This window comes from Balaenoptera physalus, assembly GCF_965194825.1.
Source record: "Balaenoptera physalus genome assembly, chromosome: 20".
In the NCBI taxonomy this organism is placed as follows: Eukaryota; Metazoa; Chordata; class Mammalia; order Artiodactyla; family Balaenopteridae; genus Balaenoptera; species Balaenoptera physalus.
Genome location: NC_138901.1, coordinates 24,581,851 through 24,720,290, shown reverse-complemented (window position 1 = coordinate 24,720,290; position 138,440 = coordinate 24,581,851). Strand labels below are relative to the sequence as shown.

The following is a 138,440-nucleotide window of genomic DNA, read 5'->3' as shown; positions in this document are numbered from 1 at the left end:
GATCAGGTGTAGGGGACGGGTGTACTTGAGGTGTGTGACGTGAGGATCTCAAGTGTTCCGCAGAAGATACAGAGTTCATTTACATGCAGAGAATGTATGTGAGTGCAGGAGTGTGAGTGTGAGAAAGTGTACCAGTGTATATGGGGGGGCTGTAAGCAGTGTGAGTGGAGGACCATGGGATGGGGTGTCTGTGTGTCAATGTGTAGTTGTGAACCTATGTACATAAAACTCTCAACACCTTCCCGATCTCTGGTAGCTGGGAACCATGATGCTCCACTGAAGCCCCTCCCCCCAAGAAAGCTCTGAAGAAGAGGCTCTGCTCCCTGGGGACCCCCACCTCCTAGTTCTGTCTGGCCCACAAGGCCAGGCCTCTAGGGCATCCAAGTTGTTCCCAACGTTTTAGCCCATTTATCCATTCCACTCTCAATTCTGTTCTCCACCTTTCTTGGTAGGGGGAGGGGGAGCTCCTCCAAATATCATTTCCTAGCCGCATAGAACGTTCACGCAGGGCTCCCCGTCAATTCTTCTCCTGTCCCCTTTCCCTGCCTGGCCGGCTGACGCGTCCCAAGGACACGCAGTGCCAGCGCGCCACCTTCTGGTCAGTCCTGGCCTCTGCGGCCTCCCCAAGTCTCGCCCATCCCCGAGGAAGGGTCTCCTTCGTAGACTCTGTCCGCAAGAGAAGAGTGCAGGGGGCTCTGTGCCCCTTGCCAAAGTCAGACCGCCAGGGCGGGCTGCCAGGGTTCTCAGGGCTTTGAGAGCTGCCGTTGGCTGAGACAGAGGGCTACAGTCCGCGGGCCGAGGGGCAGGAGTGCCCGCCAGGTCCAGGTGGCTCCGGGGAGGCCGAGGCGTGGGAAAGGTGGGGGCGGGGGGCGGGCTAGGGGAGCGCTATCTGTCTATCTCCCCGTCCCCCCAGCGCCTATCGCCCACCGCTCCGAGCCCGTGGCGGGGCGAGTTACCACCTGCTCGGGATGCCCTCTGTTCTGTTGCCAAGAGGACGCCTAGAGAGCCCGCGGCGCTGGGGGCAGGAAGGGCACTGGGCAGGCCGGCTCCCCCTCCCAGGATGAGAGCGGCGGGAGGCGGGCAGGGCCTGCTTTGGAGCCCCCAGCTCTCCAAAGCGTCGGATAAGCCCCTTCTCGGGGGCTCATTCATTCATCCATCCATCAACTGAGACAGAGAAGGGCCAGATAATTCAGAGAAAGCAGAGAGTCGATATTCCTCACGCGGTTCTCACAAAGGCCTCACTCCCTTCCCTCCTCACTGTTGCTCCCGAGTAAAGTGAAGGAGCACTGGGCTGGGAGTCCGGAATCCTGGAATCATGAAAGGGTGGTGGTGATGGTGGGTTATGTTAGGATAATTTCTATGCTGCATTCTGCTCTGAAAGTCCAAGAGTTCTAGAAATGGATTCAAACTGCAGCATTAGGGACTTAAGAGAGCAATTAAACAATTGTTTGGTAATGTGAGGTTAGTATCTGGTGCCCCATTGCCTTCTGTGCTCCAGGACACCAGGGACTGCATCTGTCCAGTTCACTACTACCTTCCAGTTACCTAGAGCAGGTCCTGGCACACACAACCTCAGTGCTCAGTAGATGTTTGTTGAATGAATAACTGAGACTCCCTAATACTGGAGAGGGGCTGAATCATCTTGGCTGGGTATGCTTGTGGGGTTAGGAAAAGGGGCGGCATGGAGCAGGCACCGGCGTCAAGCTGTCCCACTCTAGGGTAGGAGCAGGAGCAGCTTCCCAGATGGGGCCATATGGCCCCAAAGGAGCCTGTCACGCCAGCAGGACTGGAGCCACCAGCCACTGGGCTGGCACCTGCCAGCTCAGGGTGGCGAGGTTGCCAGAGGATACAGTGGGACCAGTGCCACCCACTGCACCTCGCCTGAGCCAACAAGATGAGCAGGTGTCAGTCTGGCCAGAGTCCTGCCCCTGGTGGAGGGGTGATGGAGGGCGGTCAGTCAGGTGCCTCTGGGAGGCTGGTGGGAGGGAGAAGGGGCAGTGCTGGCCAATGCCCAGGTCAGAGGCCATGGCCCACACTCTCTCTGGCATGAGAACAGGTACCTTGTTGAAGCAAGCTGTTCCCTGAAGCCTAAGTATTATGCCACCTGGGCACGGCCACAGCAACTGGGCTCACAGAGTGCCAGGTCTGAGGGGAGGAACTTAGGAAGGAGGACAGAATCAGAGGGTGAGCCGGCCAGCCCTTGCTCTCTTCATTGCCTGGTGGCCTGGCGCCATCTAGTGGTCACCGTGAGGAGGTGAGTCCGGCTCTACTGGGGAGACCTGGGAAGTGGGCCACCTGTGGGACCCCACCATCATATCCAGAAGGAATGTTATCTTTACTTATTGTAGGAGCCCTATCAACGCTAAATATTCACTTTCATCATCACCTTGCCTTACTCTGCAGCTGCCGCCTCTCCCTCCTCCCACACATCCTTGTCCAGCCAGTGGCTCCTTCCTTTAGGTTTCTCATTAATAAATCAAAAAGTGGATTATTAGATGGCCTCTGAGGTCCCTTCAAGCTCTGATGTTCTAAGATTTTTAATTCTAGAACTCTTGTCTCTTAAGGGGGAAATTCCCCCTACCTTTTCACCAACTCCCTTGGAGATCCACCCCAGGCCTTCAGCACTTTGCAGCCTGGATGTTTTTCTTCCTTCTGGGGTCCTTCATCCATCCAACAAATCCTTCCTGAGCTTCTACCATACTAGGTTCTGGGGATGGAGTAGTGAACAAGGCACACGCAATGGCCTCCTCCACGGATCCCAAGGTTTAGTGGGGGAAGTGGATACACATGCAGCCAGTTTCACTACAGTGAGTGTGGTATGTGCTGGGATGGGGGTAGCACACGCTGCTGTGACAGCCCAAGGGGGCCCAAACACTTTGTGGAGGTGGGAGGATATCTGAGCTGAGGCTTGAAGGATGTGTGGGCCTTGGCCAGGAAAAGCAGGGATGAGGGGATGGAGAGGGTTCCCGGCCAAGGAAAAAGCCTGTGCAAAGGCTAGTGAGACTTCCTGGGGCATAGCTCTGGGGCTGGAGTAGAGTCAGAGCCCCAGAACACAGAGCCCCTGGGACTCCAGAGCAGGAGGGTGGGCTTTATCTGGAGGCTTTAGGAAATCACTGAAATTTTTTAACCAGGGGAGATTGGATTTCCATTCCAGAAGGGTCCCTCTGGCAGCTGTGTGGGGTTGACGCAGAAGGACAAGACTGGAGGCTGGGAGGCTGCTGCAGAAGCACGGGAGAGGGGGGAGCTGGGTCTGGGTTAAGGAAGAGGCAGTGGAGGTGAAGAGAAATGGGTGAATTTGAGACATGGTTAGAAGGTAGAGTGATAGTACTTGGCTGCGAATGACAACGAGCGGGGAACAGCAGGGAATAACATTCAACTTCTGACTTGGGCAACTGCGTGGAAAGTTGGGACCATTCTCTGAGAGAAAGAACACCAGGGAGAGGGGGTGCTTGATGGGGAAGAGGATGTGTCCTGTTTTTTTCAACTTCTCATTGGCATATAAAATTTATGCAGAAAAGTGCACAAACCACAATCAGTGATTTGCACAAACCAAACATGGCTGTGTAACTAGCGCCCAGGGTTGAGAAACCAGGTTGAGAAACATCACCGGCGCTCAGATGCCCCCTCCTGTTCCCTTCAGCTACTGCTCCCCAAGGTCTTAACTCCTAGCACCACAGGTCAGTTTTGCATATAATTGGAAGTGTACAGTGTGTACTCCTTCATGTCTGGCTTCTTTTGCTCAGCATAATGTTTGTGAGATTTATCCATATTGTTGGATAAATCATTCATTTTCAATACTGCAGGCGGGTATTCTAGCATATGAATGTGCCAACATTTATTTATCTGTTCTACTGTTGATGGGCATTTGGGTAGTTTCCAGTTTGGAGTCCTCATGAACAGTGCTCCTGTGAGCGTTCTTGTACATGTGCTTTGGTGCACATATGTATACACTGTTGTTGGACACGAGGAGTGGGATTGTGAGCCACGGCGTGGGCGTGCATTCTCCTTTAGAAGATTCTGCCAAGTAGTTCTCCAAAGTGATTGTGCCATCAGCTCCATTTTGATCATGCTGAGTCTGAGTGTTTCTGAGACATCTAGGAGGAGCTGTCCAGCAGGCAGTTGGCTACATGGATCTGAACAATCAGTAAGGAAGCTGGGATTGAAGATGTACATTGGGGGCTTGGGACAACTTGTGGTAAGTGAAGTTTGATGGCATGGGTCTGATGGTCCAGGACAGGGGGGTGGGGAGAGAACAGAGGGTCTAGGGTCTCAGGGCAGCACCTGTGAGAGAGTGACCAGAGAGTGTGAGGCAATGCAGAGGGAGGTGGCCCTGAGTTTGTGGGGGGCTGGGAGAGTGTTTCAAGGAGGACGGAGTGGTCAGCAAAGTCAAATCCTGCTGTGAACGGCCAGATGGGGACTGAGATGTGCCCATGGGATGACATTTGGAGGCATTTGGTGATATCAAGGAAGAGTGGGTTCAGGGGAAGGGAAGTTTATGGCCGACTGAAGGGTAAGTGGGAGGGAGGGTGTGCAGAGAACAAGTGAAGTTTGACTCTGAAAGGAAGAAGAGTGGAGAGGGTGGTTGCTGGAGGGCATTTGGCACATGGGGAGGGGTGTCTGTGAGCTTTAAATGGGAGGAAGTCTGTTTAGAAGTCAATTACAGCAGCCAGTAGAGAAGACTTGGGAAAGGATCTGGAAGCCCACCCAAGGGGTTAGACTTACAGCAAGTTCTCTCTTCAATTGAGTCAAGAGGAAAGATGACCCGATAAGAGCTAGCTTTCACTGAACATTCTACGCATATGAGTTTGTTCACTCTGCCCACCACCCTATGAGGTGGACACTCTCATTTCTACCTTTTGACAGAGGGGGAAACTGAGGCACAGAGAAGCTAAGTAAATGCTGGATTCACAATTTGAGCCCAGGCAGTCTGGCTTTTAACCTCTGTGGGTCATGCAGGCACACTGGCAAGTTTGGAGTCAGAAGGTAATTTGATAGAGTTGGGTACTGGACACATGGGTGTTAGCTACTCCGTTCTCTTGTACTTTTCTGGATGCTTGAAACATTTCAGAGGAAACAGAGTTGTTCAAGACATTTGGGGGTTCCTGTATAGGTGTGTATGCAAAGTAGGTGTGAAGTTAGTAGCTGAGGAGAGGGGAGATGGTGGATGGTCCCAGAGGTTTAAGGACAGTGGAGAAAGGTAAGTAAGTCCCAAGTGTAGATGCTGCCATGGGGACCGGGAAGAGGACTGACCAGGGGAAATGGAAGAATATCCAGGGGCCCCAGAGCCCTCTTGCTTGTGAGAGGTCATGGGGTTGCAGTGACCCCAGGAGGCATGGTGGGGGTCCCAGGTGGTGGGCTGCTCTCCAGCTGGGCTCAGCACCAGCTGTGGGCAGATTGTTGAGTTGACCAGGTAGAGGTTGCTTAGCAGGCAAGGGAGGAGCGGACATTAGCGAGGGTTGCTCAAGTGGTTTCCAGGGGACTCTTAAGTTGGGCAAGGAAAGAAGTGGAGGGTAGAGTGATTGGCAGAAAGTGGAGGAGAGTCCAGGCTGGGGTCCCCACGAGGTCAGAGGGAAGCAGCAAGGAGATCACAGAGGGGACACTCTTGTCAGAGAGCCAGAGATTGGAGTCTATTCAAACTGTGGGGGAGGGGGCAGTGGGGAGAAAATCTTGAATGAAGCTGGGGAAGGAGGGTACAAATATAAGAGTTACACCACACTTCTCAGAAACCGTGCGAGCAAAATCAGATTGGGGTGAAATCTTTTTTCAAGTGTGGAAAGAAAAAACAATAACAACATAGAGTTTTTTTCTTTAATTAAGTAGCGTTGATTTAAAATATCATGTTAGTTTCAGGTGTAGAGCAAAGTGATTCAGATATATATATTTTTCCAGATTATTTTCCACTATAGGTTATTACAAGATATCGAATATAGTTCCCTGTGCTATACAGTAAATCCTTGTTGCTTACCTATTTTATGTATAGCAGTTTGTATCTGCTAATTCCATACTCCTAATTTATCCCTTCCCCCTCCCTTTCCCCTTTGGTAACCATAAGTTTGTTTTCTATGTCTGTGAGTCTGTTTCTGTTTGTAAATAGATTCATTTGCACTATTTTTTAGATTCCACATATAAGTGATATCATATAATATTTTTCTTTCTCTGTCTGACTTACTTCACTTAGTATGATATTCTCTAGGTGCATAACAATATAGAATTTTGTATCTAGTGAAATTATCCTTCGAAATTGAACATATATAAAGACTTTTTCAGACAAACAAAAATTAAGGGAATTTGCTGCCAGTAGACCCGTCTTGGGAAAAAACGTTAAAAGAAGTTCTTCAGAGAGAAGGAAAATGATAGATATCAAAAACTTAGTTCTATAAATAGAAAGGAAGACCATTAGAGGAAGAATAAGTGAAGGAAAAATAAATATTTTATTTTTATTATTCTTAATTGATCTAATAGAAAATGGTTTACCTAATAATAGCAACAATACTGGGTGATTATGGATAAATGAAATGAATTACAGCAAAGTTATAGGAGACAGGAGGGAGGAATAGGGAATACTCTGTGATGACGTACCTGTACTAGCTATGAAGAAGGATAGTGTTCTTTGAAAATGGACTTAGATCACTTAAAATATATATTACAAACTCTAGGGCAACCACTAAAAACATTTTTAAAAGAAATATAATTGGTATGCTAAGAGAGAAGAGAAAATGGAACCATATAAAATGTTCCATTAAAGCCAGAGAAGGTAGAAAAATAGGGGACAGATTAAAAAAAAAAAAAACCAAAAAACCAAAAACAGAGAACAAGTACAATAAATAGAAACGAGCTACAAATATGGTAGATATTAATCCAACTATATCAATAACCATTTAAATATGAATGGAATAAATACACCAATGAAAAGATAGTAACTGACAGAGTGGATAAAAAACAACACCAAACTCTATGTTGTTTACAAGAAACTTACTTTAAACATAAAGATACAGTAGATTAAAAATAAAGGAATGGAGAAAGGTAACCATGCCAACACTAATCAAAAGAAAGCTGGAGTAGCTATATTAATTTCAAACAAAGCAGAACAAGGAAAATTATCAGGCATAAAGAGGAACATTATATAATGATAAAGGGGTTAATTTTCCAAGAAGACATAACAATCCTTGAAGTACATACATCTAACAAAAGTGTCAAAATATGTGAGACAAAAAACAATTGAACTGCAAGGAGAAATAGACAAACTCACTTTTATAGTTGGAGACTTCAACACAACTTCATTAGTCATTGAAATTGAATTACTAATGGCTTTGAAGAACAGCAAGGGGGCCAGTGTGGCTGGAGAGAGAGTGAGAGAGAGTGCTAGAAGATGGAGTCAAGAGAGGTGATGTGGTAGGGGTGGTGGGATTATGAAGGACCTCACAGGATATTGTAAGGACTTTGAATTTTGTTCTGAGATGAGGGGCCACTGCAGAATTCTGAGCAGACCAGTGACACAGTCTGACTTGTTTTTTGTTAGAATGTGTCTCAGTTTGGACCTTTTCAAGTTTATCTTACTTGGAATTCTTTGAGCTTCTTGGATGTGTAGATTCATGTCTTTCACCAAATTTGGGACATTTTTGGATGTTGTTTCTTCAAACATGCTTTTTGTCCCCCTTCTCCTCCTGGGACTTCCATAATGCATGTTTGTATACTTCATGTGTCCCACACGTCTCAGGCTCTGTTCATTTTTCTTCATTTTTTTCTTCCTTCCTGTCCTTCATCCTGGATCATTTCAATTGACTTTCATTCATTGACTCTTCTGCTTGCTCAGAAATACTGTTGAACCTCTCTAGTCAGTTTTTCATTTCAGGTATTGTATTTTTCAGCTCCAGATTTTCTATTTGGTTCCATTTTATAATTTCTATCTCTTTACTGATATTCTCTATTTGTTTCTACACCATTCTCTTGGTTTTCTTCAGTTCTTTATCCATGCTTTTCTTTAGCTCTTTGGGTGTATTTTTAAAACAGTTGATTTAAAGTCTTTGTCTAGTAAATTCAATGTCTGCTTCCTTAGGGATGGTTTCTGTCCATTTCTTTTCCTGTGAATGGGCCATATTTTCTGTTTCTTCGTATGCTGTGTAATTTTTTTGTAGTTGTTGAACAGTAGACATTTTGAATTTTATAATGTGGTAACGCCTCTGAAAATCAGATTCTTTTCTCCTCCCCAGAGTTTGTTGTTGTTGCTTGTTGAGGGATATAGTCATCCATTTGTTTAGTGACTTTTCCAAACTATTTTTGCAAAGACTATGTTCCTTATGATGTGTGGTCACTGAAGTTTCTGTTCTAATATCTCAGTGATCAGTGACTTGATCGTTTTTTTTAAAACTATGTTTTTAATACTAATTTTATTTATTTATTTATTTATTGGCCACATGGTGTGGCATTTGGGATGTTAGTTCCCCGACCATGGGTCAAACCTGTGCCCCCTGCATCGTGAACATGGAGTCTTAACCACTGGACCTTCAGGGAAGTCCCAGTGACTTGATCTTAAATGTCAACATTTAGCATTTCCTTTCTTTTTTATGCCCTCCTCTGTGAGCTGTAAGTTTTTTGCTAGATTTCAGAGTTCCAAAAAAGTTGATTCTGTCAATTGTCACTGGTTGCTTCAGTGGGAGGGCTGATTTTTGGATCATCCAACTGTACCATTTGCCTTGATGTCATCCCTGATTTGTTTTTGAAGCTTACTCTCTCCAAGATATATTGTTAAGTAAAAAAATAAAGATGGAGAGAAATGTGTATAGTATGTTACCAGTTACCTAAAAAAGGGGGGAGTATATTTGCTTATAAACAGTGAAAGGATAAACCGTAAGATTAAAAAAGAATAGTTTTTAAAAACAGAACTACCATATGACCCAGCAATCCCACTACTGGGCATATACCCTGAGAAAACCATAATTCAAAGAGTCATGTGCCACAATGTTCACTGCAGCACTATTTACAATAGCCAGGACATGGAAGCAACCTAAGTGTCCATCAACAGATGAACGGATAAAGAAGATGTGGCACATATATACAATGGAATATTACTCAGCCATAAAAAGAAACGAAATTGAGTTGTTTATAGTGAGGTGGAGGGAACTAGAGTCTGTCATACAGAGTGAAGTAAGTCAGAAAGAGAAAAACTAATACCGTATGCTAACACATATATATGGAATCAAAAAAAAATGGTTCTGATAAACCTAGGGACAGGACAGGAATAAAGACACAGACGTGGAGAATGGACTTGAGGACATGGGGAAGGGGAAGGGGAAGAAAGGACGAAGTGAGAGAGTAACATTGATATATATACACTACCAAATGTAAAATGGATGGCTAGTGGGAAGCAGCTGCATGGCACAGGGAGATCAGCTTGGTGCTTTGTGACCACCTGGAGGGGTGGGATAGGTAAGGTAGGAGGGAGCCCCAAGAGGGAAGGGATATGGGGATATACGTATGCCTATTAGCTGATTCACTTTGTTATACAGCAGAAACTAACACAACATTGTAAAGCAATCATACTCCAATAAAGATGTTAAAAAAAAGGATAGTTTTTAAATGAATCTTTAATGAATATAGATACAAAAATCTTTATCAAAATATTAGCAAATAGAATTCAGCATTACATAAAAGAATTATACACAATGTCCAGGTGGGACTTATTCCAGGGATGTAAAGATAATTCAATATTTAAAAATCAATCAATGTAATCTACCATATTTACAGGTTAAAGAAGAAAAATCACATGATCATATCAATTAAAGCAGAAAAAAGCATTTGACAAAATTCAGCACCCATTCATGATGAAAATTCTAAGCGAACTAGGAGTAAAGGAATTTCCTAAACTTGCTCAAGAACATCTACAAAAAAAAATCTGTAGCTAACATCATGTTTAATGATGAAAGACTGAATGCCTTATCCCTAAGATAAGGAACAAAGTAAGGATGTGCACTCTGTCACTGCTACTCAACATAATGCTGGAAGTTTTAGCCACCTCAGTAAGGCAAAAAAAGGAATTAAAAATAAATACAGATCAGAATCCAAAAATATATTAAAAGGATCATACACCATGATCAAGTTGGATTCATTCTGTGGTCACAAAGATGGTTCAACATATGCAAATCAATCAATGTGATATACCACAATAACAAAAGAAAAGACAAAAACCACAAGATCATCTCAATAGATGCAGAAAAAGCATTTGATAACATTCAACATCCATTCATGATAAAAAAAAAACTCTCACCAAAGTGTATATAGAGGGATTATATCTCAACATAATAAAAGCCATTTATGACAAACCCACAGTCAACATAATACTCAATGGTGAAAAGTTGAAAGCCTTCCCACTAAACTCTAGAACAAGACAAGGATGCTCACTCTCACCACTTCTATTCAACATGGTATTGGAAGTCCTGGCAACAACAATCAGACAAGAAAAAGAAATAAAGGTATCCAAATTGGAAGGGAAGAGGTAAAATTGTCATTATATGCAGTTGACATGATACACTATATAGAAAACCCTAAACACTCCACACAAAAACCTGTAGAACTAGTAAATGAATTCAGCAAGGTTGCAGGACACAATATTAGTATACAGAAATCGGTTGCATTTCCTTACACTAACAATGAAATATCAGAAAGAGAATGTAAAAAAAAAAAAAATTCATTTAAAATTGTGTCAAAGGAAATTCCCTGGTGGTTAGGACTCCACGCTTGTCAGGGAACTAAGATCCCACACGCCACATGGTGCAGCCAAAAGAAAAAGTGTCAAAAAAAAAAAAACAAAAAACTAAGAATAAACCTAATCAAGGAGGTGAAAGACCTATATGCTGAGAATTATAAAACATTGATAAAAGAAACTGAAAATGATTCAAAGAAATGGAAAGATATCCCATGCTCTTGGATTGGAAGAATTAATATTGTCAAAATGGCCATACTACCCAAAGCAAGCTACAGATTTAATGCAGTCCCTATCAAATTACCCATGACATTTTTCACAGAACTAGAACAACAATCCTAAAAATTTATATGGAACTAAAAAAGACCCAGAACTGCCAAAGCAATTTTGAGGAAAAAGAAAAAAGCTTGAGGCATAACCCTCCCAGACTTCAGATAGTACTACAAGGCTACAGTAATCAAAACAGCATGGTACTCACACAAAAACAGACATATAAATCAATGGGACAGAATAAAGAACACAGAAATAAACGCGTACACCTATGGTCAATTATTCTTCAACAAAGGAGGCAAGAATATACAAAGGAGAAAAGAGAGTCTCTTCAGCAAGTGGTGTTGGGAAAGCTGGACGGCCTCATGTAAACCAATGAAATTAGAACACTCCCTCACACCATATACAAAAATAAACTCAAAATGGTTTAGAGACCTAAATATAAGACATGATGCCATAAAACTTTTAGAAGAGAACATAGGCAAAATATTCTCTGGCATAAATCATAGCAGTATTTCTTAGATCAGTCTCTGCTCCCTAAGGTAAAAGAAATAAAGGCAAAGACAAACAAATAGGACCTAAACAAACTTAAAACCTTTTGCACAGCAAAGGAAACCATAAACAAAATGAAAAGACAACCTACGGAATGGGAGAAAATATTTGCAAACAATGCAACAGACAAGGGGTTAATTTCCAAACTATGCAAACAGCTCATAGAGCTCAATATCAAAAAAAAAAAAAAAAACCCACTAAAAAAATGGGCACAATACCTAAGTAGACATTTCTCCAAAGAAAACACACAAATGGCCAACAGGCACATGAAAAGATGCTCAACATCACTTGATTTGGTTTGATGCAAATCAAAACCAAAATGAGGTATCACCTCACACTGGTCAGAGTGGCTATCATCAAAGAGTCTACAAATTATAAATGCTGGAGAGGTTGTGGAGAAAAGGGAACTCTCCTACATTGTTGGTGGGAATGTACCTTGCTGCAACCACTATGGAAAACAGTATGGAGGTTCCTTAAAAAACTAAAAATAGAGCTACCATATGGTCCAGCAACCCCATCCCTGGGCATATATCCAGAAAAGACAAAAACTCTAATTCTAAAAGATACATGCTCTCCAATGCTCATAGCAGCACTATTTACAATAGCCAAGACATGGAAGCAATCTAAGAGTCCATCAACAGATGAATGGATAAAGAAGATGAATGGATAAAGAAAGTAAATATAATGGAATATTACTCAGCCGTAAAAAGAATGAAATATTGCCATTTGCAGCAACATGGATGGGCCTAGAGATCATCATACTAAGTGAAGTAAATCAGACAGAGGAAGACAAATATTATATGATATCATTTATATGTGGAATCTAAAAAATAGTGCAAATGAATCTATTTACAAAACAGAAAGAGACTCACAGACATAGAAAATAAACTTATGGTTACCAAAGGGGAAAGGGAGGGGTGGGAGGGATAAATTAGGAGTATGGGATTAACAGATACACACTACTATATAAAAAATAGATAAGCAACAAAGATTTACTGTATAATACATGGAACTATATTCAATATCTTGTAATAATCTATAATGGAAAATAATATGAGGGACTTCCCAGGTGGTCCAGTGGTTAAGAATCTGCCTGCCAATGCAGGGTATGCAGGTTCGATCCCTGGTCCAGGAAGATCCCACATGCTGCAGGGCAACTAAGCCCGTGTGCCACAATTACCAACCCTGCACTCTAGAGCCCACGAGCCGCAACTACTGAGCCTGCGTGCCACAACTACTGAAGCCCATGTGCTCTAGGGCCCACATGCCACAACTACTGAGCCCGCGCTGCAACTACTAAAGCCCACGTGCCTAGAGCCTGTGCTCCACAACAAGAGAAGCCACTGCAATGAGAAGCCCGCGCACCACAATGAAGAGAGTACCCCCACTCACCACAACTAGAGAAAGCCTGCACACAGCAACGAACACCCAGAGCAGCCGAAAAAATACAAATAATTTAAAAAAAATCTTTTTTAAAAAGAAAAGAATCTGAAATATATATGTGTATATATACACACACACATATATATATATATATATGTATCTGAATCACTTTGCTGTGCACCTGAAACTCACTATTATAAATCAACTATACTTCAATTAAATAAATACATACATACATACAGATCAGAAAGGAAGAAATAAAGCTGTTCCTATTTGCAGGTGACATGATGTATTACAAAGAAAATCCAAGAAATATATTTTTAAAAACCCTCCTAGAACTAGTGAGTGAGTTCAGCAAGGTCACAGGATATAAGATGAACATATAAAAATCAATCGTACTTCTATATAATAGGAATGAAAACTGAAAGTAAAAATACAATACCATTTACAATTGCTAAAAAAAGAAATACATAGGTGTAAATCTAACCAAAAAAAGTAGATGTAAATTTAGCTAACGTTGTGTCGTCAACTGTGATTTGTGGTTCACACTAATGGATCGACATCATTGCATCACTCTGAGTGACGGCACTGAAGTGAGTAACTTAAGAGACTTTAGCAGTCTGCCTTTGACTTGGTCTGTGGATTGAGATGGTGATAGTCTAATTTTTAACAATGTGAATATTGTGACCATGTATTTTAAGAGTTCAGATAATGAAGATGAGAATAATTACAGTGCAATACCAATGACACCACCAGGTGAAAAAGGCTAAAGGACTGTGTTTTTTTTTAATTTATTTATTTTGAAGTCTACTTAATTTACAATATTGTATTAGTTTCAGGTGTACAGCAAAGTGATTCGGTTATACATATATATGTGTATATATCTATATTCTTCTTTTAAAAATTCTTTTTCATTATAGGTTATCACAAGATATTGAATATAGTTCCCTGTGCTATTCAGTAGGACCTTGTTATTTACCCCTTCTATATATACCAGTTTGCATCTGCTAATCCTAAACTACCAATCCAACCCTCTCCTACCCCCTCCCCCTTGGCAACCACCTGTCTGCTCTCTGTCCCTGATTCTGTTTCTGTTTCACAGATAGGTTCATTTGTGTCATATTTTAGATTCCACATAGAAGTGATATCATAAAGTATTTGTCTTTTCTCTTTCTGACTTACTTCACTTAGTATGATAATCTCTAGCTGCATCCATGTTGCTGCAAATGGCATTATTTCATTCTTTTTTATGGCTGAATAGTATTCCATTGTATATATGTACCACATCTTCTTTAACCATTCATCTGTCGAACATTTAGGCTGTTTCCATGTCTTGGCTATCGTGAATAGTGCTGCTATGAACATAGGGGTGCAGGTGTCTTTTTGAATTATAGTTTTGTCTGGATATATGCCCAGGAGTGGGATTGCTGGATCATACGGTAATCCTATTTTTAGTTTTCTGAGGAACTTCCATACTGTTTTCCACAGTGGTTGCACCAACTTACATTCCCACCAACAGTGTAGGAGGGTTCCCATTTCTCCACACCCTCTCTAGCATTTATTTGTAGACTTTTTAATGATGGCCATTCTGACCGGCATGAGGTGGTACCTCATTGTAGTTTTGATTTGCATTTCTCTGATAATTAGTGATGTTGAGCAGCTTTTCGTGTGCCTATTGGCCACCTGTATTTCTTCTTTGGAGAAATGTCTCTTTAGGTCTTCTGCCCATTTTTGGATTGGGTTGTTTGTTTTTTTGTTGTCGAGTTGTATGAGCTGTTTGTATATTTTGGAAATTAACCCCTTGTCAGTCGCATCGTTTGCAAACATTTTCTCCCATTCTGTAGGTTGTCTTTTCATTTGGTGTATGGTTTCCTTTGCTGTGCAAAAGCTTGTAAGTTTGATTAGGCCCCATTTGTTTATTTTTGTTTTATTTCTATTGCCTTGGGATACTGACCTAAGAAAACATTGGTACAATTTGTCAGAGAATGTTTTGCTTATGCTCTCTTTTATTTATTTATTTATTTATTTATTTATTTATTTATTTATTTATTTATTTATTTTTTATGGCTGTGTTAGGTCTTCGTTTCTGTGCGAGGGCTTTCTCCAGTTGCGACAAGTGGGGGCCACTCTTCATCGCGGTGCGTGGGCCTCTCATTATCGTGGCCTCTCTTGTTGCGGAGCACAGGCTCCCGATGCGCAGGCTCAGTAATTGTGGCTCATGGGCCTAGTTGCTCCGCAGCATGTGGGATCTTCCCAGACCAGGGATCGAACCCGTGTCCCCTGCATTGGCAGGCAGACTCTCAACCACTGCATCACCAGGGAAGCCCCGCTTATGCTCTCTTTTAAGACCTTTATGGTGTCATGTCTTATGTCTAAGTCTTTAAGCAATTTTGAGTTTATTTTAGTGTATGGCGAGAGGGTGTGTTCTAACTCCATTGATATACATGCAGCTGTCCAACTTTCTCAGCGCCACTTGCTGAAGTGACTGTCTTTTTCCCATTGTATATTCTTGCTTCCTTTGTTGAAGATTAATTAAGCATAGGCATGTGGGTTTATTTCTGGGTTCTCTATTCTGCTCCATTGATCCATATGTCTATTTTTGTGCCAACACCGTGCTGTTTTGATTACTGTAGCTTTGTAGTATTGTCTAAAGTCTGGGATGGTTATGCCTCTTGCTTTGTTCTTTTTTTTTCAGGGTTGCTTTGGCAATTCTGGGTCTTTTATGGTTCCATATGAATTTTAGGATTATTTGTTCTAGTTCTGTGAAAAAGGTCATAGGTAATTTGATAGGGATCGCATTAAATCTCTAGGTTGCTTTGGGTAGTATGGCCATTTTAACAATATTAATTCCATAAGTTTGTTTTCTATATCTGTGAGTCTGTTTCTGTTTTATTCATTTGTACTATTTTTTAGATTCCACATATAAGTGATATCATATAATATTTGTCTTTCTCTGAATGACTGTGTTGTTTTAATGACAGATAGAAAGACACATACAACTGGAATGGGGAGGTAAATAATCAAAACAGAGAACTGCACAATATGCAGAAAAGAATTTGGGCTTGAAGAAGGGGCCGTGAAGCAAACACAGAGACTCATATATATGGAATCTCAACAAATTTGGGATGAGTCAGGCAAGTAATTATAAATCAATCAAAAGTTTTTCATCTCCCAAAAGACACAATCCTCAGTCACAAATAGTGGCTCAGGCATCCTACAAGAATGAGCAGGTATCATCATATAGTTTCCTTAACGGCTCTGTGAAACTGAGTGAAGTCACATTACCTGATTCAGAGGGTGCAACTAAAATGTCCCCTGGGAGAACAAAAGGGGATGTTTCGATAACCTATGTCATGACCTCCAACAGTAGAGAGCTGATTTTGTCAGATCTCACCAACAGTCATGCCATGTATATCAAGTCTGAATCATGGCAACAAAAAGATGTTCCACCCCAGCTCTTAGGTACCTTGATTTGAAAAACAGAGTTTCAAATGGTCATCTTGATTTCTATGAAGGTTTTTAAAAATCCACAGAAAACACAAAACTAAAGGTTGTTGATATCTTATCCATATACAAACTAATCTTGCTCATCTATCTTGGGTATTCAGCAGACAGGGCAAATGTAAACTTCGGCAAATTCCATTCAGTCTGGAAACTTCTTACCAAAAAATAGAAAAGATCTTACCTGCTAAATGGACCGCACCTCCTGTGCACAGTGCTGTTGAAAGGAGTGTGATTTACTTTTCTGTGATATTGAGGTTTTCATAATGAATTTTTTTCAGTCACTTTTCAGTTTTCTCAAAATGTGCAGAAGCAGTTAATGAGATCGCTTCCTCAGACATATGCCTACAAAACAGCTCAATTGCTGTCCATGGCAGAGATATTAGAATGTTGACCTGCTGTAAAATCATATTTTTAAAGGGTGAGATAAAAAGAATGTCTCTAATTTGGAAATACATTAAAGATGAGCATGGAGAAAGGGATTACAGTAAAACAGATGTTTATGCTGTTTCTCCAGAACTGCTTGATGATCTTTGGAGAGGCCATGAGGAGCCTAGAAAAGGATGAACCAACTGCATCTGAGTTGTTCAATGTCATGCGTAGGTTGTGACAAAAACTCATTTACAGAAAAAAACCCCTCATACTTTGGAAATAAGACTGCTTCAAGATTTTCTTAATTTCTCTACTAAAACTTTAACTTATTTGAAAACTGTATTAGTCTGGGTTCTCCAGAAAAACAGAACCAATAGAACATTAGATAGATATATAGACAGATTAGATAGATAGATAGATAGATAGATAGATAGATAGATAGATGATAGGTAGATAGATAGATATGGGCATCCATATCTATCTATATCTATTTATCTATATATAGATATATACTTATTCATTATAAGGAATTGGCTCACATGGTTATGGTAGTTGAGAAGACTTCTGTATCTGTAGTCAGCAAGCTGAAGACCTAAGGGAGATGAGGTATGGTTCCAGTCTGCATCCCAAGACCTGAGACCCAGGAGAACCGATGGTGTAAGTTCCAGTCTCAGTCTGATACTCAGGCTTTCAAAGGACTGGATGAGGCCCCCCACGTTGGAGAGAGCAATCTATAGAGTCAGTGTACTCAGTCTACTAATTCAAAGGCTAATCTCATTCGGAAACACCTTGACAGACACATCCAGAATAATGTTTAACCAAATATCTGGGCACCCCAAGGACACAATCCAGCTGACACATAAAATTAACCATCGCATAATTTCAACTTTGATTTCACAACTTCAAATTACCTCTGTGCTTTATTTTCCCTGAGAAAGAAGCTAAACTTCTGGTGACATCTGAGTATTTAAAAATGATGGACATTTTGGATACAGTTAGTCTATATGATGAATTCATAGATGCAAAAGACTGGATTGATAAACAGCTGGTCGACCAAAAGTCTATAGATAAAAGTAGGACATTTCTCAAGAGCTATAAACTGATTTCCACAAGTCTAAAAACCTGTTGTTGTCAGTAAGTAAAATCCTAAGTATTCCACTCTCAAATGTTTATGTTGAGAGGATTTTTAGTTTCACGTCATCGTACTGGACTGACACAAGGAATCAGTATAATGTGGGATTGATAAGAGCAGAGCTGTAGGTCCAAGTGAATTTTACATTTGCCTGTCTGGAGTTGCACTATTACATAAAAGAAGAGAAGGCCATCCTAAATAAAGACCTCAGGCAGTTCAGTTACTGGAAGAGAAAACAGAAAGAGTCAAATTACCTTACCATGCCATGGGACAGGAAGAAACATGTCATTGCTCTTTTTAAAATTAAATATGGGTAATATCTGTTTAATTTGTCCTATTATATTTCTGTTCTCCTTTTTAAAAGCCTCACATTTATGTATCTTAAGAATACACAGTAATAAGGACTTCCCTGGTGGTGCAGTGGTTAAGAATCCACCTGCCAACGCAGGGGCACAGGTTCGACCCCTGGTCCAGGAAGATCCCACATGCGGTGGAGCAACTAAGCCCGCATGCCACAACTACTGAAGCCCGCGCACCTAGAGCCCTTGCTCCACAACAAGAGAAACCACCCAATGAGAAGAGCACTGCAATGAAGAGCAGCCCCCACTTGCCGCAAGTAGAGAAAGCCCGTGCATAGCAAAAAAAACCCAACGCAGACTTGTACAAGCCTCTTAGACAGCCTAATCCACCAGAGGGCAGACAGCAGAAGCAAGAAGACTACAATCCTGCAGGCTGTGGAACAAAAACCACATTCACAGAAAAATAGACGATATGAAAAGGCAGAGGGCTATGTACCAGATGAAGGAACAAGATAAAACCCCAGAAAAACAACTAAACGAAGTGGAGATAGGCAACTTTCCAGAACAATAATTCAGAATAATGATAGTGAAGATGATCCAGGACCTTGGAAAAAGAATGGAGGTAAAGATCGAGACGATGCAAGAAATGTTTAACAAAGATTTAGACGAATTAAAGAACAGACAAACAGAGATGAACAACACAATAACTGAAATGAAAAATACACTAGAAGGAATCAATAGCAGAATAACTGAGGCAGAAGGACGGATAAGTGACGTGGAAGACAGAATGGTGGAATTCACTGCTGCAGAACAGAATAAAGAAAAAAGAATAAAAAGAAATGAAGACAGCATAAGAGACCTCTGGGACAACATTAAACACAACAACATTTGCATTACAGGGGTCCAAGAAGGAGAAAGAGAGAAAGGACCCGAGAAAATATTTGAAGAGGTTATAGTCGAAAACTTCCCTAACATGGGAAAGGAAATAGCCACCCAAGTCCAGGAAGCGTAGAGAGTCCCATAAAGGATAAACCCAAGGAGAAACATGCCAAGACACATAGTAATCAAATTGGTAAAAATTAAAGACAAAGAAAAATTATTGAAAGCAGCAAGGGAAAAACGACAAATAACATAAAGGGAACTCCCATAAGGTTAACAGCTGATTTCTCAGCAGAAACTCTACAAGCCAGAAGGGAGTGGCATGACATATTTAAAGTGATAAAAGGGAAGAACCTACAACTAAGAGTACCCTACCCAGCAAGGATCTCATTCAGATTCGATGGAGAAATCAAAAGCTTTACAGACAAGCAAAAGCTAAGAGAATTCAGCACCACCAAACCAGCTCTACAACAAATGCTAAAGGAACTTCTCTAAGTGGGAAACACAAGAGAAGAAAAGGACCTATAAAAACAAACCCAAAACAATTAAGAAAATGGTAATAGGAACATACATATCAATAATTACCTTAAATGTGAATGGATTAAATGCTCCAACCAAAAGACACAGGCTCACTGAATGGATACAAAAACAAGACCCATATATATGCTGTCTACAAGAGACGCACTTCAGACCTAGGGACACATACAGACTGAAAGTGAGGGGATGGGAAAAGATATTCCATGTAAATGGAAATCAAAAGAAAGCTGGGGTAGCAATACTCATATCAGATAAAATAGACTTTAAAATAAAGAATGCTACAAGAGGCAAGGAAGGACACTACATAATGATCAAGGGATCAATCCAAGAAGAAGATATGACAATTATAAATATATATGCACCCAACATAGGAGCACCTCAATACATAAGGCAACTGCCAACAGCTATAAAAGAGGAAATTGACAGTAACACAATAATAGCGGGGGACTTTAACACCTCACTTACACCAATGGACAGACCATACAGACAGAAAATTAATAAGGAAACACAAGCTTTAAATGACACAATAGACCAGATAGATTTAATTGATATTTATAGGACATTCCACCCAAAAACAGCAGATTACACTTTCTTCTCAAGTGCACATGGAACATTCTGCAGGAATGATCCCATCTTGGGTCACAAATCAAGCCTCAGTAAATTTAAGAACATTTAAATCATATCAAGCATCTTTTCTGACCACAACGCTATGAGATTAGAAATGAATTACAGAGAAAAAAACGTAAAAAACACAAACACATGGAGGCTAAACTATATGTTACTAAATAACCAAGAGATCACTGAAGAAATCAAAGAGGAAATCAAAAAATACCTAGAAACAAATGACAATGAAAACACGACGATCCAAAACCTATGGGATGCAGCAAAAGCAGTTTTATTTATTTATTATTTATTTATTTATTTATTTATTTATTTATTTTTGGCTGTGTTGGGTCTTCGTTTCTGTGCGAGGGCTCTCCCTAGTTGTGGGAAGCGGGGGTCACTCTTCATCGCGGTGCGCGGGCCCCTCACCGTCGCGGCCTCTCGTGCTGCGGGGCACAGGCTCCAGACGCGCAGGCTCAGTAATTGTGGCTCACGGGCCCAGTTGCTCTGTGGCATGCGGGATCCTCCCAGACCAGGGCTCGAACCCGTGTCCCCTGCATCGGCAGGCAGACTCTCAACCACTGCGCCACCAGGGAAGCCACGCAAAAGCAGTTTTAAGAGGGAAGTTTATAGCAATACAATCCTACCTCAAGAAACAACAAACATCTCAAATAAACAATCTAACCTTACACGTAAAAGAACTACAGAAAGAAGAACAAACAAAACCCAAAGTTAGTAGAAGGAAAGAAATCGTAAAGATCAGAGCAGAAATAAATGAAATAGAAACAAAGAAAACAATAGCAAAGATCAATAAAACTAAAAGCTGGTTCTTTGAGAAGATAAAGAAAATTGATAAACCATTAGCCAGACTCAAGAAAAAGAGAGAGAGGACTCAAATCATTAAAATTAGAAATGAAAAAGGAGAAGTTACAACAGACACCACAGAAATACAAAGCATCCTAAGAGACTACTACAAGCAACTCTATGCCAATAAAATGGACAACCTGGAAGAAATGGACAAATTCTTAGAAAGGTATAACCTTCCAAGACTGAACCAAGAAGAAATAGAAAATATGAACAGACCAATCACAAGTAATGAAATTGAAACTGTGATTAAAAACCTTCCAACAAACAAAAGTCCAGGATCAGATGGCTTCACAGGTGAATTCTATCAAACATTTAGAGAAGAGCTAACACCCTTCTCAAACTCTTCCAAAAAAATGCAGAGGAAGGAACACTCCCAAACTCATTCTGTGAGGCCGCCATCACCCTGATACCAAAACCAGACAAAGACACTACAAAAAAAGAAAGTTACAGAGCAATATCACTGATGAATATAGATGTAAAAATCCTCAACAAAATCCTAGCAAACAGAATCCAACAACACATTAAAAGGATCATACACCATGATCAAGTGGGATTTATCCCAGGGATGCAAGGATTCTTCAATGTATGCAAATCAATCAGTGTGATACACCATATTAACGAATTGAAGAAGAAAAACCATATGATCATCTCAATAGATGCAGAAAAAGCTTTTGACAAAATTCAACACCCATTTATGACAAAAACTCTCCAGAAAGTGGGCATAGAGGGAACCTACCTCAACATAATAAAGGCCATATATGACAAACCCACAGCAAACATCATTCTCAATGGTGAAAAACTGAAAGCATTTCCTCTAAGATCAGGAACAAGACAAGGATGTCCACTCTCACCACTGTTATTCAACATAGTTTTGGAAGTCCTAGCCACAGCAATCAGAGAAGAACAAGAAATAAAAGGAATGCAAATTGGAAAAGAAGAAGTAAAACTGTCTCTGTTTGCAGATGACATGATACTATACATAGAGAATCCTAAAGATGCCACCAGAAAACTACTAGAGCTAATCAATGAATTTGGTAAAGTTGCAGGATACAAAATTAATGCACAGAAATCTCTTGCATTCCTGTACACTAATGATGAAAAATCTGAAAGAGAAATTAAGGAAACACTCCCATTTACCATTGCAACAAAAAGAATAAAATACCTAGGAATAAACCTACCTAGGGAGACAAAAGACCTGTATGCAGAAAACTATAAGACACTGATGAAAGAAATTAAAGATGATACCAACAGATGGAGAGATATACCATGTTCTTGGATTGGAAGAATCAATATGAAAATGAGTATACTACCCAAAGCAATCTACAGATTCAATGCAATCTCTATCAAATTACCAATGGCATTTTTTACAGAAGTAGAACAAAAAATCTTAAAATTTGTATGGAGACAGAAAAGACCCCAAATAGCCAAAGCAGTCTTGAGGGAAAAAAACAGAGCTGGAGGAGTCAGGCTCCTGGACATTAGACTATACTACAAAGCTACAGTAATCAAGACAATATGGTACTGGCACAAAAACAGAAATATAGATCAATGGAACAGGATAGAAAGCCCAGAGATAAACCCACGCACCTATGGTCAACTAATCTATGACAAAGAAGGCAAGGATATACAATGGAGAAAAGACAGTCTCTTCAATAAGTGGTGCTGGGAAAACTGGAGTGCTACATGTAAAATAATGAAGTTAGAACAGTCCCTAACACCATCCACAAAAATAAACTCAAAATGGATTAGAGACCTAAATGTAAGACCAGACACTATAAAACTCTTAGAGGAAAACATAGGAAGAACACTCTTTGACATAAATCACAGCAAGATCTTTTTTGACCCACCTCCTAGAGTAATGGAAATAAAAACAAAAATAAACAAGTGGGACCTAATGAAACTTAAAAGTTTTTGCACAGCAAAGGAAACTACAAACAAGATGAAAAGACAACCCTCAGAATGGGAGAAAATATTTGCAAATGAATCAACGGACAAAGGATTAATCTCCAAAATACATAAACAGCTCATGCAGCTCAATATTAAAAAAACAAACAACCCAATCCAAAAATGGACAGAAGACCTAAATAGACATTTCTCCAAAGAAGACATACAGATGGCCAGGAAGCACATGAAAATCTGCTCAACATCACTAATTATTAGAGAAATACAAATCAAAACTACAATGAGGTGTCACCTCACTCCTGTTAGAATGGGCATCATCAGAAAATCTACAAACAACAAATGCTGGAGAGGGTGTGGAGAAAAGGGAACCCTCCTGCACTGTTGGTGGGAATGTAAATTGGTACAGCCACTATGGAGAACAGTATGGAGGTTCCTTAAAAAACTAAAATTAGAATTACCATATGCCCCAGCAATCCCACTACTGGGCATATACCCAGAGAAAACCATAATTCAAAAAGACACATGTACCCCAGTGTTCCTTGCAGCACTATTTACAATAGCCAGGTCATGGAAGCAACCTAAATGCCCATTGACAGACGAATGGTTAAAGAAGATGTGGTACATATACACAATGGAATATTACTCAGCCATAAAAAGGAACGAAATTGGGTCATTTGTAGAGACGTGGATGGATCTAGAGACTGTCATACAGAGTGAAGTAAGTCAGAAAGAGAAAAAGAAATATTGTATATTAATGTATATATGTGGAACCTAGAAAAATGGTACAGATGAACCGGTTTGCAGGGCAGAAATTGAGACCCAGATGCAGAGAGTTAATGTATGGACACCAATGGGGGAAAGTGGCAGGGGTGGTGGTGGTGGTGGGATGAACTGCGAGATTGGGATTGACATGTATACACTAATATGTATAAAATGGATAACTAATAAGAACCTGCTGTATATAAAAAAAAAGCCAACGCAAACAAAAATAAATAAATAAATAAATAAAAAATTTTTTAAAAGAATACACAGTAATATAGCCCACAGAATTTTAATATCCAATAACGAGTTTTCAGGAGTTAAAATAAATTTATAAAATTATATGAGGACAAAAAGAGATGTTATAAAAATATTGTTATATTTTTCTTGCACATAATTATTTGTTTAATTGGTCTCACTATCAATTAGTACTAATCTCCTCTTTTAACTAGTCCTATTGTTGTTTTGTTTACATAACAGCATTTATGGACCAGAAAAGTAAATAACAGAGAATAACATATAATTTCAAATAAATAACTATTTTCATATATTAATGTTAAAGTCATAAAACATGTATATACTATATATGATTTTATTATGCTCTTATACATTTTGTCTGGTATGACTGTGTCCCAGGTTGACTTTAAAAAATTGGTCACCCATACATGAGGTGATTCCCTGCCTTCTGAAAGCCAGGGCCCACCCGGGTAGAATTCATTTCACAGAGCTCAGATGATGTCGCCAGGTCCACTCTGTTTCTCTGTCTGCTTTCTCTGGTTCCCCCTGCAGCCTGCGCTTACATTATCCTCACCCAGCAGTCCTAGCCAGGAAAGTACTGGGACTGGGTTTCAGCACATGCCCTGGACCACTTGCATGGTGGTGTTCAAAGGGAGTCGCCAAGCCTGGATGTGCTCACCCGAGTGGGAGGGAGGCTGGAGGGAGCCAGCTCCCTCAAACACTGGTTACGGGAGTGGAGAAGTGCTTCCCTAAAGGGAAACTGAGGGGCTCTTACCAGAAGGGGGAATAGATGATGCGCAGACAAAAGCATCCTCAGCTGTCCATTACCCGGTCAGCTGCGAGCCAAAGTGCTTTCCACTAAATCGTTTTTGTCCAGCTCCCTGGAGCCAAACAAACACGCATCCAATTTATCACTTACCATATTATGTTGAGATGATCTATCGATGTGTCTCTCTTACCGATTTGACAGCGAGTTTCTCAAGGTCAGGGATTACGTCTGATTCCCGCTCTGTCCCCAGCGCCTTGCACTCAGCCAGGCACATCGTAGATGCTCAGTAATGTCCCTGGGATCCTGCTCTTGCCTCTGTTCTCAGCTCTCACGTCACATGTGCCTCGCACAATCTCTTCCACTCCTATGGCGTTCAATCTGTAGCTCCAGCACAGACCTTCCCCCTGACTTGGTTGTCCCAAAGGCAGCTCAAACTCCATGTGTTGGAAATTGAACTTGCCGTCTTCATCCTAAACATTCTCCTTCACTGGTCCTCTTCTCAGCAACGGCACCATGTCACTCAATGTACTACGCTCCCATCTGCCACAATCAGTCATTCCCCGAGTGTTACTGATCCTGCCTCCCAAATACCTGTCAATTTTCCCACCGTTCCCATCCCACTGCCCTGCCCCCCACGCCGCCCAGGCCTCAGCATCCCTCCCCAGATGTCCTGCACCAGCTCTCCCTCAGCCTGCCCCTCCTCTGTAACCATACTCCAGCTCAAAGCCCTCCAGTGCATCACCTTCACCTTCAAGCCCACACCAGCAGCACTTCAACCCTGCAGGCTCCAGCCCTGCCAAGATCCTTGCATTCCCTAGGGGCCAGCTGGGAACACGTGCCCCTCTAGGTGTCTGTCCTCCTTCTTCAGGTGCTAACCCCCTCTTGTCCTTGGAGACCAAGCTCACCTCCAAGAAGCCTTCCATGATACACAGCCTGGTCCCCTAGCTGAGAGCCTTGCCTCTGGCTTCCTAGGTTCTCTGAGCTTTTCTCTCCCCTACCTGTGTGCCCGCTGTTGTACTCGACAGCAATTTGGCTTCCTGTGGTAAAACCTCTTGGTTAGACAGGCGGTCTGTCTACTTACCAGTCTCTCCCTCTAGACTATGAGTGCCAAGAGGGCAGGATGATACCCCTTATCGGTGGGACTTCAGTCAGAGTTTATCACAGGGTTGGCACATAGTAGGTGCTCATCAATTGTTACATGGATGATCGGCGGACCAGGGACAGCAGAGATTGGCAAACTTTGTAAAAGGCCAGGTAGGAAATATTTCAGTCTTTGCAGTTCCTGTGGTTTCTGTTACAACAAGAAAACAGCCACAGACGATAATAAATAACATGTGTTTGCAAAGTCAGGCAGCAGGCTGGATTTAGCCTGTGGATTATAGTTTGCCAGCGCCTGAAATACAGGGATGAGCTCTCCCAGTGCCTGGGGACAACTTCCACCTCACTTTCGTGCCCAGTGAGACCCATGCCTACTTGCTGTTCTGACCAGCATCCCTTCTCAGTCCAGCCCTTCCCCCACCTTCCGCTCTCACCCTCCCAACCCATTCCACTCTCTGTGACTCATCACCTCCTTCAGGCTCAAAGCTACCTGTGACTCAGAATGCAGCCTTCTTTCCCTGGGGCTCCTCCTGCCCAGACACTGGGACTCCCCATCATTCCCACCTTGACACAATGACTACCCCTTTGGACAAAGGAATGACAAGCAGATATTTACCATGAATAGCATTTCCTTAGCTGACCAGAAGCACTTTCCTTTGCAAAGCAGTTTACCTGCAGTATTCCACTCTTTTGTCAGCCCCTGCCTCTCTTAACCTTTAGCTGGGTTCCCTGAGGTCTTTCCCCTAAAGGCTTGGCTGTCCTGGTCCCTGCTCTGGCAGAGGCATGGCGTGCCAATCAGCAGCGTTGGTCTCCAGGAAGATGAGCACTTGGAGAGGGTTAGTTGCCTCTCCAGAAAACCGGGGAGGGACAGGTGTAGAAAAAGCATGGGGGGTTTTGTTTTATGATAGGCTGGGGGGGTGGAGAGAAGATGTTAGCCAAGGCATCCGTCCTTGCCCAACCCCACGGCCTAGGCTGAGCTCCTGATTAGGCAGGTGGCAGGAGCATTTATGTGAGAGACTTTGAGCCTCTGAGCCCCAGCACAGCTGCTGTGGGGCCCATGCATCGGAGCTGAGCACCTCTCTGGCACCCAGGGGCTGGCAGTTTGAGGAGCACTGGAAGACAGCACCCTGGGAAGGACACTGGTGTTCTCCCCAGGGCACCATCAAGTCCCCTTGGTGTGGTTTTGTGGGCAAAGGAGCTCAGCTGGAGGGATGGAGTGGGGGAGGGGGAGCAGCGTGGGTGCAGCCGGGCACCCACTGCTCGGGGAAATGTTTGCGCTTATTCCTGGGCTTCCCCTCCGGAGATCCTGCTGTCCCCAGTAAAAGTGGGGTCTGTGACCAAGGGGGAAGGGAAGAGTGGTTGTCAGGGGTGGGCAACCAATGATTTCACCACACTGGGGTGTTTCCTTACAAGGACAGAAAGAAGGGGACATCTGAGAAGTCACCATTTGTTCTGCAGCTGGCCCTGAGGGTGAGGAGCAGGACAAGGAATGGAGAGGATGGAGACAGCTACGGAAACTGGGCCAGTGGAAGGAGGGGAGACACGCCATAGACGTCAGCCAGGTATGGGGAGGCAGAGGCACCCCCAATTATACAGATGGAGCAGCTGAGGCCCAGAAAGGGCCCGTGACCTGCCCACAGTCACACAGCAATGCCTCCCACCTCCAGGCCGGGCATTTCCCCATGTTAGAGCTGCCGAGTTCATCACAGGCCCTGGTGGGTCCCCATAGCTATGTGCTCTGTGAGGTGAATGGCAGTGTGTCTCTGGGCCCTGGGTGCCCAGTGGGGCTGCCCAGACCCTCCAGAGCAGCCTGGAATCTGCCTTCTTCCCTCTGAGGAGGAAGAGGCCAAGTTTTCTCATACAAATGGAGAGAGGCAGGAGCCAACAACCCATCCTGGCACAAACCAGCCAACTTAATATATTTAGAAGTCGAAGGAGAAACCGGCAGACAGAATTCCTGCCAGTCCAGGGCCTGGCCCCTCCTCAGGCTGACCATCCTGTCTGGATGAGGGGACAGGAGCCCTCTTATCCTCTCAGTCTTTCTCTGTCTTGAGGATAAGAGGTCAGATCATAGGATTTTCCAAGGGGCAAAGGTGAGGGAGAAATCTCTTTCCTTGGAGATTTTTAAAAATAAGAGAAAACTGCCTAAGTGTGCTGGAAAAGAAGGGGGTGTGGTCTGGAGGCAGGAGAAGGGTCAGGGTGGCCCTTGGATGAGTCTTAACCGTTGCAATCCAGGCTCCTGCGGTTTGGAGAAGGGCGATGCTGGGCCCTGACAGCGTGCTGCAGTTAGCGCAATAACCACCAGGTGGCAGGTCTGTCCATTTCTAACGGATGAGGACTCCGGCTGCTGGGAACTCAGATGGGTTACCGCATTTGTTTATTCATCCATCATTTATTCATTCGTGGTTTTTATTCCCCAAGCACTTTGGACTCCTCATATGTGCCAGCAGGCATTATGCTAGGTGTCAGGAGGAAACAAAAGTGGCCGAGACAGGGGCTCTGTTCTAGGCATCTCGCTCAGCTCTTCTCTACTCAGCAGCCCGTCCCACGCGCAAACGAGGGTCAGTAAGGGCAGCTAGGTGTCTGTGGGTCAGGCCTGCTGCCTCGGTCGCTTCCTACTGCAGCCACGTGGGATGGTGCCCCTTGCCTCTGTTCTGCAGCGAGAGCCAACGGGCAGTGTGGGCCCTGAGCGAGGTTTGGATGGCCTCCCATCCCTGTGTCAGGTCGCTCGCAGCGGATCTCAGGTGTAGCCGCACAGAGGTCCCCGGGGGCTGCGGTTTTCTCTATCTCTGTTCCTCCTCCAACCAGGCCCAACCTCCAGCCACCAGCCCCTCCCCTCCCCTGGTCCTCCCATCCATGGCTCTGTTCTGGCAGCTTTCCTCAGAAATGTGCATCCAGAGAGCAGAAAGTGGGCCCCTGGAGCAGACCCAGGTCTGCTGGGTGCCCTGGGGTCACTGTGCGCCTTCTGCCTTCCTGAAACCTGGCTCCTACCCCACCCCTGCTCTGGGTAGCCAGGGCCAGTGTTTACCTCCAGAGCACTGGTCTCCTGTGTGCTGGAAGCATTGAGTCTTGGCTCTTTACTCCGTCCCCACCTGAGATACAGTCTCAGAAGGGCAGGGACTTCGGCTTGCTCCCCATCGAAGCCCCAGGACCTTGCACAGTGCCTGACACATAGTCATCTCAACAAACGTGGGCTGGGTCACTCAATGGAGGTGACGGAATGCAGCTATGCAAAGGCTTTGAGGTCTTCAGTGGGAGGCCCCATGGATCCACAGGAAGGCAGGTTGGGCAGGTGTAAACTTGGATGCTAAGAACACACCCGAGAGTGTCCATGTGTCCAAGTAACTGCCTTGAATTGAATCGGAGGACCCCCTGGGCCAACCTCAGTGAGGACCGCAGGAGCCCCAGTCTGCTCCTTATGCTCTGGAACTCCAGACCCAGCAGGGGTGTGGTAGCACCCACGGGGGTCACTTTTTGGACAGGGCCCCCAGATGGCTTCCTTGGCCAGCAGCCACGGAGCCCTGTCCTCTGGAATAGTGCCAGCCACTGTTTGGCCTTGCTTCCCACTCCCCTCTCTTCCTGCTCCAGCTTCCCTGGCAACTGGAAACCCCCTCACTCAACCCAGCCCCGTGCCTTCTGACTCATGGTTCAGCTCAGCTAGAAAGCATCTGGCCATGCCCACGGCCCTGGCATCTGGCCCGTTGCCCTACATGAGGAGCACCTCTCCCTCACACCTTCCATGCAGTTCCTCCATTAGAATTATATCTATTGGAAACTTCCCGACTCTCAAGAAAATCCCCTCTGTAGATGGGGGTGGCAAAGCACCTCAGCCCCAGTACTCAGTGCCAGGTAGAGTGGGAGTCCCGATCTTATCAGTTCATCACATTCCTAACATTCCCCACGGGCAGGGGAGGAGGGGAGGACAGAAGAGGAGAATGCTGCTTGACTTCAACATCCTGTGTCTCTGTTTGCTCCAGTTTCTCCCCACAACCACCACCCCCAGCCCAGGGCCCAGGTCCCCTCCATGTGCCTCCCAGGCCCTCGAATCTTGGACCCCATGTCTAGTTCCTCATCCTTTTCTAGTCTCTTCTGAGAGTTCCCCCAAAGCCCCCTTCCAAACTGCACAGGACCAGAAGTGAGGGCCAGCTCCTCCACCCACCTCCCACCTCCACCAGCCCCGGCCCCCCTTCCTCTCTTTCCAGAGGAGGGGCTGCCTACCCACCTTCTTTACACAGCATCTGTGGCTATTCGGACAAAGTTGTCCTTTACCTAAAACACATACACATCCCTCTGCCCTCTGGCCACCTCCCAACTCCTGACCAGAGAGCAGTGGCTGAAGGGGGGCTGGGATCCAGGAACCCCGAGTTCTAATTCTGACTCCTGCCAATAACTTACTGACCTGAGGCTTGTCACCACCCTGCTCTGAGCCTCAGTTTCCCTGAGGAATGACAGGAATGGACTGGTGGTCTCATGTTTCTGAGCCTAAGGGGAACACCTACTGACCCCTTAGACTAGACCAAAGCTTGGTGGAGGACTTGAAGGGAAGTTATCAAGGAGGTGCTCCCCCTTTGGAGACAACTCCATTTTGGTTTTTGAGTGAGGAGCAGGCCATTCCCAGGGCTGCTCCTCCCCCAAGTGTTCCCCACCCCAGGTCCTCCTCTTGTCAGAAAAATGTGTCCAAAAAAGAAGTACCATGAAGAGTATCTCCAAACAAACACACACACACACACACACACACAGAGCCAACATCAAGCTTCATGGTGAATTACTGAAAACTTTTCTACGAGATCAGGAATGAGACAAGGATTTCACTATCAATCACCACTTCTGACTAGCACGACACTTGGAAGTCCCAGACAGGGCAATGAGGCAAAAAATAAAAGTTATAAGAATTGTAAAGGAAGAAATAAAACTACCAGTATTTTTGGGTGGGGAGGGATGTTGAATCATTTATCTTATTTTTCTTTTTATTGAATGAAAGATTCTTTAAATTCTATAGTGCTTTACAATTTTCAAAAGTTTCACACACATAATTCATGTAATCCCATAATAACCCTTTTTCTCCCTACCCTTATATTGCCCCTCCCCCCTTCCCTCTCCCCACTGGTAACCACTAGTTTGTTCTCTATATCTGTGGGTCTGTTTCTTCTTTGTTTTATTCACTAGTTTGTTGTATTTTTTAGATTCCACATATAAGTGATATCATACAGTATTTGTCTTTCTCTGTCTGACTTATTTCATTTAGCATAATGCCCTCCAAGTCCAACCTTTGCTGCAAATAACAAAATTTCATTCTTTTTTATGACTGAGTATTCCATTGTGTGTATATGTGTGTGTTTGTGTGTGTTTGTGTGTATCACATCTTCTTTATCCATTCATCTGTTGATGGACATTTAGGTTGCTTCCATACCTTGATAATTGTAAATAATGCTGCTATGAACATTGGGAAAACTACTAATATTTAGATGACATATGATACACAGACAAAATCCATAAAATATACAAAATATTAGACTAAATAAGTGAATTTAACAAGGTCACTGGATACAAGATCAGTATAAGAAATCAAATGTTCTTCAATATACTATCAATGTACAATTAGGGAAAGGAATTTTTTAAAAAACACCATTTATACACCTTAAGATTAGCAAATACCTACCTAGAAATAAATCTAACCAAAATAGTGCAAGAATAGTCAATACACAGAAAACCACAAAATATTACTGAGAAATACTTTAAAATACCTAAATTAACAGAGGGGTATACCATGTTCATGGATTGGAAGACTAGATATTGTAAAGGTGTTCATCCTCCACAAATCAATCTATAGATTCAATGCAGTCCCAATCAAAATCCTAGTGAGAATGTGTATGTGTGTGAGTTTGTGTGTGTAACTTGGCCAGTTGAATCTAAATTTACTCCTATAAAAAAATAAAATAAAATTTATACAGAAATGCAAAAGACCAAGAAATGCCAAGATACTCTTGAAGAAGAGCAAAGCAAAAGAACTCCAGCACCAGATATTAAGACAGCGTGGTATTAGTGCAAGAATAGACCAGATAGAACAAAATACAGAGCCCCAAAACAGATCCATACAAATATGGCCACTTGATTTTTGACACAGATGATACTGCTATGCTATACTGGGGAAAGAATGGTCTTTTCAAAATGGTGCTGGGTCAATTGGATATTCATTTGGGAAAAAAGTATCTTTTAAAAATTGAAGTATAATGGACATACAACATTATATTAGTTTCAGGTGTACAACATAATGATTCTACATTTGTATACATTGCAAAATGATCACCACAATAAGTCTAGTTATTATCTGGAAAAAAGATATCTTTTTTTTTTTTTTTTTTTTTGATTTAACAACTTTATTGAGATATAATTGGCATACAATAAACTTGTGGATACTTTAAATATATTATTTGATAAATGTTGACATATGTATACACCTCAGTGGCATTTCTTAATCTGAGTGACTGCAGCAAAAGTAAACAGATTGACCATAATTGCCCCATGGTATGAGCTAATCCATCGCTTCCTTTATCAGGGCAAAACCACCCTTTTGCTATGCCTTTGGTAGTAAAAATCAAGACCTACGCAAGTGAGCAGTTCTGAGTAGTTTTGGTTTAGAGCTGGGGTAGAAAGCCCGGGCTAGGGAAGACAGAAGGGAATAGGGAGGTACCTGCTCGTTGTGTAGCCAAGAGCTGTCAGCTTTCCAGCCCAGGATTCGAGGCAGAGAAGTTTCCATCTGGAGATGGAGGCCCACCTTAGCTACTGAGTGCACCCTGGAACCTCCCGAGACCTGCAGGCAGGGTGGGCTGGGAGATGACCTAGTGGATAGCTCACTCAGGGGCCTCCTAATCCTGAGATATCTCCAGGGTGTTATCAGAGACCTCTGGAGGTTAAAAACAAGCCTTTCCGCTTATTTACATGCAGTGCCCTTTTAGCCAAATCCTAAACCTTGCCGGACAGTGTGTGCTTATTAGGAGGAGGAGGGCCCAGGTGGATCAGGTCAGGGCCACACACACTGAGCGTGCGGGCTTTGGCCTGTGGTGGATCCTTCTCTCCACTCTCCTCTGTAAGATGGACATCACGAAAGCACCACCTCATGGGGATTTGTGAGGATTAAGTGAGGCAGTGCTTCTAAAGTACTGAGCGCTGAGCCCAAGGCCTGTCCAGTGTCCCCTCCGTGGGTTATCAGCTCAGGTTCCCTCCTGGCAAGGAGAGGGACTGGGCTTGGCCTTGACTCCATGGGCACGTCTCCTATGCGTGAGGGGGCTACGTCCCTTCTTTTCCCCTCCAGGTGGGCTCGGGCACCGCCAGTAGTCCCTGCTTTGCAACTCATTTTTTCTTCTCGCTTGGCTGAAAAAAGATATCTTGATCCCTATTTCACGCCATACCAAAAATAAATTCAGGATAAGTTTAGTTCTAAATATAAAAGGTAAGGAAACTAGAAGAAAGCATAGAATATCTTCATGCCTTTGGGGTGGGCAAAGATTTCTTAAACAGGACTCACAAAGTACTAGCCATAATGGAAAAAACTTGATAAATTATTCTCCACTAAAACTAAGAACTTCTATTTATCACAAGTCACCATTAAGAAAGTGAAAAGGCAAACTACAGAGTTGGAGAAGATATTTGCAATGTAAAGGGCTTGTGTCCAGGGCTTGTCTTGCAGATCAATAGGAGTAAGATGGACAACCCAACAGAAAATGGGCAAGAGGCTTGAATAGGCACTTCACAAATAAGGCTTTGCAAATGGCCTGTAAACATATGGGAAATGCTCAATATCATCAGTCACCAGGGAGATGCAGACACCATAAGGAGCTAAAATGAAAAAGACCGACACTATTAAGTATTGGCAGGATTTGAAGCACGTAGCACTCTTGTACCCAGCCAGTGGGAGTAAGTTGGCGCACAACCACTTTGGAAACCTTTATGGCAACATCAACTAAAGCTGAACTTATCCAACCCCTATGGCCTAACAATTTCCCATCTGGGCATGTATCCAACAGAAAAGCATACATTATGCCCCAAAAGACAGGTATAAGAGTGTTCACCACGGCACTATTGTCAGCAGCCACAAATTTTTTTTTTTTTTTTTTTTAAAGAGCAGGTGATATACAAGCTGGCTTTTTATTTTTTTTATTTTTTTATTTATTTAAACTATTTTATTTATTTATGGCTGTGTTGGGTCTTCATTTCTGTGCGAGGGCTTTCTCTAGTTGTGGCAAGTGGGGGCCACTCTTCATCGTGGTGCGCGGGGCCTCTCATTATCGCGGCCTCTCCAGACGCGCAGGCTCAGTAATTGTGGCTCACGGGCCTAGTTGCTCCGCGGCATGTGGGATCCTCCCAGACCAGGGCTCGAACCTGTGGCCCCTGCATTGGCAGGCAGATTCTCAACCACTGCGCCACCAGGGAAGCCCCAGCAGCCACAAATTTTAAAAGCTGGATGTCCATCAGCAGTAGAATAGACAGATAAAGGGTGGTATGTTCATATGATGGTGTATTATACAGCAACTCAAAGGAACAAACCACAACTACAAGAAACAACATGGAGGATCTCACAAGCTTAACGCTGAACAACAAAAAAAAGCCAGACACAGAAGAACACATATTGTACGATGCTGTTGATAGAAAGTTCAAAACCAGGCCAAACTACTCTGTGGTGGTAGAAGTCAGGGTGGTGATTACCTTTAGGGAAAGCAGAGATTAGGGGGAGGCAAGAGGGGCTTTGGGGGATACTGGAATTAATCTATTTTTTTGAGCTGCATTCTGGTTACATATTGTGCTCATTTTTTGTTTTAGAGGTTTGAATTTTTGTTGATGTTGGCCGTGCCATGTGCCATGTGGGATCTTTTATTTATTTATTTATTTATTTATTTGGCCGCGCCGGGTCTTAGTTGCAGCATGCGGCATCTTTGTTGTGGCGTGTGGGGTCTTTAGTTGTGGCATGCAGACTCAGTTGTGGCATGCATGTGGGATCTAGTTCCCTGACCAGGGATCGAACCTGGGCCCCCTACATTGGGAGTGCAGAGTCTTAACCACTGGACCACCAGGCAAGTCCCACATATTGTGTTTATTTTGTAAAAACCCATGCACTTTTCTGTCTGTATGTTACACTTCAATAAAACATTCACATTACAACAAAATTAAATGGTGGCCCAGAGAGACCTGTGAACTTGCTCAGGGTCACACAGCTCTTAGACAGGCAGTTAAAGTCCTAGGTTCTTACTCCTGCTTTGTTCCCCCCCCCTGTCTATGTGGAGTGGGAAGAAAACAAAACCACAGTTGCTGTTATAAAAGCTGACAGCAGAATTCCCCTGAGAGGAGGCTCTGCTTGGGAAATAACTTGCTGGGCTCTCTCTGGGCATGAAAGGAAGAACAGCATGGCCCCAGCTAATAGCCTGGAGCACTCTGGGTTTCAGGGGAGAGTTCTTGAAGAGAGATGTGGGTGGGGCGGGAGGGTGGGGGGAGACAGAGAGACAGAGAGAGGCTGAGAACCAACAAGATAACAAGATGGTGGGTGACCAGGGCGAGATGAAAACATGGCGGCCGGCCGTGAGAGGAGAGGGCAGCCGTGGGGCTTGAAGACCAGTGGTATCTGATATTCATCACTCCCCTCCCTCCTCCAGCACCCCCACCCCGCAGGAATGATCCTCCACCTTCACTGCCTTGGGTGACTAGTATTCAAGGAGGAATTAAGGAAGGAGGGGGTGCATTCCACACCTGGGCTGACAAAGTGCAGGGCCAACAGCCCACAGGTGAGAGGCAGAGAAGACGTAGAGAATTCAGCAAAAGCCAGACCCTCGGGGTGGGGGGCTCATGCTGTTCCAGTATGATTTTTAATGTGAGAAGGGGAAGGGTGAGCCTAAAAATTTGGAGCACTCGAGTTCCCTGGGTGACTGACCCTTGGGTTTCATGTCAACCAGGCAGGGGAGATTGGATGTGGTTTAGGGCCCATTGCACTCAGCTAACTTCCCCAAGCCCTTTCCTGCACTGATGCAGGCTGTAGAAGGTCAGACCTTTCAGCCAGATGTTACACAGACACACAAACACCGTGGAGGATGTCAGTGACCAAAGGCCAAGATGGCTGGAGGAGGCCATGGAGATTCACCTCGCTGACATCTGGGAGCTTGAAGGAGCCCCTCTTCCCAACCCACCCCCACCCCTGCCCTGTCCAGGCCTATCCTTGGGTGGAAGGACTCTGACACTCAAAGAAACAGGGGTCAAAGGCCCCAAGGGAAGAGTCAGCAGCCCTGAGGAGCTGAGACTGAAGGAGGTGGGGGGCTTCAGCTCCCCCCAGGGCAAGTGGGAGGACGTTTACCACAGTATCTCCTTTGCCTCTCACGACTTAGAAACCCCAGTCACCTGCAGTAGGTCTAGTTTGTTTGCCCAGAGGGGCAGGACCTCTCTTCTCTCAGACCTGTCACTCACATAACCCCAGTCGATCAGCAGGAAGGCTGCAGGAGGCAGTGCTAGACCATTTCTTTCGCACTGATGAGGCTCTGAGAGGCTCCAGCCCAGACACAGCTGGGAAGTCATGGGGGTGCAGGAGAGGCTGGCCCTGGGTGAGGTGGCAGCAGGGCAAGGAGCGTGCTTTGCTCCTGGTGGTTAAGGAGGCTCCAGGTCGGTGTGGGAGTGAGGGGGCAGCAGGGGTGGACACAGCCCCCAAGAGACATAGGACCCTCCTCATCGAGGCCCGTCTCCAAATGTCACCTCCTCCAGCAGGCCTTCCCAGATGCCCTCCTTAAAGAGGCTGTCCCCATTCTCATCCCCAACCTGCACTCCCAGAACACAGGCACACCAGCCCCCCATGTGAGTGGTGGTCCTGCTTTACCTGTCTTCCCACTGAGCACTGACTGACCTCTGAACAGCAGGGGCAAGGGCTCCTCTGGGTCTCCCCCAGGCTGCCAAGGTGCGCTCTGCACAGGGCAGGTGCTCACCAGCACTTTCTGAGTCAACCAGAGAGGGGTCCACGCCACCTGGAAGACTTCCTGAGGGAGGGAGCCCAGGAGAGGCAGGAGGACCTTCCAGAGTTTAGGGGAGAAGAGGGGGTGCTCAGATCTCCTATGACACCCATATGCCCACCGAACCCTGATTCTAGGGCGGACCTGCCCTTGCTGCCCTGGCTGGGGACCAGCCCATCCCCGTAACTAGTCCCAGCCAGGGAAGCCCAGGTCTGGGGAGGAGAGGCTGTGACTGGGCAGAGGGCCCGTCCTTCCCTGGAGCCCTTGGACCCACAGGGCCTGGAGTCTCTCAGGCCCACAGCCCCTCCCCGCACTGGTCAGAGCCGAATGGGGCTCCCTAGGAGGCAGGCGGTGAGGCTTGCCCCTCTGTCCCCAGGGATGTTCGCAGGGAAAGGGTGGCCTTCAGGGAAGGGGAGCAGGTGTTTACCTGGTTGGGAGAGGCTTGGCTGAAGTTCAAGTTTAGCTACTTAAACATGCCAAGGGGGAAAGAGATGTTGTTTGCTCCTATGTTGCTGCCTCAAACCTCCCAGGGCACGGGTGGGGCCGGATGGGACCGAGAAAGCTGAGTGTCTGCGTCCTCAACACGCTGTGGGGATGCACAACCACTTCTCCTGGCCTGGCCCCTCCTCCCACCAGACCTCTCTTGGGTGGGTGGCACCTGGATTCTTGTCCCCGCCTGTCTGTGCAGAGATGAGAGATGAGGAGAGAGGGGACAGAGAGGCAGAGGAAGACAGGACTAGAAGGCAGAGGTGGGTGATGGGGGCAGAGGAGGGGACAAGGGAGAAGGCTCCAGAAGGCACTCAGGCAGAGGCCCTGGGAGTGGAGCAGGGCTGCCCATTTTCCTGGCCCAGAGGGAGGGAGCTACACAGGGCTGGCCCCTGTACACTGCCCAGAAAGAGTATCGTAACTTTCTGGGGGCCGGCCCCTGCCTCTCGAGCCCAAGGGCAGTTCTGAGGGTGTGTCTGAGGCTGCCGCGCATGATGGGGCGGTGTGCCCTGGGTGGGGGCCGCCTGTGAGGCCGACAGGCCTGGGACGGCACCCTCAGCCCTGTCAAGCTCCTTGATTGTTTTTTCCTGTCAGCTCTGCCTTCAGGGACGGCCTCCCACCCAGGATGTAAGGCAGGCAGCAGCTTGTCTGACCCAGCCTGGCCCTGGGGGAGCCCCCCCCTCCTAGGGGGCTGAATAACCTGAGCCAGCGTGACAAGAGAGACTCTTCCCACCGCCATCCTGGGAGCCAGGGAGGCCCCCCTCCCTGCCCCCAGCTCTCCAACCTCTCCTCTGAGAGCAGGCCGGGAGCCTTTGGGATGCAGCCAGATTCCTGCTGGGCTGGTGGGCTGTGGGAGGATGGGCAGGCGGGCTACTGATCTCTGCATCTCCCATCCCCCCTCAAAGAGCGAGCCAGGCTCCTGCCTCCTCCGGCTTCCCCTCCCTGTGTCCAGGGCCTGCTTGCCTGAGTGAGACAAGAGTAATGGATGCAGCCAGGGCCTGACCCAAGTTCCTTGGCTCTGGGCCCAGCGCCAGGAACACAGTCCGTAAATATTTGGGGAGTGAATGGTGCCCGCCCCTCCCCACACAGCCGACTCACATAGCCACAGAAGGCTTGCAAGAGAAGGAAGCCTTGGTGTCCGTCTTCATCAGCCTTGCTGATGGATGTTCTTTCTAAAATCTAGCCTCTGTCCTTCAGGGGCCCCTTTACTTGGTATTGGGACCGAAATGAACTGGTCTGGCCTTTGGAAAGTTAACCATGGTCCTCACCCTGCTCCACTGTGCCCCCTCCTGGAGAGTTGTCTGCCCGCTGTCACCCTGTCTGGAAGGGCTCAGCCCTGGGTGGGCGCCCCAAAACTCCTTGGGAGTCCCCTTTCCTGCCCTACCGGGAGCCTGGAGGGGAACAGCAGCCTTCAACTCCCCCTCTCCAGTGGCCTCAGATCAAGACAACAAGGATGTCTTTTGAAGGAAGTCTCTGGACAGTTCCCATGCCAGGCAGCTGGGAATTGGAGGGAACCAGCAGCCGCAGGCTGCAGGGGGATGGCTGAAGTGGTCCCACGGTGCTCCCTGCCCCCACTCCTAGAGCCTTGGGACAGGCTATGGAGCACGAAAGCTGGAAGTCAGGGCGGGCAAGAAGGTGCTCGTGTGTGCTTTCCCAATTTTGCTCTGTTGGTCTGCCCTCACTTCATGATACTCCCTTGGCCCACTGTCTTGTCGTGTAATATGCATGGGATAGAGTATACAGTAAGTATTCAATAAATGTTAACCATTATTACTAAGACTTTTAAGACTCAAAGACCAAGCTCTCCACGTTCCCTCAGCCCTGAGTTCTGGGTGTGCTTCTCATTGCCTGGGGGAAGGAAGGCTGTGTAGGAAATAATATACTTTGGGACTGGACAAACCCCTGCCCCAACCTGCCTGCCCTGAGCAGGCCGACCTGCTCCCATCCACTGTTGCCCTCCCCACCGGGTTCTCATGGGACCCCAGATCTGGGGTCTTCCTCCATACTCCTCCAGCCTTGCCAGCCTGGTGCCCAACCCACTTCCAGGAAGAAGGACATAAACACAGCTGAGATAGATTAGGGCCCCCAGCATCCTCTCCGGAAGCACCAGAATAGTTGGGGTTCCTGTCTGGGTCAGGGAGGTCTGGGAATTCCTAGGGCTTGTGTTAGGGAGCCCAGGGAGTAGGGAAGCACCCCTTCCAGGAGCTAAGGAGAGAGGGAGCAGGGTGGTCCCACCCAAAGGTGGTGTTCAGACCCCTACCACCTCTGCCTGCATACCTAATGGGTGTGAAGGGGTATCTCCTTGTGGTTTTGATTTGCATTTCCCAGATGACTAATAATGTTGAGCATCTTTTTTAAAGCGCTTATTGGCCATTGGTATATCTTCTTTGGCGAAATGTCTATTCAGATGCTTTTTAACCACCTTGCTGGCACCAAGCCACTAGGCTGTCCTGCCTGCATCCATTCTCCCCGTAGCAGCCTGTCCTTCGCTAAGTGAGGCTCTAGCCAGGCTCTTCCCTGATTAAACCTTTAATGACTCCCCACTGCTTGCAGCTGAACTTGCCAAACTGTGTTCTGTGAAAAGTGTTTTGGGAGAGGTCAGGAGAAGTTCCTTTGAAGATGGTTCCATGGTCACATTATGGTCACAATTTGGGGAAATGCTACGTCCTCTCACCCATGCCAAGAGTTTGCCAACACATGTTGGCCCAAGGAAGTCCCAAGGCAAACATTCCCCTCCTTAACCCAGCATTTCCCAAATGAATTTGATGATAAATTCACACTCTCCTCACCTTGTATTTTCTTTTTTACAGCTTTATTGAGATATAACTCACAAATCATACAACTGACTCATTTAAAGCATGCAACTGAATGGTTTTTAGTATAGTCACAGAGATGTGCAGCCATCACTAGTATCAGTTTTGGAACATTTTCATCACCCTCAAAAGAAACCCCATACCCCAACCTGCCCCCCTTATCCCTCCCTCTCATCTCTGGGCAACTACTAATCTACTTTCTGTCGCTATATTTGCCTGTTCTGGACATTTCATAGAAATGGAATCATACTAGATGCAGCCTTTTGTGACTGTCTCCTTTCGCTCAGCAAAACGTTTTCATGGTTCATCCATATTGTAACGTGTATCAGTACTTCATTCATTTTCGTGGCCAAATAATTGTCCGTAGTGTGGATAAGCTACATTTTGATTCATCAGTTGATGGACATTTGTGTTGTTTTTACTTCGGAGCTATTTTGAATAATGCTGCTATGAACATTCATGTACAAGTTTCTGTGGGAACGTGTGTTTTCATTTCTCTTGGGGTATATACTTGGGAGTGGAATTGCTGGGTCAAATGGTAACTCTATGTTTAACTATTTGAGGAAATTCCAGACTATTCTGAAGCAATTGCATCATTTTACATTCCCACCAGCAGTGTATGAGGGCTCCAATTTCTCCACATCTTTGCCAACACTTATCTGACTTTGTGGTTCTAGCCGTCCTTGTGGGTGTGAAGTGGTATCTCATTGTGGTTTGATTTGCATTTCCCTAATTATTAGAGATGTTGAGCATTTTTCATGTGCTTGTTGGCCATTTGTATATCTTCTTTGGAGAAATGTCTATTCAGATCCTTTGCCCATTTTTAAACTGGGTTACTTGTCTTTTTATTATTGAATTGTAAATGTTATTTATGCATTCCAGATACAAATCCCTTATCAGATATATGATTGATATTTTAGTTCATTCTGTGGGTTACCTTTTTGCTTTCTTAAAGGTGTCTTTTTATTTATTTTTATTTATTTAGGCCATGCCACGTAGCATGCAGGATCTTAGTTCCCCTACCAGGGATCGAACCCATGCCCCCTGCCGTGGAAGCACGGATTCTTAACCACTGGACCACCAGGGAAGTCCTTAAAGGTGTCCTTTGAAGCACAACTTTGATTAAGTTCAGTGTCTCGATCCATTCTGGCTGCTATAATGAAATATCTCAGACTAGGTAGCTTCTAAACAACAGAAATTTATGTCTCACAGTTCTAGAGGCTGGAAGTCCAAGATCAGGGTGTCAGCATGGTCAGGTGAGGGCCCTCTTCTGGGTTGCAGACTTCTTGTTTTAGCCTCACATGACAAAAGGGGCTAGGGAGCTCTGTGGGCCTCTTTTATAAGGATATAATCCCAGTCACAAGGGCTTTGCCCTCATGACCTTATAACCTCCCAGAGGTCCCACCTCCGAAAATCATTACCTTGGGGATTAGGATTATCAACATATGAATATGGGTGGGGGGGTGGGGACACAAACATCCAGACCACAGCATTCAGTTTATCTGTTTTTTCTTTTGTTGTTTGTGCTTTTGGTGTTACAACTAAGAATCCATTGCCAAATACAAGACCACAAAGACTAACCCCTATGTTTTCTTCTAAGAGTTGTATAGGTTTACCTCTTATATTTAGGTCTTTGATCCATTTTGAGTTAATTTTTGCATATGATCTGAGGTAGAGATTCAACCTCATTCTTCTGCATGTGAATATCCCAGTCCTCCCCTGCGGCCCCCCTTGTATATTTACAAAACCTCCAGTAGCATCTCATGGAACCCTGGTGCTTCAGGGAACACCAGTTGGGAACTGCCAACCTATATGATCAGGTCCAAGTGTCTTAGCTTAGCCAAGGCCTCTCACCATCTGCCCCCAACTGGCCTCTTTCTTGCTGTTCCTTAGACTTGCACTGGGTTTTTCTGCCTCCAGGCCTTAGTATATACTGTTCTAACACTTCGCCCAACCACTATCACATTCACACACATCATCCACCGTTTCCTACTGAAATTCACTTATCCTCTAAGGGATAATAATAGCTAACATTTATTGAGCACTTGCTACGTACCACTTTCCTAAGCGCTTTATTTGTAGTATTATCTCATTTAATGCTTACACTAACCCTATGACGTATATACGCCTATTATCCTCATTTTATAGGTGAAGGAATCAAAGTTCAACATGGGTAAGTAAACTGCCCAAGGTTGCACAGTTAGCAAGTGATGGAGGGAGAATTTAAACCCAGACCGTCTGCCTCCAGAGGCCCTGCTCTAACAAATCACTGCCCGCCAATCAACCGTCATTCATCACCCCCACTCTGCCCACTACTTCACTGGTACCAAATATATTTACTGAACTCTACTATGTATTTTGCTGAAATACCAAGTTAGCAAATGAGTAAAAGAATGAATAGAATTGCATTGTCAGAGCTGGAAGGGCCTCAAGCTTCCTGGAATGTGGGGTACACTCCAGGATAACAGGCTCTGTGACTCACCCAGGGTCACAAGGTGGGGCAGAAACCATATCAGGATGAGGTCTCCACCTCCTGCCGGTAGTTTTGATGCCATGCCTGCTGTGTCTCCATTCAATACACATTTACTGAGTTCCTTGCCTGTGCCAGGCCCCAGTCTGAGCCCCATCTGAGACAAACAGAACAAGACCCCTGGGACCCTGCCCTGTCTCTCTCCCCGGGGACAATGGGGCTTAGGCCTGGCAGGGCTCCTCCCGGGTTTCAAGGGCCATTCCCTGGGTTCCAACAGCTTTCCCTGTTCCCTTGGAGGAAGCGCTGAGAATGGGAGATGGCAGGCAGTCAGGGGCACAGAGCTGGCCAGGAGGAAGGGCCCCAGGTCCAGTTCTTTTCCTGGCACCCTTGTTTGCCGCGTGCCCCTGACTTCCGGTGGTTGTTTCCGCCCCACCCATAACCTCCCTGGCTGAGTGGGCAGCTGACCTGGGACTGGAATTCTCCCACCATCCTCAATTTCAGCTGTCTCTTGGATGGGCAGTCCCTCAAAGCCCAACAGACATGGATGAGAATCTTGCTCCCTCCACCAGCTGCATAACCTTGGGCCTGTCACTTTGCCAGTCTAAGTCTTTGTTTCCTCTTCTGGAAAAGGAGACAATGGGACTGACCTCACAGGTTTGTCATGAAGAATAAAAAACATAATATACATAAGGGGCCTGGCACAATGAGACTCCCAATACAAAATGTTATCTCTTTTCTCAGCCCAGTTCTTCCCACTTTCCTCCTCCAGGAAGTCTTCCAGGATGCCCTCTTTCCCCTGTCTCCCCATCCCTGTGTTGGGGTCCCAGTCTGAGCCCTGGGGAAGGCCAACTGGGCTCCTGTATGATGGAGGTGCTATGATGGGGTTCTCCAGGTGCTGATATCTCCACGAGCTCTCAAGTGTCCATTTCTCTCACATAGACGTGTCCATGTCTCATAGGGAATGGGGCTGAAGGGGACCCACAGGGAGCTTCATGAGTTTTTCAATGGACCAGTTCAATTCAATGCACATCACTGACCTCGACTCCAAGCAGAGCACTGTGGTAGGAGCTAATGGCAGGGTGGAGAGAAAGGGGGTCTGAGCTTTCTTTTCCTGGAGTATTGAGCTATAGGGGGAGAGATAGCCACTGCCACCCCACACCCATCGCAATAAAAAATAACATTTATTGAGCTATTACTATGTGATAGACATTGTGCAAATTCTTTTACTCTCCACAATGACTCTATGCTTAGGGTGCAATTTTAAACTCAATTTTACAGATATAGAAACTGAGGCACAAAGAACTTAAGCAACTTTGCTCAAGTGAATAAGTGACATCTGGCCAAATGTGACACATGCTCTATCAGAGGGAGAAACAGGGTTATGCTGGAGCAGAAAGCATCCACTGAGATCCAGGAAGCCTGGGAAGACGATGGGTTTCAGCTGGCCTTGAAGGAAGAGGGGCTGTTCATGGGCAGGAAGAAGTAGGAGCGCTGCTTGCAGGCAAAGGCCTCAAGAAGGGGGCGAGCAGGCATGTGGGGGATGAAGATCTGCCTGGCAGTTGGGGCTGTGTGGGGAGGACGGGAGTGCGGAGGGCAAGGGCAGAAGGTGAGCAGGACGGTCATGGAAGACCTCAAGCCCCCGGCTGAGGACCTGGGCTTCAGGTTTGGTTCTGCAAGGCATCCAAGGTAGTGTTTTAAGTGGAGTCAGATCAGAGGAGAGGAGGAGGGCCTCCTGGGGCCAGGTGACAATTGTCTAGGGGGAGAGAAGGGAAAGGTATGGTGGGTAGCCCGATGCCAGGCGCTCCCCGTGTATGATCTGTTAGCCTCCCAACAGTCCCTAGAGTTGGGCATGATCATCACCTCTTTGGAAATAAACTGAGGCTCAGAGCTGACCAGAGGTGGGTTAGCGGCTAATGGCATTGGGGTGGGGACCCCTGTTCTCTAAGGTGAGGCCAGGCCCCAAACCATGTCTGCCCACTGGCGGCGAGGGTGGGTGTGCAGTACTCTGAGGTCTTCTCAGGGTGTCTGTGGGTGCAGAGAGGAGGGTGGGCATGGAATGAATGAGGTGGGGCTTCTGGGGTTACAAATGGGGTCACCAAGAGAGCTAGAACAACAGGGGGCCAAAAGGAAGGAAGGGCATAGCTGAGGGGCTGGAGCCCAGGGTGCAGGTGGTGAGAGGCCTATGAGGGTTGGGACCCCAGGGGTTATCTTCAGTGAGTTTGTTGTGGGCCCGGCTGACCACACAGAACCAGGCTTGCATGGCCTGATCAACAGCGGAGCCCAGGCTGGTGCTCTTGGGGAAAGGCCTAGGTTTGGGGTACAAACCTTGGGGTCCCTCCTGGACTCTGGCCTCCATGTCTATCTCTAGCCCTGCCCTGGGGCCTCGGACAGATTGCCAGCCAGACCTGCACCTCCACCTAGGAGGCCCTAGAGGTCCCCCAGTCTCGCTGGCTGTCCTTACTGCTGACTTCTCCCGTGTGCCCTGCATCCCATCGCCACCAACTCCTGCCCACACTCCTCATCCAAATATCTCGACAGTCCACCTACATCTCTACAGTAAGGCAGCCCCTCACCCCTTCTCACTTCTATCCCCACATCAGCCCCCAGATGGGTCTCCCTGACTCCCAACCAGAGGAAGCTTTTGAATCCACAAAGGCTGTCAGCTTACTCCAAGGCAAGAACCCCTCATTTCTCTTCAGTTCCAAGGCCAGCAAGCTGATGCCCAAACTCCAGGCTCTAGTGCGTTCCTGAGCGTGTCCCTTAGAGCCAGCTGTACTTGGGATTGCTGCCTACTGTCCTACCTACTGCATCTCAGTGCCCCCACCTCTCCACACTCCGCTCGTAAGTTCCCTTCTCAGCAGCTATGGCGGACTGTGCTCTCACCCTACCTCAGGGCTACACCTGTCAGGGGCGTGACCCAGAGCAGTCCAGCCACTTCGGGAGTGACCTTGACATCCTCCAAGCCCCATCTGACTCTTTACCTCAGATGAGTCCCTGATGCCCAGGACAATCCCCCAGAGGGAAAAGCCAAGCCCCTCGGGGATCGTTTTACAGGAAAGTGAAATCTCCATCATTGCCCTCATCATGCTAACAGTTAAGCGAAGGGGGCAGTGCCAGGGCCTGTCTGGAACCCCTGCCTGCCCCGCCCACTCCCCACTAAATCATTCTTTGTCCCAGCTCTTCCCCCAGCACCATTTCCTCCCTGCCCCCCCCCACCCCACCTTCATGGCTGCCTGAGTCATTTATACCCCAGGGCCCTGGTTTCTGTGTGCGATGCTGTAACATCCTGCCCCATCCCTGCCAGGTAGGGCTCCCTGCCTTTTAATAGCAACCTTCAGGAAACAGGCCTTAAGCCACAAGAAGGTTGCCCAGTGGTGAGAATTTCTGTGATCCTGGCAGGAAAGGAGAGGGCCATGAGGAGGAGGAACTTCTGCTGTCTCCCAGATCAGAGTCCAGAAGGGTGCCGTGCCTTGCACATCAGACTCTGGGTCCTGAGAGCAGGCTTGCACCTTCCCCCCTCAGTCTGCCTTTTAATCTACTCTTTAGCTCGCTGAAACTTGCAAGCAGATTTCAAATTAGCGGTAACTCACCCCACTGCCCTTCTTGCCGCTGCTGGCCACTCAGGGGTGAGGTCCCAAGTGAGGGGCTGGTTGGGGACGGGGCGGTGCTGGGATGAGGGGCGAGAGCTGGGAGGAGGCTACAACCTGTGTTACTCAGGGCCCTGGCCCGTCCGGAGCAGGCGGGGAGGAGGAAGTGAGTCAGTGGGCACAGCAATTCATGCCTCAGAATTCTGACTTTCCTTTTCAACCCACTGAGCCAAGACGTTTGTCCCAACAGGATCCTGCAGTGGGGGAGGGGAGGGGAGGGGAAGGGAGCAAGAGGATATTTATGAGACAGAGCTGGCCTCTCACCCACCTCTACCAGGTTCACTTTTTTAGGGCCATAAACAGTATGTGGCCAACTGAATTAAGCCAGACATGCAGTGGTTGAAGACCTACTGTGTGTGAGGGACTGTCATGGGTGCTGGAAATACAGGTGTAATTGACAGTGAGCACAACTAGTACTTAGTGAGCGACTTCTGGGTCCCAGTTCTGCTGTTTTTCAACAAACCTGGGAGTCTGGTATCTGTGTCCAATTTACAGTGAGGAAACTGAGACTAAGAGGTGAAGGGACTTGTCCAAGGTCACAGCCCCATCAGTCTATAATCATACTATGAGCCCAGCCTACAAGTCAGTGCAAGGCCTGGAAGATGCAAGAGTGATTACATCTGTGTGTGTGTGTGTGTGTGTGTGTGTGTGTGTGTACACAGGGGTGCAGGGGGCAGGGGTGAGGGAAGAAAGTGAAAACTCATGAAAGATTCAAAGAACAAGTGGATATTTTCCAAGTGAACAAGGGGGTGTAGGGCATTCCAGGCAGAGGGATCAGCCTGTGCAAAAATCAAGTGGCACGGACCAGCCCTGGCGTGTCTGTGGAATCCTGCCGGGGGCAAGGCACCGCGACAGAGGCTGTTACAGGGGAGCAGGCTGTGGGGACAAGGCAGAGGTGCTGAGCCAGTTCTGGACGCTCAGAATCTGTGAAGCCTGTGGGTGGCCAGCTGGAGGTGACTGGCAAGAGCTGAACATCAAGGCTGGAGCCTGGAGGTGCTTGGGTGGGGGTCATCAGCATGGAGGAGAATGGTTATGCACAAAGGGTGACCTGGGGAGGCAGAGGGATGAGCGTGAACAGCAGCCCAGGGTGGGCTGGTGAATCTCGCAAGGGGGTGAGGGTGCTGGGCAGAGATAGTGAGGGAGGAGGGCCAAGAGAAGGCGCAGAGGGCAGTCAACAGGGTCACGGCTGCCACCCCAGAGAGGTCAGGGGCAAAGAACCAAAGACTACTACCAGACGTGCCCCTCAGAGGAGGCTGGTTCCCAAGTGGATAAGGTTACAGTGAGATGAGGGGGCTGAAGCCAGGTTGGGGAGGTAGAAGGGACCAAGACAACCCAAGGGCAGAATCCCTACTCCAGGGAGAGCAGACAGGTGACTGATCTCAAGGATGTGACTTCTAAGCTGTGTGTGTCCTGGAAGAACAGAAGGCAGCCAGATGACTGGGGGATGGGGGAAGCGGGGTGCCTGGTGGAGATATTCACACCTCTTGCACCTTGGGCATCTCAGTATTTTCAGCTGTAAAGTGGGAGACATCTCCACCTCATAAGGTTATTAGAAGATAACATACATAAAGGGCGGGACACACAGTAGGTGCTCAATAAACGTAAGCTTCCCTTCTGAATTCAAATGTTCATAAAACATTCAGAGACACATAGTCACATAGGCAAACAGGTGTGAATGTGCAAGGGACCATGTGCACAGATACATGTTCCAATCAACACGTATATAGGAGTGCTCCATAGACAACCACACATGGCCCTCCACCCTTAGCAGTATCTCTAGGAAGTTAGTAGGAGTGTGTGGAGGAGGTAGATGAAGCCCCCCACCTGTCCAGATTTCCCACCTGGCCAAGAAGAATCCTGCCAGTAAGAAGGCATCTCCCCAAGAAATGGCAAGGCCCTAGGGGGCTGGTGACTCAGCTCAGCTGGGGCTACCAAGTGGGCCCCCGTGGCCTCCCAAACTTGAAGAGGCCACTTGGCATGAGGTAGAGAATTTTATAGAGTCCTAATCTCCCAGCCAGGAGGGCAGGGCTTGTGCAGCAAGGCCAGGCCGTGGTGGGCAGCAAGGGGACCATGGAGAGGGTTGAAGGAACTAGAAAGACAAAGGGGTTGGCCAGCAGGGAAGTTTCCTGATGTCTGCAGCCTGCTCGACAGGCCCCTGTGGGGGTCACTGCCAATTTATCCCTGGAACCCCTCTGCTCCTTCCCTCCCCCACCCCCTGCGTACCCCACCACACATGTACCTGAAGTCCAAGTCAAATCAGCACCCTGGCTCCTTCTCACTCACTCTCTCCCTCCTTCCCTCTGCCCCTGTCCCTGCTCAGCCCACTTCACCCATTGCCTAAATGATTACAGCAGCCCCTTCCTGCTCCCCAGCCCAGTTCGTCTTGGCAATGCCAACTTCATGCTGTAGCCAAAATGTTCTTTCTAACACCCCCATTGTTCCATAATCACCAGCCCTGAAACATAATGCAATGTGGGTTTAGCCTGTTTAAATTTGAGAGCTTTCAGAACATGAGGCCAGGATGAAACCCTGGCCTCCTGAAGATGCTCTCGTTCATCTTTGAACCCCTGAGGGGTCTCAGCTCTGTGCCAGTACATAACAGGTTGTCAAGGAATGCTTGAAACTGACAGATTCTGAGCCGGAGAAGTTGCCTGGCCTGGATGCCTGTCCCGCCCCCACATCTGGGGCACAGGAGAAAGGAAATCTGATAAACCCATTCATGCTTCACTGCTCCTCCCTCCCTCCCCAGTAATTTGCATTTTCAATTCAAGTCGGAGATAGAGACCTGAGTCTTAGTTCCATAGCTGAGATCTGGTCCATTTAGTTCAACAAATATTAGGAGCCTTGGGACACAAGGGATGCCAGGTGAGGAATAATAAGGGATTCCTTCCAGCCCTTTCGTTTCACAGATGGGGAAACTGAGGCCTGGAGGAGGAAAGGAACTTGCGCAAGGTGAGAGGGCAGAAGACAGCCTGTATCCAGCCCTCGTGGAACCACAGTTCCACTCCATCCATATCTCTCCATCTCTGTGCTGACCTTCCTGTGAGAAGTGAGTGTGCAAGTGGTGTGCTCTGGGGCTCTGGGAGAGGGAGATGGGGAGGGGGGGGAGTGTTGTGTGTGTGTGTGGGGGGGGCAGCAGCAGAGGAAGGCTGGTATGAACACAGCAGGCACTGAATAAATGGAAGCTGCCTTTACAGAATATGATGTTGTCATGTTACAACTGGGAAAACTGCACCCCAAGTTAGGCCCCAACTCTTCTGCGTTCCTCTCTTGAGGCTCCCTCTTGCTAATAATCCTTTCCTTCTCACTTGTCCAGATATTCCTCCTCCAGGAAGCCTCCCTGACTCTACAGCAGAACCCACAGTTTGTATGTTGTCATGTTTGCCCACAGAGGCAGATGGACCCCATCCAAGATTTGGTTCAATGTCAAGACTGATGATGCCACATGCACACTAAGAGGGAATGAAAAGGTTTATTATTTACAAAATTGAGGTCTCTGGAGGAGCAGGGCTGGCTTCAGGTCCAAAATGGCTTGAGAGAGTGAGGAAAGGAGATTGGCCTGGGTTTTTACTGTGGTGAGGGAGTGAGGCCAGGTGAGCATTTGTGAGGAAAGGGGCTTGCATAGTTCGAATCTCCCATGGACACCAAGGGAGGCAGCACAGCACCCAGGCTTTCTTATGAGCTTGTCCAGGTGGGAGGCACAAGGGGAAGAGGGAGAGGGGACGGCTTAAAAGGTGTCAGCAGTCAAACATCAAATAATGGGCTCAGACTCCTCATTACACATGTTATTCTCCGTGTTTACATTTCTAGGTGGGTCCCTTCTCTACAGGGAAGGGTTGGCATGATAAGGTCAACTGAGGGATGAGATGAGGCTGTGGATGGTAATGTCACTTACATCAGAGGGTTTTGGACCTTTGGCATGAACTGGGGATTTCTCTTCCGGCATCTCTCCAGCCCAGAGACCCTTCCAGTCCCTTCATCCCTCCATTCCCATTCCATCTCCCCCAGATCTGTCTGACACTCCCCCACATTCCTTAGCTTGGGCCCTCCCCCTACCAGGCACCCCTGCTCCCGCTCCCACATTCCCTCTGGACACTCCCCCAGAGTGGAAAAACCATCCCTCATCCCTTTCCTGCTCCCAGCCCTGGGATCGGACATGCTGGTCATTCCTGTTTGGGATGGCCAAAGAGATAACACCTGGCATGGAGCCCATCTGTCATCACAGAACTCTCAAAGCTGTTTCAGGTGGGACCCGTGTCCACACTGAGTGTCCACCCTGGCCCCTAGGCTCCTGGTCCTAGCTGTTTCCCCCTTCTCTAAGAATGAGGTGGAGGAGCCAGCAGCCAGTTGGAAGGAGAGCAAGGTAACTGTTCAACTTCCATCCTGGTCAGCTTCCTGTTACTTGGCCCCACATGTCCTAACCCCTGGAGGCTCTGGGCCACAAAGCAGACCATGGAGAGAGGCTGGGCAGCTCTGAGAGTCAAAGCTTGGGAACAAGTGCTGCTCCAAGGGCAGACAGGGATGAGTGTCCTCTCCTCAAACACCGCAGAGAACGCTGCTATCACAGCTGCTTTTGTTTAGGTATGTCTGGCTTTCTGACCAACATCTGGAGTTTGTCTCTTAAAGACACAGCTGTGGCCAGTGGCCTCCAGTCCTAGCTCTACCTCCCATGAGCTGCGTGACCTTGGACATCCAGGTTCCTCCTTAAGTCAAATGAGGAGTCAAATGAGGTCGGGAGAATATGAGAGTCTGCAGGTGAAAGGATTCATAAGCACAAGTTCATCCTGAGTCCCTTCCCAGGCTCTGAAACTAATTTTGTACTCCTAATTCTTTATCCTTTTCCTTAAAGAGGGCTCCAAATTGTACAAGCTTCAGGCCCCACAAAACCTAGATCTGCCCTGAGTATGGTACAAATGTTAATTATTAGCATAAGTGGTCAAGTAGGGCCCTGGGCTCAGATAACACAGGATTAAAATCCGAGTTGCATAGCCTTCAAGTTGCTTAACCTCCCTGAGCCTCAGTTTTCTCATCTTAAAACAGAGATAACACCTCAAAGATTGCCGTGAGAATTTAATTTAATAATATTTGTAAAGCACTTGGCATAGTTTCTGCTGCACAAGCACTACTATATGGTGTTTTTCTTATTATCATAAACTCTCAGAGATAGGGGCTCTAAAATGAATTTCAAGGAAGTAAGCGCTGAGAACTGAACTCCTGGACCAAAATAAGAAAGCTGCTTTAGCCTAGAAAAAAGAATGGTCAGGGGAAATGGGTCTTTGTGCTGCAATAAGGGAAATCTTAGTCAGACCCAAGAAAATACAGAGTGATCTCTTGAAGTTCCCTTTCAGTTCGATTCTTCTGCGGACAACCAGACCTTTGGGCCTCGCCCCCCTAACTCCTCCACCTGGCGCCGCCCACTACACACCAGTGGGGGCTGGAGTCACCGCCGTCTCCAAACACTCCGTTGGAGCCTGCGTGGTTGGAGGAGGCCTTTGGGATTCTGCTGTGCTGGGCCCTGAAGGCAAGGGTGGATGAGAAATGCGTACAGTCTGGGCCCAGCTCCCTGGCCACGCAGACACTCTAAAGAGAAGGGACTTCTTTCCACGTCGACCGGATATTCATGATACAAAATAGATATCAGAAGGCGCAGCCCTTTGGGGAAAACGCTGCCTTGTTGCTAATTACAGTTAGCGATGCTTGGTTATTACCAATGCTAAATATCTGTCTGATTTTGTTGAGACACCATTCCCAGCTCTGATCAGGGTGGGTGGGAGCGAGTGGGCAAAAGAAATAAATATTGACAAGGACGGTGAAGGGCTGGGTACGAGGAAGAACGTCCAGAGACCGCTAACCTTCTCGCAGGGGCTCACAGCGCGGCGGAGGCGAGGGCATTCCAGCCAGTGGCTTGCGGATGTCGGCTCCCAGATGCGCCAACGCCGGGCCTCTCCAGCCGGACCCACAGAGGTGGCCGCGTCCGGAACGGCCTTTCCAGCAGCTGTAGCCTCCGCAGCAAAGCAGCGGGACAAATCCCACCCCCGGCCCCGCCCGTCCAATCCATCTTGCTCGGGAGGCGACGCTTCTCGGGAGAAACAAGGGGCGGGGAGGGGTAATCCAAGCCTTCGGGGGCTCCGGACAGGTGTTTGGGGGAGAGGGCGGAGCCGGGTTAGGGAGGATGGAGAGGGAGGGGCGGTGCTGCCCCTTTAAGAGGAGGCGGCCGAGCCGGGACCTTTTCTCTTTCCCCGGAAGGAAAGCCTAGACCCGGCTGGGCGCGCAAGGTGGGGAGGTGCGGGGCTGGGCGTGGAGAGGCGGGGCGCGCGCGGGGGAACCCCTCCTTCCCGTCCTCCTTGCGGTCGACCGGTCTGCCTGCCCAGATCCGCTGCCGAGCCCGGATCGGAGGCGACAGTGCGGCCAAGTGGGCGCGGCCGGCACGAGTTGGGGGGCAGGGTGCCCGGGGCAGGGGGGCGGTGACCCGGGACGGTGCAGGCGGGAGAACAGACCCGCGGACCTCAGAGGGGAATCTGAGAGCTCAGACCGTGAACGGACGTGAAACTGGCCAGGGCTGGGGGCCAGAAACTGGTCAGCGCTTCGGGGCTCAACTAAGAGGACGCCAGAGTGTTCTCCGGTGGCGCGGGGGAGCAGGTGAACAGGTCCTCACTCCCAGCTCCACGCCCTCACGCGCTCTCGCCCGGGCCCCGGCTCCCGTCCGCAGCCATGGGCCCCGGCCCCAGCCGCGCCGCCCGCGTCCTACGCTCGATGCTCTGCGCGCTCGCCTTGATGGTGGCCGCCAGCGACCGCGTCGCCTCCGCCTTCAACCTGGACACGCGATTCCTGGTGGTGAAGGAGGCCGGGAACCCGGGCAGCCTCTTCGGCTACTCGGTCGCCCTCCATCGGCAGACGGAGCGGCAGCAGCGCTACCTGTAAGTGAAACTGGCCGGGGTGGAGTGGGCGAGTGTGTGTACAGGGTGCGGATCCCGAGTTGAGTCCAAGCGCTGGGCCAGCTGGCTTCCAGGCTCGCAGACCTCCAGCTCTGGGGAGCGACGATTAAGGGAGCGGGGACCTAGGCAGCCCTTCTGCTGCCGATGCTTGGCGGGAAGTAAAGGGATTGGGTGTGGGATGGGGGGGGCAGTAATTATTGGCAAGTGCTGACCCGGCCAGAACGTGTCTAGACTCAGCCCCTCAGGCCTTTAAACCTCTCTTGAGAGTAGAAGTGGGGTCCCCGTTTCCTGAGCCCCCTCCCATTCTGTGAACTGGGTACTTAGTATACCGAATGCCTCTTCTCTCCAGGGCTGGGAACTGGGGAAAACTGCAAGATAAACACCTTTCCCCTTTCCTGGGAAGAACCTACGGGGACATGCATTTAAGCCCGCCCCCACCTCGCACATAGTCTGCGGCCCACCAGCCACACCCTCGGCAGAACCACACTGAAGGGCCTCCTCAACTGCTTGGCGGTTGGAGAGTGAAGAGATGGGCGAGTCTGGGCGTTTGGAGCTGTCCAGGCGCTCCTTCTGACCCCTTGAGGATGAGGAAGTAGAAGTGAGAGGCGCAGCTGTCCCAACTCTTGCTTGGTCTTCTGCAACCTACCCCCACCCCCAGCAGTGATGCCCTCCCACCAGACATCCTCCCCGCATTCCACGGATTCATGTTGAATCTTCAACCCTGAGTGTGTTTGTTTTGGTCTCAGGAGGGAAATAGTGTTTTTCTCTTTCTTCTGTTCTCCTTCCCCAACAGCTGCAAGGAGAAGGAGGAGAAAGAGCTAGGCAGAGGGGAGAGAGGGGAAGGAGAGCATCCAGCTGCTTGTGTTGCCACCCCCGCCCCCCTTACTCATGCCCAGAGGGGCGTATCCAAGTTTGAGAAGTTTCTCTGCATGGGCTCAGTGTGCTGAGGTTGGCAGTTAGGGGAAGAGGGCAGCTGGGGAAGGTGAGGCTGCCCCAGGAGGGAAGGTTGTTAGGACGGGACAGGCAGGCCCTCTTTGGGCAGTAGCTCTTCTGGTTGACCTACTGAGATGTCAGACCCTGCTGAGCAAGAGGACATGGTCAGATAAAGGGTGTGTTGAAACCTTTCTCAACTCTGGCTGGAACCTGCAGAAACTTGAGGAAGTTGGAATGTCCAAAGTTCAGACTGCCCCAGCCTTGTTCCCTGCCCTCCGGGCCCAGCCCCTGCCCAGGCCACCTACCTACTTGGCCTCAATTCCATCTAGCTTCTGCAGAGGCTAGGGCCACCACACCCTTCCCAGCCTGGCCCCAGCAGCTGCGGTCTGGCCTTAGCCACTCCTCCATCTTTTGGAGACCCTAAGTGACCATCAGCACACGTTTCTATATTGGTGCTCTTTCTGCCCCAGCCCAGAAAAAGATTTTCAGATTTTCCATGCTGAATCTGCATGATATAAGGCAATGTAGTGTAAAGAGAATATCAGAAAAGCAAGGGTAAATAATGGAAAGCTGGAGTAAATAATAGATTCTGTAATAACCCCCCCCTTTTTTTTTTTTTCCGCTATGTGACCTTAAGCAGGATATTTCCCTTCTCTGGGCCAGTTTTCCCCAAGGAGAGGTTGGGTCTGGATCTATATACTCCTTCCTGCCTCTGTTGGCAACTTGGCATTGTGGAGAAAGAAGAGGCTCCCAAGTCCCATTGCCAGTTTCCTGTCTTGAATCTGTCGCTAATACCTGAGTCTTAATTATCTTACATGTCAGGGGGAGGGGAACCACATGCCTTCTTCATGGGGTGATAGTGGGCTTTTTTAATGAGATAATTTGTGTAAAATGCTCTGCATCGGCCTACTTCTCCCAGGAGCAGCTGAGGCCTCTTGTGCTGAAGCTGGGACCTGGATGCACCCTCACTAACCAAGGACCTCACCCAAGATGAGCAGAGGGGTCCTACTTTTCTTCCTGGGCGGCTAGAGATGACATTAGGCCTGCCAGGAGCCCAGAAGTTTCTAAAACTAATGAATCTCGGAGAGGCAGGTAGTTCTAGATAGCGTTCTGGGTGACTCACTTGGGTATCCTCAGACTTTTCCAGGGGTGTTTCTACATCTTGGGTCATCTCCTCATCTCACTGAATTCTGCCCCATGACCCTTTGGGAGAATCAGCTGGGCCAGCTGGGCTTAGCTGCAGCCAGCTGTGTAGCCAGATGTAAACAGCTGCCTGAGTGCACAGCTCAGGGGAACCAGCAAGTCAAGTGGCAGTTCTGTTAGCTTCAAAGTCCCTTTGGAAAAGGGGGAGGGTTCATGATCCTGAACAAAGTCTTAGCCTGGAGTTCACTGAAGGTTTTCAGGAGATGCAGGGATCCTGGAAAGTGTATGCAAAATCTTGCGTGTTTGTGCATTGTTCTGGGGCCTGGAGGAGGGGAGAGCATCGCTTTCATTATATTCTCAAAGAAGGCCTTATTCCAGAAATGGTTAAAAACCCAGGTGTGTCTTTGTTCCCCATCACCTTCATCTCTAGACTGAGGTTCCATGCCCACAACATCGGAGGCTTACTGCAACCCCGGCCCCAATTTCGCAGTCTCTGGAGTGAGGGGTCAGGAGCAGGGCAGGGAACCAAGGTTCTCTGGGCTTCTTCGTGAGATACATGAGGACCCCTGGGGAAGCAGAGGGACTATTCCTCGGGGAGATGGTCACTGACCTCCCCCCCTTCCCCCAGCAACTGTTCTGTCATTCCCTCCTGGGAATCCAGGTGTCCTGGTCTGGCCTGACCTTGTGGGCTGTGGGAGATACCTCTGGGGCTCTTGCCTGGAAATGAGGGTGTCTCCCCCCCCTTCCCCCAGCAACTGTTCTGTCATTCCCTCCTGGGAATCCAGGTGTCCTGGTCTGGCCTGACCTTGTGGGCTGTGGGAGATACCTCTGGGGCTCTTGCCTGGAAATGAGGGTGTCTGGGAAGCCTGGGGCGGGGGTGGCCGCAGCTCCTGGAAGATGAGCTCATACCTGAGGTAGGCAGGAACTAGGCTTACTTGCTCTCCTAAAACACGTTTCCCTGGGCAGAGCAGGTACCTGGCAGCCTCCAAGGCTCGTGCCAGAGGAAATGGGCATAGCAGCTGTGGCTGCAAGCAGAAGGCCTGGATGCATAGTGTCCTTTTTCTCTGGCTCTCTCCAACGACCAGGCCAAGCCAGAGAGTTTAAAACTGGGCAGGAGGTAGGGGAAGCCTGATCTTGTAGAAAATGAAGTGAAAGGAGCTTGGTCAGAACTAAACAAAGAAGGAAGAGGATGGCGGTAACAGCAAGGGAGATTGAGGTTAGATGACATGAAGAATGCCCTAAGGGATCAAATGTGGAAAAAATACTAAGGAGCCAGGGAAAGGGAGAAGAAATGAGAAAAACAGCCTTGTTCTTTATTATTGGAGGCTTGAGCAAGGCCTCTTTCTCCTGTCCTCTCTCATTCTCTCCCTTTCTCCAGCTTGTTGCTCTGATTCTAGGGCTGAGTCACCAGAGGGGAAAGGGGGCTGGGGGGCAGCGTAAGGAGAAGTAAGGCGGGGATGGAGAGGGCTGCAGTTTCAGCTACTGCAGGAGACGCCTCTGGGGACCTGGATAATTCAGTCAGGAGGATTGGCACAGAGCTGGGATCCAGGCATCTGAGAGCTGCCCCCAACCCACCCCAGGGCTCAGAGCTGGAGTGGGACCCCTCCCAACTGGCTTCCTGGCCTAAGGAGTAAGGCATGGGGGCCCGCTGCCTGAGTGCTGGACCCGTTGCACCCTCCTTGTTAACTGAAGTCTTTCCACTGGGGCTACCCCAGTGCCTCCCTGAGGTGAGGAGTCTGGGAAGTTGAATCTTACAGGCTGTTTCTCTGGGCATCACCCCACCCCAGTATCCCTCAGGGGGCCTTCTTCTCTGGGGTGATCCAGCCTGGTGCCCTGACACCCCTGGGCCCCATTCCCCTGCCTCCTCTGATTCTACTGCTTTCTACTTGGCTGTTTCATTAGCTTTGAACTGCCCCAGGAAGAGTGATGGGGCAGGAGTGAGAAAGTGCTTCTCCGGAACTTGGAGCTCAGGAGCCTCCACAAAGGCCAGGAGGGGCTGTCTGGCCGGAGCCGAAGGATAAGGTGAAGAGGCAGCTGCTTGAAAGCCCCTGAGAGGTCATTTTATTCATCTCCCTACCTCCTGGAAGGACACCTACTCCCACCCAGCCCAGCCTGACTCCAGGAAACAGGCAGTCCAGTCTCCTTTCTTCCTCGCTCCAAGAGCTGGGCAAAGCATCCCACTTAGCATCCCGCTTCTGGCTGCTGCTGGGAGGGTGACCTCAGTGGTGGTTTGGGAGGGATCAGCTTCTGGACTCTTTGATCTGGACCAGATCCAACAGCAGGAGCAATGTGCTCATTTGCATAGTAACTTACATTCATTTACATACCAGTAATATCTTTCCCACCCTCTGGATTTTCCCACACCTGACTGTGGCTGGAGGAAGCTGGACCCGGCCCTCTGTACACCCTCCTTCCCCCATCTACTCCCAGTCCTCTGGCCGTAGACGCATTGGATCCTGGGCTGGGAGCCAGAGGGCCTTAAAGGGCCTCTAAGCGGGCCAAGTAGGAGCTAAAAATACTCCAGGGAGGTGGGGGTGCTCCCTGTGGAATCTCTGGGGAGGGAGGGGCCTGGGATGCGGGGCTGGGATTAGAACCCTGCCCCACCGCCCATCAGTGGGCACAAGGCTGGTGCAGGCTGAGAGTGGAGAGGGTATAGGTGGTGAGGGGATTTATGTCAATCCAATTGCTGTTCACGCCCAGCTCTGCCTGCTCTGTACCACAGGAGGCAAAGAGGAGGGGTCCCTCAGGCCACTCCCTCTAAGATGAGGGCGCTGGGAAGGCGTGGCCACCCTTTTCCTCAGCCACCTCCCTCCCACCCTGACAACTTGCGCCCGGAGAGCTGTAGGCAAGGCAACACTTCCCTTGCATTGCACGCCCTGGAATGCAACGTGGGCTCTCCAGGGACCCCTTGCCCACTGAGGCCTGGACCCACCCCTTCAAGTTCATTGTAGCCAACCCCCAGCTGCCACCTCCAGCCAAATCTGAGCTCCCACCCTAGAATGACTAGCTGCCAGTGCCCCACCCCCACCTGACTGATTGCCTTAGGCCGTGGAAGTGTTACTTCTGTCTCATCCTCTGCCCCATCTAAACACCTGAACTAGTCTGCTCTGTGTGCTCTGCCTCAGGTCCCCTAACCCAGTGGGGCAGAAATTCCTGGGTCCCCGGAGCAAGGCCTGGGGGTGTGCTAGGGCCAGTCCTGGTGCCACAAGAAAGCAGAACGACAGTGCTCACGTTGGCCTCGGCTTCATAGTCAGGAGGCCCTTTCAAAGAATGAACCCACTTTTTCCCCCAACAACCCTGGAGGGTGGTGGGACAGCTGCTGTCCCATTTTACAGATGAGACACTCACAGCTCAGAGAGGGAAAAGAAATTGTCCCTTGAGGCAGAACAAACCTAGAACCAGGCCCTTCAGCTCCAAGGCTGAGATATTTCTTTCCCACAGGCAGCAGCTCCCCTCTCGCACCTGTCCGGCTGGGGGCAGATGTCCATGGGTGGTCAGGCAGCGGACTCGCTAGGCACCCTCCCCAGCCCAGACAGAGGGTGACTAACAGGGCCTGGCTGCCACACTGGCCCCCTGCCAGCCTTTCTGCCGGAGCTCCCAGCCCTGCTCTGCTTAGAGAAGCTATACCCCTGCCCCCAGGAACCCTTCCCCAGGGTGAGGTCTGAGCTGAGGTGTGAGGTGCAGGCAGAGGTCCCCTTCCCGGCACCCCCAGGCAGCGCATTCCTGACACCCAGTGGGCCGAGGCACCCAGGCCCTGGCATGCCCAGGCCCTGCCCTGCCCACTCCCTGCAGCCCTCACTCTCAGGTCCCAGGCAGGAGCTGCAGGCAGGGCTGTTGCTCTGCACATCCAGACTCTGGCAGGGGGCCTGGCACTCAAGTTCTGAGCTGGGCACCTCAGGTGACAGCATTGCTGGGGCCGGATGGAGGGGTACCTACCTAGGAGGTGCCTGCCACCCAGGAGGCTGGGTCCAGCAGGACTGAGGAGGTGGTCTTGGCAGAACGTCCAGAGGCTGCAGACAGATGATGCTGGGAGAGCAAGGGGTGGTAGAGCTGGGTTCTCAAACTGTGGTGTGAATATTTGGGATGCATGTTAATTATGCAGGTTCCAGGGCTCCACCCCCAGATTCAATTCAGGTTGTCTGTGGTGGGCTGAGGAATTTGCCTTTTTAACAGATATCGCAGGGATTTTTGATTCTGGTGGTCCAAGAACTGTCTTTTGAGATAATATTTCAAGGCTCATCACCCGCCTTCCTCTCCTCTAGTCACCTCTCTGGTATGGGAAGGGCTGCTAGAGCCCTAAGAATCCTTGCAGGGACTTGCAGTTGGTGTCCCTAAAGATGGGTTCCAGGCAGGCTGGGACAAGGTGATTTATAGTCCTCACCCATCCCCATTCTCATGCCCACCAGCCAAGAACTCTGCCCTGGGGCCACATTGTCCAAAGTGTCAGGTACCCAGCTCCCCTGCCACCACCCCTATACCTCATATGTCTGTCTCAACATGGTAGGAAGCGGGAGAGTAGACATCGCCCAGGTCACTTAAGGGCCCTGCTGACCTCAGCTCACCCAGCTCTGGTTTAGGGTCAGTTGTCCTTTCCTGCCCACATTCTTCAGGGCCCGCCCCCAGATCTAAGTCCTCAGATGGCTTAAAGAGGTAGGACCCAGGTCTCCAAGCACCCACCCCTCCCCACCACCTCACACATCCTCTCCTCAAGCCCCTGCAAGTTGAACCCTGTGCCAGGACTCCTCCAGCCTTGCTCTCTTCCCCCCTACCTTCATCTCAGAGGCCAAGCATTCCTTCCCAAACCCAGATCTGATTATGTCACTCAGATGCCAAAACAGTCCTTCCAAAACCCAGATCTGGCCATGTCGCTCCCTTGCTTAAAATCCCTCCATGGCTCCCTTTCGCACCCTGCCTCTTGTCCCTCCCCGTGTTTCTGGCCTCCAGCTGTACCGAGGGCCTTGCAGATCCCTGAGTCACTCTCTTTTTTTTTTTTTTTTTTTAACTTTTGGGTTTATTTATTTTATTTATTTATTCATTTATGGCTGTGTTGGGTCTTCGTTTCTGTGCAAGGGCCCTCTCCAGTTGCGGCAAGCGGGGGCCACTCCTCATCGCGGTGCGCGGGCCTCTCACCATCGCGGCCTCTCCTGTTGCGGAGCACAGGCTCCAGACGCGCAGGCTCAGTAATTGTGGCTCACGGGCCTAGTTGCTCCGTGGCATGTGGGATCTTCCCAGACCAGGGCTCGAACCCGTGTCCCCTGCATTGGCAGGCAGATTCTCAACCACTGCGCCACCAGGGAAGCCCCCCTGAGTCACTCTCTTGCTCATACTTCCTGGCTCTTGCACATGCCAGACCTTTGCCTACAGAGCCCCTCCTCCCCTTCTTCACCTGGTAAGCCCTGGTCATCAGACTCAGGCCAGGGTCCCCTCTTCTGTGGGCCTCCCTGATTGCCCCCCATGCAGAGTCTGGGCTGGTTTGCTCCCTGCTTTCCTCTCATGAGGCACTGACCACAGGTGTCTGTCTCCTTGCCTGCCTTCCCCTACCCTGGGCACTCCTCGAGGGCAGGGGCGGGGAGCCATTCATCTCCCGACGGCAGAGCCTGGCACAGAGCAGATGCTTGGCCCATGCACGTTGAGCAGGGAGTTGTTTGAAGCGGGCTTTGGAGACTGTGAGCCCGGGTCTACCTACCTTCTTGCCCCCAGGCTCCTGGCTGGCGCCCCCCGGGACCTTGCTGTGCCTGATGGCTATACCAACCAGACCGGTGCTGTGTACCTGTGCCCACTCACTGCCCACAAGGACGACTGTGAGCGGATGGACATTGCAGAGAAAAGTGAGGAGAGGGCCTGGGAATTGGCACTGGGTCAGGAGCCTGGTGGAGGGGGTAGCACAGAGAGAATGACCGGAAGAGACAGGAGGCTCACCTGGGGAGCTTCTAGTCCCTTCTCGCCCAGCTGGGAAGAGGGGGTCCTAGAGGAGAGTGGGCCCAGATGGGATTTGTGGAGCTCCGACTATGATGGGCTGGAGAAGGCGGGGAGGGAGGGCTGCCCTGCTGGAGTGGAAGATCTGGGAGGGACCAACCCCTGCCCTCTGGAGGCTCTGGACGCTGGGAGGGTGGGGTGAGGTGCCCTGGCTCATGACCCCTCTCATGCCCACAGGTGACCCTGACCATCACATTATTGAGGACATGTGGCTCGGGGTGACTGTGGCCAGCCAGGGCCCTGCAGGCAGAGTCCTGGTAAGTGGGCGCTCACCGTCGGTCCCCGCCCCCTCCAGCCCTCTCCTTCATCTCCCAGGAGCTTCGGAGGGAAGCAGAGGGCAGGAGAAGGGTCCGTTGTGCATGCGCTGGAGCCTTGCAAATGTCCATTTCTGTGGCTGTATGTCTCCACGGCATGTGTGTCCCTTCATCCTGCACTTGTAGCAGGGGGTGGGGGTGGGGAGGGTGTCTGGCGCTCTCCAAGGGCCAGCCTGGGTCCTGTCTGAATCACCCACTGCCACCCCCGGGGGGGGGGTTGGTGCTCACCCTTCGTAGGAATGAGCTGAGGGAACTGCGAGATGGAAAGGGCAGAGAGGGCCTCAGGCAGTGCGGCCTGGGCGCGCTCCTCCCCTCCTTCCGGGGAGACCGGCTGGCGGAAGAGGTGCAGCCCTGCCGCCCCAGCTCACCCGGCTGGGGTTTGGGGGCCGCTCCCTGCTGTCAGCTGTCACCTCCTGCCCGCATTCATCGGTGCTGGCTCCTGGGATCTCAATTTCTGAGTCCCAGATAGACAATTTATTTTTCATCTTTAAATTCATGTAACATTTACATACAGTGAATGTACAGATTTTGCTTCAGTTGCGTTTTGACAAATTATAACACTGTGTAACCAACACCCATTAAAGAAATAGCACATTTACATCATTCCAGAAAGCCCGCTCCTTTCCAGTCAACCGTCACCCCCATAGCCGTCACCTTTGAACACTGTCATCAGCTCCGGGTTTGACCAGTTCACTGAAACACCCTTTTTAGTCTTTTGTTAAGGGTGGTGTGGGTCCAGGTTTCCACTTAAGTCAGTTCTAGATCCTGGGTCCTTCAGCAGTTTTCTGCTCACCCATCCATTCATTCAGTCCGTTTTTGGTGAGCACGTCCTTCGTGCCCTGCACTGAGCCCGCACTACAAACTTTGCAGTGACCCGGGACAGGCTCAGGCCAGCACGAGCGTGAGTTTGGCTCACAGCTGGACGGGGACACAAATGGCAAGCAAACAAGAACTAGGCCTGGTTCTGGGTTTCCCCTGGCCCCGGGCTGTTTTACAAATACCCTATTCTGATTGATTTGCCCAATAACTCTTTATGGAGCACCTCCCACGTGCAGGGAGAAGCTTCAAGAGAGGCGGCACAGCCTGATACTTAAGAGCTCAGACCCCGGAGCCCGACAGCCTTCGTTTGAATATCCCCTGCCTCTCTCTAGATGTGAGATCTTAAGCAGGTTTATTAGTTCTCTGTGCCTCAGTTTCCTTATCTAAAATGGGGAAGATACTTATCCCTACTCCATAGGGCTGGTAGGAGGCTTAAAAGAATTAATAGGTGAAGAGCTCAGACTTGTGTCTGGCATACAGTAAGCACTCAGTAAGTGTTAGCCGCTGCTGCTATGGTTGTTGTTGTTATTCTAATATTGATCCTTTCATTAAGAGGGCAAGGTCATCAGGGGACAGCAGAGAAGCAAATTCCTAACCTGCTCTGTGTCTAGCTCCTTTTAGACCCAAGGGCCTGAACCCCACATTCCCTCATCCTTTTCCCTTTTTGTTTTGCCAAGATCTCTAAGCCACTCTCAAATCCAGTACCTTCTGGTCTTCCAAAAAGTGTTCCCAGCCTTCAGAGCAGGTTTTTGAATTCTGGAAAGGCAATGCAGGTCCAGGCATCACTGTGGGAAGAAAGAAAAGCCGGGAGACCTCTTTCCGCTAATCTCCTGCAAAGCCAGAGGTGCACAGGGCTGTGGAGACACTGCTCCTGAGTCCCTGCCGCGGGCTCAGCTGTGTGCATTGGTGGGGGCTGGGGTCCCCAGGTCTGTGCCCACCGCTACACCCAGGTGTTGTGGTCGGGGTCGGAGGACCAGCGGCGCATGGTGGGCAAGTGCTATGTGAGGGGCAACGACCTGGAGCTGGACCCCGGTGATGACTGGCAGACCTACCACAACGAGATGTGCAACAGCAACACCGACTACCTGGAGACCGGCATGTGCCAGCTGGGCGCCAGCGGCGGCTTCACCCAAAACACTGTGTACTTCGGCGCTCCTGGTGCCTACAACTGGAAAGGTGGGGACCGTGGGGGAAGGGAAGAGGAGCAGAGGCCACCACCCCTGTTAGGCCCTGGGGCAGCCTGCCAGACCCTCTACACGAGAGGGCAGAGGAGAGCATTCGTTTGCCAACATCAGCAGCTACCTCGACCTCTGCTATTTTAAAGTGCTTACTAGGTACCAGAGGCTTTACACCTATTATCGTAATTAATCTTAAAATACGAGTATTATTATACTCACTTTACAGAAAACTGAGCCTCAGGGAGGTGAAGTAAATCACCCAAGGCCAACAGTAAGTTCTGAAACCTGTATTGGAATGCAGGTCCATCTGACTCCGGGTTAACCATTTAAAAACTTAAAAAATAAAGCACATTCCTGGTACAACTACTAAATGGTACAGTAAAATAAAGAGGAAAAGTGCCCTTCTTCTCCCCCATCTTCCTTGTCCCATTTCCCAGTGTATACGGCTAAGTGTCTTGTGGATCCTTCCAGACTTATTTTAGAATGTATAGGTATCTTAACACACACACACACAAAATCACATTAAACATACTGTTCTGCTACTTCCTTTTCACATATCAATAAACTGTGGGCATCTTTTCATGTCAGTACATACAGGGCAATCTTTTGGGAGGGCTGCAGAGATTTCCTTGTATCCAAAGTCATGCTTGTATCTGCCACACCACATACTGCCTCTCAGGAGTCTGACGGCTCACACCCCCTCCACCTGCCTCTCTCCACCACATAGGCTGTAGCAACAGTGGCCCCTTTTCCCTTACTGCACCTACTATTGCAGAATCAACAGACAGAGGGAGCCCAGAATCTTGTTTTGTTTTTTTGAATTGCAGTATAGTTGACATACAATATTTTGTTAGTTTCAGGTGTACAACATAGTGATTCAACATTTAAGTACATTATAAAATGATTACCCCTATAAGTGAAGAAACAATCTGTCCCCATACAAAGTGATTACATTATTATTGACTATATTTCTTATGCTCTATGTTACATCGCAATGATTTATTTATTTTGTCCTCTTGACCAACAGGTAGCCCAGGGCGTAGTCACAGCTCTAGGCTTGCCTGAGGCCGAGGCCTCTGCTCACCGCTAGTCTTACCTCCCACCCCTTGGTCCTTTAGAATCTTGGCAGGGCCACAGGTACTCTCCAGCAGCAGCCCTGGGGAGCAGGGTAGGGGTAGACAGCCTGAGTTTGGGGGCAGGATTAGGAGGAGATAATGGTGTGGAGTCTGGCTTTGGTGTCTAGGGTGAGGGAAATGTCATCTAGTATCCGGGTGCCTGGATGACTGGATTCCAGCTGGACAACTAGCTCTCCATCCCTGAGCCTCACTTTTCTCATCTGCAAAATGGGGTCATCATTCTACCTCACAGAATTGTTAAAATAAAGAGGAAGTGATTTGCAAATGGCAAAGTACTCACAAATAAAAGGGGTTATTATTATCCTTATCTGGAGGTGGGGGGCCTGGACAGAGTGGAGGAAAGGAGTGGTGACTTATACTCCCCCTCCTCAAATCCTTGTGAAGGAAACAGCTACATGATTCAGCGGAAGGACTGGGATTTATCCGAATATAGTTACAAGGACCCAGGGGACCAAGGCAACCTCTACATTGGTGAGTCCAGTTGTGGTGGCCCTTTGGGTGGAGAGGAGGAAAGGGGCTCAGTGGCCCTCTCACCTTCAGTGTCTGGTGGAAGAGTGAGGCCAGGGTGCAGTGCGACTAGCGGCATTTAGTTCAGCTAGCACACAATTATTGACCACCACCTGTATGCCCCCAAGATGCAGAGTCATGACCCTCGTGGAGCTCACGGTCCAGTGTGCAGGCAGGACTGGGGGCTGGGCATCCAAGGTCCACCTTCTTGCCCAACTTAGAATAGAGGAATAGAAGATAATGGGGGGATATTGGGAGATGGGTCCAGAGTAGAAGGGGACAAAACTTACTGGAGCCTTGATTGACCACCTTCCCCGCTTCCCAGGCTACACGATGCAGGTGGGCAGTGCCATCCTGCACCCCACGAACACCACCATTGTGACGGGTGCCCCTCGGCACCAACATGTGGGCGCTGTCTTTTTGCTGAGCCAGGAGGCAGGTGGAGACCTGCGGAGGAGGCAGGTGCTGGAGGGCAGGCAGGTGGGCGCCTATTTTGGCAGCGCCATTGCCCTGGCAGACCTGAACAATGATGGGTGAGAATCCAGGGACATTTCTCTGGGGCCAGGAGAATGGTGAGGGGGGCGGGCTTGCCCAAACCAGGGCAGAGAAATGGAGGTTTGCAATTGTGCATTTCTTTGCATGCTGTTTGCAGGGATTTGCTAGTCAATTTTGCATGTTGATTTGCAATCAGACTTTATGGGATTCTGGGTGCTTGCATGTCAATTTCATGAGGCTTGCATCTCCTCGTCTATGCCTGTCATTTGTATGGCTCTAGTGGATGTGGGCTGTTTGGGTGTGATCTGTGTCTACATGGCTTCTCCACACATGTGTTTTCTATTAGACGGGTCACAATGACACTTCCTTGTCCTTCCAACGACCTATGGCCAGAGGCGCCATTTGTAGAGTCATGTGCCCTGCCTGGCACAGTTGTGTCTGCTAAATAAGAGTTATGCTGCATGTCCCATCTCCACCTTCTTCTCTCCTGTGCAGGTGGCAGGACCTCCTGGTGGGTGCCCCCTATTACTTTGAGAGGAAAGAGGAGGTAGGGGGTGCCATTTATGTCTTCATGAACCAGGCAGGCACTTCCTTCCCGGCCCACCCCTCCCTCCTTCTTCACGGCCCCAGTCGCTCTGCCTTTGGCTTCTCCGTGGCAAGCATCGGTGATATCAACCAGGATGGATTCCAGGGTATGAGCCAACACTCCTGCCCCAGCATCCACTGACTGAGAGCCAGCTGCATACCAGGCTTGACAGGGTCCGAAGAGAAGACAGGCTGGGGCCCAGGCCTGGGGAGCTCACAGCAGTGCTGGAGACACAGCGTGCAAAGGGAGCCCCCACAGAGGCGAGCTTGGTAGACCTCCTGGAGGAGTGGAGGGAAGAGAAGGGGCACTATATGAGCGTGGTACACTTGCCTGATGTGCTCAAATCTAGTAGGTGTGGGTTGTTCACATCAGAGGTGAGGCTGGAGAGGTAGTGTAGGGGTGGGGTGGACGCTTTGAAAGCCAGGCAGAAAAACTAGGGCTTTATATTTGGGTTATGGCAGAGGGGTGTCTAAAAAGATTTGGGGGCAGGGATTTGATATGATAGCTTGGTACCTTGCAAGATGATTCTGGAGGGAGATGTGGGATGGATGGATGTGGGGAGCAAGGCTGGGGGTGTTAAGATCAAGAATATAGTATATCAGGTGTGGGACGTTAAGCACTGGGACAAGGTAGAAGTCCCAGATATAGGGGATGTCATTAGTGCTCTGCAGGACTTGGGGACCAATCCGACCTGGTGTATCAAGGAGAGGGACAAATCAAGGGGTTGAGCCTGGTTGCCACGGGATCACCTGGCGTACCCGTAAATCATTTCTCTGACAACCTCAACTTCCCAGAACATACCTGAAAACCAAAAGGAAGGCAGAGGCGCCGCTAAAGAGACCAAACGGGTGCTAGAAACTCCAGTTAATGAAGCCCAAGCACTTACTGATAGAAGAGTTGCCCAGTTGTCACTCAGGACCTACTTACTTTTCCTTTTCTAACAAGCTTGGCTTTCTGGTTACCTAGACCTTATCAGATCAAAAGCAGAAAACTAGAAAGTTTAAGAAGACAAAACGTTTTGGATTTATTTGTGGAAATAATGGTTCGAATTAAAAAGCCTGACCATTTTAACAAGTAACGTTCACTAGAGTGTTGTGATTAAAATCCCAGCCCCCACACAGAGACAGACATGGGCTTAGAGCCTCTTCTCTACTCCTTAGCTGTGTGACTTTGGGTTTCCTGAGCCTTTTTCCTCATCTATGAAGTGGGGACAGTAGTACCTTCTGCCAAGAGAGAGAAAAAAAAAAAAGTAGTACCTACTGCCAGTACTCTCGTGAGGATTGGATGAGATGAGTGCTTGATAACTGCGTGGCAGAGTCACCAATGGGGAACACCTGCTTCTGTGACCCTGCTGGTAAACGTCATTAGAAGAACCCGGTGTCTGGAGGGGCGGTTGGTGGGGGAGAAGGAACGCACTGCAATAAGGGAAAACAAACAACAGCCAGTGGTCAGAAATCTGGGGTTGAGGCCTGCCAGAGACTTTAACTTGCTGTGTGACTTTGGGTAAGTCACTTCCCTCTCCTGGGCCTAATTTCCCTCATATAGAAGAGGCAATTGGGCGCCCAGTGGTCCCAGTTTTACTCCTGAGCCACAGAGCTCTGTTCCCTGATGCTCTGAGCACTGTCTGACAGGGAGGTCAATGCCATGCTGGGCTCTGTGGCCTGGAGCACAGGGTTGGGGAACTGTGGGGCCCATGGTACACGGGGTGACCCTGTACCGTCTCTCTTCCCCAGACGTTGCTGTGGGAGCCCCTTTTGAGGGCTTGGGCAAAGTGTACATCTACCACGGCAGCTCCAGGGGGCTCCTCAGACAGCCCCAGCAGGTATGGATGGACAGGGATGGAGGGGCCCTTCCTCCTTTCCCTCATCCACCCCTCCCTATTCCCCCTGGGCCCCACTCCCTGGAGCCTACCCCAGAGCCTGTCCCCACCACTTCCCTCTGCCTCCAGGTAATACACGGAGAGAAGCTGGGACTGCCTGGCTTGGCCACCTTTGGCTACTCCCTGAGTGGGCAGATGGATGTGGATGAGAACTTCTACCCAGACCTGCTGGTGGGGAGCCTGTCAGACCACATCGTGCTGCTGCGGTGAGCCAGGGCAACAGTGGATGGGGGCCTTTCTCTCCGCCATCCCTGTCTGTGTGGAGCCCCAGCTCTGTGCACCTTCAGCGTCATGTCCATGCAAACCTGAGCCCCGACCCCAGCCTGGCCTGGGACAGGCCAGAGGCATTGATGTCTGTGGGTTTTCTATGCAGGGCCCGGCCTGTCATCAACATCCTCCACAGGACCTTGGTGGCCAGGCCATCTGTACTGGACCCTGCACTCTGCACAGCCGCCTCCTGGTGAGACCCTCAGGCCCCTGCCCACCCATTCCTCCTGATGTATGGGAAGACTCTCCCAAAACCCTCCCCTGGCAACTCCTGATATCCCACCATTAAAGGGTTGATTCTTGGGTAAGCATGGCCCTCCCTACTCAACCTCATTAAAAAGCAAAACTCCTTGCAGGAGGTAATGGGTGAATTGGGGGTGGGGGCAATAGGGCACGGTGGTTGGGAGTGGGAGCTCTGGACGGCCTGGTTCAAATTCCAGCTATGCCCATTGCAGTGGTGGGGATGGGCTCTGGGGAGTGAGATCCTGGAAGAGGAGGGAAGAGAAAGACACTTAAGTGATGGGATGTGGGGAAGGAGAGAGAGCCACCTTGAGCAAATTAATCTCTCTGAATCTCAGATTCCTTGCCTATAAAACAAAGTTAATAACCAATTCACAGGGCTGCTGTGATAATCAAATGAGATAATATACAAATAGCCCTTAGCATGGCTCTCTATAAACCCTAAGTGCTCAAAAAATGTTAGTTGCTAAGATGGTTACAATAATGATGGTGCTGACCCCAAGGTCTGTGTGTGAATGAGGGTCCTGGATCAGAAGGCAGGGGGAGACAGGGCAGGGAAGCGGGGGGCGGGGTGGGGAAGGAGATCTGGACTGGGGATCCTGCCCAAGACTGGGCTGGGCCAACAACTGACTAATGACTTCAGGCAACTCCTTCTGCTCTCAGGGCCTCCGTTTCCTCATTGGTGCCCTCTAACCCTGTTTTCTATGGCTCTGATGAGAGTGGGGAGGGAAGGGGCCAGGGACACCCCAGCCCAACCCTGTGGACTCCCCAGTTTTGTCCCTGCCTTTTTCCTGAAGGGCCCTGTTCCCCCTTGCCCAGGAAAGGGGGTGAAAGCCAGGGCCTGGATATCTGGGTCCCACTGTGACCAGACCCTCCTCCATGTCCCCCACCCTCAACAGTGTGCAGGTAGAGCTGTGCTTTGCTTACAACCAGAGTGCCGGGGACCCCAACTACAGGCGGAACATCAGTGAGTGCTGGGCTGCAGGGCGAGGGGGAGGGCATGCTCACCTGGTCACTTGCTGACCACACTGTGCACCTGCAGCCCTGGCCTACACTCTGGAGGCCGACCGGGACCGCCGCCCACCCCGGCTCCGCTTTGCACGCAGTCAGTCAGCTATCTTCCATGGCTTCTTCTCCATGCCCGAGATGCGCTGCCAGACTCTGGAGCTGCTCCTGATGGTGAGGGAGGGGCAAGGGGTGGCACATGGGCTCCATGGTCCCAGGAAGAGGTAGCCAGAGTCCCCAAGGTCAAGGGTGAGGGAGTGAGGTCTCCCCAGAGACAGAGGTGGCAGGTCGGCCTGGAAGGCCATAGGTAAGTAGAGGGTACAGTGCACAGCACCCAGCCCATGGTAGAGGGGAGAGAGAGACCCTCGGAGTGCGGATGGGGGCCACAGTGAGGGGTGTGAAATTCTTGCCTCAGCTCACCTCTGGGGAAAAGGCATCCGTTAGTAGGGGCAGGCTCAGGCTCTCTCTGGGACATCAGGGTGAGAAGGGAGAACTCAACCTGGGAACCCCAGGGATGAAGGGAAGCTCAACTCTCCCCCCAGAGGGATCCCTGGAGAGGAGGAGCCCCACCTTCTCACTTGGGGGTCAAGGTGGTACCAGTGGGGTCAATTTGGTGATCAGACGGGAGGGGGTTCAGCCTTAGAGGGGGTTTTCAGGGTTGAGGCGGGGTGGGGGCCTTCAGCTCCTCCCTAGGGGTTTAGAATGGTGTGAGGATTCAACTTGGTTTGGAGGGCAGTGCAGAGCTGGGTTCAGCTCACCTTCCTTTCCCAGGACAACGTCCGTGACAAACTCCGACCCATCATCATCTCCATGAACTACTCTTTACCTTTGCGGATGCCTGAGCGCCCCCGACTGGGGCTTCGGTCCCTGGACGCCTACCCGGTCCTCAACCAGGCGCAGGCTCTGGAGAACCACACGGAGGTGGGTGGGGCCGAAGGACAGGGGCCCGGAGAGCTATGGGGCGAGAGGGCGCTGTGGGTGGTGGTCCCTCCACGCCTCCGACCACCCCCAGGTCCAGTTCCAGAAGGAGTGCGGGCCGGACAACAAGTGCGACAGCAACTTGCAGATGCGGGCGGCCTTCGTGTCTGAGCTGGGGCAGCGGATGAGCAGGTGCGCTCTGGACCGCGGGGATTGGCCAAGGGTGGGGCGGACTTCACAGGCTTTGGGGAATTGAGGGGCGGGGCCCTATTGGTCTGGAAGAGGGGAGAGAACTGGTAAGATCTGAGGGGAGGGGTCTCAGAGAGAGGCGAGCCGGAGAGGAGGGACCTTAATTAGCGAGGTGGGAGCTGGTAAGACTGGCCTTCCCTGGCCAGAAAAGGGGCTTTATTCTGGGGGGCGGGGCCTAACAGGTCTGGGGCGGGCCCGGAGGCGGGGCTTTGGGCTCAGCCCGGGGCTCCTCCCCTCTCAGGCTCCAGTACAATAGAGACTTCCGAAAACTGCTGCTGAGCATCTACCTGACCAACACCCCGAGCCGGGAGCGGGCTGGGGAAGACGCCCACGAGGCGCTGCTCACCCTGGCGGTGCCTCCCGCCCTGCTGCTGTCCTCAGTGCGCCCCGTGAGTGCCTTCCGCCCCCTCGGAGCCCAATCACGGCTCCACCATGTATATGCATCCTTCATACATGTCGTGTACATGTGCTGTCATTTGCCATGTGTTCCCCCCCCTCCCCAACTCCTCTAGGCTGGGCTTCCTCAGGTGCCTGCAGCGTCTCTGCTGCTAGGGGAACTCGGTTCTCAGGCCTCTAGGGCTTCAGGCCCTGTACCACAGGAGAGGGGCGGGACAAGCCCTAGTCTGACCACCCAGATCTGATTTGTCTTCTTTCTTCAGGCTGGAGCCTGCCAAGCCAACGAGACCATCGTTTGCGAGCTGGGGAACCCCTTCAAACGGAACCAGAATGTGAGCGCCGACCACACCCTTCCAGCCCTGTGGGTCCCAGGCTACTCCTCTGATGAGTTCCGTATCTTCACTCTGCCTGCCTGCTTCCCAGGCTTCCTTGAAGCTAAGAGCCAGAGTGGAGGAGGGGGGGATACAGTAGGGGGTGGGGAGAGACCCAGAGACAGAAAAATGGGGCCACTAGGGAGCTATGCACAAAGCTAGAGGAGGTGGAGGTGAGGAAACCGATTTTGCTGAGCACCTACTATGTGCGAGGCCCTGACCCCAAGGCTGTGCTTCTTTTATATGATATAATTCTCACAACCTTCTGAGGAGGTAGATGCTGATTTACAGGAAGGAAACATGGGCTTAGAAAATTTCAGTGATTGCTCAAGGTCATGTGGCTCAAAAGTAGCAGAGCTGTTACTAACAGAAGAGAATGGGAAAAGGGAAACAGATGAGGCTAGGAAGGTGGAAGAGTGGAGACAGGTGGCAGTGGGAGACCACACCCTGAATGGGAGGAGGAGGCCAGAGAACCAACTCCTTAGCGTAGCATTCAGCCCCTCGCTTCCCCATGGCATCACCCCTGCCTGGCCCCAAACGCCCCTCTCTGCCTCCCTCACCCTCATGGCAGATGGAGCTGCTCATCGCCTTCGAGGTCATTGGGGTGACCCTGCACACAAGGGAACTCCAGGCACAGCTGCAGCTCTCCACGTGAGTGACCTCAAGAAGCCAGTCTATGTCAAGGTTGAGATGTCCTGGGCCCCCCCACCCCAGCCTCAGCTGACACATTCCTCCCCTACCCTCTGCACTCTTTCCCCAGGTCAAGTCACCAGGATGACCTGTCGCCCATGACCCTGACTCTGCTGGTGGACTACACGCTCCAGGCCTCGCTCAGCATGTGGGTACCACACCCCCCAACCCAACCTGCTGGGCCTGAGCTAGGGTCTCCCCTCCCTAAGGTGTCTCTCAAGCTCCTCTGAGACACCTCTCTTGGCTTGGAATCCTTAGGCCAAGATATAACAACATCACTATCATTACTGTTACTATTATTATTAGTCTCCTTGCAAAGCAGGTAGCAGTGGAGGAATCAGAAACTCTGGGGCTAAGGTGTTGGTGTGGCCCTACCATTTCATGAGAGCTTGTTGTGCTAAGGATTTTTTTTTTTAAACATCTTTATTGGAGTATAATTGCTTTACAATGGTGTGTTAGTTTCTGCTTTATAACAAAGTGAATCAGCTATACATACACATATATCTCCATATCTCTTTCCTCTTGCTTCTCCCTCCCTCCCACCCTCCCTATCCCACCCCTCTAGGTGGTCACAAAGCACCGAGCTGATCTCCCTGTGCTATGCGGCTGCTTCCCACTAGCTATCTGTTTTACGTTTGGTAGTGTATATATGTCCATGCCACTCTCTCACTTTGTCCCAGCTTACCCTTCCCCCTCCCCGTATCCTCAAGTCCATTCTCTAGTAGGTCTGTGTCTTTATTCTGGTCTTGTCCCTAGGTTCTTCATGACCATTTTTTTTTTTTTTTTTTTTAGATTCCATATATATGTGTTAGCATATGGTATTTGTTTTTCTCTTTCTGACTTACTTCACTCTGTATGACAGACTCTAGGGGAAGCAACCTAAGTGTCCATCAACTGATGAATGGATAAAGAAGATGTGGCACATATATACAATGCTAAGGATTTTATATACATCATCTCATTGTCTTCTCACAACAGCCCCATTATATAGTGACCCTGCTTAACAGATTAACCCCACTTTACAGATGAAGAAACTGAGGCTCAGAGAGGATAAATAACTTGCTTGAGGCCATACAGCTAGTAAATGCTAGAGCTGGGGTTTATCTCAGGTCTGCCTGATATCAGAGGAGTTGTAGTTAACCTTGGTGCCCCCCCCCCCGGCAAGGGCCCCTCCCATCCCCTGTGACTCCAGCATCTTTCTTACCCCTAGGGTGAGTCACCGGCTACAAAGCTTCTTTGGGGGGACAGTGATGGGCGAGTCTGGCATGAAAACTGTGGAGGATGTGGGAAGCCCTCTCAAGTATGAGTTCCAGGTAAGGGGACATCTGGGTCCAGGGTCTGAGGGTGTGAGGGTGGGGGCTGGTGAGATGGAAGTGGTTTTCCAGGAGACAGTGGCCATGACACCCCTTGTACCCACAGGTGGGCCCAGTGGGGGAAGGGCTGGCAGCCCTTGGTACCCTGGTCCTGGGGCTGGAGTGGCCCTATGAAGTCAGCAATGGCAAGTGGCTGCTGTACCCCACGGAGATCACGGTCCACGGCAATGGGTCGTGGCACTGCCGGCCACCTGGAGACCTTGTCAACCCTCTCAACCTCACCCTCTCTGTAAGGACACCAGGGGAAGCGTTCACTTGCATCTCATTTCCTTTGCAAGCTGCAGGGCAGAAAGGCCAGCGTCTTCCTCTCCCTCCCCTCCTACATCTCTGGGACCTGCCCCTCCACCTGCCCTTTCGTCCTCTCCTCACCTTTGATCCTCCCTCCAACAAATTGCCTCTTCCCCCTTCAGGTTCCTGGGGACAGGCCGCCATCTCCACAACGCAGGCGGCGACAGCTGGACCCCGGGGGAGGCCAGGGCCCCCTGCCTGTCACTCTGGCTGCTGCCAAAAAAGCCAAGTCTGAGATCCAGCTGGTGAGTGACCAGGCCAAGGTTGGAGGGGATTGTGCCCACCCATCACAGGGTGGGTGGGCACCTGGGGACACACGAAGCAAGGGAGATAGGTGCTACGCTCCAGGAGAACCCAGTCTGATGAGGTGATGTGGCCCCTGCCTTCAGGAGCCTCCAGTCGGGGGAGGGACTCACCTCCTGCCCAGGAGCCTCCAGTCAGGGGGAGGGACTCACCTCCTGGCCTCAGAGGGACCCCGCTGCCCTTGCCTTGTGTTGGGGAGCAGCCAGTACAGTGGACTAAAGGAAGAAATACTGATTCTATTCCCAGGAGCCCCCACCTGTTGGGGGTGATATAGCTGCTCAAAGCTTTGATCATTAGGGCTGGGAATGGGGAGAGGCAAGATGAAGATGGGGTGCAGGGCGCCCTCTGTCAGAAGGGAGAGGGGAGCAGGGCTGGGCAGCAAGTTGAGGTCTAGCTGGGTAGAGAGGGAGGAGTGGCCTTCCAAGTAGAGGGAGCCGCAGGAGCAAAGGCTCAGTGTGGGAAGGCATTGGAAAGGTGGCGTTTGGGATTGGGCCCCATTTACACGAACAAGGATCAGATTTCCCGTTCTTCCTGTCGCTGGCATCTATGTATGCTTGGCCCAAAGAATGTGCCTTAAACACGTAAGTGCAGTGTGCATGAGTGAAGGGATTAGGGCAGGCCCCTTCAGGTCAGCCATGGGTGGGACAAAGCCAGGGGCGAAGCCTGAAGAATCTAGAGACCCAGACTGTCTCGTGTTCTGTGTTCCCTGCCCACCTCAGAGCTGTGGCAGTGACCACACGCGCTGTGTGTGGCTGGAGTGCCAGATTCCTGATGCCCCCGTCATCACCAACGTGACAGTGCAGGCACGAGTGTGGAACAGCACCTTCATCGAGGTCAGTGCCGGGGTCTGGAGGTCTCCACTGCCACCCACCCGGGCAGGGAGAGCAACAGGGAGAGGATGAGGCCAGAGTGCATGTGTGTGCCCGAGTGTGTGTCAGTGACTGCATGGAGATTGATACGTGCTGGGTTGTGCACCTGTTACTGTGTGCTGTGTCAGTGTTAGTCTGTGCATCTGTGTGGGGGATATGACATAATTTTGTCTCTAGCCAAGATGACCTTCTCTCACATGTCCATTATTCTGTCACGTGTCCATTACTTTCCCACCTCCCTGCTTTAGCCCATGCTGTTCCTTCCCCCTGGATGCCAGCTCCCCTCTGTTATCTCTGCATGTAAACTTCTGTTCAGGCTTCACAGTCTCCCTCAGAGACCACCAGCGAGGTCTCTTCTGACTTTTCCAGCTGAAAATGACCTCTCCCCTCTGGACACCCACAGAACTTTCTCAGAAACCACGCATGCCACTTACCACGCTCTGCTCTGGGTTGCAGTGCCAGCCATCTCGTGCCACCTAGACCAAACTTTTTCTGTAAATGACTAGATTAAACATCTTTTCAGCTCTGTGGGCCACGTGCTTTCTGTTGCAACTACTCAATTCTGCATAGTAGCACAAAGCTGCCACAGACAATACATAGATGAATGGGCGTGTCTATGTGCCAGAAATACTTTATTTACAAAAGCAGGTCATGGGCCAGATTTAGCCCACAGGCCGGACCTAGACTGTGACCTTCATTGTCTCTGCTGTCCCGAGCATCCAGCACAGGACCTGACGCACAGATGAATGAATGACGTGTGTTCGTGTGTGGAGGAGAGGCCTGGTGTCAGGTCCTTTTGGGTGCTGCTTAAGGATGGGGGGATGGTGTCCTGGGGGTTGTTGTTGACCCTGAGGGAGGGTCAGGAGAGAGGCTCAGAGGGGCTTCAGCTGCTTCTTTTGACCCATCATCCTTCCTCCCTCCAGGATTACAAAGACTTTGACCGAGTCAGGGTAGCCAGCTGGGCCACCCTGTTCCTGCGAACCAGCGTCCCCACCATCAACATGGAGAACAAGACGGTGCGGGTGAGTGATCGTGCTAAGGAGACAGCAGCGCCTGGCCAGGGCATGGGAGAACAGGGCATCTTTTCAGAGCACGTTCACACGCTTTAGCTATGTGGTCTCAATCTTGGCAGCACATTGGAATCCTCTGGAGGACTTCTGGTGTCTGGACTACACCCCTGATCAATGAAATCTGAGTCTGTGGAGGTGGGACCCCAGTGTTGGTATGTTAAAAAGTACCCCCTAGTGATTCTACTGTGCAGCCAGGGTTGAGAACCTCTGCTTGAGCTCATTTGATCTGCACGACATCTCTGTGAAGATGTTCCATCTCTGTGGAAACTTGAAAAGAAAGTTCCCAAACTTGATTCTGAGTTACATACGGAAGAATAAATATGACAAAATTGCTAATAATTTGTTATGAAAAGGATATAAGTGGAGATATGAAGGGGATAGGTATAGGAGGTGAATGAAGTTTTGGTTAAATACATTATGGTACATTTCCTAAAATAAATTAAGGTAGTATAGGAAGGGCCAGAAAGATCAATGGAACAGGATAGAAATTTACTTTATTATACAGATGGCATTTTTAATCAGGAGAAAAAGGTAAACAAGTAGTATTGGGAGAACACATTTGGAAAGTAAAGGCAAACCCCTGCCTCACACCATAAACAAAAACACATTTGAGTTAGATTAAATATTTAAATACAGGAAATAAAATCTATTATACCAGAAGAAAATTCAGGAAATAATTTAATAATAATCTTTAATTATGGAGAAAGGGAGTTATTTTATTAAACCCAGAAGTCACAAAGGAAAAATTTGACAAATTAGACTATATGAAATTTTATTTTATTTTTTATTTTTTAAATTTTTATTGGAGTATAGTTGATTTACAATGTTGTATTAGTTTCAGGTGTACAGCAAAGTGAATCAGTTATAAGAGACTATATGAAATTTTAAATCTGTGTACAGCAAAAGAGATGGTAAGGAAACTAAAAAGGCAAATGATATATTGCTTTTTTAAAAAGTTTATAGCATACATGACAAAGTATTGATAGACATATTTTTAATATGTAAAGATAAAGGGCAGCATAGAGATAAACAGGCAGTGTACATAGAGTGAAATACCAATGTTCAATTCAATAGTAAAGAAATAAAAATAATAGCAATAAGATTTTTTTCCTATCATATTAGAAAATATTAAAAAGAATAATGCTGTCCGGTGCTGATGAGGTAGAAGGAAATGCTATTGATTGGAATATAAATTGATGGATTCTTTTTGGAGATGAATTTATCAATATCTATTAAATTTTTAATTGCACATTTCCTTTGATCCTGCACATGATAATATATCTTAAGGAGCTAATAGGACAAGTTTGCAAACATAAATATATGGGGATATTTTTAAAGCATTGTTTATAATGCCATAAGATTGGAAACAATCTAAATGTCTTTCAGTAGGAGATTGGTTCAATAAATTATGGCACATTTCCTACAATGACTATGCAGTCATCAGAAGAGATTAGGTTGATCTTTATTAATTGACATCGAAAGATAATGAAAAAGGTCGCAGAAGAGTGGGTAGAGTACACACAGATCCCATTTATGTGGGAGAAAAAATATATATGTTTAACACATACGTTTAAAAATATGGAAAGAGGACTTCCCTGGCGGTCCAGTGGTTAAGACTCCACGCTTCCAATGCAGGGGGCGCAGGTTCAGTCCCTGATCGGGGAACTAAGATCCCACATGCTGCACAGCACGGCCAAAAAAAAAAAAAAAAAAAAATATATATATATATATATGGAAAGAGATTCAACAAAATGTTGAAGATAGCTTTTTCTATGGAGTAAAATTACTGGGAACCTTTAATTTTCTTCATGTTATCTTTTTAAAAAAATAATCAAAATAACTTTTTAAGAAATAATAATAATGTAGCGTCAGAAAAAATATTTTTCTATATATAAATGTATATTTAAAATATATGAAATAACTTCATATTATAAAACATATATAATAATATATATATTATATATATATATCTTCATTGTAGGGGAAGAAAAAAATTGTACTATAGGCTATGCACTCTTTGTTTTTTTGTAAATATTTATGGAGTGTTGCTGTGTACCAGGTATTGCTCAAAGCAGTTTACTCATATTAAACACATTTAATCCTCTCCAGCAACCTATGCTGATGTAGGTATTATTAGCATAATCCCCATTTTACAGATGAACAACAGAGAGGTTAAGTGACTTGCCCAAGGTCACACAACTAGTGAATAACACAGCTAGGGCTTGAGTCCAGGTAGTCTGGCTCCAGAACCCATGCTTTTGGTTTTACTTTTGGTTCTCTACTGTATTATGAGGTAGGCATTATGATCCCCTTATCAGAGAGCATGACATGGAGATTCAGAGAGGTGAAATTACTTGTCCAAGGTCCCACAGCTTGTGAAGGATGGAGCTGGTACCCAAGCCCAGATGTGTGGGTCACAAACCCAGACTCCAGGCTGCCTCCCAGATCTGAGGCTGCTCCTGTGGAGAAAGGGGAGGATGGACGAATCGGCGGCTGTCAGTGGGTGGGCAGGGGCTTTTCCAGTCCCTGAGTGCCCCCTACTGGCAGTAGATCAAAAAGCAGGGTCCTGCGCAGATGTACTAGAGAATGAACTTGAGGACACCGGGAGAGGGAAGGGTAAGCTGGGACAAAGTGAGAGAGTGGCATGGACATATATACACTACCAAACGTAAAACAGATAGCTAGTGGGAAGCAGCCGCATAGCACAGGGAGATCAGCTCGGTGCTTTGTGACCACCTAGTGGGGTGGGATAGGGAGGGTGGGAGGGAGGGAGACACAAGAGGGAAGAGATATGGGGATATAGGTATATGTATAGCTGATTCACTTTGTTATAAAGCAGAAACTAACACACCATTGTAAAGCAATTATAGTCCAATAAAGATGTTTAAAATAAATAAATAAATAAAAATTTGAAAATAAATAAATATGTACAACTTAAAAAAAAAAAAAAAATAGCAGGGTCCTGGGTCCAGCTGGAACAGCAGGGATGAGCTCTGGGCCTAAGGGCATGGATACAAGGCTGAGCCCCTTCTCACCCCCTCCAGTTCTCCGTGGACATTGACTCTGACCTGGTGGAGGAGCTGCCAGCCGAGATCGAGCTGTGGCTGGTGCTTGTGGCTGTGAGTGCCGGACTGCTGCTGCTGGGGCTGATCATCCTCTTGCTGTGGAAGGTTAGGACACCCAGCCCGCCACTGGGACGCCCACTCTGGGACCTCCTGCCAGCAGACCCTCACCAACTCTCCCTTCATCTCAGTCCTCACTTCCATCTCACCCCCCATCCCCCAAGTCCCCTCTACCTCTTCCCAGCTCCCAGTCGCACCCCCTGCCCCATCCTCATCTCACCCAGGATGCTCCTGCCTGGGTTAATGGGGGGACCTGCAAGCCAGAAAGGGGAACCAGGAGCTCTGGCTCCTGCTACATCACCAAGCTGGGGCTGGGACCCAGGCATCCGGGCTCCCCAGCCCTAAGCTCCAGTTCATGAGTGCTGCTGGCAAGGACCCCCCAGCCCCCCCTGATGGCCCCTCCCCACCTCCTCCCCTCCGCAGTGCGGCTTCTTCAAGCGAGCCCGCACTCGGGCCCTGTACGAAGCTAAGAGGCAGAAGGCGGAGATGAAGAGCCAGCCATCAGAGACAGAGAGGCTGACGGACGACTACTGAGCGGGGCAGCCCCCGCCCCTGGTCCGCCTGGGTAACGCGGCCTCCGGGCCCCTTCCCCCAAGCCCCCAGCTGGCTGGGGCCTCTGACTCTGTCCTATCTGCTCCTCTTCCTTTATGGGCCCTCTCTGCACTTCACTCTGTCCCCAGCACCACCACAAAGAACAGGCCACTCTGTCGGCCTCCTTCTCCATACCCTGGGAGAGCTCGGGGTGTCTGCTCTCAACAGCTTCCCCACTGAGCCCCTCAAGGACTTGGGACCCCCAAGAGGGAACCATAAAACCCTCCCTGTGCCCCCTCTGCTTTCTGGGGATTGGAAAAGGGTCAAGGCCAAGGCTAGGCCCCATCTTTGTAGGCCACAAGACAAACTTCAGAGTGATTCCACACCCCCATCCCCACCTCTAGAGAAGGAGGGGACTAGTAGAGTCCTTCTTCTGGGAACCAGCCCTTTTCCTCTTGGGAGCCCCCTGGGGTGACAAACTGACCCCTCCCGACACTGTGGTCAGGGTAGATCACCACCCCTCCTAGCCATTCCGTCAGCAGTCTCAGCGACTGCCCCTCTGTCTCCATCTGCCTCTCCCTCTCCTCTCTGCCTTCCTCAACTCCTCCTTCCTCTGGGGCCTGGGATGGGGAACCTTGCCCTCCCTGTCTCAGCGCAGGGAGATGGCATTGTGTTTGGGTAGGGGTCCTGGCTTTGAGGACCTCCGGGTGGGGAAGGAAGGGGCTGGGCACATCTTCCCACTGGCGCAAAAGCTGGATGCTAAGGGCCTTTCTCTTCTCCCCTTCTCCAGTGTGACTTCTTTAAGCGGACCCGCTATTACCGGATCATGCCCAAGTACCACGGGGTGCGGATCCGGGAGGAGGAGCGCTACCCACCTCCAGGGAGTACCCCGCCCACCAAGAAGCACTGGGTGACCAGCTGGCAGACTCGGGACCGATACTACTGACATCCTCCCTGATCCCACCCCTGCTCCCCTAGTGTCCCCTTCTTCTATTTATCATAAGTTATGCCCTGACAGTCCACAGGGGCTACTGCCTTTGGCTGGCACCAGCAGGCTCGGGCACACACACCTCTTCAAGTGTATGCACGTGCCGTCCGGCCATGGCCTTCTCCCCGAAGGAGGGCTGGGGCCGTGGAACTTGCATTGCTGAGCACCGCAGCCCTGTGCCCTGGACACATATGAGCACATATGGGTCCCACTGCTTGTGGAGTGTGCTTGTGCACCCCAGATGGTGCATGGACATGCGTGTCCCAGCCTCTGCCTGTGCCATAACCAAGCCAAAGGGCCTCCACCAGAGCCAGGAGGAAGAGGCCCCCAATGTGGTGACACCTTCTCTGTTCACACTGGACCCATCGTGAGCCATAGTCACTGGATTGACTCTGTCCTCAAGATGAAAACTACTGACAGGCCCCCGGTGCAGCTCCCAGTACCCATGCCAGAGAGTCGGAGCCTGCCTAAGGTTGTCCAAGGGGGTGTTCGCAGGACCTGGCATGCTCAGACCCAAGAGCGGAAGGAAGTAGAAGGAAGGTCCCCAGGATGGCTTTCTTTCATGAATCGTTGCGAAACCTCTGTCCTCAGCCATGGCCATTCCATGCACTAGCAGGAAATTCAGCCCTAAGAAACAAAGATGGACACAGTGCTAGGCAGCCAGGACACACTGTGCTGGGACTGCCCTGGGAGCACGATGGAATCCTCAACAGAAGAGGGGACTGACTGGTCCTGGGCCAAGGAGATGTTGGAAGGATACAGAGCAGATACCACTTTTCACCCACATTACCATCCTGGCCTGGAGGGACCCCCACAAGATCACAGAGGGAGCGACACTTGAATGTAGAACAGGGAGGGAGCCCCATGATGCCACATCAGCCAGACCCCACTCTGCCCCCACTGACCATGGGTTGGAGACCTAGAAGTGGAGCTCTTGGCTGCCCTTGGCTTTCAGAGCCAGGTTAGCCCTGCCTTCTCCCCTGTGGCACATTCTAGAAGTTGAGGCTGGTTCCAGAAAACCTCTCCTGACCCCTGCCTATTGGAAGGCCCCCTCCCCAACCCCTCCCCACTTCCATGGTACTGTAGCAGGGGAGCTCCCTCCCCCTCCTTGTGCCTTCTTTGTACATAGGCTTCTCACGGCAGCCAGTAAAGAGCTCCCAGTTCGTACACGCTGCATCTGCCTCCATCCACCCCCATGCCTCACCAACGCCATTCGGTCTGACGGATCATGCTACCTAGCTGACCCCCAGGTGGACAAAGCCAGGTGCAGGGCTCTTAGAGGTTGGGAGGGTGAAACTCTATGGTGGAGATACCTGCTCCTGTTCTCAGGGGTGTCCCAGTCTAAGGGATGGTCATGGTCACATAACTGAGATCCAGAACATGAGATGAGAGAAAAGACCTGAGTAGACTGGATGGAATCCAAATGGCTTCTTGGTGGACAGTGCGCCGGGCCTGGGGAAGAGGTGGTGGTGTGCAGGGTCTGGAAGAGGCAGGAAGCTACTCTGCTGTAGAAGCAGGTAGTCCCGGGTAGTGGTGGAGCGAGGCTGGGTGTACGGGTGGAGAGCCGAGAGCCCTCGTCTGGTGGCTAAATTCAGACAAGAACCTGCTTTACTGCCTCGGTTTCCCCACAGCCAGCCCTAGGTACCATGATGAGTCAATCAGAAGGTGGACCAGTGACCCAAGCCCGGAAAAACTGAAAGGTCATAGTATCCATGTCCTAGCCTCTGGGCAGGAGTACCTGGAGCCCTAGTCTGCGGCAGCTCCTCCAGACGTGCTCCTGTCCTGAGTCCACAGCCACAGCACTGGGTCAAGCTCTCCGCTGCCTCCTCTGCGCTAAGGTTGTCCTAAATTGTGGCACAGGTCCTTCTGTTAATTGTCCCTAAGGCGGTGACCTTTGGCAAGAAAGAAGGCCGGAAATTACTACCCAGAGAAGCCTAGAGGCAGATCTTCAATTCAGCTACTCAGAGCCCTCAGACCCAGCCGCTGTCTCGGGCTCCTCCTGACGTGTCTGCCTTCCTGTGCCAGCTGTCTGCCCTCCCCACTCTCTACCAGAGCCCACCCCCTCACTTTCTGTGCTGGGATCTGTCACTGATTGACAGTGAAATGTCCAATTCCTCCAGGAAAACCCCAGCCCCTACCCAGAGCTCTCAGAACCAGTAACCGGAGAACTCAGTTTGTTTTCCAGAATCTGGGTTATTCACTGGGCCAGGAATAATACACGTGTGGGCTGCCAAAGCCCAGCTCAGGTTGAGCAGAGTTCCGTGCAGCTCGGTCCAGTCCTTTGCAACCACTTCCTGCTGAAGAAAGAAGGGGGATCTCCACATCCCTCTGGCCAGCTTCACAGGCCCAGCCCCCCACCTCCTGTGAGCACCTGTTTGGATAAGAACACACCGTCTGTCTCACACACACAGTTGTGAGAATAAGCAGTCATTTTTCAGGACTGGTGCAGCTACCCTTTCATGAAAGAAACATACTGGCAGAGATGCAGCAATGTCCACTTTATAGAAAAGGACCCTTTATAATGCCAAGCTTCTTGAGCTCCTTGGAGCTGCAGCACCTCCGAACAGTTTCAGAAGAGGGTCTTGGCTTTTATATCAGTAAAAACTCATAAGGGCATTCTCTTCTCTGGCCACAGGGCTGGATTGCATTTCCTGGGCCCTCGTGGTTGGATGAGGCCATGTGAGGCCATTCCGGCAAATGAGTTGTCTGCCAGAGGGAAGGGAATCAATTCTGGGCTGAGACAGTTAATTGCTGGGTGAGACTCTCCCAGTTCTGCTTCTCCTAACTCTGCTGCTGTGGAAGCCTGTGTTGAGATAAAGCTTTGTCAGTCTGAGTCCTTGAGAGCCCCCCACCAACCCACGTTGTACATTTAGTGGGAAATTTGGGAATTTGGGGGGTTTTGTTACCTCCCATCACCTAACCTAGCTTGACTGATACACCACACCACACCGCTCCCATTACCACCCTTCAGCAATCTCTGCAGGAGGAATTTAATCCAAGCTCAGAGCCCCATTATGGAAGTCCAGCTCTAAGGGGACAATCATGGGAAATCTCTTTCTGTCGCTTACATGTAGCCTCAGAGGTCATGGCCTTTTCCTTGTTACTTTAATTTTGATAATAATAGTAATAGCTGCTATTTATTAATTATTTACTGTGTGCCAGGCACAGGGCTTGGCTTTTTACATATAGTATTTCATACACTCTTCTGGGCAACTTGAAGACTGAACTCACCAACATCGTCAATGACCTAATTGCTAGCCTGAGGGATGTTCAGTGATCCTCCCTGATACCTCTGTGGCCTGTCTTCCCGGTGACCCCAACTTCTTTTTTCTCCGTCTTTTCCGTTCAATGTGCTGGGTGCTGTGCCTGGTGCTGGAGACAGAGTGCTGAATAAGACCAATACAGCCCTGCCCTCGTGGAGCTTGAAGTCTAGTTGGGGAGACAGATGAGTCAGCAGATGATTACCACTTGGTGTGGTAAGAGCTAAAATAGTGCTAGATCAGGAGGCCTAAGGAACTTTTGGAGGGAGCCCATAACCCAGCCTGGGGGGTCAGGGGCCTGAAGAATGAGTAGGTGAAAGTGAGAAGAAAGAATGATCCATGGGTAAGAGACAGCATGTGCAACAGCGGGGAGATTGGAGGCTGGTTCAAGGCAGTAGATAAGTATGGCTGGGAGTTGAGCAGGGGAATGTGGAGAGATGAGGCTGGAGAGTTAAGCCAAATCAGATCATGTGAGAGCTAGAAAGGCTCCAGTAAGAAGTGGAGAGCCATCAAAAGGCTGTGAGCAAGAGAAGTAACACCTTCAGATTTGCAGTTGAAAATGATCCCTGAACCTCTTTCCTCATCTATAAAATGGGGATAATAGTAGCACAGTAGAGCTGTCTGGAGAATTAAATGGGATGATGCATGCAAACAGTGCCTGGCACATAGGTTATTATTCATTCAGCTAAGAGAGTCCCTTCCATTGTGAAGCCTTGCACATAGCTCTGCATTGGCTGTAATTGCATTCTGTTATAACTATTTAATTATTTACTTATGCAGCTCTCAAACTGAGAAATGAGATAATCAAGGGAAAAGACCATGTCCCAATCCTGTCTATGTTTCCCGTTCCCAGCGTATAAGCCTAGCACCTATTAGGCACATGGTGAGTGCCAGCCAAGGACTGAAGGGTGAAAAACACCTCAAAGGGGCAAGTGGGAGGGGTGGGGGGAACAGGACTTACCGCGTTCGACCACAAGAGGGCGCGCTATGTTCCCACGAGAGAGCCGGGCTGCTGGGCAAGGGTGTGCTCTCGGCCTCCAGCACAAATCACCTTCAAGGACCTTTCTCTAAGGAAGCCCAGTGCGGAAAAGGTTGCTGTCTCAGGTCAAATGAGTAGGGAGTAATAAAATAAAAGTGTTCTGAAAAGTTCGTTGTTAGTTAGGGGGTTGGGTGTTTTTTAACTGGAAAAGCAAAATGCCGCCTTTTCCTGAGCTCTTGGATATTTGTGGAAGTGGGTGGGTTGCACGTCTATATGAGGGATTAGCGTGGGCTTGCATCCCGAACCCGGAGTTAGCAAACATTCACAGTCTGAGTCACTCATCAGGACTGGAAACCCACCAGACCCCTGAGGGAGAGCAGGTGTGTGCAATTCGGGACAGGTGAATCAGACCCCTTTGGGAGGAAAGGAATGCGTTCAAAGCTACCCGGACAATCTCAGGGAAGGCAAGTGAAGGAGATTCAGGGAGGGAGCGGGGAAAGGAAGGAGTGTAAGAGGAAAGGGAATGACGGGCCTCTGGGGAGCAGAGGCAGGGGTTAACCCGGGCTAGGCCGGGAGGAGGAAAGCGCGTGGTGACGCCCGGGAGGCGGGCCCTCGGCGCGGCCTCTTGAAAACACCAGGCCTCTCAGGGTAAACAACGGGTTAAGGGGGCGGGCCTAGGGGCAGCCACGTGCCGGGGCGAGAGGCTACTGGCTCTCCGGGAGTTGTTTGTGAGCCGCCATTGGCAACGTCGGGGCGCCGCGACGAGCCGATTGGCCGGGATTCGGAGCCCCGCCAGGGCAGGGGTGGGGAGTAGGCGGCTGCTGCGACGCTGGGCCCGCCTGGGACGAACGGAGCGCCAGCGCTGCCCGCGCGGGGACCGGAGCACGAGCCGGAGGCGCGGCCGCTGCCGCCATGCGCTGGGTCCGCGCGCTGCTGAAGAATGCGTCCCTGGCAGGGGCGCCCAAGTACATCGAGCACTTCAGCAAGTTCTCCCCGTCCCCGCTCTCCATGAAGCAGTTTCTGGACTTCGGTACGAGTGGGCAGGAGGCGGCTGGCAGCGAGGGCCCGCGGGGGGTGGGGGTGGAGTGAAGGAGTCCTGGCCATGAAGGATTAACACGGAGGGTAAGGGAGGCCGAGTGACATGGAAGGTTTGCTTGCAGGGGTCCAGACAGGAAAGGGTTAACGGGGAGGAAGGGGCCGGCCGCCGGGCTTGAAAGGGTTAAGGGCACCGTGACTGAAGAGACTGAGCTGTTAGCGGGAAGGGGGGGCACTGAGAAGGAAGGGTCCAAGATGTCTTCCCGGGCTTTGTGAGGGGTCTTGGAGAGGAAGGGGCAGTGAGGCGGTGATGTTGGAGCAGGAGGGTGTAACCAGGCACTAAAGGGTTACTGGGGGTTGTCCTGGCGACTCTAAAAGTGAAAGTCAGAGAGGAAATGAGGAGGATGCTGGTGGGAGTGACAAGGCAGCCCTGGGAGGTGTAGCCATCTGGAAGGAGACCTGCGCAGGGGTGGACGTGGAGGGGTCGGTTGGGGGAGGGGGCTCTTTCAGATGAGTCAACAGGAGAGAGGTCCTGGCCGGTACACCTCCACCCTCTGAAGGAGCTGGCCCCCAGCTGTCCTAGAGGGCAAGGACACTTGCAGATCAAATCTGCTGTGGCCTGGCCGTCTTACCCCAGCTGGGCAGGGGTCCAGGGCACCATGAGATGGAGTTAGGTAGCTTGTACCCATCCTTGGCTGCCCCCTGGGTTCCTGGGCCAGGGTCGCCTACCATCAGTGTTCTGGGGGTGGCAAGGCTGTGCCAACGTGGGGACTGAAAGAGGCATTGTGTGGACCCTGTCTGTTCACACGGAATTTCTATGGTGCCAGCTGGGGATTAGGAGGGGTTGCCCAGGTCTCTCAAGAGTCAAGGAGACAGAGCCTGGCTTAGGTTACAGCTTTGTCACTGATGGGACAGGGCGGGGAGGTGGCAGCCAGGACACAGGGCACCTGTTCCCCAAGACTTGTCCGCCTGCCCCCCTCCCTGTTTGAGCTCCCCCCATGTAGGAAAGCCTCCTGAGCCCACTCCCAGCCCCCAGCATCTGTCCAGTCCAGACTGGACCACAGTTAACAGAACTGTCACAGCAGGGAGGGGCCCACAGTAGAGTTTGGTCCCCCACTTGGAGTTCAGTGAGGGAAATAGACCTTCAGAAGGATGGTGAGATGCACTGGATGACAGTTAAAAGCAGAACCTGGACTTAGAACCCAGGTCTCCTGACTCTAGACCATGGCCTCATTCAGTCTTCTACTCCCTCTTCATTTTCAAGCCAGACCAAGGATCAGAGTATTTGGGCCCCGGTTCTCAGGCCCTGTCTACCTCACAGGTGGGCGGGCATTAACGTAGGGGCAGCTCTACAATGGGCATAAAGACCAGCTGGGCCAGAGATGACGCCGGGACCCTGCAGCTGCGGTGGTCCGAGCATAGCTCCCCTCAGCCAGGGGGAGCTCATCCCAAGGTAGGGATGGATTTCCCAGGCCCTTCTGCCCACCTGGATCAACCCCCCCAAAGTGAGTGTCTACTAGGAAGGAAAGAAGGAGAAGAAGTGAGATAACTTGGGCTGGAGGCAGCTCCCAGTGGGCCCAGGGTGGCCCTTTTCCCTGTGGTTGAAGGCAAGCAGGGTTCAGCTGGGGGTGGGGAGAGGATGCAACCTCCCTAAGGGTTAGGATGGGTGGTGTGGCAGTCAGTGCAGGGATCAGGAAAGGCTCCTTGTCCCATGCCTCCATCTCTTCTCTTCTGAACCCTCAGGAAATGAAGGATTTAGTGACCTGACCCCGCCCCCCCCCCCAAGATGTCCTCTGGCTCCAGTGCTTTGTAACTCTGTGAGCTCACCCTTCCCTCTCCCACCAGGGTCCAGCAATGCCTGTGAGAAAACCTCATTCACCTTCCTCAGGCAGGAGTTGCCTGTGCGCCTGGCCAACATCATGAAAGAGATCAACCTGCTTCCCGACCGGGTGCTGAGCACACCCTCGGTGCAGCTGGTACAGAGCTGGTGAGACCCCTGAATAGGTCCCCGCACCTCCCACCCCATTGTCAGATGCCCCCTGCTCCCAGGAACCTTGAGGGAGGTGGGGAAAGAGGAGAGGCACAGGGACTCCGAGAGGTAGGGGAGTTCCTAGGGTCAAGTGGGAATCCTAGGCCAGAGCAGGGACTCAGATCAAGCTCAGAGCCTCCGTGTCTGTGGGACAGCCCTCTACTCCCCACCCGCCATTCTCTGGAAACACAGGATCCGCCTAGGAAATCATCATTTTCACAGCCCAAAACCCAAATCAGGCTAATGTCAGCATTTGCCACCAGCCCTGGTCCTGAAAATCTAGCACCTGTTGGATAGTATTTACCTGAAGCAACTTTGTGGGAAGCAGAAACAGGAAGAAGCTAATCTTCAAATTATATAATCCAAACAAGTCAGCGTGTTTTGGATGTTGGAAAACACTCGAATAGACACAAAGATGGCACAGTACCAACTCCAAAGAGCTTTGGACGGGCAAAGACCAAAAGTTTATTGCACAGAGCAGCAGTAGCAGAGAGAAATCCTCAGTAAAGTTTACTCAAAAATTCTGTCCAGGGATAAGTAACTGAATGACATTAGCCAGAGGCCAGTCACATGAAGAAGGAACAAGAATTTGCTCTGTAACTGGGTATGTAAATGCGTAATCATGGTTGATCTTCAGTGGCATGTGTGCAGAAATCTTTTGCCCTTGCTTCTGGCTGTGGCAGGTGTGGTATGGCTGTGGTTTCCTTTTGGATTCGCGACAACCACACCTACTTCGAGCCCAGTGCCGTGTTAGGTTAAAGAAACAGTAGCAGCAGCTGCCCTCAGGGAGCCTGTGATCTCACGGGGAGAGTAGAAGAGGGCAAACTAAGAGCTACATAGTGGCAGGAGCAGTAAGCTGCTGAAAAGTTAGTTTTATTTAAATTAAAAGCAAAGTATTATTTTAAAATAACATTGATTGGGTTTTTTCCCCTCGTTGCAGAAGTATGACATGTTCACTTTGACATTTGGAGAACACAGAAAAGTAGATAAAAGGGAATGCCAACCACTACCCTCCACCCCTTAACCAAACACTGTTAAGGTTTCGTAAGTGCCCTTTATTGATGCCCTTCCAGCTTTTTTCTATGCATGAATATGCATATGCATGACTTATTCTAATTAAATGAGGATAAGGTAAGGAAGGACCAGGCACACGATCTATGCACAGTGAATTTCAGTTGAATCAGAAAGTTGTGCGGAAGTTGAAATGGACGCAGAGAGGAGGTGACGTGTCCCTGGGCCTTACAGGGTGCCTAACTGAACCCTGACCTAGAAGGGAGGGAAGGGCATTCCAGGCCAAAGGAACTGCTTGTGCAAAGGTGCAGAGGCCAGAGAGGGCCCGGCTAGGGCATCTGAGCGCTCACTTTGTGGATATAGTGCTGTTAGTGCAAGCGGTGAAGGTGGATGGGAGGACAGAGGGCAGAGCCTGATTTGCATGTAGCCCAACAAGGTCACCCCTCGCTGGGCCCTGTCCCTTAGAGGTCCAAGACCTCTGAGCCAACCGGCATTTCCTGCCATCAGGCAGTGTGGAAGGCATGGGGAGGGACAGAAGGTGCCATCTGTTCTGCCCAGCCCTCCTCCAGCTCTGTCCAGCTGAGTGACCTGACCGCCTCTCCAGCTGGTCCCTGACTCCAGGACAAGGCTTCTCAGGCCCCTCCCTGGACACCGTGTTCCTAGAAGAGTCAGGGGATGTGGGGAGGGAGGGCAGGGAGCTGCTGAACTGCCCGTGATGCCCCCGAGGCCCACAGAGTCCCTTCCTGAAACTCAGTTATACGTGTGGGGGGCTTGGCCTGACGTTATTCTTCCCTCAAAGCTGGGAAGTAATGTCCAGCAACAGCAGGAGGGAGTGAAGTTAGACAAAAGGGAATACTTCCCAGTGGATGACTCGCTTAGAGGGGAGCAGGCCAAGATATTGCTAGAGTGTGCTGACGCACTGAAGAGACCGCCTGCTGAGATTGTTTCCAGAGAATGGGCATCAGCTGCAGCAAGAGAGACTGTGGTCTGAGGGAAGGAAGGACTCTCTGAGGCGGCTGGCGGCTGCCTGTGAGAGAGGGCAGACCTCCCTATCCAGGGGAACCCCCTTGCCAGCTTGGAGGATGGAGGCGGTGGAGGTGGGTAGAGTTTGCAGGGGAGGAGGGGGACGACATATCAGAGAGCCTGGCAAGAGGCCCACTAGCCTCAGAGTCTGATGAGTGAGAAGCAAAATCTCCCCTTTGGAAATGGACAAGCCCTGTGCACCTGCTATCAGTAGGAGCAGAGGTAATAGTTAATCTGTGGCAACAGCTAATGGAGTTTCTATTCAGCTGGGGAAAGGTTCCAGGCAGGAATCACTGTGGGCAAGTGGAGAATTCCTGGCTCTAAACAAACCTGATGTATTATTTCAACCGGACAGACTTGGTGTTGTGGGAACTTGTTTTGGAAGTGACTGGAAGGTAGAGGAAAGCCCTGGGTGTGGCGCCGGCATGTCTGACTCTGAGGCTTGGCTTTGCTGCTTGCTAGACACTTAATGTTTGGCCAACCACACGGCCCCTCTGAGCCTCGGCTTCCTCATCTGTAAAATGGGGATCCGTTCTGTTTCTAAGGGTCAGGTGCCACTGCTGGATGTGAAAGTACGCGGAACTCTCTAAGCGTGCGTGATGTCTGCGAGCTTCTGGCAACAGCACCTCCAGGACAAAGATGATGTGCTGTGGCAGAGGTTCTCTTCACAGTGTAGTAATAATAATGATGACGATGACAGAAGCAGACCTGCCTGGAGGGCCTGCTGGCCATCAGGAGCTGTTCTAAGCGTGTCCACGTATTAATTCATTTAACTTCACAACAACCTGATGAAGTAGGCCTTGTTATTATCCCCATTTTGTAGATGAGGAAACTGAGGTTCAGAGAGATTAAGAAACTTGTCTGAGCTCATTCAGGTAATAAGTGGTATTCCACTGGGATTCCAGCCCAGGCTGTGTGATCTGGAGGCTGCGTTCTTGAAGGGAAAGGAGAGAACCGCACTCTGGGACAGTGACCAGGAGTCAGAGATTTCTAAGCTCACAGAGCAAGTCAGTGGGAAAGTAGATTTTCTTTACAGAGATTGTTTGATGGCTAGTATTGTGGGGGCACAGAGCGGTAACCTTGCCTCCTCTCAGGAGAGAAAGACAGCCTGAGGAAGGGCGTGGAGTCGGTGGGGATGTACTTCGAGAAAATGGAGGGTTGAGTGATAGTTGCAGACTAGAATCAAATGACAGCGAGTCACTCCTGTCACCAGTAGAGCCTTTGCAGGGGTGTAAGGAAGAGGGTGGCAGGGGGTATCACCAGCACCTTCTTATGAACTTCCCTTGCATCAGCAAGGTATGTAGACCCCAAACCCAGTCCTTGTCCTTGAAAAGAATGACCACCTCACAGGTTCCGGGCACCCAGGGCCAAACCCTGCCATTGAATCCCTCAGCCACCACTTATGTAATCAGAGTGGAGACCGGCCACCAGCATCACCTCCTCTAATCCGCGCCTGCTGCTACAAAGCCCACTTCACACGCGGGAACCTGAGTGGCACCGCCAGCAATGGGACCCAGGTCGGCCTGGCTCAGGGCCGTGCCCACCACCCCTCCACAAGCAGCTTCCAGATAGATGGAGGACACGTCTGCCCCCTCTCCCCTCCTCACAGGGCCTTTGCCTTGTTCACACCCCTGGTCCCCAGCGGCTGTGGACACTAGTACGTGGTGCACACACACCCGCAGGCGCCCAGACTCACACTTGCTTACCACTCCTCTGCCCCCACGCAAGGCTGCACACGCCTCCTCCCCAGCTGCCGGGCACTCATTCCGACACCCACGCGCGCGCACACACACAGACACACACACACACACACACACACACACACGCTGTCTCGCTCCCTCCTCTCCCTGTATTCCACTCCTCCCACCTCCTAAATCCAGGGCTCTGGAATGGCTAGAAAGCCCCAGAAGGCAGGGTTTGGGGCTTCCACATTACCTCGGTGGAGGGGAGGGGAAGGAAGCTCCAGATCTCACCCAGGAAGTCCTGGGCGGCCTTGCTTACTGTTGAGGTCGGCAGGCCAGGCCTTCCCTAGGGCGTCACATTGGCCCCACTGCCTGCTCTGCCAGGCCCAGGGCAGGTTGCGCATCTGTCATTGCACCACTGGTCCAGACCGCCTGTGTCTAAGCCCAGCTCTTTCTCTGGCCCTCGGGGGTGGGCAGCCCAGGAGCCAGCATCACTCCCTCCCCAACGTCTTTCCCTTTTTAGGACCAAGATCTGGCCCAAGGGTGAGGTCTAGTCTGCCAGGCCCTTGGGGGGCTTCAGGCCAGGGTCAAGGTTCCCCTGGCTCAATCTTTGTCATCCTCTCCTCCTCCTTCCAAGAGCACACTCAGGACAACTGCCCTGAAGGAATGGCCCTGCGAGAGAGGCAGGTAGGGATTCTAAACCCTGCTTCACAGTCAGGAGACTGAGGCCTGAGGCTGCAGCTCTCCCCACAGCCCTGCGGGCGGAGCTGCTCATTGCCAGTCCAGCCTGGTGCCCTTTGTTCTGCTTCACTGGCCACGTGACAGCGCCCTCTATGGTTCATTAAGCAGCCACAGAGGGGCGGGGCCAGCAGCGAGAGCTCTCATCCTACCCTTGCCCCCGCTCCTGGCCAAGCTGGTCAGGGACCCCTAGCTCTCTCTGCTTGCCTCCAGGGTCTTGGGAAGGGGTTCCAGGGCCCCCACCCCTCAGCTGGTCTCCTCCCTCTCCTCTCTCTGCCTGTCCCCACCATTGCATACTTGCAGGTCCTCCTCCCAAATCCCCCCTCCCTCTAAGAATCACATGAGCACGAAGCTTTCTCCTGGGTATGGTCAAGGAATGAGGGATTTGGAGTAACACAGGCCTGTGAGAGAGGATCCCAGCTCTGCATGTTAACTTCCGCATCTGTAAAATGGGTCTAGTGGTAGCACCCTCACCCCCCGTCACAGGGTCATTGTGGAGGTTAAAGTAGGGGAACACAGAGCAGAGCCCTGGCACAAGGCCGGCGCCAGTAAATGCTGGGCCGCCTTCACCATCAGCATCACTGTTAGGACCGGTGTAGACAGTGAGGACTTGGCCATGTGGTGTAGACTTGGCATCAGACAGACCTGGGTTGGAATCCCAGTGCGAATGCTTACTGTGTGGCCTGGCGCATATTACCTGCCCTCTCTGAGCTGGTTTCCTTGTCTGAAAAAGGGGGGAAATGCCACATGCTCACGAAGGCTGCTGGGAGACGAGAGACCCTGTGTAGACTCTGAGCTCTAACGGTCACTGGGTAAGTGTCGTCTGTTCTTATTCTCCAGGGAGCCCGAGGTGAGGCTGAAGGAGGGCCGCTCTGACTGTCTGCCGGGGCTGCGGGGACAGTGAGGGGGCACTGAGGGGGAGCTGATCTCCTCTGCCCTCTCGGCTCCCCCTACCAGTGACTCTGCCACCTCTTGCCAGGCGTTGTGCTGGGCCCAGGGTGGGGAGGGCAGGCAGGAGCAGCGGGGCGAGGACGGCCCCAGTCCTGCCATCAGTGGCTGTCCAGAGCGTGACAGATTCAAACGTGGCGTGATTCAGAGTCTTCGCCCAGTACAACCAGGAGGTGTGTGTCATGCGCCACCTGGGGACTCAGAGGGTGCACTCAGCCGTGGACAGTGTCTGAACCACTGTTCGAAACAAGAGCAGACATTTAGAGAATGCTCACTGTTTGCTAGGCGCTGTGTTAATTATCACGTTTAATTCTCACCAGAAAGCCGTGATAGCAGTAGGTACAAAACCCTCCCTTTTCTGATGAGGAAACTCAGGCCCAGAGAGGTTCCATGACTTACCCAGAGCCACGCAGCTCCAAGTGGAAAAACCCAGCCTGGAACTCGGCAGAGCCAGCTTCAAAGCTAGCTCTTTTACCCTCTTCTCTACTGGGTTAAGCAAGAGAGGGAAGAGTAGCAGTTAGTGGGTGAAGGGAGCAGGGCATTCCAGGCAGAGGGAACCGCAGGCCCCATGGGCTGAGCATTTTGAGCAGCCAGCACTGTATAGAGGCAGGAGCGCTGGAGGCCGGTCTTCACTATGCTACCTCCCAGCTGTGGAACTGCTTCAGGCCTCAGTTGAGGAGACTGTGAAACGGGGCTAATTACTGCCGTTCTTACCTGTCAAGGTCAAAGCACTGTGTACCTGGGAATGCTTCTGACTGTGGTGGGGGCCTCTTCTGGAGAGACTGTTAGGCCCCGGGGACCCTTACCCCCCTCAGAGCTCTCGGTGGCCCCTCCTTCCTGCCGGCTGGAAGTGTTTCTGCTGGAGAGAGGCTCAACTCTCTGCCTTCCCCAGGAGAATGGGCTGTTGGGGGCTGAGGTGTTAGCAGGGAAGCAGTGGCGTCCTGCCTCGCAGTAGGGGCGGGGGCACAGTGGCTCCAGGTTGGCACCATCTGGGCAGCCCGGGTCCCTCCAGGCTCTCCATGGGCTCCAGCCCTACCCAGTGTCAGAGCTGGGCATGCCCACCCCACCCCAAGTCCTTCCCACCCACCATTTAAAATCCAGTTCCCTAGGAGATTGCACAGCTCCTGGTGCCTGGAGTCGGGAGTATGAGGCTGTCGTCTTCCTCCCTGAACCCCTGCTCTGTGAGAGCTCTGGGCTGGCCACTCTGCCACCTGTGCCCGTGGGATGCGGCAACAACCCTGCGGGACAAACACTAAGATCTGCTTCCACGACGGGCCCTGGGGAGCTAAGTGCCTTGCCCCAGCCTGCTCTCACTGCTGGTCTCGGGCAAGGCCTCCTCCCCGGTCTGGGCCTCAGTCTCCTAATCCTGGAGACCTGTGGGTGGGGTGGTCACCAACCCCCTTTGAGGACTGCTATTCTAGGATATCAAGCAAAGGCGCTCTAGGTAGCAACAAATTAGAGACTTTCTTGCATAACTTGGCGGCGTCGTTGGGGAGACTCACGTACGGAGGGAGCAGAGTGAGAGCATTTTTGACGCAGCTTGTGAACCCACGCGGCCCAGCTCTGGGCGGTGCCCACTGGAGGCACAGGACGGAAGTAGGGTCAGCAGAGTCGGGTGTGCCGGGGCCCGGCCTGGGGCTGAGGCGTCCCCCGCCCCCTCCCACACACAGGTATGTCCAGAGTCTCCTGGACATCATGGAGTTCCTGGACAAGGACCCTGAGGACCATCGGACCCTGAGCCAGTGAGTGAGGCCTTGGCTGGGGGCGGGAGGGCAGGTGTGGGCCACAGCCCCGGGGGCAGAAATACCAGCAGGATGAAGGAAATGCCCCGCCCTCAGGGGTGTCCAGTCTGAGGGGGCAGACAGCCCCCGATCCTTGGTGTGCCCTGAGTCTGACGGGGGGACCCAGGCCCCGCCCCTGTGGAGCTCCCAGGCTGTCAGGCAGGCAGTGGGAGATTTGGGGTGGGCTTCCGGAGGAGTGGGCTGGGGAGAGTCGAGTGGGTGAAGGCACTGTGGAGAGAAGCGGGCAGAGTCTGAGGGTGTCCCAGGACTGGGGCGAGGTGAGGGCCAACATCTACCCCCATCGCAGGTTCAGTGACGCCCTGGTCACCATCCGGAACCGCCACAATGACGTGGTGCCCACCATGGCGCAGGGCGTGCTGGAGTACAAGGACGCCTACGGCGACGACCCCGTCTCCAACCAGAACATCCAGTACTTCCTGGACCGCTTCTACCTCAGCCGCATCTCCATCCGCATGCTCATCAACCAGCACAGTGAGCGGGCGCAGGGCCATTCACTGTTCAGATGTTTACAGAATGCAACACTGTGTCGCCTCTTTACGTGGTATTCATAAAAGTCTCGTTATGTTAGGACACAGGTTGTTGTCCAGTGTTTCTTACTCCAGGAGTATTAACTATGATTGTTGAGAAATCGTAGCCAGTCATTAATTACACAAGAAGGTAAAAGTTATTTTTAAATGTATAGCAAAAGAGAAGAATAAATATAATGTAGAATGTATGGGGATGAAACTTCTGAGAAGAATGCTTCAGGCCTACAAAGGTCCAAGACTGGCCTGTGCCAGGGTTGGAGGGGCCAGGGGTCAGGGGAGAGAGGGTAGGAGGGTGGGGAGGGGGTGCAGCGTTAGGGTCAGAAGTGTTAGAAGTAGGGGTGGAGCGCTGGAGAACGGGGGGGAAGAGGGAGCGCTGGGGTTGTGTGGCCCCGCTAACCGCGCCCTCCCTTCCCACCCGCAGCCCTGATCTTTGACGGCAGCACCAACCCAGCCCACCCCAAACACATCGGCAGCATCGACCCCAACTGCAGCGTCTCTGAGGTGGTGAAAGGTGAGCTGTCCCCACCATGCCTGGCCCACAGAGGAGCCCCAGTGACCCCCCAATCTTACCTGGCCAGACGGTGACCTGTTCCCCAGTGGGTGAGGGCCACGTCCCCATGAGTTCAGTGTTGGTGAAGCCCAGTGTTGGTGCCAAGAGGACTGCCTGCTGGGGGGAGGTCACCCCATTCCCTGATGACCCCTCTCTTCTCTCAGATGCCTACGACATGGCCAAGCTCCTGTGTGACAAGTATTACATGGCCTCACCTGACCTGGAGATCCAGGAGATCAATGGTGAGGGAGTGAGGCTGTGTGTCTGCCTGTCTGTCTGTCTAAGGGCTGGGCACATGGGAGAGGAAAGTGAGGTGGGACTCAGGAAATGAACTGTTACCTGGATGAGGGAGAAGCAGAGCTATTATTGTATTATTATTATTATTATTAATTTATCTGGTAAATATTTATTAAGCAGTAAACACAACAGGCAAGGTCCCCGTTCCCACGGAGCTTACATTCTCCGTACTGGGGAGGTTGGGGAATGGGACCTTTAACCAATGAACAAATAACAAACAAGATAATTTCAGGTCATGATAAGTGACAGGAAGGAAACACAATGGGGTAACATGACAGAGATGGATAGGAGCAGTGTATTAGATGGGATATCAGTTTGGCTGTCTTCCCAAAATCCAAAAACTGGTTTAATTTGAGAGAGAGATTTCCCTCTCCCCAGCCCCTAGGGTAGAATGGTTAAAGTTGGCCACCCACCCTCATGTCTTAGCTCCAGCCTGGAGAAGGGGAAAGAGAATGTGGAAGGCAGGGCCCAAGAGCTGAACATAGCACTTTCCTAAGTCTCCCAGCTGCAAGGGAGGCTGGGAATTTAGTCTCTAGCTGGGTAGCCATGTGCTAGTCAAAACTTTGGGGGAGAGAGGCATCTATTACTAAAAGAAGAAAGGGAATAATGGATACAAGAGGATGGCTACAAGGGTCCTACTTTGGATGGGGTAGTCAAGGTCCAGAAGGACCAGTGTGGTGGGGTTAGGATATTAAAGGGGTGATGGGTGGGAGAGAGGCTAGGCATGCAGGGCCAGTGGACCACAGACAGGAGCTGGGATTTTGAGAGCAGCAGAAAGCCACTGGAGGTTTGAAGCACGGTGATGACAGGATCTGAGTAATATTCTAAAGATATTTAGAGGGGACTTCCCTGGCGGCGCAATGGTTAAGACTCCATGCTCCCAATGCAGGGGGCCCAGGTTCGATCCCTGGTCAGGGAACTAGATCCCACATGCATGCCGCAACTAAGAGTTCACATGCCACAACTAAGGAGCCAGTGAGCCGCAACTAAGGAGCCCACCTGCCACAACTAAGACCCAGTGCAATCAAATAAATGTTAAAGAAAAAAAATAAAGATATTTAGAGGTTGGAGGAGGCAGGAGAGGACACAGGAAGACCAGTTAGGAGGTCATTGCGGATTCAGGCAAGGGGAAGGGAAGGCAGCAGAGAGGAAAAGAAGGGGGTGAACTGGATAAATACCTTGAAGGTGGAGGAGTGAGGAGGATCAGGGCCTCCACCCTCCCCTCCACCCACCTGATCCTCAGCCACCCTGGCCTGTGGGCCAGAAACCTGAGGTGTTCATGCCTCTGTGCCTGGAAGTCGCACTGCCCACCACATCCTAGTCTTTCCTTAAGACCCGGTTCAAGTCCACCTCCTCTGAAAAGCCTTCCCGGACCTCCCAGGAAGAGTTAGGCACCGCCTGCCCCAAGCGTACCTCTAAATTGCACTGTTTGAATTACTTGGCAGAAACCAAAGGGCAGAGACAGGCCACTTTACTTCAGGATCCCTGGGGTCAAGCCCAGGGCCTAGCACACAGCTCTGGGTACAGCACCTAATGTGAAAGTCAGTTGTACGTTTCTCTGTCTAGACTTGAATTTCTGAGAGGGTAGGATTGAATTTTATTCAACTTTATGTCTCCACTGCCCAGCACAGGGCCTGAGTTTCCTTCATTCATTGATCCACTGCACATTTATTGAGCTTCTGCTACATACAAAGCTCTGTGCCAGGCACCAGGAAGAGACACTCAGTCTCTAAAACCAAGAAAACTCTCCAGGATAGAGTGATTCTTGGGAAGTAGCATGCTCGTGTCAAAATAACCTGGGCAGTCCCCTCCCCTCTCCCCTGGGTGAAAAAGCTCTACAGGGGATTCTGGTATCAAGGTGAATGCTAGTAGGCTACATTTAGGATAGACAGATATTATTTGGGTGGATGAATGATGGATAGATGGGTAGATAAACAGTGGATGAATGGAAGGATGGATCTGTACTTTGAATGAATGGATAGATGGGAAAGATAGATGTTTGAAGAGATGCATAGATTGAGGGACAATTGGATGGTTGGATGGACATTGAATGGGTAGATAGAGGAACGAATAGATATTGAATGGATATGATTGATGAATGGATGGATGGCTGGACGGACAGACAGACACTGTATAATGGATGGATATTATACGGAGAGATAGATGGATGAATGGACACTGAACGGCTGGATAGATGGATGAACGAATGAGCAGATGGATGGACGATGGATGGACAATGGATGGTGGTTGAGTGCTGGGTGCTGGATGCTGGTGAATGAATGCTGGATGGTGACCTCTTGACAATTTCCTGATCTTTGGTTTGGACTTCCCTGGCAGCATCCAACTCCAAACAGCCAATTCACATGGTCTATGTCCCCTCCCACCTCTACCACATGCTTTTTGAACTCTTCAAGGTGAGGAGGCTGGGGGATGGTCCTTTGTGGGGGGTGGGAGTGGTGAGGTCTAGGTTGCTCTCACTGTGTCTTACCCCTTTTCCACCACAGAATGCCATGCGAGCGACTGTGGAAAGCCATGAATCCAGCCTCACTCTCCCACCTCTCAAGGTCATGGTGGCCTTGGGCGAGGAAGATCTTTCCATCAAAGTAAGTGACCCTTGACTTTGGGGGCCAGAGAGCAGTGGTGTGGAGACTTCCCTCCTGCCGGGAGATGGGCTAAGGGAAGCCCCTGGGGGTGAGGAAGATCTGAGAAGATCAGGGGTGCGGTGTGGAGAAAACGGAGGTCTGGAGACACCCTGACATGTCCCATGTCCCCCAGATGAGTGACCAAGGTGGGGGTGTTCCCTTGAGGAAGATTGAGCGACTCTTCAGCTACATGTACTCCACGGCCCCCACGCCTCAGCTTGGCACCGGGGGAACCCCACTGGTGAGATGGCTTCACTCTGGTTCCCCGCACTGGCCTCCTGAAGAATGCCTGTTGGTCTTCTGGTCTCCTTATCAAATTGTCACTCTTGCCCATCTCTCGCTTCCCTACCTCCCATGGTCCCTCCGTCCTTGTGTGGCCGTGTGTGAGTCTGCGTCTGGGCCTCCCTGCTCCTCCTGTCTCTCCCCAGCCTGTACCTACCTACCTACCTATCTGTGGGTGTCTGTCTGTCACTGTTCCTCAACTCTCCCTTCCCCTCTCTCTCTCCACAAGTAACTAACTCTCTCTTGGAGTTGTTCAGCTCACCAACACCTCCCTGTCCATCCCCAGCAGAGTAGGCGGAGCTGGGTGTGGGAACTTGAGACAAAGAGGTGCCCCGTGACCTGCCCAGACCCCTGGCTACCAGTCCCGAGCCCCCCTCCCTGCCCTGCTTACTGCTCCCCACCCGCCCCATGCTCCGCAGCCTTCCTCCCTCTGCCAGACCGATTTCCTGTATCCCACAGTCCCCATCTTGCCTCAGAGCTGTCCCTTTCTCATGTCCCCTCCCCACCCCAGTTCTGGGAGTCCCCCTGCACGACCCCAGCCTGGCCCTTCTCACTCAGCACATCAGTCCCTGCAGTTCCAGGAAGCCCAGGGCCAGTGTCTCATCACGCTCCCTTCTCACCCCCTTGCAGGCTGGCTTCGGGTATGGGCTCCCCATTTCCCGCCTCTATGCCAAGTACTTCCAGGGGGACCTGCAGCTCTTCTCCATGGAGGGCTTTGGGACTGACGCTGTCATCTATCTCAAGGTAAGGGCCCCTGCCTGCAGGGTCTGGCTGGGGGAGTTTGCTGATAGGTCGGGCCTGTTATTAGGTCTCTTTTCCATCCCTCCAGTCTTTTCCTGATTCCAGACTGAGAATCAGAGCAAAGCTATAGTTCCCAGCCACCAGGCACTTCTAAGTTGGCAGGCAATTTCAGGGAGTCTGTGGTTTGCATGAGTAAGACCCTGTTCTGGGAACCGTTGACTTGCTAGACTCAGAAGGAAAGGGGGGAACCACAGAGAACTCCTGATTCAGCTCAGGGGGAGACTGAGGCCTAGAGCTGGTGACCTTGTTCAGGGTCACAGAGCCTAGCCTCCTTCCTATCCCTCCCTGACCTTTAAGTGAGCAGCCTTATTGAATGGGCAGGAGCAAGCCACAGAAGGGACAGACCCTTTCATGGGTCTTTCTGGGCTAGTCATCTCAGCCAGTGTCTGGCACTTGGCTGGGCTAACATGTGGGCCACAGTCAGTGGCCACCAGAGCGTACCGGGGCAGGGCTGGTCTGCCGAGGAGTGGGCAAGGCGCAGGGAAGCAGGAGAGGCTGACCCTGATGCCCTTCAGGCCCTGTCCACGGACTCGGTGGAACGCCTGCCCGTCTACAACAAGTCAGCCTGGCGCCACTACCAGACCATCCAGGAGGCCGGTGATTGGTGTGTGCCCAGCACGGAGCCTAAGAACACGTCCACGTACCGTGTCAGCTAGAGGCCACCCCACTCATCTGCACCCAAGAGGATGGACTGCTGTCTCTGGAGCCGGCCACCATGGTGACCCTCCCTGTCCCCACCCCAGGTTGCGGGAGGCTCTCCCTGATGACCAGCTTCTTGTCTCTGTGGAAATCACCGCGGTGACCGGTCTGTGATGGCCCCTAAGTGCCAATCTCTGTCCCTATGGAGACTCCTAGGTGATCTCCCTGGGTCCAGTCTCTGTGGGCAGTGCCTGAGGATTGGGGGATGTCTCCACCCTGATAGGGTGTCCCAGAGATACGTTTCCATGGCATTCTTCCTCTCTGAGCCCAGAGCTGCCACTTCTCTGCTGGGGGTCCTAGGTCCCCCTCACTGCCTTCCACAGCCCTGGCCTTCCAAGTGGACACCCCTGCTTGCCTTATTCCCTTGGCCCATGCCGGTACCCTGGCCCTGGTCTGGTGTCAGTGTTAGGAAGGGGCCAGGTACCCGCCACATCTGGCGTAGTGGGAGGGGACCCTTGGTTGGGGACCTGGTCCTACAGTCTCTTCCTCCACCCTGAGTTTAAGGTCAAAGTTAAGAGGGAGGGGTTTCTCACCTGGGGCTCACCCCTAAAGCCGAGGAACCTGGGAGGACCCAGAGGTTGGCCATCCAACCAAGCTGCTTGAAGCCTGCAGGTGGCCCCAGCAATGTTTCTGCCACCTCCCGAGCCCTTCCCCTGCATGTCCTCACGTGCATACACCTGCCTGCCACACACGGTCCCCCACTGAGCTCCAGACTCCAATTCCCACTGTGCCCGTGTGTGCTTGGGGTGGCTTTCTCCCTAGAATGTTCTGTGTACATAGCTAGTTTTATAGCCCTGAATGCCCCCACCCTTTCCCTTAGCACACAGGGGGTTAAAGTTGTGTGCTCCTCCCAGTGGCTGTGATGGTGACAGTGGCATCCACAGTAAAGAGGAGATCGAATGAGACTGCAGCCCCGCTGCTTTCCTGGGGGAGGGAGATCCTCACGTATAAACGCATACAGACTGCAGTCCCTGTGACCAACACATGACGCTCTCGGGACACCTGATCCCAGCTCAGGACATGGTTCAGTGCATGCCGAGTATACCAGCGGCCACAGCTGTCCATTCAGAGCACTTGACAGTGCAGCACCCAGGGACAGAACTGTGGCCTCCCACATTCGGGGCCCAGCCCAACCCCCAGCTGGGGCAGACAGAAAGGTCACTGGCACATCATAAGTGTTTATTGAAATAAACTGAGTACCGCCTCCCCCTTCACATGCAGGTGGGCACCCAGATAACTCCTGATGGCTTCAAGGACCTAGGAACTTTTCACCTTCCCCACTGGCCCCTCCTGTGGGCCCAGATGGTACTGATGCCCCCATATCTTAGTCCCCTCTCTGAAGCCCCTCTCCCGGCACAGATAGCAGAGAGGAGGAAAGGACTGAGACCCAGGAATAGGGGTAGCCCTCAGGCCACAGCGCTTGGGCTGGAACGAGGGGAGTAGGCATGCATCGGGTCCTGTCCACCGCTCCAGGCGGATGGGAGGAGGTGGAGGGAGGTCTCTAATCGGAGGCCCCTGGCCTCATTGTTAACTCCGGCCAGTGCTCCAGAAGCTGGGCTAGCCTCTGGCCTGCACTGTACCTGCACACTCCCTCCCTACAAGGACAGATGGCTTGCTCTGGGCTGCTGGGCTAGACTCCACCCCCACCCAGGGAGCTGGCCCCACCCCTCCCTGTGGCCCAGGAACTGGAGCCCGCACCGTCTGCCAGTTCTGGAACCCACTGAGGCCTCGCTAGGGACCAGGGCCAGATGGGGGATGGCTGATGAACCTTTCCAATTTAGCAGCTTCTGGGGGACCTCCCAGATTTTGCCTCTCTGCTTGGCTGGGATGAGGATTCACCAGTTCAGGACCATCTAGGCATTGGTAGGGGGTGTCTTCTGTGGCCACCAGCTCCCAAGTTTGCTCTGTCCTCAGGGAAGGCCCAGGTGGCCTCTGAGGGAGCAGCAGAAGTGGGCCCAGCTTGGAGAGTGGGTCAAAGACCAGGCTTTGAATGGGCCTCAGGAGGGGCAGACCTGCAAGGGCATTATCTCACCGCTGAGACCCACAGGACCGGGACAGGGAAGAGGAGGAGCTTTGCCTCCTCCCTTCCTTCTCCTAAAGTCCTTGCAAAGATGATGTGGGGTAATCATGCTGCTTTCTCTGCTCTCCTGTTGAGGAGTGCAGATTGGGAGCCTACCTTGCGTGCAACTTGCTGCAGGCCCACCAGCCTCCCTGCGGAGCAGAACAGAGCTCTCCTGACACACAGTCACCTGGGAGAGCTGGAAAGGAACTGCTTTATCTACCTGCTCCTGCAGAGATGCCCAGCCCACCTCTCTGAGCCCAGGGCTTCTGGAAGGTAAGCAGGCCTCCTAATTCACTTCTGGTCCCAGGACCACCATGGCCTGAGGGCAGAGGGTCAGAATGACTCAGGCACTTCTGGGCTCCCAGACTTGCTTCAGCCCTGGCTTCTCTGCCCGTAATCTGCCACTTCCCCCAGGAACTCTGTGCCAAACAAGTCCTTGAAATGGGATTTATTACTGGGTCCTCCCCCTGGGGTCTCCCTTTCTGAGGAATCTGGGTCCAGACAGAAGACAGGGTGAGAGGGCTGTTCCTCCTGAGAGCATGGGGCCAGGCCAGCCCAAGCCTGGTGCCCAGGCCCCACTTCCCCGGGCGGCCTGTGCCCTCAGAGCCCAGCAGCCGCCAGTGCCCGCCCGCCCGTCCCCCTAGCTCCTCTTGGCCTCCTGCTCCCTGCGCCGGAGCTTCTCACGCTGCCGCGCAGCTTTCTCCTGGGCCTTGCGCTCCTTCTCCGCGGCCGCTGCCAGCTCCTTCAACTTCCGCTTCACGAGCGCCCGGTCATGTGAGTGGCTGAGCCCCAGGCTCTGGGGGAGGAATCCAAGGGTGAGGGGGAGAGCCCCAGAGCCACCCGGGCCTGGCCAGCCCAAGCCCCGGGTTCTCTGTGCCCCAGGTGTACTCTCTCTGGAGCTCTGCCAGCCCTCAGCCTCCACCTCCCAGACCTGCTGATGGATCAGAACCCTCAGGGCAAGAATTTGGAATGGGAGTGATTGGGAGAGATGAGGGTAGAGGGTTCCAGGGCCTTTGCCCCCTCCCCACCCCAATCCTTGGCTCCCACTCCTCCACTCAGGATTTCAACCTTGGCATGACCCTGCCTGATCCCCTGACGCCCAGAGACGGGGAGCAAAATGTCCAAGGTCACACAGCTAGTCAGTAGCTGAGTCCCCACTCCATTCCAGAGACTTCCTGGGGGGCTCTTCACACCACTGCTTCCCCAAGCAGCTCAGCAGAGGGTGTACAACAGGCCAGAAACCCCCAGTACAGAGATGAGAGAGACACCCCCTGCTGCCCCCCGCCCCGACTTCCCTCCCACAACCACCAGCCTCCAAGATTCTTAGTCTTGGAGACTAAGACTCCAAGAATCAGGTGAGATGACCAGGGGAGACTGATTAGAGTCAAGAGTCAGATGATAGGATAGTCTTCAAGGTCAGAGGTCAACCTGGAGACTTGGGCTGGAGCTTGAAGGTCAAACTGAGGAATTGGGCTGGAGTCAGACTGGGAACCCATGCTAGAGAGCAACAATCAGGCCGAGGATCTTGCCTAGAGGTCAGAGGCCAGGGCAGTGGTCTTAAAGAGAGTGGAAAGGTCAGGATGAGGGGAATTCTAATTCTTGAAGGTTGCCTTAGGCTCCGGCTGGGTCGTGGCCCTTCTACTCTAACCCACCTTCAGTTTGCTTCCATCCAGCTGCAGTAGCTGCGGCCCATCCACCTGCCTCGCAGCAAACTCAGCGGCATACTGCTCCAGGTTGAGGCTGTGCAGCCACTGGCCCACCTGCTGACTGGTCCAGTGGTAGATGGTGGGGAGAGGTTCATCCAGAAACTGGGGCGGAGACCAAGGAGCGTGAGAGGGGAAGGCGTGGCCTGTGGCCCGCACACCTGGCTGTGTCAGATGTCAGGGCCTGCTTACCTCGTCCGAAGACTGGGACAGTGTGTGGTAGGGGTAGGAACACTTGGCCGCCTGCCGGGGACCACTTGGAATCTTGGGGCTGCTGCTGGGGGGTGTGGAGTCATCACTCAGAGTGGATTCCTAGACAGGAGGGGGGCATGCTGCTGAGGAGAGATCTCACCTCCAAGCGCAAGGCAGTCACCCCTGACCTATCACCCCATCCAGATGAAGCTGAAGTCCAGGGCTGGGCACCAGGAGTTGCTCAGGGCCCTTGTACATGAACCAGGAGCTGGGCGGGCACACAGGGCGTGGTGACTTGTTCGAGGCATCGGATCTGAGGCCTCTGGGAGGATGTGGGGCTAGAACTGAGCCAGGCAGAGTAGTTAGCAGGAATGGAGGAGGTCAGACTGGTGTCGCTTTCTAGACAGCTCACTGGGATTCCCTCGTGCTGGGTCAGACGTCTCTGCCTTGTGCCTCCCCAGCATGGCCTCTAGCACCCTGGCTTGTAAAAACCTGGTTAGATGTCTTTGTCCTCACTGGACTGTGAGCTCTGTGAGGGCCTGGGCTGTGTCTGTTCACCAGGGCCCAGCACAAGGGAAGGAAGAAAGGGAGGGACCCCTTCTCCCCTGAATTTCCAGTTTTCTGATCTCCTCTGACCCGGCTGCCCATAAGGAACAGAACCACAGAACAAGCACAGGGCTGGGGGTCATAGAGCCTGGTACCTAAATCCAACTAAGTCTGTAGGCAAATCCCTTCAGTCTGGGCCTGCATTTGCTCATCTGTACAATGCGGGGTGAGTGTGTCTGCCTTCCCCACTTCACTGAGCCTTTGTGAGAGTAAAGCAAAAACATGCACTCGGAGCTTTGTAGACTGCGGAGTCCTGGTGAACGTAAACATGCTCATTCTAGCTTCTGCTACTCGGTCTCACTTCTCCCACAGGGTTGTGAACTTTCTGAGCACTAGCTAGGTTGGGGTCCTGTTCATCTCTGCTTCCCCTAAGCATCTCCACACCACACATGTAGCCCAACTCCTAAGACAGGACATGGGGCCAGAACTGAGCCAGGCAGAAGAGTTAGCAGGGATAGAGGAGCTCTCAGGCTGGGTGTGTACTAGGGGATCATGGAGGCAGCAATGAACGCATCAATGAAGGAACCACTCAGCATATAAACAAGTGAATGAGTGAATGCCTGAACTCAGAAACTGGATGAATTAATGGATCACTGAATGGCTCCATGGACAGACAGATGGACTCCAGGGATGCCTGGATCCCAGCCCAAGCCAGGGTGAAGTATGTCTTCATGTCACCCGAGTCTGGGGGCCAGTATGGGGGCCAAAAGGCCATGGACTCACCTGAGAAGCTGACTTCTTAGGGCTGAAGCCCTCGTGTTTAGGGGAGCAGGCCGGGGAGGTGGTGCTGCCAGAACACGCCGAGCCCTTGCCACTGTCTGTGAACCAGGAAAAGGGCAGGAACGGGGAGCCCCCTGACCTGCCGGACCCCTCCACCGACTCCCTGTGGAGAGAGTGCCCTGCATGGGTGTGGGCACCAAGGCAAGGGCTGGGGCCCACAGGGAGCTGGGGGCAAAAGCTGTGGCTGAGGGGCTGTGGGTACCTCTTACCTGCTGCCCATGGACAGGCGGTTGCTGCCCTTCTCCTTCCGGCTCTTGCTAGTGGATGCTCGGCGTAAGGTGACCCTGTGGCGAGGGCAAGGCGGAGTGGGACGGTGCTGCCCGCTATGCTACCCCATCCCCAAGCCTTTGTTCTCGGCCCCTCGTCCACTCACCCCAGGTCCAGGAACTTTCGGCGAGTCTTCTTATCCAGGCCAATGGTAGGGCTGGCGGGCTCAGGTGGGCTGGCATCCCGGCTGTCATCTTTTGCGGAAGAGAAGGAAGGAAGTAGCCTGTGTGGTGGCTTGTCTGCCTCTTGCAGCTGCCAGTGAGGTGGCAGGAATTCTCTCGACTTAGAATCAGGCAACCTGGCTCTGGTGCCCTTCACTAGCTGTGTGACCTAGGACAAGTCACTACCTTCTGAGCTTCCTGCATCTCAAATATGGGGATAATGACACCGCCTATTTCATGAGACCTAATAGGATGTTGATGAAAGCCTTATACAAACAATAAACCACTCTGAAAAAGGAGGGGCCACTACTCTTTACTGTTAATTTTATCTTGTCCAACTTGTAGCCAACCTTCTAATCTTGGCTCACATGTCACTTCCTCAGAGAAGCCTTCCAGGATGCTCTCAACTGCTCCCAGGATGCTTTCACGCTGATACATGCTCTCCCGCCCCGCGCACTGTTTCTCACATGGCACTTAATACAGCTTGTAACTTATACATTTAATCAATGGATGATTTGATTGCTTCTCCTCGAACCTATAAGCCCCGTGAGGACGAGAACTGCATCTGCTTGCTCTTTTTGTCTCAGTGCCCAGCAGTGTCTGGCACATATTAAGGCGGTCGGGAAATGAGTGAAAGAACCGTGGTCTTTATTCCCCACCTTCCCCAGCCACCCCGCCCCTCGGATCCCGCCACGCACTTCGGCGCCCAAGGGACCGCTTGCCAGCAGGGGGCGCCGCGCCGCCCGCCGCTCACCTTCGCTGTGCGGCTCGGCGCGGGGATGGCGGCGCACGAAGCTGGGCGAGCTGTCGGACGAGGGCGCGGAGCGCGGCGGCGAGCAGGAGGCGGCGGCCAGGCCCTCGTGCGAGGCGGCGTTGTGGAGGGGCCGGTAGCGTGCGAGCGGCGAGGGCGGCGGCTCGTCCTCGTCCAGGCTGCGCCGCAACCCCGGGGGCTCCAGGCAGAAGGAGCTCCCGGCTGGGGACCCCGGGCCCGAGTGCAGAGGCGAGCGCAGCCGGTGCAGGGGGCTCCCGCAGCCATCGGTCACCTGGGGAAGGGGCAGCCGCTCACCGCCAACCCTCCTCCCCTCTTCCCGGAGGGGAGCCCGGGCTCCTAGGTCCTTACGGGGCCTGGAGGGAGGGTTTCCTCGTGCCTTGGGCCGAGAGGTGGCTGGGCAGCGAGAGGTGGGAAATGGGACTTACGGTCACATAGGCTGGGGCTGGATCCCACCTCCTTCACTTACTAACTGTGTGACTTTGTTAGTGAACCTCTCAGAGCCTCAATTTCCTCGTCTGGAAGATGGGGATAATACCTTCCTTGAAAGGATGAGATGAGCCAGAATTGAACTGCAGCTAATATTTGTTAGCCTTATTATGTCAGAAGTCTAGGGGTGTGGTTTCCCTGGAAGAGTGGTTTGGAGGGATTATCCAGGGGCAAGAAGGGTGGGTGGGGTATGTGCGATTGGGTGGATTGCCCCAACCTTGCCTCCGGGCCCATCGGAGCCTTCACCATCCTCTGCAGAGCTGGCACTGTCCCGAAGCCTCGAGCGGGAGGGCCTGTGTCTCCGGCCCTTGGCCAGTAGTTGGGCTCGGGCCTTGTGTAAACTGCTGTCCAGTCTGACGGTCTCTGGCACAGCCAAGTCCAGGTCTGCAAACCGGGGAAGAGGGGCAGAGACCAGACACATGAGGACAGCAATCCCGGAGGCCCACCTCAAGTGGCCACCTGCACTCACACCCAGGCGTTCAACAAATGTCTCCAAGCGCAGGGCACTGATAGTCCTATGAGATGGAGACCTGGGTCTTTCACAGTCTCGCAGGGAGCTAGACATGTCAGCTCATACATACAGTGTGTGATGGAACCTCTCACAGGCACAGAGGACAGGGTGGCTCTGTTTGGATGGGTTGGAGGAGGAAACACCAAAGCTGGGTCTTAAGGTCTGGATGGGAGTTTACAAGAGAGGAGGTTGGCAAAACTGGTATATGCAATGCTGGGAGGAAGGGAAGCTGGGGGCGGGGCACCTCCAGGGCAATGGGAGGGCAGGTTTGTGGAGGGAAGGACTGGAGGATGAGGCCGGAGAGAGCATGGTTGTAATTGCTACCACTGAAGAAGTGCCAACTACACGCCAGAACGTACATACATCACCTTGTCTACTCAGAACAACCCGCAGGCTAGGGACAGCTGTTATGTACATTTCACAGATGAGCAAACTGAGGATCAGAGAGGTTAAGTCTCTTGACTGAGGCCAGCAGCTAGCAATGGTCTGGGATTTGAGCCTGGCTAGTCTAGCTCCAGAGGTTGGCCGTGCTGGGGACACTGGCTTGCTGTGCCATGCTCAAGGTCACACTCAGAGACAGCACTGCTGAGCATCTAGAGGGCTCACAGTTAACTGGAGCAGAGGGACCCCCATAAGCTAGTGGTAGGAAAGCCTACAGACCCCTGAAGCCTATCTCTCCCATCCTGGGGTCCGTGGCCCAGGGCTAGGTCCTGGATGAGGACATGGCGGAAGAGTAGGCAAACCCAACAGATTATGCGTAGACCCTACTGCTCCATGTTTCACTTTCCATTTGCTCCACCGGAGAATGCAGCCTTCACTCTGCAGTGACCCTGAGCTTCTCCAGGCAGAACAGGTTCTTCCCAGACCTCAGCAAGGGTTAGGACCTTTCTTCACCACTCCACCCCTCTTGATCTCAGGGACCCCATCCCATCACTCAAGGCCCTGCCTTGCCTGCTCCTCTTTCTCTTGTCTGCAGACACCCCCTAAGCCACCCCAGTGGCTGAACTACTACCTATACCTATTTCCAACTCTGATCCCTCCCCTGAATTCCAAGTCTGGGCACCTCAGCACCTGCCAGGGAACTTACCATGTCAAAATCACCAAGGGAGCTCAAACTCAACCCATCAAACGAACCCACCACCTTGCCTCAAACTGGTTCTTTGTCCCTGGCTCACTGAAAGGCCCCACTGTCCACCCAGTCACTCCTCTCAGACCCAGTTGGTAATTCATGTGTCCAGCTGCCTACTTGACACCTCCACTTGGATGTCCAATGGGCATCTTCAACGAATATGTCACAATTGGACTCCTGACCTCCCCACCCCCTAAGCTGCCCGGTCTGCCCATCTCAGCGAATGGCATCTCCATCCTTCCAGCTGCTCAGGCCAAACCCCTGGAGTCACCCGTGACTCCTCCCTCTCCCTCTCACCCTGCAGACTGAGATCCATCCACAATTCCTGTTAGCTCTACTTTGAAAATATATCTAGACATGCTGAAATATTTATGGTGAAATGACATGATGTTTTGGGTTAGGTTCAAAATAATCCAGGAGACTAGGAGTGGAGAGTGGAAGGGGATATAGATGAAACGAGACTGTCCAGGAGTTGATGATGGTTGAGGTTGAGTGATGAGTACGTAAGCGTATGATGGGGTACATTGTGCTAGTCTCTCTACTTTTGACTTCCCACAGTAAAATATTGTGTATATGTGTCTGTATATACACACACTTACATACATGCATACATGTGAGGGGAAGGAGGAGGGGAGAGGAAAGGAGAGGGAGAACACACAGTGTTCCTGGTCTAGGTCATTACCACCTCTTGCCTCCATTATTACAGATCATCCCGGCTGGTCTTCCCTCCGCCTCCCTTTCCTATTTACAGTCTATTTTCAACCCAGCAGCCAGAGTGATCCTGATAAAACATGTCAGCCCGTGTCACTCCTCTCTCTGCCCAGAACCTTCCAGTGACTTCCATCTCTCACAGAGTAAGAAGCCGAGTTCTTACCACGGCCTCCAGACTCAGGCAGCTCAGTGACTCTCTCCCTCTTCTTCCCTCTGCTCCAGCCACCCTGGCCTCCTGGCTCTTCCTTACACCAGCTATCCTGCACCTCAGGGCCTTTGCACTTCCTCTTCCCTTTCCTGCAAGGCTCTTGCCACCGATTTCTGCACAGTTCTCTCTCTCACCTCCTTCAAGTCTCTGCTTAAATGCTTTCTCTCACTGAGAGACCACCCAATTTAGAATACCCCCCAGGGGCTTCCCTGGTGGTGCAGTGGTTAAGAATCTGCCTGCCAATGCAGGGGACACGGGTTCGAGCCCTGGTCTGGGAAGATCCCACATGCCGCGGAGCAACTAAGCCCGTGAGCCACAACTACTGAGCCTGCGCTTTAGAGCCTGCGCTTTAGAGCCTGTGCTCCGCAACGGGAGAGGCCGCGACAGTGAGAGGCCCGCGCACCGCGATGAAGAGTGGCCCCCGCTCGCCGCAACTGGAGAAAGTCCTCGCACAGAAACAAAGACCCAACACAGCCATAAATAAATAAATAAATAAATAAATAAATAAATAAATAAATTTATTAAAAAAGAATACCCCCCAAACCCCCACTGCTAAATTTTTTCCTATATCATTTGTCATTCTCTGGCATACCATATATTTTACTAATTTAGTTTATTGTCTCTCTCCACCCATTAGAACGTCAGCTCCATGAAGGCAGACATTTCTCTATTTTGTTCATTGCACCAACACAGGCATAGAATGGTGTGTGTGTGACACGTGTGTGAGAGAGTGTATGTGTATATGAGTGTTCTAAGTGTTTTACAATTACTAGCTCATTTAAACCTCCCCACAACCCAAGGAGGAAGAGACTCCAAGAATCCCCAGGGCAGCCTTAATTTGCCTGAGGGTATAGGGCTGGTGAAGGGCAGGCCAGGGTTATAGGCCTTCTGGCTCCGGCTCCAGAGGCTCAGGGTGTAACTACCAAGCCCTCTCTACCTCCTCTGAGGCGGAGATGGGAGTGACTTGTGAGTCCAACCCCTCACTTTACAGGCCCTTACTTTCCTTGGAGAGGAAGGTTTGGCCCAGGGTGCAGAGGGAGTTAAGGACAGTAGGCAGGGCTCCTGGAGGGAGCTGATGAACAGCCTCGACCAGTCCAGCACACAGCTGGTGCCCAGCCGCCCTGGGCCATGGAGAAGGGCTCTCTGCACCTGAATCTGGGCCACATCAAAACCATGGTCATCTTACCGCGGAGGGTCTAGGGAGCAAAGGAACTCCTAAGGGGCTTGGGGCTTTTTGAGGCAAGGTGGGGCCAGCCTCTCCTCTGGTCCCTTACTCTACCAGGCCCTCATCACCTTGTCCATCTCTCCCATCATCTCGCTGTCCCTCTCCCTCTCTCCCTGGGAGTTAGCCCGGCCCTGGGCAGTGGGAAGTCATGAATATTTCATCACCTTTCTCTTCAGGAAGGCCGCCAGGCAGGCAGCTACCTCAGCAGGTAAGGGAGAAGGAAAACAGGAAGGGTTGGGGGGGTGGGGGGGGTGGGGGGGGTGGAGAGGGGAGCGGAGGCCAAAAAGCCCAAGGAACGGGGAGCTCGCCTCTGCCAGGCCAGAGGTCAGGCTGGGCCTGTGTGGGGATGGAGAGACTCAAGGGTCTGAGGCCCAGAGACAGTTCGAGGCTGGGGGCGTCCCCGAGGCAAAGCCTCCGTGCACAGGCCCCAGGGAGGCCAGTCCGGGAAGCAGTTCCCCAGGAGCCGGGAGGCAGCAGTTCCGGCGGGCAGCGTTAGCATTGCCAGGGCCTGTGGCAGCCAAAGGGGAGAGAGAGGTGAGCGGGGAGGGGGGAGGAGGAGAGGGCAAGGAAGGTAGAGATGAGAGGCAGGGGAGGAGAAACTGGAGGCCCTGTGGCATTCCACAGCTAGGAGCCCCTCCCAGCTGAGAGTCCTGAGGGCTGCATACTCGAGCTTTCTGCCTCCACAGCGCCCTCCACGTTCCTCCACCTTCTTTTGCTCACTGACTCCTCCACCGAACCCAGCTGGTAAACAGCCTTTCCACCCCAGTGCATGCTGGGAACTCTGCCCTGTCAGTGGTCTTTCTCTAATCCACACAATAGAAAGACTGCAGGGAGTAAATGATGGGGCGTGGGGGGTGTCCATGCACCCTAGTGAGAACAGAGGGCGGTCGGTCTGGGGTTGCCCCTGGGGGTGTAGATGCTGAGTGTGTGTTATGCATTTTTTATTTCCCTGCACATCCATGCAGATGAGGTCCCTTATTTATGCAGCTCGGAGGTAACCTGTGTCACCTGTGCTGGGGAATACTGGTGTACAGCACAGTGGCTGCCAGTAGGGAGTTAGGCAGTCTGGAGTTTTAGTCCCAGCTCTGCCACTAACCTGCAGTGTGATCTTTAAAGCAAGTCACTTCTGTGCTCCGTGTCCTAGGCTTAGGACAAGTGGGCACACTCCTTAGCCTTGCTCTGAGGGTTAAATGACATAGTGCATGTGAAATGGGGGTGCTAGCCTAGCACCTGGCATGAGACAAGCAGTTAATAAATGGGGACCCTTATTATCATCGTTGTTGTTGTAATTGGATATCTACTCAGATAACGGTGACAAAAACTCAGCCTGTAAGGCCAAAATACACACACACACACACACACACACACACACACACACACACACACTGAAGTTCCCAGGACTCCTCTTCCCCAAAGCCCGATAGCCTTGGCTAGAGATACAGCCAAACAGAACTTACCAAAAACCTCATCCGCAGGTTCTCGGAGCTTTGAAGAAGCCATGACTTAAGAGAGCTGGGAGGACAAGAGGCGAAAGAGGAAAAAAAGACCATGGATAAGAGGTTCAGGTTGGTGCAGGCAAGGGAGCTGCCACTGGCTACCTGCTCCTAGCCTTCTGGCCCTCACCTCTCCTTACAACTCTTTCTCTGGCCCCTGAAAGAGAAATCATCTGAACCACAGCCCAGATTGTTGGGGCAGGCAGGAGGTAGAAGCAAGTCCAGGGTATAGACACAGGCTGTCCTGCAGCCCTGGTCCGAGCTGATTTGCTGAGTGCCTCCACACGGGTCACTGAACTTCTCCCTGTCACTGTCTGGGGCCCTTCCATCATTAGCATTCCCTAAAAGCTTTTAATCATCATAAGCTGTCCAATATCAAATCTGGGAGAAATCTTGGAGGCTATTAAATGCAATCCTCTCATTTTACAAATAAAGAAAGAGAAAGGAGAATGACTGATCTAAGATCACTTAATAAGTTAATGGCAAGATCAGAATGAGAACCCATGTTCTTCCATCCACCCACCTACTTACCTCCCTACTTATCCATGCATCTACTTGCCTATTCACCGTCCACTCATTCACCCATCCATCATCTGTCCAACCATCTATCTTTCCAGCCACCCATCCATCCACCATCCACCCCGTCCAACCATCCACCCATTTTTACATCCGTCAATTTATACCATCCACCCATCCATCTTCCCATCCATCACCCAGTCCTGCCTCCCCCCACTCTCATCACTGGTGCACTCACCACCTGTCTTCCTGAACATGAGCTGTTCAGGAAGCTGGCATCATCAACAGGGCCACTGTTCTTGACAAAGTCACAGTTCTCACAGTTCAAGACAGACTCACAGATGCAGAAGGGTATACAGAGTACCCATAGCAGAACAGTGTAGAGCCAAATCTCTATGATGCATCAAATACGTTCTGGGAAGAAATATGGATGGATAGGGGTTTTGTTTTGTTTTGATTGTGGGAAGTAAGAAAGGAAGGGCAGGTGGGAAAGCAGGATATATGTAGCTAAAACAATTTGGGCAGGCTTCCTAGCAGATGTAGGATTGCAGCATCCCTAAACCAAAGCCTGGGTGTTAGAGAAGCAGGGGAATACCAGATGAGGGGAGAAGGAGGAAGCTCAGGGTTAGGGGCATACTGCATGCCTGGGACATGATCTCCAATTACTTCTAACACTCAGGTCCCCACGGGGCAGAGCACTGCATTAGACCACACACTTGACAGGTGTAGGAAAGCTAGACTACATGCCTGCTTGGTCTTTTCCGATTCTCCTCTTCTGTTATTACATAGATATCATCTCACTGTGAACTGTCCAGGCTTGGGATTCTTAGTATCCCCACTTTACAGATGGGAAGACTGAGACGCAGGAGATAAGAGGCAGAACTCAACCCTGACCCCAGTCTCCTGTCCTTCAGCTCTATCCTGGGTGGTGATCTGCAGTTTTGGAACCTGCTCATGAGGAAAGAACACTGCTGGGAGAAGGGACAGGGGTAGAGGTAAGGGAGTTGATCCATACTCGCTAGGACCGGATAAGCTTCAAAACTACCTCCACCCCAGGCTCTGTGGATGCTTGGGGCTGCAAGCAGGAAATGAGGTGTGAGAAGGAGCCAGGATGTGGGCCCTCCAGGAACCCTCCTGTCATTCTTCAACCCTGGGTGCTAGTAACAGAGAAGTTCTAGAACCTCTCTTCCTGTCCTGAAGGGGTAGATGGGAAGAGAGGCTGCCCCTAAGAATGAACCAAATTCCCTCCTTCAATCGCAAAGCTCATCTGACCAGGACCTAGCTGCCACCTCCTCCAGAAAGCTGTCCTAGATAGCCGTCACTCCTCTCATTTGTCTATATAATTTCTAAATCCACTCTTCCTCACCACTAGGAAATGAGTAATTTTTCATACTTCGTTGATTCCCTAACTGGGTCATATCTCCCCCACATCAGATGGGAGCTCCTGAGGAGAAGGGTCAGTATTCCCCATCAGAAGAGGGACTCTCTGAAGATAAGAACTGCCTCTCCCATCAGAATGGAGGCTCCCTGAGGGTGCTTCCTCTCTTAGACCACCTGAGAATGGAGAGCCCATGTGCTCTTTATTCAAAGTCCCAGTTTAGGGTGGAGGCCCTCTTGTGGATGCCATCCTCTTTCAGGTACCCTCTGGGGTGGGCTGGGGCTTCCAGCTCACAACAGTGCCGAATGAATTCTGATTCAGCACAAACTGCTTTCTTCAACAACTAACTCCCTGGGGTGTGTATGGGAGACCCTCCCTACGCTGTCCCTTGGGGAACTCTGGGAAGCATGACATCAGAATGTCACCAGGCCCTTCCCACCCCCCCTTCCAACACTGAACCTTGGAAAATTAGACATCCCCCCCATTTACACTCCTACAACATTACACTCCTACACACAAACGCACACACACACACACACACACATGCCACACTCATACATGCACATTCAAACCAGGTAACCGCTACAAGGTGGAAATGAACCTGTTCTCTGGACACAGTCTGGGCTCTGACTCTACCAGGCCACTCCTTCCTCCCAAAACTTCCCAATTCCCAGAGGAAGAACACCAATAACCTTTGACCCTTCCCTATGAGAAAGGGAGGTAGATGAACTCTAAGTTTCCTGGGACCCAGGGGAAGGAGAAAGACAAAGAAAGGGTACACAAGCCCTGGAGAGGAAATGGGGAGCAGGACAGAGACAGGCTGGTGGAGAGTCAGTCTACAGAGCTGCAGAGAAGAGGAAGAAAGAGCAAGAAGGAGATGAGCCTGAGAGCAGCAGCAGCAGGGCCAGGGGAAGAAGCCGTAGAGACAGGGCTCCAGCAGCCCTGAGTGAGGCCCCGGGGAGGCGTGGAGAAGAGCGGAATCGGCTGCCAGGAGAGAGGCGGCCCTCAGTGGGGAAGGAAAGAGGAAAGGGGCCCTGGAAGAGGAGAAGGAGCCCAGAAGAAAGAAGTGCAACTGGGGAGGGATGGTTGGGAGAGGAGGCTGGGGCAGGGGGAGGCAGTGTGGAGCTAGAGAAAGGGGTGACCCCCTCCCATAAGGCCCAAGCTGGGGGCATCCAGCAAGCACCGCTGGAGATGGGGTGGGGGTGGAGGACAGGGCACCTTCTGAACTCTCAGGGCCCCTATCGCCCAATCAGAGCCAAGTGGCTAGTTCTGTCCGATCCATTAGTCCAACTCCGCACCAGGCAAGAAGGGGTTAAGCTCTCCCCCCTCCCCCAACACCAGTTTTTTTTTAAAAAAAAATAATCTCTCCGGACCTCGGGCAGAGGGAGAGGATTAGGGACACAAATCCTATCTCCACCCCATCTCCTAACAGCGCAGAACCCTAGCTCTGTGCGGGCCCCCCTAGGGACAGGGGAAAAAAGGTCCTTGTCTCTTTGCCCCATCCAACCCCACTCGGGTTCCCACCGCAAGCCGGAGACCCCCAGCTCCGCTTCCCCGTCCACCTTGGGGCTCTTGGGGTCCCAATACCTCACCTCCAGCATCTGTCATCTTCAGCGTCCGGCGCCTCAGAAACCCCTCAGGCCCATGGTGTTTGGGGCTGGGGCCAGGCAGGAGAGGGGCGGGGGACAGTCACCCCGGCCTCGGGGGGCTCCGGGCTGGCTCCATCCGCTCCATCCCGGGAGTAGGGGTAGGGGTCAGCGAGGGGGGTCTTGGAGCCGGAGGGAATGTGGGGGTGGGGGTGGGGGAGTTCGGAGAGAGAAGGAGAAGGTTTGCAGGAAGCAGGAGGCACGGCGGGAGGGGCTGGACCAGGAGACCTGACGGGAGGATGCTCCGTGCGTGTGTGTGCGAGTGTGTGTGTGTGTGTGTGTGTGTGTGTGTGTGTGTGTGTGAGAGAGAGAGAGAGAGAGAGAGAGAGGAGAGGAGAGGAGAGGGAGGGAGAGAGAGAGAGAGAGAGAGAAACCGTCTCCCCGCCCCGCCCGGCTGGACGCGGGGTCCCCCGCCTGGCAGGCAGATACTCTTAGCGTCGTGTCAGCGGGGATCCGCGGGGGTCCCCAGGGAAGGGGCGATGAGGGTGCGCGTGGCGGGGAGGCCGGGCGCCCGGGAGACAAAGAACGGGAGGGAGGGAGGGAGGGGCGGAGGCAGCGGGAGCACGGGGGAGGGAGGAGGCGGCCCCGGCCGGCGGAGCCGGGCGAGGGGATTCTAGTTACCGCTACTCCTCGGCCCGCGAGAGTCGGGGCCGGTGTGAGCGGCCGGAGATGCGGCCGCACCTTAGGACCTACGGGGCTTTTGCGTCCTCTGCAAGGCCTGTGAGGGCTCCTGATTCATCCATTCAACAGACGTCCGCAGAGCAGTCGGATGCGCCGAGGCCCGAGGGGACCGTGGAGAACAGAGCCGACCTGGTCCGGGGCCGTCGTGGCTCGCAGCGTTGTCAGGGGGACGGGCGAGTGGGGAGGCCCTCACGAGAGCGGGTGCTGTGAACCTTGGTTCACAGAGGACACTTCAGCGCGGGGAGAGCACACCAGAGGGAGCCAGGCCTCGCCTGGGGGCGGGTGAGGATGGGGGCGGGTGAGGATGGGGGCGGGGGCTGTGTGTGGAAGTGATCCAGGAGGATTCCTGGAGGAGGTGACCTGTTGGCTACTTCTGTAGGCCAGGCCAGGGTAGAAGTGCTAGTGGGACTTGTGGGGGTAGGGAGGAAAGGAGAGGAAGATGAAGGATGTGGGGGGTGGGGGGTGGGGGCTTGCACTTTATCCTACCAGCCATAGGGGGAAAAGTAACAGAGGAGTGAGGGGCTCTGATTTGCATTTTAGGAAGAACCCCTCGGCTCCTTTGGAGAAGGCTGCCTGAAGGCTGAGGCACCACTCATGAGGCTGTTGAGAGGTGATGGCAGTGGGCAAGAAGATCAAAGATCATGATGAGGAATATTAAGGATGTAGAATTGAAGAAATTGACAGGATTTGGGGACTGGCTGGCCACAGAGGGAGGAGGGGTCTAGATGACTGCAGGTCTTGGCTTGAGGCCCTGTAGGTGGAGGGGGTGTGGGGGGATGAGGTCAGACTTGGACCTGGTGAGCTGGAGGTGGTGGCAGGCCAGCCAGGGGAGATAATACAATGATCAACAGCTAGCTACGGTCCCGAGATGGTGCAGGGGGTGCCAGGCACTGTGCTAGGCACTTTTCTCAGATGATTAATGTCACCCTCACGAAAAACCCATGAGGCAGGTGTTTCTGTTACCCCCTTTGTTTGTTCAAGAGCAAGTGGTGAGGTTGGGCAAGGGGGTCCAGAGCTCAGGGGAGCGGTGTGCAGTCTGTAGGGATAGAGTTCCCTGATGGCCAAAGTCTCTGCAGTCCCAGGTCTCTGAGGGGCTCTGGGAGGTGGCATGTTGAGCCCGGATGGTCTTGGGACCATGGGTAAGGACAGAATTAATAACCCTTAGGGGCTGAAGATCCAATGAGATTGTGGGAGTTTTGGCATCTCTGGGTGTCTTTAGAATCTGCTGGCAGCCATGGGTTGCTGGCTAGACTGTGGAGATCTGGGGAGGGAGTGGTGACTCTGGAGGTCTTATTGGGGCTGTGTCTGGGGAACACAGTTTGTGGGCATTTGGTGAAATCTGGGTGGTAGGCTGGAGTGGGGGATTGATTATATAGCCCCCGTAGGGAGTGGGGAGATGATAGGTATGTAGTGTCAATGCTGGGGGCACATTCTATGGGAGGGTGTCTATAGACCATAGGACCCAGGACGACCCCCTAAATTTCTGGGAGCTGGGAAACTCCCCTCATCTGAGTTCCCTCCCTTGTGGCGAATGTTAGGGCTGTGGCAAACCCACGCAAGCTCCTAAGAACTGGCAGGGCTGGGGTAACGCCTCACTCAGGCTTGCCCATGGCCACTTGACATAGCCCCAAACATGGACATAGCTCACAGGTGAGTCACCTCTCAGGCCTGAGGAACTCGCAAAGCTACACACGCCGTCCCCAGCCACACACCACACTCAGGCTTTGACTTGGGCTACTTTCCAAAGGGATTCCACCTTTTGGAACATATGGCGTGCAAGCCCCTCACCTAATACACAGGACAGACGGGGGCAGGACCCCACCCTGGATGCTCTGCTCTGGTCAGATCAACAGAAGCCCTCATCACAAACCCCATGTCTGCCTCGCCACCCAGGAAGGTCCAGCCACTTCACTCCTTGGGACTTTTATTTTTTTTATTTTTTTAAATTTTTGTCTGCGTTGGGTCTTTGTTGCTGCATGCGGGCTTTCTCTAGTTGTGGCGAGTGGGGCCTACTCTTCGTTGCAGTGCGCGGGTTTCTCATCACGGTGGCTTCTCTTGTGGAGCACAGGCTCTAGGCTCACAGGCCTCAGTAGTTGTAACACGCGGGCTCAGCAGTTGTGGCTCATGGGCTCTAGGGCACAGGCTCAGTAGTTGTGGCTCATGGGCTTAGTTGTTTCACCGCACGTGGGATCTTCCCGGACCAGGGCTCGAACCCGTGTCCCCTGCATTGGCAGTTGGATTCTCAACCACTGTGCCACCAGGGAAGTCCTCCTTGGGACTTCTTGGCCAGGTTGCCTGAGCAGGGCCCAAGTCACCTGTAACTCTGGAGATATGACCTGTGACCTTGTGGTTTGGTGGTTTCTGATCCTGGGATTCAGCCACCTGGATTTGTCTTCCCAGCAGTGTTCCAAGGAAGATCCACTTGTTAAGAGAAAATGCCTAGAGAGGCATGGCCACCATCTCCAGGTTGCCAGGTGATTCTTAGGTGGGTGGCAGAACTGGACTGGTTATATATGGCCCTGAGGTGTAGAACTAGGATTTTTGGAATGAAGCTATGGGAAGCCAGAATTTGGCTTGACGTGAAGGAGACTTGTGTGACAGAGCCATCCAGAAGGGAGTGGCCACCACAGGAGCTGACTGCCACTGGGAGTTCTGGTGGAGGCCACTCATCTCGGGTTTGTCAGGGACCCAAGGTGACTTTGAAGGGCCCTAATGTTGGGACTTCCATTCTTGAGGGCAAAGGGGACTGTGAGAATCCTCTTGGTGGCCAGGCCACTGAACACAAGTGTCTTGTACTTTTTTCTCACACATAGCACACAGCTCCCAGAGCAAGGAGAGGCCCCACTGCCCCCTGCTCTCATCTCTGTCTGGGATTTCACTAAAGTTTGTCCCTGGAACCCTGGCATCTGGACTCCCAGACCCATAGGTATTAGAACTGGTGAGTTAGCAACCAGACCTGCTGGCACAGAGCAGAGGTCTAGGACTACCTGAGGCCTCTCTGGCTACTGCCAGAGGGATTCTCTAGAACCCTGGGGACAAAATTGCTCTGACATGTCATCTCCCACCCCCAGCTGCACCTCCAGGAAACTAGGGGCTGGGTATCCCCATCAGGTTAGACTTCTCAGGGGAGGGACTCAGGGTTCACCTTACTATATCTAACCCATCCTTTGAATTCCATCAGAGACCTTGAAAAAGAGGAAAGCGATGAGCCTAAGGAAAGCTCTAGAAACCCCAGCCCTGCCCCGAAGGGATGGGGGGGGATGGTGGCAGACGGAGTTTGCGGGAACAAGGGTTCTCAGTATAAAGATCCTCAGGGTCAGAGGTAGCGGGAGACCACTGGGCTCAGACTGGCATCTCTGCCCCCCACCCCCTCCTGCGAATCAAGAAACCAGGCAGCAAGGCTCTGGGGGCTGCTTTTATGGGGACGACCTGACAGAGGGCATGGTCCGTACAAAACCGGGAACAATACATACATATATATATTATATACAGAGACGCAGTCCTGTGGAAGGCGGGACAGAGGTGGCCCCGGCCCGGAGAAACCAGAAGCACCCCCCGCAGCCCCGCCCACCCAGCCCCGCCCCCTCCATCTGCTGAGGCCGAGGAGGTGAAGTGCATGGGCCCAGGCACTGAGACAGCCAGCTCCTTCGGGGGTAGGCGCACGTCTGGGGGCAGGAAGTGGGTGCTGAGAAATACTGATCGATGGCATGGTCTATTTACAGGGGACGAGGAAAAGCCAAAATGGATGGAACAAGGGTTGTTTTTTAAAAAAAGAACAAAAACCCAGGCTGAGGCAGGGGCATGAGGAAGAGGCAAAATGAGAGATGTAATCTGAAAGGGGAGGGGACCTGGGGTGGGGGTCTCACCTCCCTTGGTCCAAGCCCCAATTTGGGGTTAAAGTGGGGAAACGGAGTCGATTTCACTTAGAAAGCAGGCTGCCAGCAGGGCAGCCCTGGTCTCCAAAAAGATGAAAAGTAGTAAAATTTTGCCCTCCAGTCAAAACATTGGAAAACTGTGGGTGTGGGTGGGGTGAGGCTGAATCTCTGCAGTGTTAGTACAAGGCTTCCAGGTGTGGCCCTGCATAGGGCAGGACAGGGCCTGGCTCTCCAGTGACAAATGTTCCCCTTGCCTAAAACCAGGCCCCCTAAGCTGACCTCCTCTCCTCCCTCTCACTCCCAGGGTTGGCCAGGAAACCTGGTCCCCAAAGAGGCCACAGAACAGTTCCAGGAAGAGGTTATGGCTATTTGGCACCTGGGGGAGGGGAGGCACAAGGAGAAATTGAGGGCTGCTGCCCCAAGAAAAGGGGGAGCTGGACATCAGGTGTCTTGGACTCTCCCCTTTTCACGAAGGATACATGAGAAATCAATCAGTGCAGGGCCAGGCCCAGCCTCCAGGCTCTGGGTAGACTCTACCCCTCCTGGGAGGGCAGACAGGGATGGGAGGAGAGGTGTAGAGGCAACCCCTCCTAGCAGGAGGGTCAGAATGCAACAGAACAGCACGATGACAGGGGAGCAGGGAAGGGTCAAGAAGGTAGACTCTCGAGTCAAGAGGCCCAGGGGCCACCTAGGAGCCCCGTGAGCAGGGAGCAGCCTCCAGGTGGTGAGATGCTGGGAGAGCCCCCAGCCCCTTTCCAGTCCAGAGACAAAGGCTGGAGGTTGTAAAGTCTGGCAGTTTGGTCTGCAGGTCCTCGTGTCCATCCACCACCCAGGCCAGCCCATGGCATCCCATGGCCTCTGTGCCTCAGCCCCAAAGGCTAGAAGGAGGCCATCCTTCCAGCCACCTGTCTGCCCGGGCCACCTTAAGGGGGCCTGTAATATGGGCCCTCTGGTCCCTGAAGCTGGGGGAGGTGGGGTGGAGGGGTGGGGGAGTCGGGGCACCTGTCCCCAGGCTGGTAGGGAGCGGGGTGAAGTATTGAGGACAGGGGAGGGAGGACAATGGGAGGGGATTAATTATTGTCCGGTCAAGGAATGATTCCTGTTAAGTAGAATTGGAATTCCTCAGTGTTTGCAGGTTTCCTTCCAGTTCCGAGATCTGAAAAACAAAGGGGAGAGGGAGTCAGGCCTGGGCACTGGGCATGGGCCCCCCTGAAGGAGACATGACCCTGAGCTCCCAGCCAGCAGCATGACTCCTCTCTCTCCCTCCAGGATCCACAGGGTGGGCTCCAGAGGTGGGCTGACCTGCTGCTCCTGCCTGCCCCTAGGGCACCCCTGGGCCTACCTTGTCCAGGAGCTTGTCCATCTCTTCCTTCCTCGCCAGCTCTGACTCCTCTAGAACCCGGCGCTGTGCCGTCTCCTTTTTCAGGAACTCAATCTCCCTGGGTACCAGTGCGAGACAGACAGTGGGTAAGGGTGTCTGGTCTAGCTTCCATCCAGAGAGTCTCAGGGTCCTCAGCCCTGTCCTCGGCTCCACCTGGCAGCTTCTGCCTGCTCCTTGTTCTCAGGTCGGGAGGTCCCAGCTCTTCCCAAAGCCTCTGGGGCCTGGCTTGCTGGCTCTGGCGCCCAGTGATTACAAACCCAGGCATCCCCACCACAGGGCCCTGTAACTTCTGTGCTCCTTGCCTCCCTCCTTGGCTGGGGTGGGGAGGGAATGCCACCACAGGCCGCTCAGTCCTCCCTAGGCCCAGGACTCCCAGCCCCCAGCCACGTACTTCTGCTGGTAGTCCTTGATGAGGCGCTTGGCCTTGCTGTACTTGCGCTCCAGGGCCTGGTACTGGGCCTGCGTCTCCCGCAGGTGCTCGTCCACAGCCTGGCACAGGCTCTGGGCCTCGCCCCAGTAGCCCTCCAGTTTTTCCATGCGCTCCTTGTTCTCCTCCACACTCTGCTCCAGCTGGGCCTTCTCCAGCCGCCACCTCCCCTTCTCCTGCTCCAGGCTCTGCAGCTGAGAGGAAGGAACAGCCCTGGGTTGGTGGGGGCCAGAGTCTTTGGATGATTCCTGCAGATATGGAGCCACTGCCCCCCAACTACTGACTCTCCTTGGCTGAGCCTGAGAACCGAAAGCTGGAGAGGGAGGAGGTGGGACCACAACCTCAGCCTTCCCAGCCAGCGGCCCTGACACGTGCCACACTCCTAGAAGGCCGGAGGCCCAGGATCGTCACTGATTAGCTCGGTGACTTGGGGTAAGGCCACTTCTGTCTTAAGCCTTAGTCCTCCCGTCTGTAAAGCAGGAGTGATTCCTTCCTTGCCAAGCTCACAGAGGCTGCAGTGAGATGGTAGAGGTAAAGGAACAGGGCAGGTGAGGGTCACCATTGCACTCTATCCCCTCTCTGCAGCCCTGGCTTCTGTGGCTTCCTAAACAGTCCTGGCTCCTCTCCCAGCTCCCTGGCCACCCCAGTGCAGACCTCCCAGCGCCCACAGCCCAGTCCTGGGGACTCTGTTCTCTCTCTACTCACCTCCTTCACCACCTCTGTGTACTGAGCCCCGCATCTCCAGCCCAAATTCACTCCCAGCTCCTCAGAGGCACCCTGCCCCCACCCACACAAACCTATTCCTCCTTTTCTGACTAGCCCACCTCCATCCAAAGATGCCATCGTCTCACTGCCACCCCAGCGCTCAGCTTCAAGCCCCACTGCCTGCCCCTCCAACCTCGTTGGCTGCAAACACCCCTTGCCCTCTGTGTCCCAGCCACACGGGCCTTCCTGCACATTCTCAGACCTGCCACATTCCCTCTTGCTGCAGGGCCTTTGCCTTGCCGTTCCCTGTGCCTGGAATGCCCACACCTACTCTCCCACTGCCTCGTCATTTCCCACTAGCTCACCCTTAGGCCCTCTGCTTAGTGCATCACTTCCCAAGAAGTCTCCCGTGATTCCCCTCTGACAGCACGGCCCACACACAGCCCGGCTGCATCAGGCTCTGTCGGCTCTGGGAGCTCAGCGGCCCTGTCCTCTCCTCTAGAGCCCGTGTCAGCTTCTATGATACCAGTGTCGGTGCGCAGACTCTAAGCCGCACAAGGGCAAGGATCAAATCTGCTTTTGCCCATCACAGGTACTAGATGGTGCTGAGCACCTAGAAGGCACCCAGTAGTTCCTCCCCTTCATGCTCTGCATCTACCCAGGAACATGGCCTGTCACCTCACCCTAGAAAATGCAACTCAAATCCGCCCTTCCTATCCATTCCCTCTGCCTGTGCCCTGGGCAGCCCTGCCCATCCCTGCCAGGACATCACCCGGGCCTCTAACTGGTTCGCCGGCCTCCAAGTTCTGCTCACCCTCATGCCTCCCACTTTGTCGGCAGTGACCTTCCCCCTCATGGCCCCATATGGCCAAACAATCAAAGCTGGAGCCCTTAGCGGGGTGTCAGGACACTGCAAGCATAGCCCACCCTGGCAGTCCAGCTGTCTCCCACTTCTCCCCCACAGGAGCAGCTGCCACAGCCTGTGGGCCTCCTTCCAAAGCCAGCCTCCAAGCTCACGCTGGTCTCCCTGCCAGGAATGCCCTTCCTCTGCCTCAGTCATCTAAACCCTGCCCTCCCCCGGGGCTCAGCTTCACACTCTCCTCTCTCCAGGGGTGCTGGTCTAAGCCCACATATGGGAGTGCACATGTGTGTACCTGGGCGCACCATGTGTGCACAGTCCCTATGTGCCCCTGCCTCTCCCTGCCACACTGGAAGCCCCAAGGGAATTGGGACTCCTAATGTCCAGGCCCAGCAGGGACCCAGTACAGACTGTGTATCAGAAGTCTGTGCATCTATGCCTGTGAGGGTGTTGGCACCCCGTGTGCTTGTGTGGGTGTCTGTACATAGCACATATGTGTGTTTGTAGATGTCACGTGTGTGCACCATCTGGTAGCATCAGCATCTCTGTGAGAATGCGCACGTCCTGTGACACTCTTCTTGTGTCTCACAGCGGACGAACACAGCAGACGGACACAGAGGTATTGCTATGTGAAGCATGGGTCCGTTGTCCCCGTGTTGTGTCTGAGCAGAGTGGGTGTCTCTAGGTGTCTGGGTGAGTGAGTCTGTGGGTACCATGTGCCTGGGTTCGGGGCTGGTGCACGGGTCTCTGGATGGTTTACATTTACCGCTGGGCTTGTATGTAGAGGACACGTGTGGGACTGTGTGAACGTGAAGACATCCACGTTCAGCTGTTAGCGTGCTGACGGCTAATAGCGCAACTTTTTATTGAGCACCTATTATGTGTCAGACACTGTACTAAGGACTTTACGCGTATTACTCTATTTTATCCTCACAGTGATCCGACGGTGTTGGCACTGTTATCAACCCATTTTATAGGTGAGGAGAATGAGACCCAGAGCAGCAAGTGAGTGGTGGAGAGATGGGTCCAGAGCTTGCGCTCTTAACACTACCCTCCCTCACCTCAGAGCGGCTGGTTCTGCACGCACCTGTGGGTGGGGGGCAAGGGCCGGCGTGTGCAGTGTGAGGGTGGAGGGGTCGGTCCATCAGTGCCCCGCCCCCACTCCCCGCTGCTCTTACCTTTCTTTTCAGCTGCTGGATCTCTGCCTCAGTCACAGCATGCTTGATCTGGAGCTGTGGGGGCAGGGGCGCAGACACTCAGCTCGGGCTGGGGCAGGCAGTACTGCGGGGCTGGATACCAGCCTGCCCTTGCCTTCCACCAGCCCAGGGACCCCTCTGCCCACCTCCTTGAACTTGTGCACCAGCTTCTCAGGCTCCATGTCCACAGGGGACAAGGCATCCTCGTTCTCTGCCAGCTCGAACACCTCGATGGCCATCTCGCCACCCGGAAACGTGGGGCTCAGCTCCTCATCCTCGTCAGTGGCGTATTCTCCTGTCTGCGAAGGGAGACAGGCGCTGTGCACCCTGCCCACCACAACCTCCCTCAGCCCTGAGGACTGGGGCCTAGGCCAGCAGCAGTCTGCCCATGTCAGATTGGGGGCCACCCAGGGGTGTGGTTCACGCCGCCCTCATCAGACTGGGGGCCACCCAGGGGCATGGTTTGTGTCTACCCCCAACAGCCTGGAGAGTCCCCAGAAGACAGGGGTAATTCCCCTGTAAGGCTGAGAGCCCTGAAGAAACAGCCTCTGCTTTCCCCCTCACACAGCAGGTCCCCTGAGGTCTGGAACTGTCTCCTTCCTCAGACTAGGTCCCCTCAGAGTGGGGGCTCTTAGAGGGAACTACGTTTTTCTTGTAGGACCAGGAAGGCTTTCTGAAGACAGAGGGTGTGACTCTTCCATCAGACTAGAGGTTCTTTAAGGGAAAGGTCTGCATCGCCTCCCTCAGACTGGGGGCTCCCCCAGGATAGGAGCGTTGCTCTGGGGTTCTTCACAAGGCCTGGAAAGTGGCAGAGGCAGAGGACGGCTATAATACTCCATCAAGCCACCAGGGGGCGATGACGCTGCCAGCCAGGCGGAGTCCCTACCTCCTCGTCATCCTCCCCGTACTGGGCGTATCTCTGCTCCATCATCTCCCGCTGCCATCGCTCCTGTTCCAGGGTCTGCTGAATTAGCTGGGCCACCTCACTCTGCTCACCCGGCCGCTCCCGGCCAATCATAAATCTGCAGAGGCACCAGCATCGTTCCCTTTGTCTCTGTCCTTGGCTGGAAGATGCCACCATCCTCCCCGCTGGTATTCCCCTCTCCACATCCAGGTCCTCCCAGGGAGGTGAAATGAGAGAACTGAGTCCAGAGACTGCAGAGTGTTAATAATGAATGGGGGAGCAGGGGGCCCTTATTGGGTTTCCTTCCCAGGAGAAGCAGAGGCCCACTAGCTCTTCTGGCCAGTTTGTGGGGAGGGGAGATGTCAGCCAAACTTCAGGCTAGGCTGCAGGGGACAGGAGTTCGGGAGGTGCCAGCGTAGGAGCTCTTCCCACATGGGAAAAAACGAGGCAGGGGATTGGCGAAGCTGACCCTGGGGCTGTAGACGGGTGTCTCGTGTGCACTCCCAGGCCCTGAGCTTCAGGAAGGGGCGGGATGATGGCAACTAGAGATTAGGATGGAGAGGAAATAGTGGAACTTCCAGGCACCAGCCCCTCCTCTCCGTGGCCACCCACATCCTGTTTCTCTACTACCCTTTCCTGGGGGCAGTGGCCCTCTTGGAGGGGGCAGGGGGTGGTCCTTGAATGTTATGCCAGCGAGGAACCTAGGGAGCTTCTAACCCAACCCCTTTAATTGACAGACCCAGGGGGGAGAGTCTTCATAGGAATCACCAGGCTAGAGGGGAGGGAGGGATGAACTGCAGTTTGGATGGCATTCTCCCTGCATGTCTTGGATCTTCAATGAATGAGTCAGGACAGGCAGGGAGAAAGGAGAATAAGCCCAAGAGGCCAGTTTGGAGGCATGGTGGACAACGGGCCTTGAAGCCTGAGTGCTGGTGGCTAGCAGCAGTCGGGGGCTAGAGATGTGAAGGCAGACAGGGCACGGGATATGCACACAGCAGTCCCTTCTGGCAGGGAGGTGGTGAAAGCTTCTCTGTAAGTTGGGCCACCCAGAGTCTTAACTAGGCGTGGGCAGCTGGGCAAAGTGGCCAGATGAGGGCTGAGCCTCCTGTCTGCTCCCGCTGCCCACCGCCCCCACCCTCCCGGGCCTCACCGCACACGGCCCTTGGTGTTCCGGAGCACGGAGGCTGCAAAGCTCTGGGTCACTCCCACCAGACTTGTTCCATCCACTTCCACCAGGAGATCATTCACCTGGATCCTAAGGGAGGTGACACTGGTTGGGGGGGGTCACGAGGCAAACTGTGGAGCTGGGGTAGACATGGTCCCCCTCCCATCAGTAACTCGAGGCTCAGTCCCCACAGTGACCTGGTACTTTGTCTACCTGCATAAGATGCATGAGGCCAGAGGACCAGGTATCAGCCAGGCCCATGGGCAGTGAGACCCAGGCAAGCACACCAGACACAGGCATCCAGGACCAGGAACGGTGGCAAGCACACTTGCCATGACAATCACAAGCTATTTCCCCTCCTCCACCACACTCGGCAGACCAGTGTGACATCCATAGAGCTCATCACAGCCATGCACACCAGCAAGGGCCTACAGCACACACGTAACACACAGCCCTCTTAAACATCCATTTCCGTGCAGACCTGAGCCCGCAGATTTCCTCCAAATGCCTGAGACCTGTGTTCACACACAGTCCCACAGGGTCACCCCCTGCCCCCATACAGGTGCACAGCCCCCAACACGCTCCAGCTGTGGCACTGGAAGCCCTTGTTCTCCACACAAGGAGAGAGATGGGGGTGGTCCAGACTGGCCGCCGAGGGGGATGAAAGCGTGGGAGGGACCCTCAGCCACCTCCTTCCTCCACTCCCACCTCCCCCGAGAGTGCCAGGCCTCCTCGCAGGGCTCCCACACAGAAATGGAGGAGACCACCTACTGTAAACAGCTCACACCAACGCGCCCCATGTGGGGACACTCTCACATGCACACACACTCCCCACCCGGCCAACAAGAGACCATGGGAAAGGCTCTGGAAAGTTCAAATGAGGGGATAAGTGAAAGAGCAGAGATGGCCTTCCTTCCTTTTCTCTGACCCCCCAACCCCAGCCCGCCATGCCACCTGGGCTGCAGCAGACAGAAGCTCCCTGAATGAGGCAACCCCACCTCCAGCATCGTGACCCCAGTCCTCACAAGGACACCCACTCACTTCTGTCACGTGGAGGGGTCTGTGCTTAGAGGTACCACAAGGTACACCTGATATCAACCTTTAATTTACAATAACCCAGGGGTGCCCTACAGCTGTTCCCACTCCCCCTCTGCAATCCACACACAGTAGGGAGGCTCCAGAGGGGTCACTGGGCTGCCCATAACTCCAGGGGGTCTTCCTGAGCCCTCTGACCCACAGAACTCACACCCTCCAGCCTCAGAGGCCAAACACAGGCACACAGGCAAGAAGCAGCCTCCTCCCTGGCATGCCCCCACTGGCTCTTCCAGCCTCACCACACACCTGATCCCTTGTGGTCTCTAGCTCCAGCCATACCTGCCTGCTTTCAGTGCCCTGCCTGGAATGCCTTGCATGCCCCACTCCCTCAGCCTAGCTAACTCTTGCTCATGCTTCGGGTCTCAACTCCAACATCACTTCCTCCAGGAAGACTTCCCTGATACCCAGAGAGGTCAAGCCCTCCTGTTTTAGGCTTTAGTGGCACCCTGTATTTTTCTCTGTTTCACCATTTTCTGTGTATCCACTATTCATCCATCTGCCTCACTACACTACATGCTTCCTGAGGGCAAGGCCTCATCACTGACTCCCCAGCGCCTGGCACTAGCCCTACAACAGTGTCAGAGACTCAGTGTTTGCTAAACGAAAAAAAAGCTCACAGGTACTCTACTAGGGCAGAGCCTCCACACCCGTGCTCTCCTCACCATGGCCCAACACACACTCAAAACCAGGACACACAACACCTACACATAGCCTCCTAGCATGCAAGTGCCATGAGGGCGAGCGCTCCGCCTGTCCTGTTCACTGTACCCCCAGGACCTGGACCAGCACCTGGCACAGTAGTGCTCCACGAACGTCTGGGCCCCACACAGGCAGTGGCCTGCCCCCCCACCACCACCGCCCAGTGGCCCGCCCCATAGATGATGGCTGATCAGGGAAGGGGAGGCGGTACCTGCCGTCCCGATGGGCCGCACCGCCTTCAGTCACAGTCTTAACAAAGATGCCCAGCTTCTCCAGGCCCATGTCTGCCCCGGCCCCCATGCCAATGATGCTGATGCCCAGGCCCTCGGAATCTGTGAAGCAGAGGGTGATGAGAAGCAGGTAGAGGGGTGGGGTGAGGAGCTCCAGCCTGGGGCTTGCAGGGGACAGAGTGAGAGACTCCCCATCCCCTACCCTCACACTGAGGTATGGCCTCACCTCAAGAAGCAGTCTCCATGTGGGGATGTCCCACATCTGGGGAAGGGACATGGTTCTGTCCACCTCTTCTCTGCCAAGCCAACTAGGATGCTCTTGGGTCACTGCCTGCCCTCTGCCCCATCCAAAGAACAGACGGCAGCAGGGCGTGCTGAGGGGTACTATCTGTATGCAGACGCAGGTGTGTGGTGGCCACAGGACCAGTGAGGGAGCCACGATGGGGATGATCTTCCCCCTCCCTAAGCAGTCTCATCCCTGCTCACAGCCTTTATAACTCAAGACCTCCTGCTTTTGTCTCCCTCTAGACCCACTCCTCTCTCCACAGCTGCCCCCGCCTGTCTAACGGGCTTCTGACATCCAAACTCATGATCTTCCCCCACAAACAGGCTTTTCCTGTCTGCCACTCCTTCATGGGGCCTGGGAGCCACCTGGATTCCTCCCGCCCCCTCGTAGCCTCTGTGGAAGCCAAGTAACCACCGAATCTTGCCAATCCCACCTTCCAAGAATCTCTCAAGTTCATCCACTTCCTGCATGGCCATCATCTTGTCCACACCACAGTGGCCCCTCTCCATCCACTTATAACCCTTCCCCCCACAGCACAGCCTGGTGTGGTCTCTCTAGAATACCTTTCCCAGGCCTTGCAAGACTTCCGGTCCATCTTAGAAAAAAGTGGTCTACAAGGCCTTGTTTGCACACCCTTCTTCCCCCACTCTCCGAATCCACCAGGTCTCTCCTCTCTCCCACACGTATAGCAGCCCCTCCCTTCTTTTCCCGGCCCCCTCACTGTACATAAGGACGTAGTTAGATGTGACCATTCCACCCATGCCTGCCCCCCACCTCCACCGTCGCTCTCCCATCATGGCTTGGCCCACACAGCCCAGGACCCAGCCCACAGTGCTCCCGGGGGGCCTGATGACTTCAGGAGCACATAGTGCAGCATGACAGGGGTGGTGGTGGTAGGAGCTTGGGCTGGGCTGAGCCTGTGGGGCTGTGGGGCACTGACAGAGGCCCAGTTAGAGGCAGAAGCAGAACGTCTCTGTGGAAGCGCCTGAGGGTCCAGGGCGGAAGCTGGCACGAGGGAGGAGGCCCAGGAGGCCTGGCTCACCCTTCTCCAGCTCCACAGGGAACAGCTCCAACCTCTCCACCCGCTTCTCCAGCTCGTACTCAGCAGAGGCTGCCATGGGATCCACGTCCTCGTTGCGACGATCGTAGTCCTCGTTGGAGTAGGTGCTGAACACCTGGGGAGGAGGCCGCCTGTCAGAGGAGCCCCCAGGAGGGCAAGCGCTAAACCGGTGAGAGGAGGCCCAAAGGGCAGGCTGCGCCACCCACTGCGCTGCCCTCCTGCCACAGGCCTCTCCCACCCCCAGACATCTCCCCCGAGATGAGGCCTCCCCCAGCCCACAGTGACCCCAGCTCAGAGTGGGGGTCCTTCTAGTTCTGGAACTGTGGGGCAAGAGAGAAAGGGACCCAGCCTTGCCCCATCCACACCATTACTCCCCTGCAGCTCCGACCACATGAGCGTGGCCAACTGGAGTAGGAAAGGAAGGTCAATGCCGGAGAAACTGTCGCACTCAGGAACCCAGGTCCCCAGGTCAGAGAGAGATCGACAGACAGCCCCTGTCCCAGACAGAGGTGAGGGTGGACACGGACACAGACGGCAGGAAAGAGGAAGGAACAGGTTGAGGAGAAGAGGAGAAGAGGAGAAAGAGTGAAGTAGATGCTGGAGGATGCCAGATTTGGGGGGGGGGGGGGCGGGAGTGGAGACGCAGGGAGGGGGAAGGGAGGAGACAGAGGGGTAGAAAGAGGCAGAGGGGCACCCAGGACCCAGCTGATCTGAACCTGAAGTGGAGGCCAGGGTGGAGGAGGGAGGCAGGAAGGACCACCTCTACCCCCATGGAGAAAGGGCAGGCCAGAGGAGCCCCTATGGCCTTGCCTGCACAGCCAGGCCTCAGTCTCCCTCTAGAACCTCAGCTCTCTGAGGTACGCCCCTTATTCCCAGGGCACTAGGAGGCCTGGGCAGAGGTCCTGGGCCCAGTGCCCTGCAGAAAGCAAGGAGAGCAAGAAGGTGGCAGCCTCTGACACTGTCCACAGCGAACCCGGCCTTATTGTCCCCTGTACCCCTCTGCTGTCTCTCAGCAGAAAGGGAAATTCCCCAGCCTGACCCTCCTCCAAAGAACAGAGAAGGTAGGACAAGGGCTCTGCAGGAGTACCTAATTCTGGGCCCAGGCAGGGTGCCCCTGGTGGGAGGTTAATGAGCACCATTTGGGGTACCATGACGTGTTCTTGCTTCACTGCCTGCAGCGACAGGCTGGCACCACTTGGAGCCAAGCGGGGGCGACGAAGGGTGGCAGCAGCTCTATCAGATGGCTGGGCCTGAGGCCTGAGCAGCGGGAGTGGGGCACCGTCTCCCCCAAGGCCCCTGCCAGGGCCCCACTCCTCCAGGAGGAGGCTCCACGGGCACCCAGGCCGGCAGCGGCACTCTTGTGTCCCAGCCTTGGTTTGGTGTCACCCCCCCACAAGCCCCACCACTCCCACAAGGGGGCTCCTAGCTGGAGGAGTCTATGTGGTCACTTAACTCACTGTCCTCAACTTCACAGCATCAGAGAAAGTTGAGCGCAAACCCTTAAAAGCTCCTTGTCGATTGTGCAGTAGTCGGACTGCCCCCCTTACATCTGGCCAGCAGCCCCAAGCTCCTGGGAGGGACGGGCTACCTCATCCACACATAGTGCAAGATGCCAGGTCCGCTGCCCAAGGTCATGGGGGTTAGCCTGTGACAGGGCGGGATGAGACTGGCGGGTGGGTCACTGAGACTTTGTCCCCTTTGCACATATGCCCCAGGCCCTGGGACAGGGGCTGGTGTGTGCCTAGACCTGGCAAACTGGCTTTGGCCCCCTTTTGTATCCGAGTCCCTTTGACCCTCACCCTCTACTCCAGCAGAGATGGTCCCTTCATCCCTCAGTCTATGTGGTGGCCTGGGTCAACAAAACCCGCCCCCCCCCCCCCATTGCTTAAGCACACGCAATCACACACACACACACACACACACACACACACACAGAGTGACCTCCATAACACCCTCACAGCCTGTCCTGGGCTTTGCCCTCCCCTCTTTTCTCAGCCTATCAAATCCTGCCCCCTGCAGGAAACCCAGGCCTCAGGCTCAGAGGTCCAGACCACCACTCACCACTGCCCACCACCATGTGCCCAGCCTATCTCAGGGCCCTGGACCCAGTCCCCCCTCTCCAGGTGACAATCTGGAATTGAGCTCTCTGTCCTCAGCAGAAACCTCCATAAAGGCAACAACTGGGTCATCCAAGGGGCACAAGACCTGGACTCAGTATCAATGCAGGGGGCGCGGCAAAGAGAGGGAAAAACTTGGGGGGGAGGAGGAAGTTCCCAGTAAGGTCAGAAGTCAGACATGCAAAGGCCGCACCACACACCACAGGCTCCCACACACAGGCGAGCAACGGTCACCAGGGAGTCAGAGAGCACTGTTCCAAATCATGTGCTATTTTTTACCCAAAAATCAGGGTAAGGTGTCAAATATAGACAGTCAGAGGCCCAGGACTAAAAGACCAAACTCCACCTGAGGGGATCAGACAGCTCAGGGAACTGCCGGTGGTGGTGGTGGGGGAGGTCCTGACCGCCTCAGTGGTCCCCACCTCTGTCCTCAGTGTCCCAAGAAACACCCCATAATCTTCACTTCTCTCCCTCCAGGATGCCAGCACCTTCAGAAGAGGAGAGGGGAGGGGAAAGGGCTTGTGAGGTCACAGCCTGGGGGAAGGGGCTGGCCCAGGCGGGGAGTAGCACTTTTCAGGCCCCCTGGGGGGGAGGTGGAAGAGGAACAGAGGTTAAGATGCTGGGGCAGGTGAGAGGAAACTTGGGCAGCTTCAGTGTCCAGGAGTAGTTATGGAAACTTCAATCAAACAGATGAGGGTTTGACTGGTGAGGGGTAAAGGCTGGACTTTCCTTGGCCTGGATACCCCCATGAAGCAGACTTGGAGTTGGGCACAGCTGAGCCTGGCGTGGTGAGAAAGAGCCTTTAGGCTGAATGTGCCAGCCGAGAATGGAGGGTAGTAAGAAAGGCTGTGGTAGTAGGAGGGCTGTGGTTCTTAATTCTCCCAGGGATCTCACCATCAATATTCTCCTGAGGATCTCAGGGCACTGGCACAACCCACAAACCAATCACCAATAGTGGGTGGGTGTGTGTGTGTGTGCGCGCAGCTGAGTCCCCAAAAAAGAGGCAGTTCCCATCCTTCTTTCAGGGCACCCAGAGAATGAGGCAAGAGCGCTTGGGTCCTGCCAAGGCCAAGAGCAAATGCAGGAGGCTGCTGCCAAGCACCAGGGGGTTTCCCAGCCTCACCCCCTCCCTTCTTCTCCATACCCTTCGGAAGGCCTAGCCTCCTCAAAAACCACAGAAAGTGCCTGCTCCCTGTGGAACCCTGTACCCCCACCTCGGGAGCTGGCCCAGCACAGACCCCAGGGAACAGGGCCCGAGTCACATGGCCCCAGCTCAGCTCAACCTCACAGACCGCTTCCCTCTTTCAGTTCTGTAAAGTTGGGGTGAGGGCCACAGACATTTTGGAGGAAGGGCTGCAGGCCACTGCACCTTCCTTTTGGGAAGTTCCCCGGCTCCTCCATCCCCCTATGCAGCTCTGGTGCAGGGTTGGAAAGCAGGGGTGTTCCTAAGCTCCCCAGGCCCCTCCAGCCCAGAGTGGAGTAAGGACCAAAGTGGGGAGGCTCTCCTGAGGACACAGATACACACGCACACACACATACACAGACACACCTTCCCACCACCCAAGCCCACGCTTCTGGCAGCCTCTGGAGGACGAAGGTCTGGGAAAGGAAGGGAAAGCAGGTGTGCCAGGACCCGCGCAGGGCAGGGCAGGTGCGCCCCAGGGCTGGGTGGGGCAGCGGGCACAGGAACCTGAGGGCAGGTCAGAGCAGGCCACCCCGGCTCAGGCCTAGAAATCTTCCCCCTCTGACAAACAGCTGGAAGTCCCCCACGCCCCCCTTAGGGTGGTAACTTCTGGGAAGGGGGCTGGGTGACAGGGCTTGACTCAGCCTGCCAAACCCGGCTGGCTGGCGAGGCGGGGGCGACTGCGTGCACGTGGCAGGGGCGGCGCGGGGGCAGGGAGGGGGGTTCACTTACTTGGATGGGCGCCGTGCTGAAATGGATCTTCCGGCTCGGGGCCGGGTCCTCTTCTTCCGAAAGCCCCGGGATCTCCACGCACCCCGACTCGGGCTCGTAGGGGGGCTCACCCTCCTCCTCGTCTTCTTCGTCGTCCTCCTCCAGGGCACTGCCCCCAGAGTCCTCCCCCAGCCCACTGTAGGCGCTCACGTCCACCAAGTCCGCCTCCGAGAAATCCTCCTTCTTGGACTCGTCCACCTCCTCGGGGGCCACGTCCGGGGCCCGGCCATTGCCCACCCCTCTCTCAGGCGCCGCCACGGTCGCCGCCTCCTCCCCGGGGGCCGCCTGGGCCTTCTGCTCCTCGGGTGCGGGGCTGGCGGTGGTTGCCAAGGCGCTGCCATTCTCCAGGGCCGCGTGGACCGTCACCTCTGCCTGGATCACCTCCGCGGGCGCCGCCTCGGCCTCCGACTCCCCGCTCTCCTCCACCTCCACCGGCTTAATCTTGCGCACCTCCCGAGGCTTGGGGGGCGGCCGGGCGGGGGCCACTCGGTGCTGCGGGGGCTGCTGCCCTCCGGAGCCGCGCTCCTTCTCGGCTGGGGCATCCCCCGACGGGGCGGGCAGCGGCGGGGGCGGCTGAAACACCCGGGACCGCTTGCTGACCAGCTTTGAGTTGACCTGGGGCGCCCCGCCGGCCGCGGCCCTGGGCAGCCCCGGCCCGCGGTGGAGGCCGGTCCTCGAGTCGGCCTTCTCAAAGACGGCGCTGAGCTGACTGACCGTCGGCGACACGGCGTCGGCGTCCAGCTTGTCCAGCGCCTCGGTGCTGCCGTTGAAGCGCACCACGACGTCCAGCTTCCGGTCCTGCAGGCCGGCGCGCTCCTGCCTCAGCAGCCGCCGCGCCGCGGCCTCCTTGTCGCCGCCCGCGGCCGCCGGGACGCTCCGTTCGAACAGCTTCCGCGTCTCCTGCAGCCGGGACGGCGGGTGCGGCGGCGGCGCGGGCTGCGCGGAGGGCGCGGGCTTGGAGTCAAAGCGGCTCACGCGCTCCGACACGCTGGTGCCCAGCTTCAGCAGGGCACTATGGTCCACGTTCTCGTTTAGGCTGCTGGCCCGCGGCAGCGACAGGCGCACGCCGCGCTCGGGCGCCCGCAAGGCCTCAGTGGGGCCCGCGCCGCCGCCCGCCTCGCCCGGCGCGCCCGCCGTCGTGCCCATCTGCAGGAACATACTTTTGATGCGGTGGACATTGGAGCCATATTTCTTGTGGTGGGCCGCCTTGGGTGCCTCGTCTGGCCCGGGCGCGTCGGGCGGCTTCAGAGCCTGGATGCCCGCCTCGTAGGCGCTGCGGTGCGGGGAAGCGCTCCGGAGGGGACCCCCGGGCCCCCGCGGCTCCGTCTTCATCATAGTGGGGGGAGCCGGGTTCTCATCCCCACGCTTCCCGCTCCCCCCTTCCAAAAGGCGGCTGGCCAAGTCGGGACCACCGCCCCCTCCCCCAGAGAAAAGGAACCCCGAAAGGCCTTTTTTAGCCTCCCCCCAAAACCAAGCTGCCCAAAACAGTTAACCTCGCTTTACAAAAAAAAAAAAAAAGGAAAAAAAATCTCTGAGAGCCCTGTGTGGGTCGCCTCCCCCAATCAAGCTGCCAAAGACAGCCAGCCCCTGTACCAAAGACCGAGCGGCCTGGAACGGTCGCCCCCACCCAAATTAGAAAAGCGGCGGCCGGGGCCGGTGGGACTGTGAGCCCTGACCGCGAAGCAGCAGCGGAGGCGCCGGCTCACATCGTCCGAGGCGGTGTCAGCGGGGCTGGTAGCCTCGGCACCCCCAACCCCGGCCGGGGGCCTTGACTCTTGGGGGGCCCGGCACCAGGGCGCCCATGGCTGCTCGGCCGGCCCGGGCCGCTCCGCCGCTGCACTACCCTCCCTCCCTCCCTCCCCCCCGCGCCCCGAGCCTCGGTCTTTCTCTGGCTCTGCCCGAGCGGCGGCTGCCGGAGACCGAGCGGCTGCCCTTCTCGCAGCCGCCGCTGGGGACTGGCACCTCTGGGTCCTAAAGGGATCGGATTTCCGGGGCCGGAGCCTGTGAGCCCTCCCCTTCCCCTCCACGCGATTGTATTCCCCTCCCCTGCCCGTGCCTCGCCACAGCCTTCCACTGACCCCAGACGCTGGCTTGTCCACTTCAACCCTTCCATCCCAACCTCTGACTGTGGCTTTTCACAACCCACATAACCGCACTCCCACTAAATATTGGGGGTTGGCAATCCAACCACTGTGGTCTCAGTGTGGCCCTCCTCTACCCGAGGTGTGGAGGGAGAATAGTGGGGAGGGGCAAAGGATCGTTTCCTTCAAGGTCCTTGGAGCTCCCTAGTATAGTTCACTTTGAAAATTTTAAAAATTCAGATTGCCCTGGAATCTGCATTTTAACAATTTCCCATAGGGAACATTTTGCACCCTTTAAGGCGTGAAACCTTGGCTCAGTGTTGCTGGCCTTATGGTGGAGGAGGAAGGGGAAGAGAGAAAGGAGATGGTCCTCATCACCCAGGTGGCAGTCTGAAGCTGGCTTTTGCCCTCTGGAATTCTGAAGAGCGTGTCCTGTCACCTGCCTGCACTGCACCCAGGCTGGAAAAGAAGGGGTGGTATGCCTGTCTTCATGGCCTTACTAGAGCACTCCTGACTCTCAAACAGGAAGAAGGAGTTTTGGAGGAGGAATTCTGGGGGCCTGGGGCCAAAGTTTCACCAGTGAGAGCTCTAGCTTGTATCTCTAATCTAAAGGATTCTGGCCACTGTGTGCTAGTGTGTGTAGGGAGGGAGGGGGAAGGGTGGCAGTGACCTATATGTTCCCTGTCCTGGCAGCTGTTTTGATGCTTTCCCCAACCCCCACATACACAACAAGGGGCCT

General features: G+C 52.3%; 4 protein-coding genes and 1 long non-coding RNA gene across 11 annotated transcripts; 2 read left to right on the top strand and 3 right to left on the bottom strand.

Moving 5' to 3' along the window:
* Nucleotides 1-41,099: 41,099 nt before the first annotated feature.
* Nucleotides 41,100-52,266, bottom strand: LOC309650433. The gene is made up of 3 exons (XR_014257576.1): nt 52,107-52,266; nt 46,198-46,448; nt 41,100-44,360 (listed from the first exon to the last, which is right to left on the bottom strand). It is a non-coding gene; the product is annotated as an uncharacterized lncRNA (long non-coding RNA).
* A 146-nt stretch (nt 52,267-52,412) lies between these two features.
* Nucleotides 52,413-82,002, top strand: ITGA3 (integrin subunit alpha 3). 3 transcript variants are annotated; one of them, XM_082441725.1, is made up of 27 exons: nt 52,413-52,529; nt 52,964-53,171; nt 60,966-61,093; nt 61,419-61,498; nt 63,301-63,550; nt 65,073-65,159; nt 65,521-65,728; nt 66,186-66,382; nt 68,010-68,098; nt 68,225-68,361; nt 68,529-68,615; nt 69,562-69,629; nt 69,705-69,841; nt 70,439-70,588; nt 70,680-70,777; nt 71,076-71,223; nt 71,494-71,562; nt 72,173-72,252; nt 72,362-72,439; nt 73,502-73,604; nt 73,711-73,893; nt 74,075-74,197; nt 74,975-75,088; nt 76,048-76,146; nt 79,239-79,364; nt 79,740-79,881; nt 80,638-82,002. In XM_082441725.1, exons 2-26 carry the CDS (start codon nt 52,966-52,968, stop codon nt 79,848-79,850), a joined length of 3,156 nt encoding a protein of 1,051 aa, XP_082297851.1. In that variant the 5' UTR covers nt 52,413-52,529; nt 52,964-52,965; the 3' UTR covers nt 79,851-79,881; nt 80,638-82,002. The 3 variants fall into 3 exon arrangements, with proteins under 3 accessions (XP_082297851.1, XP_082297852.1, XP_082297850.1); XM_082441726.1 differs by lacking the exon at nt 52,413-52,529 and having other exon boundaries at nt 52,546-53,171; nt 79,740-79,871; XM_082441724.1 differs by lacking the exon at nt 52,413-52,529 and having other exon boundaries at nt 52,546-53,171.
* A 3,882-nt stretch (nt 82,003-85,884) lies between these two features.
* PDK2 (pyruvate dehydrogenase kinase 2) lies at nt 85,885-102,045 on the top strand. Of its 2 annotated transcripts, none has more exons than XM_082441744.1 (11): nt 85,885-86,104; nt 87,955-88,096; nt 95,211-95,282; nt 95,629-95,813; nt 96,291-96,380; nt 96,584-96,661; nt 99,054-99,130; nt 99,221-99,319; nt 99,492-99,599; nt 100,271-100,384; nt 100,957-102,045. In XM_082441744.1, the coding sequence occupies exons 1-11, from the start codon at nt 85,987-85,989 to the stop codon at nt 101,095-101,097; spliced, it is 1,224 nt and encodes a 407-aa protein (XP_082297870.1). In that variant the 5' UTR covers nt 85,885-85,986; the 3' UTR covers nt 101,098-102,045. The 2 variants fall into 2 exon arrangements, with proteins under 2 accessions (XP_082297870.1, XP_082297869.1); XM_082441743.1 differs by lacking the exon at nt 85,885-86,104 and adding an exon at nt 87,395-87,562.
* Nucleotides 102,046-102,302: 257 nt separating this feature from the next.
* Nucleotides 102,303-117,817, bottom strand: SAMD14 (sterile alpha motif domain containing 14). Of its 3 annotated transcripts, XM_082441734.1 has the most exons (10): nt 116,933-117,816; nt 113,411-113,465; nt 108,387-108,553; nt 107,666-107,954; nt 106,857-106,944; nt 106,693-106,767; nt 106,427-106,586; nt 105,098-105,217; nt 104,855-105,010; nt 102,303-103,998 (listed from the first exon to the last, which is right to left on the bottom strand). In XM_082441734.1, the coding sequence occupies exons 2-10, from the start codon at nt 113,451-113,453 to the stop codon at nt 103,843-103,845; spliced, it is 1,254 nt and encodes a 417-aa protein (XP_082297860.1). In that variant the 5' UTR covers nt 113,454-113,465; nt 116,933-117,816; the 3' UTR covers nt 102,303-103,842. The 3 variants fall into 3 exon arrangements, with proteins under 3 accessions (XP_082297860.1, XP_082297861.1, XP_082297859.1); XM_082441735.1 differs by lacking the exon at nt 113,411-113,465 and having other exon boundaries at nt 116,933-117,817; XM_082441733.1 differs by lacking the exons at nt 113,411-113,465; nt 116,933-117,816 and having other exon boundaries at nt 108,387-111,904.
* Nucleotides 117,818-121,069: 3,252 nt separating this feature from the next.
* PPP1R9B (protein phosphatase 1 regulatory subunit 9B) lies at nt 121,070-137,486 on the bottom strand. 2 transcript variants are annotated; one of them, XM_082441727.1, is made up of 10 exons: nt 135,582-137,486; nt 131,532-131,664; nt 130,185-130,305; nt 128,165-128,269; nt 126,997-127,132; nt 126,257-126,409; nt 126,093-126,146; nt 123,315-123,544; nt 122,885-122,981; nt 121,070-122,698 (listed from the first exon to the last, which is right to left on the bottom strand). In XM_082441727.1, the coding sequence occupies exons 1-10, from the start codon at nt 136,953-136,955 to the stop codon at nt 122,645-122,647; spliced, it is 2,457 nt and encodes an 818-aa protein (XP_082297853.1). In that variant the 5' UTR covers nt 136,956-137,486; the 3' UTR covers nt 121,070-122,644. The 2 variants fall into 2 exon arrangements, with proteins under 2 accessions (XP_082297853.1, XP_082297854.1); XM_082441728.1 differs by lacking the exon at nt 122,885-122,981.
* Between the last annotated feature and the right edge of the window lie 954 nt (nt 137,487-138,440).

Excerpts from the sequence above, each read along its gene's own strand:
- ITGA3 (XM_082441725.1), top strand. The coding sequence starts at position 52,966 with ATGGGCCCCGGCCCCAGCCGCGCCGCCCGCGTCCTACGCTCGATGCTC. Across the intron at positions 68,362-68,528 it reads GACCACATCGTGCTGCTGCG|GGCCCGGCCTGTCATCAACA; the intron begins GTGAGCCAGGGC and ends TTTTCTATGCAG. Across the intron at positions 75,089-76,047 it reads GGAACAGCACCTTCATCGAG|GATTACAAAGACTTTGACCG; the intron begins GTCAGTGCCGGG and ends TCCTCCCTCCAG.
- PDK2 (XM_082441744.1), top strand. The coding sequence starts at position 85,987 with ATGCGCTGGGTCCGCGCGCTGCTGAAGAATGCGTCCCTGGCAGGGGCG. Across the intron at positions 96,662-99,053 it reads GGAGATCCAGGAGATCAATG|CATCCAACTCCAAACAGCCA; the intron begins GTGAGGGAGTGA and ends CTTCCCTGGCAG. Across the intron at positions 99,320-99,491 it reads AGGAAGATCTTTCCATCAAA|ATGAGTGACCAAGGTGGGGG; the intron begins GTAAGTGACCCT and ends CATGTCCCCCAG.
- SAMD14 (XM_082441733.1), bottom strand. The coding sequence starts at position 108,734 with ATGTCTAGCTCCCTGCGAGACTGTGAAAGACCCAGGTCTCCATCTCAT. Across the intron at positions 105,218-106,426 it reads CTAAGAAGTCAGCTTCTCAG|GAATCCACTCTGAGTGATGA; the intron begins GTGAGTCCATGG and ends CCTCCTGTCTAG. Across the intron at positions 105,011-105,097 it reads TGTCCCAGTCTTCGGACGAG|TTTCTGGATGAACCTCTCCC; the intron begins GTAAGCAGGCCC and ends TCTCCGCCCCAG.
- PPP1R9B (XM_082441727.1), bottom strand. The coding sequence starts at position 136,955 with ATGATGAAGACGGAGCCGCGGGGGCCCGGGGGTCCCCTCCGGAGCGCT. Across the intron at positions 126,410-126,996 it reads ACGGGGAGGATGACGAGGAG|ACAGGAGAATACGCCACTGA; the intron begins GTAGGGACTCCG and ends CTCCCTTCGCAG. Across the intron at positions 122,699-122,884 it reads TGGACAAGCTCCTGGACAAG|ATCTCGGAACTGGAAGGAAA; the intron begins GTAGGCCCAGGG and ends TTTGTTTTTCAG.